Below are 144,179 nucleotides of genomic sequence, written 5' to 3' on the forward strand. Positions count from 1 at the left end.
GACCTGTCTGTTGCTTGTCTTAGGTGATAGTTGCTGAAAGACCTCTTTCTCCTCTATTAATTTAATTCTCACAGTTCTTGGAAGGCCCAGCTCAACTATCCTCCGTTTCTTGGAGTTCGTTCCCAGACAAATTTTCTCTACTTTAATGTCTCCTTTATCTCATTGTCTGTAGCACTCAGCTCTTGTGCATTCAACCATTTAGATCTTCATCACAGATTATAGTGTTGTCGAGTTGTTTCTCGTGTCTAGTGTAAGATGGTAAGCTAGTGAAGGGCATGGTCTGTTTATTTATTGTCCACATCTCCCCAGTACTGGTCACTAGTGTCTCCTATTTGCTCACTGTTACACACAATACGATAAAGTCAAATGTTCATTGCCGACACATGGTCCTGACAGCATAGTTGGTTCCTCTTGGCTCTTTTCCTCCTTGGATAGACCTGGTCCTTCTCCTGGGAAACTGGACGATCTTCGTCTCCAGTTGCTCACCTAGTCCACCTATGAATCTAGGGTACCTTGTCTTCCCGTTCTACATGTAGGAAGTTTGATTTTCATTCAGTAAAGTTTTTCAGTATTGTTCTCCCTTTACTAGGATAGTTGGATTTCTACACTGAGACCAGAATTCTGGCCTTTTGCCTATTTCCCCTGAGGCCAAGGTAAACATTGACTTTGCGGGTGGTGGGTTAAAGGTTAAATGTCCATGGACAGAAGTCACTGAATTTAGAGAACCAGAAAGGGGAGCGCTCACCTCTTTCCCTCCATCTTCTTCCAACCAATAATGGAGTGTACCCCTCTGTCCCTAGGAATCCTGGGGCTCGGGCGATTGGTAGGGCGGAGAGTACTACTGGAGGGGCTCGGAAGGCTACGGCTGTCGCTTGGACTAGGGCTGGGGGCGGCTGCACAGAGGCAGGGGCGGGGCCGGCTTTCCAGCGAGCGACCAATCCCGGCGGGCAGAAGGCTCCGGGGACTCCCAGCTCTCCAGACCTGGACTACAGAGGCTGCCCTAGTGCTGGGGGGTAGGAGGTAGCCCCAGATTCAGCTGGGGTGGGGCGGGAGGGACTCGAGCGGGGTGCAGGGCTCCTCCGGGCCGGGCAGAGTTTGAGTGCACCCCTATTCAGCACCCAACAGGTTTCGGGGCCCTCGATGGGGACACCGTTGGCGTCGGGGAAAGGGCTCTGACCGAGTGCTGGAAAGGAAGGTGAGCCCCGCGCAGGTGTGGAGGGGGAGGAAGAGGAGAGGTGTGGGCAAGCGCAATTTCGTCCCAGGGATGGCGTGCCCTTGACAGCAAGAGCATTTGCGGGTGAGCGTGGACGCTCGGTGGCTGGGGCATGCCTGACTCTGCTTCTGCTGCCTTGGAGGGGGAGGGGACATTTGCAGCTGTGAGCAGATCGAGGGAAATTAATTTGTTCTCTTTTGCAGGCAAGAGACCTGCAAAATCAGGCAAGATTTTCCATCCTTTCTCCTACCCCACACCCTCCACACCCCTCTTCCTCTGGAGGAACCTCATCTGTTCATCTTGGGCCCTTTCTGAGAGCCAACGAGGCTCTTTAGTTGCTGCCTTTTCTCTGTGGGCTGGAGTGCAGATATCCATACATACACGCCCCCTGTTCTCATCCCCTTATCCTGTTGGCTTTAGATGATGTCTGGTAAGTAGGTGTATTTTCTTCCCTTTTCAACCCTGGGGGTGGTAAACATGCCATTTATTTTGAGAATCTTATTCAGCGGTAAATGTGCACTTCCTGTAATTGCTTCTGCTGTGGGTATATATTTCATGTTAACTTTTCCTCCCTGATTGCCCTTGTTGGGAAGCAATGCAAGGAAAACCATTTTCAGTTATTTACTGCAACCAGGATGCTTTGTCATAAATAGCCCAGACACATTAGAAATTCTACCATCTGGCTAGGGGGATAATAGGAATTGGACTTCTCTCCTATCTTTGGGCTTCCTGTAGTAATGAGAATTTATCTCACCATGCTTTGGCTCTTTGTAGTATATTTGTAGATTACCATGAAGCATGGCACAGTGGAAGCATGGTACTTCTGTACCTGGAGCCAGAAGATTTTTTACTCCCCTCCCCCCCCAACTTTATACGTGTGGGTCTCCAGGCAAGCCCTATGATCTTCAGTTTCTTCCTGTGTAATAACTATAAGGATAATGTTGCCTGTTTGCCTAGCGTCCTGCATTGGAAAGATTAAAAGGGTGTGTATATATACATATATGTATACATACATATAACATGTATGTATACCAATATACCCAATCCATATGTTGCATATAACATGTAATAAACACTGTATATACACAAATATATATTTTTACAAACCATAAAGTGATAAACAAGCACCACTTTTTATTCATAGCAATATTCTTAGAATTCATTTTTTGTTTCAGCAAAACCATTTCGAAATTATAACCAGAATCTTTATATCCTTAATGAATATGCATGTACTTCAGAAGTATTTTAAAAGCCATGTAGTTCTTAATCACTGAATGAATAGTGCTCTCACAAAATATATATGTATAGTATATGTGTGCATATGTATATACACATACTATATATGTGTGTATATATCTATATGTGTGGATATAGCTAGATAGACAGATAGTTAATGAGGTTGTCTAAATAAGATTTTCCAAAATTTAGGGACCATTAAGTAGATTTATTCAAACAACTCTCTTTCACTGTAAAAATACCCCTGAATAGTGAGTTTAGACATTTTCTCACTGGTAAATCCAACTTGGGTCAGATCTGATCACCAGAAAGTGAGTTAAGTCATTTCCTCACCTTTAAACATAACAGACATATAAAAATGAAGAGTTGATTTTAGCAACCCAAAATAATGACATTTAGACTCACCATTATGAGAAAAAAGATATCTCATAGCAGTGTGACCATGAGTATAGTGCTTATCCTTGCTTTACCTCAGTTCACTAATCTGTAAGGTAAATAGGTTGAATTGGGTGCTAATGCTTAAACATTTCAGTGGATCCATGATCTCATTGTTGTAGATTCTATGGGTTTAGACTGTCACTGATCAATGTTTTTTCATCCTTAGTGATTCTTGGCCTTGTTCTTCTGCAGAATCTCTACTTAACATGCTAGTGGCTTTCTTGTAGTTCTTTCTACATTTTGTGGATTGCAGTGGATATCCTCATCTGTTATTTTTTGTTCAAACATCATTCCTGGTCTACCTCCTTTCCCCATCAAATGTTTCTTCTGAATTCTCTTAATGGATGTCTATTGATATCATTTTATTATTCCTCTTCTCAATTACAGATTATCATTAGAATTTTGCTTTTGCTAATTTGGGATCATAATATATCCATTGGATCACACGTAACTGACTAAATGATATCCAAATCACTCTTTCTGGGTCCAACTCATGATTTAACAGGATTATCAGTACCAAATGGGGGCCATCTCCAGTTGTTATGATCTAAATGTTGCTACTGGACCCAGGTGACTCTGGAAGAGAAAGTGAGGCTGGTGACTTTGCACAGCCCTCTCTCACTTAAATCCAATTAATTTGAAGTCATGGCATCATTTTCCTGATGTCATGGTCCTTTTTGAGAGTGAAGGACAAACCACAACAACAACAATAGTACCAAATATATCTACTTATGTACTAACTCAATGGTCTTGCCATCCCAACGGTCTTGACAACAGGTTTTTTTCTTATATTTTTTTTTCTTCTGGTATGCATTTTAGATTCATCTCTTTTGAATAATTTTGGATATCATTAAGAATGTGCTGAATATTTTGGTGCTTGAATAAGCATATTATTACCTACAAGAAGTGATGGAATATTGGCGTGAGATATTATATACCCTGACAGATATGTTGAAAGTGTTGGTTTTGCTGAACTGTTTTCCTTTAAAATCTTTATTACAATGAATTGCTAAATGGGGGTGGAGGGACACACGTGGAAAGAAATGTGATGTGAAAACAAAAGGTACCAATAAAAATAAAATATCCTACCTCATATTATCTACAACTAGGAGAATTTTAGAGATTTTGCCACATCTAGGTTAATCCATTTTCACCCAGTGTGAGAAATTATCTATGATAGAAGCAAACATTTTTGGTCAGAATATTTCTCCCTGATTTATTCTTTGCTTGTTTTTAATAATCAGAGGTTCCTTAAAAAGAGTTATCTCTGGGATTTCATTCATCAAAGAGTTCCATATTGATCTTAACATTTGTATGAAAGACTACTTTTTGTAGGAGAGCTGCATTCTGCCTTAAATCAAATACAACATTGTTTTTTTTTTTTCAGACAATAAAGCAATAAACTCTGCATAAGCTTTTTTTTCTTCACCTTTTGGTCATTATATGGTTGTAAAGTTGTGATGTACTACAGAGAATTATTAAGAGAGCTCCCTAATTATATCTCAAAGTTTTGTCCACATTTGATGCAGTACTTTTCAGAGCTTATGCTCCATTGACAGTCTTTGAGAAGCCGGGGTCATCTCCCCAGCACAATGAGGTATCATAATAGAATTTTGTGGAGGAATAACAGTAATTGCTGATGTTTATATGGTGGTTTAAGATTTAAACACCCTTTATATGCATTATCTCTGTGTACATGTAGATTATTCTCATAAATATTTTGTAAAGGTGAGAAAGTAGGCACAGATATTATTTATGTACTCTTTTGTTCTAATTTTTCCATTCTTTTAGTCATCTTCCGAGACATTTTATGAGGTGATCTTGTAGTACTTTCAAGAATATGTCAATTTCGTTGGTGTATACTTTTTCTGGTGCAGGCTCTTTCTCCAATTTCTTCTTTCTAAGTTGATTTCTGCTTATTTTTATTACACATCAAGGAGTAAAGTATCAGTCTCCAGTTGAGGTAGTTGCTCTGTTACTAATGATATAGAATTTTATGGTAGTACTCACACATTAATTCAAAGTTCCATTTATTATTCTCCTGTCAGTTTTATTCATCAATGATCTTAGCACAATGTGACTACTTAGAGTCTCATGCCAAACTTTTATAGAATTGTTTTTGATATGTGTGCATTCAGCTTTAAAAAAGACAATTCTACTTTTAAGGAGTTGTTTTGGAAAAGGTGATACTACTGTCACTTCTATCACATTCTTAATCTTTTGGATCATAGTATTCATTATGTGTGTGTATATATATATATACATAGACATGTGTATATATATATACATATATTATATATGTATATATGTGTGTATGTATGTATGCAGATATAGATAGATAGGTGAGAGTTTCTGTGTAATTGGAAATATCACAGGATTAAGGAATTAAAGACTCTTGAGACTTTCTAAAGGCCATCATAATTACAACATATATCATGTGTACATATATGACTATAGAAAATATGTATGACTATATATGCAAGACCGTGTGTACACTGTATATATATGTACGAATGTATGCATATTACCATCATCCTTTGCATCAGAGTGATTAAATCTCAAAATATATTGACTTGGATTGGAAGAATCTTGTTATTTTCTTGCGAGAATTTCTCTCCCTTTTTGTCCTCTGCAATAGATGCTGGTGCATAAATTGCAGTTATCTTCATTGTAGTCTTTTTTTTCTTATGCTCATCATGAGCACTGCATGACAAGATGGCAGAGTTCCATCAAGTGATGCTTCTTGTTGCCTTTATGCACATGATGAAAGCAATTCCAGTAACTCCTTGCCTCTCTGAGGAAGACCAGTGAGTCATCCTTTCATTTAGCTGCACTTTCCTTTTGTCTTATGATTTTTAATTACATGTATATTGATATCAATATCGTTCTTTTCCATTAATTTAACAATTAGTTGGCCATTGAGCAAAGATCTCATGTTTACAATACACACTTAGTCTGTATAGATTGTCTAAAAACTACTTGATTCTTAGCACACAGTATGCTTCCTTTTCTGCCTTTTCTTCATTGTCTCTTCTGAAGAAAGAGGATCCAGAGGACCGAGGGCCAGTTAATGTTTTTCCTTGTATCGTGAATTGTTGCCAATGCCAAATTTTAATTGTTGCCATAATTCAGCACAGTAGCTAACTTACTGATGCTAGGCCTGTCATTCTTAGCTATGCTGTCCTCAGAAAAGTGGTCCTTGCTTTGTTACTGGGACTCTAAAGACATTTTGATTCAGTACTTTCCAGAGCTTATGCTCCATTGACAGAGTCTTTGAGAACCCAGAGTCACCTCCCCAGCAAGATGAGGTATCATAATAGAATTTTGTGGAGGAATAGTAATAATTGCCGATGTTTAAATGGTGATTTAAGATGTAAACACCCTTTATGTACATTATCTAATTTGATCTTCACAACAACCTTGTGTGGGATGTAGATCTAAGGCAACTTCATACCATCATATTCTATTGTTTCACTTTAAAAATCTACTTCCTTGATATGTCAGTAAAAACGAACATCTGACATCTTCTTGCAATATTATTTTAGTAGGTTGTTTTTAGAAACCAGAAAATTATGACTAATTACCATCCTGTTTATCCTTTCATCCCACCAGTCTAAGAAAGGAGAATGGTCAGCATATTTTCTAGGTTGTAAACAGAATACTGCTTTTAAGAGAGCGTATACCACAGAATTCCCTCCTGTAGAGAAGCAGAAAATGTCTGTGTTGTTTGCTTGTTTGGATTTCTCTAATTTGAAAACCATTTAAAATAACCATTTAAAATTGATTTTAATCTACATTGAAATTCGCAATTCAGACTTTATGTAAGCACCAACCATTTACATACATATCCAAAAAAAAAAACCCAACCAAAAAAAAAAACCAAAACCCCAACAACCCTTCAATGAATAAAAGTAACAGAAGCTCCTTCTCTGGTAGATCTGAATTATTTTTGAAGGATAAGGCAGTTATAGACAGGTACTGTTCTTTCTGACTTACCATTTAACGTTTAATCCTGTACTCGGCCAAATTTAATTGCATGAGAACATGCTTGTTTTTTTAAGACATGCTGTTACCTTGCACAGAACATAGCTTCATTCTCTTCTACTTCTTTACCCTTCTATTTCAACCAACATTATTTTGATCCTCTTGACAAAATCGCCTTTGACCTCAGCACTTTATCCCTTGGAATCTATCTCCTTTACAAAAGGGAAGTGATGAACTTGAGAAATTCAACCTCTAAATGTCATCTTTCATTTGTTGCTAGAGGAAGACTTGGGTCCCAGGAGGCTAGAGTGCAGTGTTTTGAAAAATGTCTTAGGAATGTGATCGTGTAATTAAATTCAACAAACATGTATCACACCCCTGAATGAGGCGCTGTTAGATGCTGGGGATACAGTGATGAAAATACAGGTCCTACCCTCAAAGGACTTATAATATATGATGAGATAGAAACACATATAACCAAGTAGCTATATTATATTAAAACGATTAAGTAGCAAAAAAGGTTAACCAGAGTGGCCTGAAAAATTCAAGGAGCAAGGGGCGGGGGGTGGGGGGGAGGTGTTACTTTGAGCTGGTAAAGGAAGATTTATGGAGGGGGTTGTGTCTAATCTTGAAAAAAGGGAAGGATGTGAATCAGTGACTTGAGAGGCAGTGTGGCGTGATTGAAAGTGCTCACTCGTAGTTAAGAAGAACTGGGTTCAAATTCTGCCTCTGACACAACTGTGGACAGTCACTTAACTTTCTGGGCTTTGGTTTCTTCATCTATAAAATGGGGATAATACTGCTAATAACTACCCTGTAGGGCTGTTTTGAGGATCTAATGATGTATGTATAATGCTTTGCAAATTTTATAGCAGTATAAAAATATAAGTTATTATTAAGTAAATCTTTTGAATGTTTCTTTTTTATCCAATATGGATAGCTCCAATACGCTTTAAAACTGAAGCTCTGTCTACATACTTTACTCTTTAGCAGCAAATTTCAGTATTATTAAATTTCTTTATTAAAATGAAAGGACTATTTTTGAACTTGAACCAGATACACACATATGTACACATATATGTATGTGTGTGTTTCATTTTCTATCATCCATTCTTTTATAAAAGATAACCTTTGGAGATTTGGGGAAAAGACTAATGTTGTTCCAATATCATATATAATTCCAAATATCTGGCAGATGGCCCTAAGTTCAGAAGCAGCAGGGGTTTGAAGGAGAGAAAGGAAAGGAAACACTGAGGGGAATTTAATGTTCTTTCTGTGAATGCATTTAATCTCTAATGTGGCAGTCCAAGCAGTAAAAACATGGATATCTCTAAATCAGGACAACCCAGCTTCATTCCAAAGGGCCAATGATATGAGGAGGCCATCTCCCTCGTGTTCGAAGGAGTTCAGATGTCTAAGTGAATGGAACTGTTATATCTTTTAGTTGTGAAAATTGCATTAAGTTTTCTTAATTTTTCATTTTATAACTTTGGAGTGTCTTATGACATGATCATATCTCCATGAAATCTTCATGAAACTATTGAAACACATAGATAACAACTTTGACTTTTACCAAATCAGTTTATTCTAATTAACCTTATGGTGAATTAACAATAAGACCACCTTTGTACTGAAACTTCTCTCAAGAGGTACTGGTGAATTCCTTATCACCGTGTCCCATAGACTTCTCTCAAACCTGATATTCCTGCAATATTGACCTTTCTTTTGTATTTAATGCTTTTGAACACTCCTTATTTCTTCTTTTCCTTTTACCTGCTTGTTCCTTTTCTATCTTCTGCCCTGCTTTCTCTTTATTAGAGTTAAAAGATCTGTTTTTCAATTCTATCTCCAGTACTTACCAGCTGTGTGACTATAGTTGAGCCTCTTAAACTTTCTGAGTTTTAGCTTCTTCAGCTGTAAAATAGGGATAGCTACATCCTTAGTCCTACTTCATAGAGTTATTATGAGTTTCCTTCAAAGTATGGTTCAAGTGCTATTTTCTACATGATCTCAGTTGCTAGGACTTTTCTTTTTAAAATTATCTTGTATTTATTTGCCTACTCCCTCCTCTTTGTTCTGTTTCTAAGTGTCACCTGTCTAGACTGTTACAATAGATTTTTAATAGACCTTCATACCTTGATTTTCTTCTTTTCCAATCAATCTTACACAAGTGCGTCAATATAGCATTTGAAATAGCCATGGATTCGCAAAAGCTATATTAGCAAATCATAAGTTCAGGTAGGTCTTACTAAATTGTAAGTGTATTAAATGGAAAGAACATTTATTAGGAGATAAGTCAATCAACAAGCGTATTAAGTTCTTGCTGTGTGCCAGGTATTTTGGTAGATATTGGGTATAGAAAAAGAAATGTGAAACATTTTCCTTTCCTTAGGAGCTGGCAAGCTTATTAGTGGAGAGAACATGTACATAAAGAAATTATCTCTTTCTATACACACACATACACACACACATGTATATATAAATATATATGCACACACATATATGTATGTAAACATATATAGATATACACATGTATGCACACATGTATATTTGTGTATACATCTGTGGATATATGCATATGTGTATATACATAGATATATGCATATATGTGCACACACACATACACACACATATATCTGAGTGTGAATTCTGATGCTAACTAGTTTTGTGACCTTTCACAAATTATTTGACTTCTCTAGACCTCAGGTTCCTCGACTAAAAGTGAGGGGACTGGATATGATCATCTTTAAGGTCCCTTCCAGCTTTAAATGTCACTAGGAATCTGTAAGAATGGATCAAACAATGGATTTTATGACTCTTGTCCAGCTTAGTAAGCTAAGTTGGAAGAGGCTCATAATCAGAAGGTTGGCCTTCAGGTAATGAAATTTTTTAGCCATAGCAACTTAACAAAAACATCTTTAAAGACTAAAAGAAGCTACTATTATGTTGATGGAGTATTCACATTGGCAAAAATGAGTGCTTGTTGAACCATTGAAGCCATCATATGCATTTCAGCAAATATTTAAAGCTGGGGTGAATAATACCAAATGAAAGAAAACTTTCAAAGGTGAGGGAAAGGGGAATGTAATTTCCAAACCTTACTTTGTCCTAGGTTTGCTTTCATGTGCTTCACACTCAAACCAAACTGGATTACCTATCACTCAACATAAAGGTCCTTTGCCTATACTACATTGTTGCTTTTGCTTGCACTATTCCTTATGTTCCTTCAGCACTCCACCCCAACTTGTTGAAATCTTATCTATCCTTTGCATTTTTATTCAAATGTATCTTTGTTCATGAAGCCTTCCTTGATTTCCCCTTCATACTTTTCTTCTAATGATAATTATTGTTCTTCTTAACACTTCACTTGATTATATATTTAAGTATCATTAAATAAATAATATTTGATATTATTATCAAAACTTGATTATATGTTTAAGTATTATTTTACGTTATAGTTCATTGTATATGTATCATATCCCCCTTCCAGACTACAGCCAGGTCCCAAATAGTATGAATAATGAGTTTTCTGAAGTGGTTGCATTATTAAAGTTTGTATTGTATATTTCCATTGGACTAGAATTAATGAACATTTTAGACATAATTGTAATTTTTAATAATGTGAATCCAAATCTGTGTAACCAATTTTAGGGATTCATTATTGGCACTAAATGGCACCTACCTATATAAGCTCTGTGAGCTCAGGGACAGTGCCTTTTTTAATCTTTTATTTTCCCTAATGTCTAGCATGGTACTTTGCACAGAGCGAACCCTTAATCAATATTATTTTTTTAGTGAATTGTTGACTAAATGAGTAGCTGAAACACAAAGTCGAATGAGACAAATGTAATAGTAGAAATACGAGCAAAATGCTACAGTTATTCAAAGGAATAAGGAATCCTATCCATTTGGGAAGATGGGGAAAGACTTCATGAATGAGGTTATAGTAGATTTGATGTATAAAGGAAGGAAAGGAATTGGAGATGAGTTTGGGGAGGAGATGGAAGTTTGTCTCGGGCAAAGGAAACAGCATGATCTAAAGCATGGAGGCAGGACAGTTCAAAGTGTCTTGGAGGGAACAATGAATAAAGTAATTTTCCAGGGAAATATATCTCTATAAATATTTAGCCACCTAAATATCTATCCCACACCCCTGGGAAACTGGATAATTCATCAGACTATATATAATATAATATATGTTCATTTATATAGTGTATTTATATATGTAATATATGACTGCATCTATTTGTAAGATACATACATAGATAGGGAGTAATAGAAGCTTAATCTGGCAAGAAACATTAGGGGCATATGTGATGGAGCACCTTGATTTACAGGACTTCAAATTAGACATAAGTTGGCAGGCTTGGGCAAGTCACTGACATTTTTGAACTCCAGAGTGATACTATTTTATGTTTTAGGAAGAATAATTTCACAGTGTAGGAAGGATTGGAATGAAGATTAAAATCAGCCTGATTCACTGATACTCTTCAGTGATGTTCAGTAGTCCTGGAGTCACAGTGGAGTTATGGGATGTTGGGAGTTAGCCAAGGAAAAATACTCACACCCATTCATGATGACCCACAAGTCTGGAATGATGGAAGATCAGATTAACAAGATATTCTAGGTTTACAGCTTCTAAAACTTTAGTTAACCATGAGGTCAAAGCTGAATACAGAAACAGGGGAAGCCAGAGTGGGGGAGATAATTTGAGAGAACAAGAAGGAATCAGGGGTTGAGACGTCATCATAAAAATAAAGAGTAGGTTTATTATATGACAGTATGGGATAGGTGGAACTTTGTTGGAAAGTTGTGGTTGGAGAGTAGAATTCAAAAGTTCTAGATCTTAGAGATGGTGAAATTCTAAGATCTGGTTAATTTCATGGTGTTCTCATGTTGCTATGTAGCTGAGGTGGAGAGAATGTGATTTTGAGGGTGAGTAATCTCAGTGACTCTTGTCATCAGTTTGGTAGAGGGTGTGATCATCACGAATGCTTAAATCTCCTATGATAATGGCAGGAGCTTGGTTGGAGAAGAGTATTAAGAGCTAAGTAATGTGGTCACTGAATAATTGGAAGTGATATAAATATATGATATAAATGAGGATGTAGATAGGGTCATCAGATCTCAGTGTATCTGCTGGCCCTTAGAAGAAGAAAGTTCATGAAGGATGATGGTAGAAGAATGATCTGGAGGTGGCAAGGAGAGAAGGAAGTATGTAAAACTTTTTTCCTGGCCCCATAAAGCAAGGAAATTGGTAGAACTACTCTCCAGTGAAGAGAATTGTATGATTTTCACTTTAGTACTATCTTCTCTGATATCTTATCAATCATGATATTTCCAAATTCTAATTTTCATTTTCTCTTAAAATTAGTAGCTCAAATAATACTATATATTTATTTTTGAAGCTAATGTTGGAGGAAAGATAATTTCTTCTCAAGGACAGGAGGGGTTGGATGGTCTCTTTGTAAGATGAGTGTCCCACACCCTCCAAACTCAGTTTGGTGGTTAACAAGATACTCTATACCTGACACCTTTCTCAGGTGAAAATCATCTTTGAGCTATGGAATGTATCAATCAAAAGCATAAATTCTGTGTGAAGAGGTCTAGGCATCTCTTTTGAACTAATCAATCAGTTTAAAATAGGAGGGAAGTGTTTTTGACTCACTGGAAAAAATTAAATGACACAGGAAATGTATTGGGTTTGCTTGGAACAGCTAGACATATATCCAGGCATATGTATATCAGAGAAAGGCATTCTACTAACTATTCTAGTGACTGCTTTGGCAGTCAAGCTTTGGGAGGGATTTGAGAAGACTTTTCAGTCCCATTCCAGAGAACAGCTGGTAAGAAGGACGTAAGCCAAGATCAAGTGTTACTCTCTTCCTGCTCTGTATCCCACCATTGACCATGTTATTGGAGAGACTTAGTCCATTAAAAAAACAATGTATCTCGCTGGGAGCTTTAAAAAGACAGATGAAGTATACTGGGGAAAGGCATCTTCAGCAAGCGTCAACTCTTTGTATTGGAGAGAAGTTCAGTTATGGAGTCTACAAAGGCACTGGCCTTAGGAGCCAAAGAAAGAGATAAGCCTCTGGCAATTTCATAATGATTCCATGAAGAACAAAAAGACTTCAGTAATCAGTAGCTGTGAATTAACTCCTCGCCATATTTACTTTCTAACCCTGAGCGTACTTTCATCTGTACTCTATATGTATTCATATTATATGTATATATGTATTCCATTTTTATGGTTTTGTACCAACTCTAGTATACTACTTTAGTAAAATACCCCTTTTTAACAACCAAGCAACTCTGGCTGTCTAATTGATTAATCATTGGGAAACATATTAGGTAGGGGCTATAGTATTCATCCATAGTATTAGGAACCTTCCAGAATCTCAAGGCTACTATAAAATCCCAAAGAGAGAAATAGTCAAATGCTTCTTTTGGGACCTGGCCTGCAGTGCAGGTTGGGGTTGGGAAAACATGCCTTAAAGGGTGTTACATATACTTTGGAAATTATATAAAAGAACCCTGTTGATGAAGGAATAAAAATTCAGAATTGCATCCTGCTTCCGCATTTCTATAGCTTTCTGTTTACAATTTCCTTTTTTTCTAATGTACTTAAAGAAAATTCAGACTTATTTAATTTGTATTATGCCATATGCTCCAAGTTTTAAAAATAATATAGCCTTCTAAATAAAAGGTCTGCTGGTAGAGGAAATGTTAAGAAGGCTGCTGGTCCTAACACTTCAGGCATTTAAGGTATAAAACCTATAAATATGTTTCAGATATTTATATCAAGATGCCAAAAAATTTCCACTTATCTGATATTTCCTCCAAAATAACAGAATTCAAGTGAGGAATCTAGACAAATCTTTCAGGAGTCTAGGATGCAGAAATGGCAATTATGATCCGCAGCTTAAAAGCTCTGGAAAATCGACTATCTGGATAATCTGAATTATGTGCTTAAGTGAGTTCTGCCATGGATTTGTTTTGTCACTTACCTATTCTTAGGACCACTTGTAATGGCAAACAAAGTGGGACTTGCTGTTTTTCCTTTTGGAGTACTTCTCAGCGCTAAGGCAATCAAGTACCTTTGATTGAGTGTTGCCCTTCTTTGAATCAAGAGCCTTTGTTTGAATCAAGAGTCTTTGATTGAATCAAGAGTTCATTGGTGGCCTGCTGAAGTCACAAGAAAGCCTAAGTCATGTGAGGTTGAATCACATTGTTGTGATGCCCTCTGTCCTTGAAGAAGTGTATATATACTCTGAGGTTAGCATTTTGCTTGCGGGGGCTCACTCTTTGGAAGAGCATTCCTGTGATTTGGCCAGACAAGAGACTGGGTAGCTGTTAAGGAGCCCCCAGGCTTTGAAAACGCAGATGTTGGTGCTTCTTTCACTAGTAGCTATGAATGTCTTGCTATGGACAGATAGTTAGAAGCTCTGTTTGTTGGTTTTGTTATTTGCTTTCTTAATATGATTTCTGCTTGTAATTTGTTGGTATTTGCTCTGAAGTTCAGGGTGCTGACTTTTTTCCCTGAACTAAGTGAATGATATATGTATGTTTAATTAAAGTGAGATTGTAAACCCCTTTAAGTTGCTTTTCTTAGAAAAGCAGATCAAAGAACCTGTGCTAGCAGCCTGCCTGTGTGCTGGTGTTATTGGTCTTACGCAGCCACAATAGCTGCAAGTAACATGGTTGTTACACCACTTCTGGCCCCAACCACCTTTGACTACTCATTTCTCCTTATGACTTCTGTATAACAGCAACTCGATAAAGAAAGCCATCTTTCCTCATTAGAGGGTGAATAGTGACTTTAAGTCAGTATCCAAAATTTTTGAAACATCAATAGTGAAATTCAGCACATTCAGCCATCCTAGATCTTAATAGACTACACTTCTATCTTGTCCTCAGTTACCTTCCAAAATAGGTTCATGACAGCAATCAATCACTTCAGTACAGAATTCAGATTATAGTGAGGAAAGAGACAGGACTTAGTGTAAAAAGTGAAAACTGGTTTTGAATCAGGCTCAGACACTGCTTAGGCATGTGTCCATGGGCAAATCACTTAAAATCTTGAAAATTCAGTTCTGCCATCTGCAAAATGGGGTTAATAATACTCATATCTTTCTTAAAAGGTTGTTGTGAGGAAAGTACTTTGTAAATCTTAGGCACTAGATAAATGTGAATTTTGCTTTTTTTCACTTAAGAATATCACCCGAAAGTTAACAAATACTTTCCTTGTGACCCACATGTGCAAAAATATTTATAGCAGCTCTTTTTGTGGTGGCAAAGAATTGGAAATTGAGGGCATGCCCATCAATTCGATAATGACTGAACAAGTTGTAGTATATGAATGTAATGGAATACTGTTATTCTATAAGAAATGATGAGCAGGCAGATTTCAGAAAAACCTGGAAAGCCTTACATGAACTGGTGCTGAATGAGGTGAGCAGAACCAGGAGAACATTGTACACAGTAACTGCAAAGCTGTTCTATGACCAATTCTGATAGACTTAGTTCTTGTCAGCAATACGATTATCTAAGACAATTCCAAAAGATGCAAGATTGAATATGCTATCCAAATCCAAAGAAAGAACTATGGAGTCTGAATGCAGACTGAAGTACACTATTTTCTCTCTCTTTTTTCTCATGGTTTTTCCCTTTTGTTCTGATTCTTCTTTCTCAACATGACTAATGTGGAAATATGTTTAATTTGATTGTACATGTATAGCCTATATCAGATTGCATACTGTTTTGGGAAGGGGGAGGAGAGGGAGGGAGAAAAAATTTGGAACTCAAAATCTTATAAAAGTGAATGTTGAAACCTAATAAAAAATTTAAAAACAAACAAATACTTCTCTTGCATTCAGAATCTACCATTACTATGAAAGAATCTGGAATATTTTTTCTTAGCCTAACAATGCTCAGGGTAAGTTGAGGGAGAGTATGGAGAGTATCTAGAGGGGCTCTATTATATAGCTTTTCCCTTCGGAATGTTAATAACAAAGAAACTATTATGTGAAATCGAGCTCTAAGGTTTTCATTTTCCTGATTTAATTTAGTACTTGTATGGTTTTTAGTACTATTGGAGTCTTACAAACCTCAGGAATTACTGTAGTCTGCTTTGTGGGAACCTAAGATACTGTGTGGTCTGGGCACAGGACTTCATGCTAGGAATTCCAATTTCTTAAGACAATGCTGTGGCCTTGGGCAAGGATCAGGATTTCTCAGTGTGTCTCTTTTCCTCATAGAACTATTGTCTTTATCTTGGCAACCCAGCTCTCTGGGGCCTGAGAGACAAACTTGTTTGAAAGTTGCTATAGAAGTGCAAAGTAGTGGTATGTATGTGAACTTCATTGTTGTGCTGTAAACTGGGTCAGATAACAAACTATTTCTTGTATCCCTAGTGAGGAGTTATGGTGAGAGAGAGCCATTCTCTTAATGAAACACTATCACCTCCCTCTCCACCTTCACTCTTACAATTGGAGTTTTCTGTTAATCTGATTTTTGAAGGAGGTAGAGATTTTGATTATGACTTGACTGTGCCTAGACACAGTTATCTTGGCAAGAAATGCACATCCTTCTGCTTAAAAAAGAATCAAAACGTTTACTAGAGTGTATTATACAAAAACATTGCTAGCGATAAAATACATATTACAAATCACTGAAAAAGACGTTTACCATGCATATCCTTTAATAAAACAAACACTTGAAATGATAAAGTCTAGACTACCACATGAGGCTCAATATGAAAATCTTTCCTCTCTCTCTACTAACATTTGTGGTTTCTACCACAACTTGGCGAATCACTTAAACTTAAGGTGTTCACAAAACATGCATAGAGAATGGTCCCTGGCTGTTACATAGGCATAGGCTCTAGACTTATAGTTTCATTGATATAGAATCTCTCCCAGGTGAGAAATCTCCTTCTACCAACACAAGTCAGCTGCTCCTCTGCAACTTAGATTCAGAGAGTTGCTTGGAGCACTGAAAGGTTAGGTGTCTTCCCCAGGGGCATGTAGCTGATGTGTCAGTGATGGGACTTCAGCTCAGGCTTTCCTGTCTTCGTGGTTGACTAGCCACTGAGCCATACAGACTCTTTGGCTATTATATGAAGAGAATAAAGCTAGTTAAAAGTTGTATTGTTAAAATGACCAAGTTAAAAATCATCCTTATTATGAAAATAGTTTTATATGGCAAAGAGGATTTTGATTCTGTGGAGGTCTTTAGGCCTCACATAAATAGCCTGCTTTTGCTTAATATTCCAAAATAATTGCCTTAACTCTCAGTTTTGCCTAGATGTGACCCATCTTTTTTGTGTGTTTTCAACAATCTTATGAAAAAAAAAGAAAAAAGAAAAGAAGGAAAGAAAAAAATCCCAATCTTATGAATAATTAACTAGAAATTACCTCTTAGTTGAAAGAGATACTTTAGGAAATTTTGGAATATTAAATAAAATAAAAATCTTTTCCTTCTAAGTGAACTTCTAAAACTAACACTCGTGTATCCACCATGTGATTGTCCTTGAGGGTCAGCCAGTAAACGCAATTAGCTTAAAGCAGAAGCATTTACTAAGATAACATAGTAAGAGCAGTGACTACAACACATTTCCACCACAGAAAATGAGTAACACTCACCTACAAACATGTAAAGCATCCGTAGGGAGAGTGAGCACAAACTTTGAATATGATACTGAGGTATGCATGCAAGAAACTCCATAGCTAAGAAAAGTCATGCATTGGGCTGTGCGGCCTCAAGGTAGTCCATTATTTCCTGATGTAGTCCTTATGATGATCCACGCTTGGCACAGTGTCTCTACTAGGCCAGTTTCTGAACTGGGTTCTCAGGGTCTATTCCTCTCTAGAACTCCACTCTTGATTGTCAGGGTTAATTCTCAATGGAATCCATAGTCAGCTCTCTTCTCTGCTGCCAGAGGTCACACTTTTTAAAGCTGCCTTTTGCTTCAGGTCACTTCCTCTCTACATCCTTGTCTTTCTGGAAAGTGTATATCTATTCCTGAAACTATGCTTCCAACTCTCTTGACCTGATGAATGTGGTATCTGCTACTGCTAGCAGCTCTGCCTCTAGTCTCTGTGCTTAATGAGAGAGGGGGAAATTTCCTCTCCTTCCACCCTCTGTTATAAGTACAGGTGTCTCTTTCATATAGATGCTCTTGTAATAGACTAGCAGGAGCCAACTCATTTTTGACTTGACTTTTGTAAGTCCTTTCAGAGGTATGGCCAGTTGTTTTCAGACAGTAGCCAATGTTTCTTTTCTGAGTTAAATAGCTTGCTTGTACTTCATAAAGTGAACACCTGGAGTAGCCATGTCTTATAGTTAGTTTAACACCTTGTTAAGATTCAGATCTTTGGGGATTGATCAAAGATGTCCAGGTGCTCATGCAAATTTGCACACATATATCCATCTAGTTGTGTGTGTGTGTGTGTGTGTGTGTGTGTGTGTGTGTGTGTGTGTGTGTGTTTTCGGGGGGAGCAGGAGAAAGGAAAAGGAAGGAAACCAGCAACTCATTAAATGAGCTCTTGAGTTGGAGGATGGGGTAGGAATTGTGGTTTGCATTTGTGTAATGTGGGGACAGAGGGAGGGAGGAAATAATATTTATATAATGCCTACTATGTGCCAGGCACTGTGCTAAATGCCTAAAGTAAATATTATCTCCTTAGGTCCTCACAATAAGTCTTGGAGGTAGGTGCTATTATAATCCCCATTTTAAAGTTGAAGAAACAGACAAACAAAAGTTAAGTGACTTGCCTAGGGTCATATAGCTAGTAAGTATCTGAGGCTAGATTTGAACTCAGGTGATCCTACCTCAAAGCCCTGATCTCTATCCACTGTGACAACTGCTCCTTCATGAATGGATATATACCCACATGCATAATGTCATGCCTTTATGTTATGGTCTATGTGCCAAGCATGAAAGTTTGGGAGAAAGGGTGGTTGCAGTAAGTCTGCCATTCTGCCAGTCAGAAAAGTAAAATGGATTTTCTTCTAAATCTTTAGTTACAGATCAGGCATTTGTGACACTTGCTACCAATGATGTTTACTGCCAGGGAGCTCTTGTTCTTGGACAATCCTTGAAAAATCACAGGATGACAAGAAAACTGGTGATACTAATTACATCTCAAGTCTCCAGTCTATTGAGGTAAGTTGCATAAAAGCCAGGTATATGTGTTTGAGCATTTTTGTTTAATTTAGAACTAATATTCTAATTCCTTCTCATATTATGGACCTAAGCTTATATAAATACTCCTAATTTGCTCACTATCTCTCGACAAATTATCTTTTGGAAAAATGTAAGACATTCATAGAATATGTAGAAAAAAAAGCAGTAGAATTCATATAAATTCACATATTGACAATGGATTATTAGCCATTTGTAACTTATAAATATGTGTGTATATGTACACATATATAAACATATATTTGTACACATATATACACATACATACATATATGTATACATGCACACACACACACACACATATATTATGTATTACCCAGATCTCTGTGTGTATATGTGTGTTACTAGGAGATAGCTAGTCTGGATATGCAATTTAATTATTTAATTAGTTTAAGGAACTCCCAAAGTATAAACTCACTCCATCTATGCAACTTATCTGTAACTTATAATTTTTCAGAGTTGCTTAGGCCTTTGCGAGTTTGTTGTAACTTGACTATGGTCACAGAGTTAGTATGTAGAAGAGGCAGAACTTGAACCCAGGTCTTCCTGACTCTAGGACTATACCTTCATCCACTAGTCAATCCAGTATCTATATCTATTTCTATGTCTATGTCTATATGTGTGCATGTATGTATATCTATGTATGTATACATATATAAACACACGTGTATATATATATGTATATGCACACACACATATATATTCTATACAAATATATGTATGCACATATAATGTATGGTCAGGATCAGTGCTGATATTCATTTCCCCATCCCCTGCTTTCCCTGTTGAATGTAAGCTCCTTGAAGGGATAGACTATTATATGTTGGTCCTTGCACCCCTAGTGCCTAGAAGGTGCCTTGCATTTAATAGATGCTTGATCAATATTTGGTGAGCTGAGTATTTTAGGCTAAGTACAGGGTAAAAGACTGATACATCATTATTTCAGGGGACTTGAACTTATCTGTGCCATATCAAAATATGTATCATGTTGTAAAGTGGTTCTGTTCTGTATGTTTGTCTATGGGCATGTAAATAGATTCTTGGTTTGCATTTTGAATATTTTATGTCCTATGTGTACAGATGTGCCTATTTATAGGTAGATATGTTATGATGTTTCTTTTATTATTTCCTGTTTATTTTTATAAATACAACATTCAAACTACTATTTATTTCTCCTTAGGTGTGACCTGGTAAATAAGCCTTGTAATTTGAATAGTTAGACTTCAGCCATAAGCATGGCATACATACTTAACTGACAGAGGGCTAAGTATGGTTTACCATGCAGTTCTCCTCCAAAAGAAAAGTTTTACTAATGCCTCTTAGTTTTTCATTACAGTGTTTTTGCAATTAGCCACTCTTTCATTAAACTTCCCTTGTAACAAAGAAAAAATAGTTAATTAGTTAATGAATGAAAAAAGGATTTATTAAGTGTTTAATTATTTGCAGAGTACTGTGCTATGCTCTGGGTATTTAAATTAAAAACAAAATAAAACAGCATAGCCCCTGCTGTCAAGGAGCTCACTTTTAGTGGAAGAAGACAGTACACCTAGGAGGTTTCAACTGTAAGTCAGATGGAAAGGACCCGAGCAGATAGTAGTGCCTGTACTTTGCCATCATCTCCATTAATAAAAGCATATATTTCTGATATTGAACCATTTGTTAGTGTCAGGGACTTTGGTGCTGAGAACTGTCTTTTCAGGTTTTTAATAGCTGTGATTGTTTAGGAAGTGGTGGCCTCAGCATCCACATCTCTACAAGCATTGCTCCCCTGGACAATGGCTGCAGGGAGTAGGCTGGAAGCAGGAATTATGGTTGGGAAAGTGCTGCTCTTCATGGGGCTGTTAGACTTATTTCTCCATTGGTAGTTAGTTGGCATTGGTGTTGGCGGTGCATGGATAAAGTGCCCGCAAGTGTTGTTATTCCCTTCAGTGGACCCCCTAAGTGAAATCTATATTTAACCATTCCAAATGGACATAAACTCTCCCCTTCTGTACCACTGATTTGGCATGAATCATCTACTGCCTTGTTATTTATTTAGGAATCTCTTTAGGGTTAGCAATGTGCTTTACATAAATCATCTCATTTGATCCTTATCAACTCTGTGCTGAATGGTTATTTGGGAAGTAAGCTGGCAGGGGTGACCAAGAGGTTAAGTGATTTGCCTAGAGTACAAATAGCTAGTGTATATCACAGAAAGGACTTGAATTCAGGTCTTCTTACCTCTAATGCTGTCTTTCTTTCCACTATGCCATTTTGTTTCTCCATTTCTTTCAGGGAGTAGTGGGAAGTAAGTAGTTGAAGAAACAGATTGGGGCCAGAATATAGAGAGTCTTAAATGTCAAGCTAACATATTTAGTGCTTTTCTGCAACATAGGAGAAATCACTTAGAGTTTATAAACAAGGGGATTAAATGATAGAAGGAATGTTTTAAGAAAGTTAATCTAGTGGAGTAATACATGATAAACTGAAGAGAGTGGTCAAAGGCAGATTTCTGAATAAAGTCATGGCATATAATGAAATGCCATATGAAAATGATATGACTATTAATGAATCACAAGTAATTTGGATCTATATAACATTGGGTAGATTGCTAGGAAGTGTATAGGCTGGGGAGTGGTAGAAGATAGCATGGTATGCATCTATTTTTTAATATCATTGATTGCTTGAGGAACTTTTCTTCAAAATGAATGGAAAGCAAAATGAAATATAGTTTTTAATTTATCTATTTAATGTCACAAGGATAAAAATGTTATGCAATAGATCTATGCCCTTCTTAATGAAAATAAACTATATTCTACTGTATAAATATTTATGTGTGGCACAGAAATCTGATTTTTTTAATGTGAATTTCAATAAATCAGTCTATTCCTATATTTCCAATAAGATGAATATTTCTATCTTTTTAAAGATTTCTCCAGGGAAATAGTACCTGGAAGTTTTGAGAGCAGTCTGTGTTGCAGCACACTATATACCAATATATTTATTTTGTTTGCTATCCTCTGGCTTCTAAACATAAATCTGTTCAGTGATTTAATAGTACAAAAGGCCAGACTCTTAAGGAAGAATGTTGTACTGTATTAAAATGTTCACTCTTGGCTCTGATATTATATACACATATACGTATCTATGTGTATACATACCTGAGTGTATTTGTATACTTGTGTGTGTAGATAGATAGATATCACATAAGACTTAGCAGCTGCAGCTTTAAAGAAGATGAGAACTTGAGGTACAATCTTCAAAAAGGGAAGAGATAAAAGTTGACAACCAAGGATAACTTCCAAATCCAGCAAAAATAAATATAATGTTACAGGAGAAAAATGGACCTTTAAACCATTATAATTTAAAGAACTAAATTATAGATTATAAATTAAAATTATAAATTAGTTAAATTATAATTTAAAGAATTAAAGATTATTTCTAAGCATTCTTGATAGAAATATTGGAATACACACACATATGTTGTTGTTTTTTTTTCCTTTCTTCAGGGATGTTCTCTACAAAGTTTTTGATGAAGTAATTGAAGTGAATTTGGAAGACAGTGCTGACTATATCCACTTGGCTTTGCTGCAGAGACCAGAGCTTGGTGTAACCTTCACTAAACTTCACTGTTGGACTCTTACTCATTATAGCAAATGTGTCTTTATGGATGCTGATACATTGGTGAGTATGACAGGAAATGGTGAAGATCAGTTACTATGTTATAAAACTAAAAAAAAATCTTGTAACAGTTGTAGGGAGATTGTGAAAAGATGATGGCATACTAGGATGTGGAGGATCCCACAGAGCTTAGAGATACATCATCTCTGGTAAGGAAATGAATCACCTTTGGACTCTTTCACTCAAAACAGAAGTCCACAGAAAAACCTCCAGAATCCTGCAGAGAGACTGGGAAAGCCAGGTTAGATCAAGGATGAAATAAAATATTAGCAAAAAGATTGCAGCAATTTATCAAGAGAATAATACAATATGACCAGGTAGGATTTATTCCAGGAATGCAAAGCTGGTTCAACGTTGGGAAAACTATCAGCATAATTGATCGTAGCAACAACAAAACTAGCAGAAACCATATGATTATCTCAATAGATGCATAAAAACGCTTTTGACAAAATACAACATCCATTTCTATTAAAAACACTAGAAAGTATAGGAATAAATGGAGTCTTCTTTAAAATTATAAGTAGATCAAGGATGAGACAGAGTGCAGATAGCACTCCAGTAATCCCTGCCCAGTCCCCAACCCAGCCTGATCCTTTCTGGAACCTGTGGCTACATGAATCCAGCAGGGAAGAGCAAAATCAGGGATGTTCTTGATGGGTCCAATTAGCACATTCCCTACCCAAGCTCAGCCCAAGTTTTTCCCAAAATTTATGATTGTAAAAGTCCAACTGGAAAGTTTCTGGGCATTCTGGGAGGGTTCAATGAGATATTGGTGGCCTGGGAGAATACCACACAAGTGTAACCTCTGAGCTCAGAAGCAGGATGATAGAACTCCAGGCAAAGTCTACAGCAGAGGAAGTTCCCAGAACTCTGTGAAAAGAGGGGTTCCCCAGGGATAGCCTGGCACTAGAGAAATTTCAGAGTCCCTTGTAGGGGCTCCTCTATCTTTCAGACCAGGCAAGGCCTGCCCAAGCCATTCAGTTGTGGAGACTGACTAAAGTTCAGTCTCTCTAACCTAGATCCTGAGGTAGATGAGATGAGCAAATGAAAGAAAACCATGAGAAAATACCATCATTTGAGATATGTAGAGGGCATAGACTCTCAGGAGAATTGTGACCCCACCATAAGTCTAGATAAAGCTTTGGAGAAACAAAATCTCATAATCACAGGGACTGAAGTAGTACCTGGAAGAAAGTACACCTAGGGAGGGAAAAATTGCAGGGAAAATTGACACTTGAGAACTGATGTTGGAAAACCTTCCTCAAGAAATAAAAATTATAATGAGCCAGACAGAAAATGCTATTGGAAAAAAATAACAGAAGAAAATGTAACAAATTTAATATCAAAAACAACTGACCTGGAAAACAAGATGAAAGAAAATCTCAGTATTATCAAAATATCTGAAAATCATGATCAGAAAAAAGTTTGGATATCAAATTTATTAATATCAGAACTTATTAATGAAAACTTCTCAGAACTCTTAGAACCAGACAGTAAAGTGAAATTATAAAGAATCCACTGGTTACCTCCAAAAAAATACCCCAAAATAAAAACTCCCAAATGTCATGGCCAAAATCCCAAGTTTTCAGGTCAAAGAAAAAAATACTGTAAGCACCTTAAATAGTTCATTTACAAAGAAACCACAATAAGCATCATATAAGACTTAACACCTGCAACTTTAAAGAAGATGAGAACTTGAACTTAGGATACAATCTTCAAAAAGGGAAGAGAAAATTTCACATCCAAGGATAACTTGCAAATCCACCAAAAATAAACATAATGCTATGGGGAAAAATGAACCTTTAAACAATTATAATTTAAATAATTTAATTATAGATTATAAATTAAAAATTAAATTGTAATATAAAATTAAATTATAATTTAAAGAATTAAAGATTATTTCCATGCATTCATGATAAAAAGAGTAGAACTAAATAGAAATTTTGAAATGGAAATTCAGATTCCAAGTGAAACATAGAAAGGTACACATTTATTCATTTGAAAGGAAACATATGAGGATGAATTATTTACATGTTAATGGGGGATACAAAACAAATATCTTATCAGAACCTTGCTATCTTTGAGGTCATAGAGAAACTTATAGTGGATTGTTAGGTGCTTTTGTTCTGTTTTAATATTCTTGTACAGAGGACTGTACTGGGCAGGGGGAAAGGAGGAAGAAGGGGAGGAAAATCACTGTTATACATAATAGAGGTACATAAGATGAAGAATATATTGCCATAGAGAAAGAGGTGAGGGGAATAAATATTTTATGAATTGAATTAAATAGAGAAAAACTGGACATAATCTCAAATACATACAGACACAGATTTTGGTGTAGAAATACATTACACTCAAAAGGGAAATAGAAAGGGACAGGGAAAGGGGATAGAGAGGGGTCTAAGAGGGAGGGCAGGATAGGTAAAGCCATAGTCATAAGCAAAAAAAAAAAGACTTGAATATTTGTGGGAAGAATATAAGGTGGTTTAAAAGGAAAGGAAGACAAAGATAAAACCTGGCATTGGGATGGCATAAAGGCAAGATAAAAAATGCATTAGAGAAAAAAAAATGTTTCACTTTTAAGAGCACAGATATTGGGCAAACTTCCTTTCTTTTATTACCTCCATAATTGTAAAGAAAGAAATGGGAGCAAAAAAAGGAAAAAGTACAAGAGGATCAATAAAGTATAAGTATGAGCATGAATGGTATAAACTTACTCATAAAATGGAAGGGGGCAGCAGACTAGAGAAGGAATATTTGTACTGATCTTTTAATACTATATATTCATATAACAAGAAGTTTCTAATTCGTACTGAACTACTATCTCATTTCCTTGAGAATGCAACATTCTTATGCTCACTGTGTAGCATCAGCTATTCAACATACAAGTATTTATTGAGCTTTTGCAACATCCTCAGCTATTGCTCTGCGTGTTATATGAGAAGTATGAAACAGTCCCTTAACTCAAGGAATTTACAATCTAAATATTTAATATATATAACATAAAACAATTAGAACAGTAGTCCTTAACCAATTTGTGTGTCACAGAGCCCTGTGACAGTCCAGCGAAGCCTATGAGTCCCTTCTCAGGACAATGTTTTTTTAATTTTAAAATAACATACATAGGATTACAAAGAAAAGGAATTATATTGAAAAACAGTTATAATTTTTAAAAATTTTATTTAGTGTTTTATTTTTCCCAGTTACCTGAAAAAAATTTTTTTAACGTTTGTTTTTAAAACTTTGAATTCCAAATTTGCTTCCTTCCTTCCTTCCCATCTCCCCATCTCCCCTCATTGAGAAGGCAAGAAATTTGGTACAGGTTATACATGTGTAGTCATGCAAAAAATTTCCATAATAGTCATGTTGTGAGGCAGCTAGGTGGCACAGTGAGTAGAGCACTGGCCCTGGAGTCAGGAGTACCTGAGTTCAAATCCGGCCTCAGACACTTGACTCACTTTCTAGCTGTGTGACCTTGGACAAGTCACTTAACCCAATTGCCCTGCCTTTCCCCCTGCAAAAAGAAAAAAAAAACCATAATAATCATGTTGTGAAAGAAAACATAGGCCAAAAAAACCCCAAGAAAAATAAAATGAAAATGTATGCTTTAAATCTATTCAGACAGCGTCAGTTCTTTCTCTGGAGATGGTTAGTATTTTTCATGATAAGTTCTTCAGAGTTGTCTTGGATCAGTGTATTGCTGAAAATAGCTTTGTCATTCAAAGCTGATCATCTTGCAATATCGCTGTTATATTGTACATAGTACATTTCACTTTGCATCAGCTTACGTAAGTTTTTCCAGGTTTTTCAGAGAGCATCCTGCTCATCATTTCTTTTTTAAAAAATTGTTTTATTATTTAATATTTTTTAGTTTTCAACATTGATTTCTGCAAGATTTTGTTACAAATTTTCTCCCCATTTCTACCCTCCACCCCACCCCAAGATGGCATATATTCTCATTGCCCCTTTCCCCAGTCTGCCCTCCCTTCTGTCAACACTCCCCCACCCCCAATTATCCCCTTTCCCCTTACTTTCTTGTAGGGCAAGATAGATTTCTATATGCCATTGCTTGTATAGCTTATTTCCCAGTTGCATGTAAAAACAACTTTTTCTGAGCATTTGTTTTCAGAGCTTTGAGTTCCAAATTCTCTTCCTTCTTCCCTCCCCACTCCCACCGTCCTGAGAAGGCAAGCAATTCAACATAGGCCACACATGTATCATTATGCAAAACACTTCCATAACAGTCATGTTGCAAAAGATTAAGTATATTCCCCTCCAACCTATACTGTCCCCCTTTATTCAATTTTCTCTCTTGACCCTGTCCCTTTTCAAAAGTATTTGCTTTTGATTACCTCCTGCCCTGATCTACCCTCCCTTCTATCATCCCCCCTCTCTTATCCTCTTCCCTCCTACTTTCCTGTAGGGTAAGATACCCAATTGAGTGTGTATATTATTCCCTCCTTAAGTCAAATCAGATGAGAGCAAGTTTCACTCATTCTCTTTCACCTGCCCCCTCTTCCATTCTGATAGAATTGCTTTTTCTTGCCACTTTTATGCAAGATAATTTACCCCGTTCTATCTTTCCCTTTCTCCTTCTCCCAATATATTCCTCTCTCACCCCTTAATTCCATTTATTCATTTATTTATTTATTCTTAGGCATCCTCCCTTCATAATCAACTCACCCTGTGCTCTTTGGCCCTTTGTGTGTGTGTGTGTGCATGTGTGCGTGTGTGTGTGTGTGTGTGTGTGTACATATATATATATATATATATGTATATACATATATATATATATATATATATATGTATGTATATATGTATGTATGTATATTCCCTTCAACTACCCTAATACTGAGAAAGGTTTCATGAGTTACAAATATCATCTTTCTGTGTAGGAATGTAAACAATACAGTTCAACTTTATTAAGTCCCTTATGATTTCTCTTGATTATCTTTTCATGCTTCTCTTGGTTCTTGTGTTTGAAAGTCAAATTGTCTATTCAGCTCTGGTCTTTTCACTGAGAAAGCTTGAAATTCCTCTATTTTATTGAAAATCCATATTTTGCCTTGGAGCATGATACTCAGTTTTGTTGGGTAGGTGATTCTTGGTCTTGATCCTAGCTCCTTTGACCTCCAGAATATCATATTCCAAGCTCTTTGATCCCTTAATGTGGAAGCTGCTAGATCTTGTATTATCCTGATTGTATTTCTACAGTACTCAAATTGTTTCTTTCTGGCTGCTTGCAGTGTTTTCTCCTTGATCTGGGAGCTCTTAAATTTGGTGACAATATTGCTAGGAGGTTTCTTTTTGGGATCTTTTTCAAGAGGTGGTTGGTAGATTCTTTCCATTTCTATTTTACCTTGTGGTTCTAGAATATCAAGGCAGTTTTCCTTGATAATTTCTTGAAAGGTGAAGTCTAGGCTCTTTTTTTTATCCTGGCTTTCAGGTAGTCCAATAATTTTTAAGTTGTCTCTCCTGCATCTATTCTCCAGGTGAGTGGTTTTTCCAATGAGATATTTCACATTGTCTTCTATTTTTTCTTTCTTTTGGTTCTGTTTTATAATTTCTTGATTTCTCATATTGTCACTAGCTTCCACTTGCTCCATTCTAATTTTTAAGGTAGTATTTTCTTCAGTGGTCTTTTGGACCTCCTTTTCCATTTGGCTAATTCTATATTTTTTTTTTTTTTTGCTTTTTGGCAGGGCATTTGGGGTTAAGTGACTTGCCCAAGGTCACACAGCTAGTACATGTGTCAAGTATCTGAGGCCGGATTTGAACTCAGGTCCTCCTGACTCCAGGGCCAGTGCTCTATTCACTGAGCCACATAGCTGCCCCCGCTAATTCTATATTTTAAGGCATTCTTCTCCTCATTAGCTTTCTGGAGCTCTTTTGCCATTTGAGTTAGTCTATTTTTTTAAGGTGTTATTTTCTTCAGTATTTTTTGGGGTCTTCTTTAGCAAGTTGTTGACTTGTTTTTCCATGATTTTCTTGCATCACTCTCATTTCTTTTCCCAATTTTTGCTCTACTTACTTCCTTTTCCAAATCCTTTTTGAGCTCTTCCATGGCCTGAGACCAATTCGTATTTTTCTTGGAGGCTTTTGATGTGGGCTCTTTGAATTTGTTGGCTTCTTCTGGCTGTATGTTTTGATCTTCTTTGTCACCAAAAAAAATTTCTATGGTCTGAGTCCTTTTTTGATGCTTGCTTGTGTTCCAAGACAACTACTTGACCTTTGAGCTTTTTGTCAGGGTATGAAGCCTTCAGAGTGGAGAGTACTTTGTCCCAAGCTTTAGGGGCCTCATGCTGCTGTTTTTGGAGCTACTTTTACTCCACCTTCACTGCAGGCCCTGCCACATCAGCACTTCTCCTCCCCAAAGAACCACCAACCAGGACCGTGTCACAGATCCAAGCATGGCAAAGCAAGAGCACCTGCTTCTGGGCTAGCAAAGCACTCCCTATACTCCTGCTCTGATCAGCCACTTGATTCCTCCCATGGGGTGGGGGAGTGGGGGGGTGGAGGGGGCGCCTGGGGCTGGAAGCAGCTAAAGCTGGAGCTCAGGAAGTATTCCCAAGAGCTTTGTGCTGCTGCTGCTGCACCAACTCTGCTGCCCCCAGGCTGGGGCCGGACAGTGCACTTCTCTCACCCTGATCCAGCAGTTTTCCCACTGACCTGCTCTGTTGTCTTTGGCCTTTGTAGGCTGAGAAGTTTGGTAACTGCCACAGCTCAGTGATTCAGGGCCCTAAGGCCTGCTCCACCCCACTCCCCGTCTGGTTGGTCCTGGCGCAGCCCATGGTGGGCTGCGTTCCCAGCAACCATCTAGGCAGTCCTGGGCTGGAGACTTGCTTCCCTCTGTTATTTTGTGGGTTCTGTAGCTCTAGAATTTGTTCGGAGCTATTTTTTACAGGTGTTTGGAGGGATCTGGGGCGGGGAGCTTAAGCGAGTCCCTGTTTTCTAGCCATCATCTTGGCTCCACCCCCCCGTTCATCATTTCTTATAGCACAATAGTATTCCATCACAATCAGATACCACAGTTTATTCAGCCATTCCCCAATTGATGGGCATCAACTCAATTTCCAATTCTTTGCCCCCAGAAAAGAACTGCTATAAATATTATAAAAATTTTTAAGAACACATTTCATGGATCCCACATTAAGAACCCTTGGATTACTAGATAGAATAAAACCAAGTGCCAAATTGTATATGCCCAACAACAAGTACAGTAGGAGAAATCTTTACATACACTTTGGAGGGGACTCACATTTGAATCCTAATGTTGACACTTAAAAGTCATGTGGCCATGGATAAGCTACTGAGCATGATGAGACCTGAATTTTCTCTGTAAAACTAGGATAGCATTGCTATTTCCCCCCTCACAGGGTTATTAAGATCAAATAAAATAATATATATAAAGCACCTTTTGAATACTAAAGGCCTACATATAGTTGTGTTATTATTAGATATACAGATAGGGTTGCTATGCGTGACCAGTTATTACCAATCTGATTTTTGGGGCAGCTGGCAACAAACTTGGAAACTTCTGCAATCAAGGAGTTGATTTAAATAGAAACCCCAATCTTCAAGTTCATGATCAAATTTCAACAGAGAGTCTATGTTCTGAGGTGGAATGAGGGCTGGTAGTTTATTTGGTTCTAGTTTATTCTGTAATGTATCTTTGCAAGGTATCTCAATGAAATGGCAAATAAGCAAGGCAGCGGGAACAAAAGGCTATTCAATACTTTTTCTTTCTTTTTCTTTTTTTTTTCAACTAGAAAACCATTTAGAAAGTCACTGAGGAAACTGTCTGCTGCCATCAGACTCTCAGAGGTAGCATATTAAACATGTTCTTTGGTCTTCTCTATGTTCGTATGTTCCCTTTGTTTCACTCATCACTCATGTTAGAGTAGGGCAGGCAAACATTTAAAAATAGTGCCTTAAGAACATCAAGAAAATCACTTGAATTTCAAAGGCAGACTTGCTGGAGCATTTTCTTTTCTTTAGAAATACAGAAAACTTCACTCAGTTCTGACTGAATTTAAAACGACACATTAAGACAAAACAAAAACAAAAAGTGCCTGTCTTTTTTTATCCTTGAGCGTCAGTTTCATTTGTTAGTTGTTTGCCAACCCCCTGAGACAGAATTTTTCAGCTGGCCTCTGTTTCTCTAGGTACTGTGCAATATTGATGAGCTATTTGACCGTGAAGAGCTCTCTGCAGCCCCAGACCCTGGATGGCCAGATTGTTTCAACAGTGGAGTATTTGTTTTCCGACCTTCTCTAGAAACCCACAGCCTCCTGCTGGAGCATGCAGTGAAACATGGAAGTTTTGATGGTAAATCTTGGAGAGGAAACAGTTGCTTGCCGAGAAATTATGCACACTCCTACTTAGATTTTATCTGTTCTTTTTTTTTGCCTTCTATTTTTAATCAACTCAGTAGGCAAGGATAGTTGGGTTAAAAGTATAAAATTGACATAATTACAAAGAGCCAATGAAGTGATATTCAGCTAAGTGGGTCAAATAGAAGATTGAGTTTTGAAAACTAAAACCGATATTTGAGATCATCTAGTCCAATCTATTTCTTTTACAGATGAGGAAATGCAGGCACAGAGAAATTAAATGACTTGTCTAAGGTCACACAGCCTCTCAGTGGCAGATGTAGAACTCTAACCCACTATTCTATTTCTGTGCAGAGTTAAAGAGAGAAAGGAGTTAAAGTGAAGGGAAGGTCTAAAGGTAATCAAGGCAGAACACAGTAATATAGCTGTTTTGAATCCTAATAATAGAGGAAGAATCTGACTAGAAAATAGAAATTACCTTAATATAGAGGTAAGGATATTAGAAACTGCAAGTGACACCACGGGAAGTAAGCTTGGCAAATACCAACTTACTCTCATCAGATGTGCTGATGATAATTTGAGAAAAGAATTAATACACTTAATATTTTAGTTTGAATTAGCAAGACCTCTAGGAAGAGAAATAGAAGTATAAAGGTTTAGCAGACCGTAGTTATATGAATTAATCTTATTATTCTCTTGGGCCATTAGACCCAATTTCTTTTGCTCTAGTATTCTAACGGGTCATGTTGTTCTGGTTTTCTGATTCTGTCTGAAAACTTTTGAGGACGTTATTGCAAATTCTTCAGAGGAAACAGCCTGAAACAATATTATCCAGAAAGCAGAGAAGTCAGTAATTGCTAGTCTCCTTCATCATGAATATTCATTTGTATTTATTTTCTTAATCTCTATGTGTTATGTTTGTGCATTTCTCTTTTATGTTTTTCTTTTTTAATTATTTAGGGGCTGACCAAGGATTATTGAATAGTTTCTTCAGTAACTGGGCAACTTCAGATATTCACAAACATTTGCCGTTTCTCTATAATTTGAGCAGTAGCACCATTTATACATATAGACCTGCTTTCAATAAGTAAGTGTGATTGCTATTGAGTTTTTTTCATTCTTTAATCTAGTAGCTTTCTCTCTCTCCATGGCAGTCAGCCTGATTCTGAAGTATAAATTCAAACAGTATTCATATTAGCTCAAGACTCACAGATTTCAAGTGTCTGATTGCTTTATTCATGGGTCAACATTTCAGACTTACAAGTAATAATCATGGCAGAGCTAGTACTAGCATGGGGGTGATTGGCGCTAGGATGTGGATGCCTACATCTCAGAAGGTATAATCACCCTCCATGGGTGGGGCTTACTTCTGGTTCCCTGGCCAACTACCCTTCCCTCCCAGCACCTAAATGATTTACTTCTTTGAGGGGCCTAGTTTGCCACTCCCTCAGAGTCCCCTTAATGTGCCATACCCTTTTTCTGGGTTGCTTTCCCTCCTAGTCAGGAGGGATTGCACTAATTCTATTCCCATGTGAACTCCCTTGTTTGGGAGCCATGCCATGCTGGATGCCTTGTATCAGTGTGAAATCACTTGGTGCCATAAGTAATGAAGGCTGTTCACACCTAGCTATGCTGGCCATCTTATCACCTTTCCCACCTGTCCTCTTCCATAGTAAACTCAAACATAACCCTTCTGCAGTTACTAGCCTCCACTTTATTGCCTTGTCTTTACACTATACTAGAGGTTCTTAACCTTTTCTCTCTCTTTTTTGAATGGAATCCTTTGGCAGTCTCCTGATGCCTCTGGGCCTCTTCTCAGACTACAATAATTATATTGAACTATAGTTATCCAAATGTATTTTAAAATAAGTTCATGTGACCCAATTTGAGAACTCCCTGCACTACACTGTCCATGTGTTTTACTCTGTTGTGGTACAGTGGAAAGATCCCAAGATTTAGAGTCAGAAAACCTAAGTGTGAATTCTGTGTGATCTTGAGCATGTAATTTCATGTTTGTGAGCAACAGGAAAAACCCAGAGATAGGCCTAAGATGAAGGTCAAGGTCCCTTTCATCCCTAAATCTGTGGTCCTATAGCTGTCCTTTAAGATTACTTTCATATTCTGGTGCTTACTAAAATACAACATCAATTCTGTCTGTCACCAGGGATGACTGCTCCTTTTCTTGCACCCCCTGACATATATGAGTCCAGAAAGTGGAGCTGACATATACTTCTTGTTCCCAATGCTACTGTCATGTCTTCCCCTTTCCACTGTCATTCATCAATACTTTCCCCCTTTCAATTCCAATCCATCTTGTATGGATCTTTGCTGCTCTCATTTGTAGACTTCTGGATCAGTCGGTCAGCTAGATTTATTGAGTGTCTAACTGTATGCTAAGTGCTAGTTCAGATACATAGCTCACAGTCTTCTTCACTTCAACCTGTACCCACTTTGAATACTCTGCTCTACATGTTCCTTAGACTCCGTAATGGGCCTCTTTCTTCAGTGTACTTTAACCTCCCCTTTTCTGCACCCTCTTGACCCCAATCATTCATGCTTCTATCCCACAACCTTAGATTAGTTGAATTTACCCTAAGTGCTGGAATGCCTAGTTACCACTAATATCTATTACTTATTCTTGGTAATAGGTTATAGAGCTGAAAAAGACCTTAGAAATACTCTAGTCCATTGTCTTTATTTTACAAAGGTAGAAACGGAGGCACAGAGAGAAACCATTTTGCTTAAGGTCACAAAGGTAGCAAATTGCAAAGCCAATATTTGAAGTTATGACCCTCTGACTCTAAATCCAGAGTTCTTTCCATTATATTATGCTCCTCATTGTTTGCTCCAGGAACTTGGGGGATAATTATGTGATAAAGACTTAGTATAGTACATGCTTATGTGAGCAGTCTAGGGAATGAAATGTCTCCAGATGAAGTCAAAACAAAACAAAACAAAAACCTTTAGGATTAGTTAATGAAATGGATCAACCTGCTAAGCAAATTGGATTTATTAGCAACTATCAAGGTTTTCCTTTGTGTTCACATCATTTTGCTAAACATATGTACTGGTATAATCAAGGTATAATATTAAGGAATGTTAAAATTTTCAATTTCTGGGAAGGTTATAGCTTCAAATAGTATTTGATAACATGTTGATAGTATATTAATAAATCCTTACATTTACCCATCACTTTACAGTGAAGTTAAATTCTTCAAAACAACCTTCTGAATGATTATTACAAGCATTATCACCCCTATGTGGAGGAATCTGAGGCTCACATCTAGTAGGTGATTGAGCTGACAATTGAATCAGCCAATCAAGAAGCAATCATTAAGTGCCTACTATGTGCCAGACCATGTGCTAGGCCGTGGGGATACAAAGAGCTTGTATCCTATTAGTGTGTTATGATAGTACAAAGATAAGTACAGGATACATACTGGATAAATGCAGAGAAAGTTGGAGGAGGGATCTCTGATCACTGGGGGAATGAGAAAAGGCCCCTTGAAGGAAGTAGTACATACTGAACTGAACCTTAAAAGGAGCATGGGATTCCAAAGTGAAGTGAAGAAGGAGAGAATCCCAGACACTTATGCAGGTACAAAAGGAAGAAATGGGTGTCATTTATCAGGAACAGTAAGTGGGACAATTTTGCTGGAACAAAGAGCTGATAAGGAAAGACAAAAGGTAATTACTTTAGAAAGACAGTCTGCAGCCAGATTGTGAAGGGCTTTAAATGGCAAAACAGAACAGCACTGGAAGTTGTAAAGCAGGGGCATCACATGGGCAGGTCTTCACTTTAGGACATCACTTTGGCAACTGTATGGAGGGTGGTTTGGAGAAGGGGGAAACTGGATACAGGGAACCTAATTAGGAGTCTGTCATCTTAGTCCAGATGAGAAATGATGAAGCCCTGGACTAGAAGGTTGTGATGTGAGTAGAGAGAAAGGGACCAGTGTGAGAGATGTTGAGCGGGTGGAATTGGTAACACTTGGCAAATTGTTTGACATCATAACAGTAAGGGTGGGGTGGGGTGAAGAATTAAGGATGATGCCTTAGTTGTGAAATTAGGTGGTTTAAGGTTGGTGGTGCCTTCAACAAAAGGCAGCTATGTGAGGCTGGACAAGTTGTTTAACTTCTGTCTGACTTCTATAAAATGAGGATAACAGTAGCACCTACTTTCTGTGGTTGTCATAAGGAACAAATGAAGTAACATTTGTAAAGCTCTTGTCTGGCGCATAGTAGGCATTTAATACATTTTTGTTTCTTTCAACATAAATAAGGTAATTAAGAGGAGAGGAAAATTCAAAGGGAAAGAATGAGTTCTAGTTTGGACTTGAAACTAAGTATTGTGTGACTATAACTAATTGGATCATAGACTCAAAGATGTAGGGCTGGAAGGAACCTCAAAGACCTTCTACTCCAACCTGCTCATTTCGCAGGTGAGAATATTTGAAGTCCAGGAAAGTTAAGTGATTTGCTTGAGGTCAAATACATGGTAAGCATCAGAGATAGAATTTGAATGAATTTTAATTTCAAAGCAGCTATACCACATGGGTTCTTAAAAAGGTAGAATCATTATTTTAAATCTAGAAGAGACCTTAAAAATGAAGAAATTGAGGCCTAGAGAAGTTAAGTGACTTGCCCAAGATTTTATAGTTATTTAGTGGTGTGTCTAGGATTAGAACTTAGATCCTTTTACTGATAGCCCAGCAATTTTCTATATAGTCATATAGAAATATGAAACACAACTGTCTTTTTATTTATATGAAAAATATATGCATGCTATTTAAAGCATCAGGCCTGTTTTACTGAAAATAAAAGGGAGTATGACATAGGGGATAGAATGCTGAACTTGGAATTCAGAAGACTTGGAAACAAGTTCAACCTCTGACAGTAAAATATATAAACTACGTCCTTGTGGTCAATTTATTTAACCTTTCTGCTCCTCTGAAAACTTCAAAATCTCTGTGTTTTAAATGGTTTGTGATTTGTCCCGGAGGGAGCTTTTAAGATCTGAAGTTCTCACATAAATGAATCAGAGTTCCTTGACATATTGATAAGAAAAATAGTTTTAATCTAAGTTGGTGAATTGATTTTCAATAAAAGTGAAAGTGATTTTCAATAAAAGAGGCATCGAAAGTATTTCCCAGTTCCCTTTCACTTTTTAAGAACCTTGCAATTGTTGAATAAATTACTTGGATATGTCATCACTCAAGTAAAAAAATAGATTATTGTTGTTTTCCAAGATTTGGCTCGGATGCAAAAGTCGTCCATTTTTTGGGGCCATCAAAGCCTTGGCATTACAAATATAACCGTCAGACTGGCTCAGTGATTTCGGAGAGCTTAACTTCAGAATCTCAGCATCGTGCCTCATTTCTTGATCTCTGGTGGAAAATATACGATGAGAGCATTGTGCCTTTTTTCGATAAAGTCCAGCATGTAGCAGAACTTGAATCTCAAGAACAAACAGTAAGTAAACTGGTGATTCCACCTACCATCAACCTCATGTTTTACAAAAATTAAGTTGTTGATCACATTGAATTTTAATGAATCTGACATTGGTCTAGCACTTTGACATATATAATTTGATTTAATCCTTATAACAGTGCTATAAAATAGCTAGGAAAAAAAGCATCCTTATCCACCTTTTATAGTTGAGGAAATGCAGGATCAGACGCCTTCAGTGACTTGCTGAGGTTCACATCACTGAGATGAAAACTCAAGTCTTCTGACTCTAAGGCCACTCTTCCTTCCATTCTATAGCAATACTTCTCCAGAGGAATGATCACTTGTTGAAAACCAAATTCATTTTCCTGCACTATGCGCTGTGGCATGAAGTCTGGTTTTGAGCAGTAGAATGTTAGTGACACCAATTATTATTATTTTTTTAAATTATTGGTTGCATAGAATTCAGTGACAAGAAAAAGAAGATAATGTTTAAGAGAGTGCGAGATGCTGGAATGATTTCTAATATGGAAGAATAGTTTATTTAAATTAGCAGTTAATATTTTATAATATGGGTCTTCATCACAGAAAGCCATCGATATGTAAGTGCCTAGGATAGATTACCTAATACAATTCTGTTTGAATAGATATTTTTTCCCTCATTTCAAATCAAATTTGAAATAGCAACAGGAAGTGCTTCAGATGGTTCCTTTACTTTTTTGATTGACATGTAGGGGTAGATTTTTTTTTTACATTTCTGTGTAAAGACTAGAATATAAATATATTTCAAAAGAAATAGATTCTAAACCATCTCTTTAGATACGTGTGCCTTGTAGAAGGCAGCATGGAATAATGGAAAGAACACTGGTCTTGGAATCTGGAAGACTTGGGTTCAAATCTCCATATACTACTTGTCTGATGTTGGGGCAAGTCACTTCAACTTCTGTGAGTCTCAGTTTTTATCATATGGGAAATGGGCATAATAATTCTTAGACTACCTACCTTACAGAGTGATCGGGAGGAAAATGCTTTTGTAAACATCAAGATAGTATATAAATATGAGCTGTCATTATTATGAAAAAGAATTATACTTCTAATTTGTTTTTTAATGATTCCTCTCTTATATCTAAGAAAATCCTAGAATCATGCATGTCCAGTCTGTATTCTATTTGCAATGGGGAAATTTGCCTCCCAAAATACTGCATATATGAGGTATATATGTGTACGTTTTACTGCTTAAAGAAATTTCACCAATCTTTTAAGTTCAACAGTGTCATAACATGGTACTATATCAATGAATCAATGGACTATGGCAGTACAGTTATGCAGTATTTTAAAATTTTCTACTACTTTAAGTTGCCTACAACAGTCAGCCAAAAGCTGTAATTGAATTTACCCTTAGTTTCTAAGACTAAGAAGTCAGTGTTTATTTCCATAGCTGACTTAAATCTCTCCTGTGCTCAGACTGGGATCTGATATGGGGTACGTGGGGTTAGGAAAAATGTTAATAAAACAGTTCACAGTTACTGCTTTGAAGGTAGGAAAAATCTTAAGACAACATGAAAATCTATGACTGTGGAAATGCAGAAGTGCTGTACACACATCTGTTTTTATACCACATACAGATGTAGCTAACTCTTAGGTGTTTTGTGCATATAAACTATTATGTACATATATGTAAAGGAATATTTATATACACACATGCAAAGGAAAGGTTTATATGTGTACATACACACATACATATGTATTTGTGTGTGTGTCTGTGTGTCTTGTATGTGTGTATACATATCTTTCCACTTTTCTGGGGACTGGTAGAACTATTAGAATTATAGTATCTTCAATTTAGAGCTAGAAAGAATGGCCACCCCCTCATTTTAGGGTCACATATCTAGTAAATGTTTGAGTCAGGATTCAAACTCAGATTTTTCTATCTTCAGGTCTAGAAATCTATTTATGGCTTAGCAAATAGTCTTAACAGACATTTCAGAAAATTATAAATTGGGATTATTAGTGTTTTGCTTTAATATAAGCAGTCACAAAGGATATCAAACATAGCAATCAGAGTAGGGCAGACTTTTATTTATCCTAGAGAATTTATAGATTCTTCTCAAAAGGGAAAGACTTTTACAGCTGCTTCCTTAGATCTGCTAAAGATGTTATAATAACGTCTTGTATCAGATTCCTCATTTACACAATTGAATAGGACCTATGAATTTGTAAAGAAAACACTAAGCATGTGCTATTACTGTGTAAAGTAATTCTTTTAAATCTTCTGGTCTAGGGCCAAGGGGCAGCTAGATGGAACAGTGGATAGAATTCTGGGACCGAAGTTGAGAAGTGTGTTCTATTGCTTCAGTTGTGTCGGACTCCATGACTCCATTTGAGGTTTTCTTGGCAAGGAGACAGGGGTGGTTTGCCATTTCCTTCCCCAGCTCATTTTACAGATGAAGAACTGAGGCAAAAAGGGCTAAGTGACTTGCCCAGGGTCACACAGCTGGTAAATGTCTGAGGCTAGATTTGAACTTGGAAAGAGGAGTCTTCCTGACTCCAGGCCTGGTGCTTCATTCACTGTGCCACCTAGATGCCCTCTAGTTCAGGAAGATCTGAGTTCAAATGCAGTCCTAAACATTAGCTGTGTGACCTTGGGCAAGTCACTTAATCTGTCTGCCTCAGCTGCCTCAACTACAAAATGAGAATGATAATAACACCACCTACTTCCCAGGGTTGTTGTGAGGATCGAAGAGATGATATTTGTCAGGCCTTTAGCACAGTTCCCAATATATAACAGGTGCTCAATACCTGCTTCTGTCCTTCTCCTAGGGAAAAGGAGAAAAAAGATGATATTTATTAAGTATTTTGTTCAATAAATGCATAGTTGTGGAAATGTAATACAAATTATAAAACTTAGGGGCAGCTAGGTGGTGCAGTGAATGGAGCACTGGCCCTGGAGTCAGGAGGACCTGAGTTCAAATCCGGTCTCAGACACTTGACTCACTTACTAGCTGTGACCTTGGGCAAGTCACTTAACTCTAATTGCCTTGCCTTCCCCCCTCCAAAAGAAAAAAACTAGAGACATAAAAAAAATTTAAAAATTATAAAACTTATTGAATTAGCAAATATAGGTAGGAAGTCATATACAAAATATAATTAAATGATTATGGTGTAAAAGTAAAACAATACATTGTCTAATTTCTCTTGTTTTACTTTATTTTAGAATTCTCTTTATGATGTTGGTGAACCACGGGAAGGTTCAAATTCAAGCCAAGATGACAGCCAGTATTTCCCTGTTCAGGAGTTTCCAGAACAGACAGTGGAAATAACTCATCCTATTCTGACGCCGGAAGAGGTGACCAAGAAAGCTGTAAGTATGTGGTAACAGCTTGGTTTATGTAGTAGCATGGAAGCAGAGCCAACAAAAGCTTCTACCCAGGCATATGTAAGGAATGCCTTGGGAGGAGCTAATATTTGCTGCCCAGAATGCTTTTTCTGACCTGATAACATTGCTGGGTGCACCACTCCTGGAAAGCCTATCTCCTTGCACTGCTTAGACTCAAAAAATGTCAGAGAATCCCTCTTTGTTTTGATTTGGTCCATAGCAACTTTTGGGTGTGCGTGGGTCAGCCACACCTTGGCTTTCTTTGGACTCTTTCCAGTTTGTACTCTGATCCTATTGCCCAGGAGTAGAGACTTCCTTTGATTTGAAGCATTGTCATAGTTCACTATTTCTGCAGCTGTTCTTTTGCGTTTCTGAAAAGCTACAGTAATAAGTTTTTTCAAAAAAAGGTTAATAGCCACTAGGACAAAAAATTAACAGATCTTGACTCCACATACAGCTTTATCTTTCCTCAAAAGCATAGAATCTCTATTTTGCATTGTATACTTGCAGGCTTCTATTCATTCATTGATCTACCTATTCATTCATTCATTTATCTGTTCATTTATCTATTTACCCATTCAGTTGTTATTTATTCATTCATTAATTCATTGATTTATTTTTTATCATTTATTTGTTTATTTTCTCTTTATCCATCCATTCATTTATTTATTATGCTTGCACCTATGAGTTCATCTGAAGTTCCCAATGAGACATTTATCATTTATTTATCTATTTTTCTCTTTATTCACTTATTTATCTGTTCATCTATTTACCCATTCAGTCATTATTTATTCATTCATTGATTTATTTTTTCATCTATTTATTTGTCTGTTTTTCTCTTTATCCATCCATTCATTTATTTGTTATGCTTACACCTATGAGTTCACTTGAAGTTCCCAATGAGACATTCTTCTATCAGTATAGGTCAGCATCTTCTCTGAAATCTATAGTTTTGTAATGTTTCCTGCAGCACTGAGAAGTTAAATGACTTGCTTGAGTCACACCTGCTTGGAGTCAGTATGTGTCAGAGGTGGGACATGAACTCAGATCTTCATGTCTCAAAGACCATCTCTCTATTCATCACATGATGCTACCTCTTTGCCTTTAGTTAGAGGCAGGTAGGTATCACCATAAACAGAACACTGGACCTGGAGTTTGGAAGATTTGAATTCAAATCCAGCCTTAGAAACTTACTAGTTGTATGACCCTAGACAAGTCACTTAACTGCCTCAGTTTCCTCAGTTGTAAAATGGGAATTTAGCATTTATCTCCAGGGTTATAGTGAGGACCAAATGAAACATTATTTCTGTAACTTATTTCTGTGACTCTAAGCACTTAGCATAGTGTCTGACTTGCAATGGGGATAATAGCATCTACCTCCCAAAGGTAATTGTGAGTAAAGAATGAGATATTCGTAAAGTACTTGGTAAACATTAAAGGGTTATTTAAATGCTATTATTATTGTTAGTTAACTTTACACATTCACAAGAGATTTCTAAAGAATACTTTAAATGATTGGTGTAGACTTCTATAGTCATGTGTATCATTGTTGTGCCTAGTGAATTATGTCTGCCAGCAAAAATAAAAATAAGGCATCAGGCTGCTAGGGTAAAATATTTGAAAAAATTTAAAAAATTTTGTTTCGTTCATTCCGTCTCTCCAACTAGAATAGTTTTCTGTGATATTAGAATAGATTTCTGATTTTAAACAACAATGTTCAAAAGAATTGCTCGGCTTCTTATCTTCCTGACAAAGCTTTTAGTTTTATATGTAATAATGAATTTGGATGTGGGAATGCCAAGGTAGTGGTGCTTTCGTTCGTATCTGACATAACTTTTGATATCACTCTGAAGATGTTTGATTTGAGGTTTTAAGTTGATTGCTATTAATATACATTAAAGTATCTAAGTAGCCATATGTAAAACATCACTTATGTCAATATTTCAGTTGCTCCATGGTCTCAATGTAATTACTTGAGAAAATGGTACAAATTGTGCCCTGTTCTATCTATGATTTCTTATAATATGTAGTTCTTTTTTCTTCTTTTTTAATAATTTATTTTTCCCAATTACATGTAAAACAATTTTAACATTCCTTTTTTCCAAATTTTGAGTTCTGAATTCTCTTGCTCTCACCCTTCCCCCTCCATTGAGAAAGCAAGCAGTTTGGCATAGGTTATACGTTATATTATGTAGTTCTTGACCATGTCCATTGTACTCTCATTTTTCTATTATCCTTTGGGTCATCTACAATTTTGAGTCTTCTGAAAACATCACACCTCACAGTGATGTATGAAATAAAGATATTCTTAATTTTATGAATCAGTATTTCTTGAGTTGCTGACCTCCCATCAGCATATGCAAAGTAAAATAAGACTCTCTGTGGATTTGAAGGTCAAGATTGAGGTGTTAACATGAAACGTAGTACTTCCTGACTAACTCCTTTAATCTCAACTGCAGTCAATAGAAAGCTGGCTTTGGAGCTAGAGATAGCTAGATTCAAGCCCCACTCTGACAAAGACTGGTTGTGGGACCCTGAGCTAATCACAGCCTCTCAGTCCTATAGGCAACTGTCTTGACTGTAAATTTCAGAGAAGTTTCAGAACTGTACTGGTAGCTCCTTATACCAATCATATCATGTTGTCCTAGGTCCAGTCCCAGGCCCTATCCCCATGCCTATCATTAGCATGTTCTAAAAGATTAATATTCTGAAACTGGCTAATGGAATATTACTGTTGAGGGCGAGATAAATAGTGTCTGATTTGTTTCAAGTTAGTAGGTAACTCACTTGTCAGTTTGCTGTTGAATTATGTATAAAGCCATACCCCATTCTGCAGATGGAGACTAGACTCATTGATTCTACTTTAAAAAAAATCAATATTCACTGCCAATGTTTAGCACACGTAAATGACTACCTCAAGTGTTTTTCCCCAAACCATTACCATACCAGCAGTTTTAAGCCATACTCTAGCACTTGACCATCCTGGCCATCTATACAATAAAATAAAGTGGATGAAAAATACTTATGGCCAGATTGTTATGTGCATTTGGATGATAAATCTATCATAGTGTCCATCAGTACATTTCCCTTGGACAGACAGTTTGGACAGATAATGAGCCAAGCCCAGAACTGAATAGGAGGACAATGTGCTAGATACCGTTGAGGAAACTGCACAGAACTTTAAATGATCCCATACTACCCATTGCCAAAAAACTCCATGGCTGTAAATGAAGCTTCTCCTGTTAATTCTTTATAGTTGTGAATCACAAACCGCCATGATATCAGAAGAATCACAGTTTCAGTTGACCCAATGATCAAAAGAGAATTGCATGAGTAATATAAGTTAGTAAGCTAGCATATTATTAACAATGATGACTGGTATGTGAGACATAGGGTAAACTGCATCATTAGAGACTAATAAACCCCCAAAAGAAGTGGGCTGGTCATGTATCAAGAGTACCATGTAAGTGATGGCCAGCCTGAATGATTCCCCGGCATCTATCATGTATTAAAAGAATCAGAGGAAGGAGAAGACATGTTTAAGAATTGTACAGGATGAGAAAGTGTGAAGAGATTGTACAGATGGACAAAATACAGATCCAGTAAAATACAGTACTTGATAATCTTTGGATTTTAAGATGTGTTTGATATTTTTCATTCTGTGTGGACGCTCTTTCATTTTTCATGTTGCTTGACTGCCACCTGCTGATCACCTACAGAAGCATAAAATTTCTGAGCTGGAAAAAGACTTCATAGGTCATCTGATTCAGCCCTTTCATTTTACAGATTTGGAATGAAGGCTTAGACACATTTAGTGAGTTAGCCAAGCTCATGTAGTAAAAAGGCCGGAACTAAAACTGACCTTTCTTGATTTTCAATCTCCTGATCTTTTCCATTATTTTTTTTCATAGTTGTATGATATAATAAGTGGATTTTCCTAGATTATTTTCTTTCTAAATTGATTTATAAGCATAAGAATTTCCTTTCTTGCTCAAAGTCCAGTAGTCTGTCTCAGGCAATGGTACAGCGGGACATTTATGGGAAGGCATATTTATCCTCCTATATGCCAGCTTCCAAAAATTAGGGATTGCATCCTGCTTTCTCAAAATAACACATGAATTTGTAATTAATATTTAAAAATAAAATTTTATTGAACCTATTTATTGTCGTATGTCATCTCTTCAGAAGCAGCAAGAGATAATGATAGGGAATTGGCTTTGGAGCCAGGAAGATCTAGATTCAAGTTCTAAATCTTGCATATGCTGGTTTTGTGACCACTGACCATGGGCAACTAGCTTAGCCTCTCAGTGCCCCAGGCAACTCTCTAAGATTGTATGTTACAGAGCAGGTACCATTCTGTATTGCAGAGGGAGTTGCATATACCAGTGATATAACAGGTTTTTTTTTTCAAAAATAAACTTATGTACCATAACTTGGATTGATGAATTTCTTGAGCTTATTATCCACTGTGAAAAGTAGTATTTTAGTGTTACTGGAATAGGTCTTTGATTTCATCACAGTGCTTTATACTTCCAGTGATATGACATAATCTACCCATACCTCATATTTTGGTCTTGTGTAAGCATTTCCAAAAACGTTCAATAGAGTCTTTACTCAATGTACTTGCTGAGGCCTTTAGATCTTTTAGTTGCTGTCCTTTGTGCTCAAAGAGGACCAAAATGACATCACTAAGTTGGCATCAAGGTACAGTGTGACCGACTGTGGTTGATCAGATCAGTATGAGCTCAGATGACTATCACGGATTGGGTACAAGTAGTCCATATGAACATTTGGAGTAGAAATTTCTCTAAATTTGCACATCTTGCATTTCTTTTGAGCTACTGAAATTCTGCTTTGTTCATAGAACACAGAGCCTTCTTTGATGCAGGCATGCCATGTTGGGTGGTCCTATGTCAGTGTCTCCCATGTCGTGCAATCAATTCCAAAGTTCTTCAGAAAGACCTTGAGAGTGTTCTTGTATCTCTTCTGCTGACCTCTGTGTGAGCACTTGCAAAATGTATTTTTAAAAAATTAACAGGTAATTAAAATATGTTAATTTGTTTTTGGTACAAAGGCACAACAACAATAATAGCACATATATACTACTTTATAGCTTACAAAGTACTTTGCAAGTGTTATCTCATTTTATCTTCATAACTACTGTGGGAGGTAAGTGTTATTATTATCCCTGTTTTAAAATGAAGAAACTGAGTCAGACAGAGTTTAAGTGACTTTTTCAAGGTTACACAGCTAGTAAGTGACTAAGGTCAGATTTGAACCCAGCTCTTCTTAACTCTAGGTCCATGACTTTGTCCACTGAGCAACCTAGAAAATTGACCTTGAATGCAAGAAAACCTTGCTTTTATTCCCATCTCTGGCACATAAAAGCTGTGTGATGCTGCTCAAGTCACTTAACCTATTAGGACTTTAGGCAAGACTATAGGTTGCCGATAAAGTGATGACTTACATCAATGGAGAAAGTTCTTCATGGGGATTTCATTATAACAGTGAAATCACAGGTGCAGTCTTTAACCCTAGAGTTACTAAGTGACATGCTGTGTGCATGATAACGGATTCAGATTATTTATAGCATCCCCATCTAGATCATAAAATCTTTGACAGCAAGAATCATATCTTTATAAATTTTATGTTTTCCTTCAGCATATTATGGCAGCTAGGTGGCACCGTGCATTGAATATCAGGCCTGGAGTGAGGAAGATTCATCTTCCTGAGTTCAACTCTGTCCTCAGACACTTACTAGCAGTGTGACCTTGGGCAAGTCATTTAAGTCTGTTTGCCTCAGTTTCCTCATCTGTAAAATGAGCTGGAGAAGGAAATAGTAAACCATCCAGTATCTTTGCCAAGAAAACCCCAGATGGGGTCATAAAGAGTCAGAACTGACTGAAACAGCTGAACAGCCCCAAATATGCATATTATAGGACCTTATGAATACTAGGCGTTCAGTAAACATAAATAATGAATTTTTATTTTAGAGAAGTTTTCTATGTCACACATCTCTATTGTCAACCATAATATAAGACCTTTTGATCTTTTCCAAATAATTATTTCAGATCTCTTAAATGTTCAAAGGCATCTGTCAGAGACCTCAAATTCATTGCTGTTATATGCCAAATTGCTGATCAATATAATTTTCCCCTTGAATGAATAGCAAAAGAATCAGTATTTGGAAGCATTATTCAAAAATACAACCTGTAAGTTTAAGCTTGAGGAGAGAAAAGTGAGAGTAAAGGAGCACAGATTTATGAATACAGTGGGTGATAAATTATTAGCATTTTACCTATGAATGACAATGAAATGGTTGATAAAGCATCTCTTAAGCACTAGGCAGTACCTGGTACTCTGGTAAGTGCTAGTGGAACAAATAATAGGGAGCAAACTAGGCAGTCCCTACCTTCATGTAGTTTACATTTTAATGAGGGAAGACTAAGCATCAAGAGAGCTAGAAAGGAGTAGGTGGAGGAAATGTGTGATGGCATGGCATATCCAATTTTTATAATTTTTCATCTGTAGCTTCTGATTTTTTTACATTGAACTTTTAGTCTTACTGACATATACGAACATTTAATCCACTTCTTAGTATTGTCTTGAGTTTTTGTTCTTATTAAAGACCATCCTGGAAGATATTTTATTCCTGCCATGTTGAAGCAGCTGTTAGATGTGAAATCATTCCATTTATGTAACTGAGCTATTTAAACTATACTAATATCATGCCATGATTAAATCATATAAATATTATCTTGGTATCTGTGTAAATAAGATTAAATATGTACAGAAAAACAAAACAAGGGGAAATATGGATCGAATGTGCAAAACTCCCTATTGCTATGTCTATGAAAATCATAAGCTTTCAAAGATCAAGTGGAAAATGAAGAGGATGAGTTGGGCGGCATTGTCAGGTCTGTATAGGATAAAAGCAAAGTAGAAAGAATTAACATGTTAATGTTCAAGATAATGTGATACAAAGGATAAACAGTCCATATTTGGAGCTTTTCAAACAAGGAATTAATGAAAAACAGAACCTAACATATCCTCCTTAATGAATATGTGTAAGAAAGAGCTATTTGTCTTGGTGGGCAACCACTGTTTCCCAGAATGAGAACAGTCTGTGGCTTTGGGCCAGAAAAATTGGTCAGTAGAGGAAAAAAATACTTCTTAATGGAGTTCTGGCATCAGTGAGAATACACTTAAGAAAAGTTTATGACCTTATGCAAACCAAGATTTTTAGGAAATTATTAATTTTAATAAAACAAAATGACATTTTATACCAAATGTTTTATCTACTATTAATTTCTTTTGAAATAAGTTGGAAAAGTTTGGGAATTTATTTTTAAAACATTTATTTATGGATATGATATGGAAGCAAGCTAGTAATATCATAGGGGGTGATGGAATTTATGGTTAGTACAATTATTTTTTTCTGATATAAATTTTAAAATGTTAAAATATGTGAAAATTATCAGTGTATTTAAAATATTCCATATATTGAAAAGTGTTATGGTTTTTGGCTTAAACTAGTTTCTTGGCCTTATTCAAATTTCAATTCAGTTTGTATGTTTTTTTTTAAAATCTCTCCTTTCTTTCTGTGTTCTCCTCCCCCTTCTTTGCTTCTCCTATACCTCCCTCTCCCAGCCCCCCACTCCCGCCCATCCCAAGAACATTTTTGGAAAATGAAAATAGAAAATGAGAAAATTTCTATTAATGATTAAGTTATATATAGTTTATATGATATAGTTTCTAAAAATTATCGAGTCCATTAAAATGTGATTCAGTTTTCCAAGTTTGTATTGATCCCACTGACACTTACAAATGTTTCTTCTTTCTCCTCTAGTCATTTCCTAAATAGTATGTTTTTTTTTAAATTCAGTTGGATTGGTGAATGCCAACAATATACCAAGTACTGATGTATTTTCCTGATATTGATGGGTCAGTGTTTCTTACTTCTTCCTGAGTACCCCACTGGACAGTTCCTGTGTCACCCTTCACCCTGTGCCCCTTGGTCCCAAAAGAGGAAAAAATGAATAAAATTTCAGTGTTTTTTTTTACAAAGAGGAACTTTTAACAGTCAACAAGCATCTAAGTGCTTGCTATGTGCTAGGTGCTGTTCTAAGTGCTAGGGACACAAAGAAAAGTAAAAAACAGCCCCTGCCTTAAAGGATCTCACATTCAATGGAGAAGTCAACTTGTAAATAATTAGGTACATATAAGATACACATATACACACACGTACATATGTATGTCTATGTCTATTACTATATATAATATGTATATATATGGAGTGAGAGAAAGAAAGAGAGAGAGAGGCGGGGGGAGGGAGAGGGAGAAGGAGAGGGAGAGAGGAGCCTTTAGGAGGGCATTGGCAGCTGGGGGAAATGGAAGAAGGTGGAATTTGAGCTAGTCGTTACCTTTTTGTCTTTAAATGGGAGAAATTATTAAGGACTTCCATAGTATTCTATGGAATTAATAAAAGTTAGTGTACTATCATGGAAAGAAGACTGGATTTGAAGTTAGGAGAGATCTGAGTTTGGATTCTTCCCCTGACACCGGCTGTATGGCCATATGCAAATCATTTACCTCCTTCAGCTTCAGGTCCTTCATTTGTTATATTTTTAGTAGCTAGTAATTATTGGAAGGATAAAATATAAAGTATCCTATAACCCCTAATGCCTATATATTTATTGAATATTATTATTAATGACCATGGTTGTTTGGATGTAGTAGTCAGATCTGGTTTCAGAACCCAAGGCCACAACTTACTAGTTTTTTGACCTTAGGCAAATAACTTGGCCCCTCTGAGCCCCAATTTCCTCACCCATGAAGTGAGGGGTTGGAGTCCCAGGGGTGGGGGACTTGTAGCCTCGAGGTCACATGTGGCCCTCTAGGTCCTCAGGTGTGGTTTGGATCCAGTTAAAGGGCCACATTCGAGGACCTACAGGGCCACATGTGGCCACCCTGGTTGGACTAAATGGTCATTTGGTCTTTTAACGTTGAAGCAGGAGTGAAGCAAGAGTCAAAGGTTAATTGTAGTGGGGTATGTGTGTTTGTAGCTGCTTTTGTTCTCTCTAAAAAGCCTTCTATAACCCATCTCTCTAATACCTTTCTATTTTTCCTAGGCTGTTCATCGTTTTGAGAATCAGGTTTAAACTGAAATCATATAAACTAATCTATCTTTTATAAAGTGTGCTCATAGAATTCCTTCACAAACACCCATACCTATGAAAAACAAAATGAGTAGAAAGGAAGCAAAGTATACTAACTTTTTCTAGACTCTGTGCTTGAGGCTCATCTTAACCATAGCTGGAACCTGTTGATAGTCATGGGCACATTAGGAATCCTCTCTTTTTTGCCGTTTTGTTTATGTGCATTTCATAGAATGTGTATATGTTATTTAAAGAGATGGATTATTTCCTTTTTTGTATTTGGGTCTCCAATGCCATGCATATTTTTGTCTTTCAGTCACTTTTCACTCTTATCTAACCTCTCTATGACCCCATTTGGGGTTTTCCTGGCAATGATACTGGAGTGGTTTGCCAGTTCTTTCTCCAGATCATTTTACAGATGAGGAAGCTGAGGCAAATAGAGTTAAGTAACTTGTCCAGGGTCACATAGCTAGTTAGTGTCTGAGGCCAGATTTAAACTGAGGTCCTCCTGACTCCTGGGTTGCTGCTCTATCCACTGTGCCATCTAGCTGTCCCAGCTTATTGCTTTCTAATGGTAGTATGGAGCTGGATAGAATGCTGGGCCTGGTGTTAGGAAGACCTGAGTTCGAATTTGGCCTCAGACACTTAATCAGCTATGTGACCTTAGGGAAATCACGTGATCTCTACTTCAGTTTCCTTATTGGTAAAATCAACATGACAAATTAAGGCTTATTGACTTGAATTTATTATTTCTTTATTTTCTTGTGCCTTAACTAAAAGCTAGACAAGAAGGAAGCACGGTACAGTGGAAGGAATGCTGGGTTTAAATTTGGAAGAACTGAAAACCCTGTGTCTGCCTCTTAGTACCTTTGTGACCTTGGAGAAGTCACCTGTCCTCTGTGGATTTTAGTTTCTTCATCTGTAAAATAAAAGAGCTTAGCTAGATGACCCTCCCAAGATCCCACTAACTCTTGATCTATGATCAATCTTATGACTGGAAGGAGATCCAACTCTAGGTCTCTCAGTGTTGTCTTATTCACCTTCTGATAATTTTAAAAAATGTTTGGGGATTAGGGAATTAGGTTGAACTTAACTAAGAAAATGAGAGTTTGGTGATGAAGACCTTACTTTTACTTTTGAACCTCATTTATCCATTAGCACAGACTATAAGTAAATTTGCTTTACTAAAAATCCTTGTCTGTGCTAAGAGTTCTATGATAATAAACTGAAAAAAAATGTCTGGTAGAAGCATAGAGACTGGTCCTATTGGCACATTAAATAACCAGATCTTTCAGGATCTAGATCTTTGAACTAAATACTGACATTGTGGAAAATACAAGTAGCATGATAAAGGAGGTTTGTTGTTCTTTTTTGGGGGGGGGAATGTGGTTGGGACAGATTTTTAAATTTTTTTTTTCTGGGACAAAAACCAATTACAACAGACCTCTATCTTGATTCTTATAGGCTGATAAGTTTTTTTTTTTAATTTTATTTTAGACTCAAACACCAGAACACGCGTACAGAATAGAAAAAAGATACAAAAACATATAAACTTAAATATTGGAATTTAAATACAAAGTAAGAAAGGGGGGGGAAAGCATGTGCATAGTAGCATATAAAAGAGGATTCAAAATATGTAACAATAAATTTTCATTTCAAGAAAGCCTGTATAAGTACTACACATTGTGCTGAGAGCTGTCCATCTTTTCTTTGCTTCCTTGTACATTTTCTTTTGTTCTCTGTTGTGCACTTTTTTACTTTGTTCTTTTATTTTACCCTCTCTCTCTCCTCCTAGGAGGCTACAATTAAGTAAAGATATAGTTTTCTATAGCTATATATATATATGTATATATATGCATATGTACATATATATAGAGATATACTTTCCCAAACAAATTCTACTCCTGATCTTTGTGCATATCTCCTGTTTCCTATCCCTTCTGCCTCTTCAACTTTACTTCTACCCTCTACTTTGCCCTCCTATTACTCGCCTACCCTTCTCCAAGGATTCCTCCCCATCCTCCCATTCCCATAAATCTAAACACCTTTCTATAGCCCTATAACGTATTCCCTCATCCTCCCCTCTAGAGATCCCTCTTATATACTCCCATCCCCACTCGTGTAAACACCATTCTATACTGAGCTTTTACCTATTCCCTCACCCTCCCTTCTAAAGATCCCTCCCCTGTCCTCTCCTCCCTCCCTATCCCCTTACCATTTTATTTCTTTTGAATTTAGAAGACTTTTATACTCTTATAAACATATATGTATTGTTCCCTCTTAAACCCATTCCCCATGAAAGTAGATTACCAGATCTACCAGCCCTCCTCCCCCATCTAATTCCTCTGTATCCTTTCTTCCTCTTGCACCTCATTAGTATAATTACTCTTTTGAGCTGTTCCTAAATGGTTTTACTTTTTAAATTAATACCATAGGTTTACCTCAGTCTTTCTTATGAGCTTGTCCATTATTAATAAGAATCTTTGACATATGTTTTGCATTTTACATATATAAAAAGTAAACAGTCTGTCCCTATTGAATCCCTTATAGTCAGTCTTTGCTATGTACCTTATGTTTCTCTCAGCTCTTGTATGTCAAATCTTCTATTAAGTTTAGGTTGTCGTCATTGTTCTTTTAACAAAGTCTTGAAAGTCTGACAGTCGATCAAATGTCCATTTTTTTTTTGTTCAGGATTATATTTAACATTTCTAGGCATGATATTTCTGGCCAGAGCCCTACTTCTTTTGCTCTTCAATATATAGTGTTCCAAGACTTGCAGTCCTCTAATGTCTCTGCTACTAAATCTTGTATGATTCTTAGTGTGGCACCATCATATTTAAATTGTTTTATTCTTGTTGCTGTTAATATTTTATCCTTGAGTTGGGGGTTTTGGAATTTTATTATAATATTCCTATGAGTTTTCCTCATAGGATCTCTTTTAAGTGGTGATAAATGGATTTTTTTTCCTATTTCTACTTTCTCCCTTGTTCTAGTGCTTCAGGACAATTTTCTCTAATTATTTCTTGTATTATTATGTCAAGATTCTTTTTTTATCATAACTTTCAATTAGTCTGATTATTTTTATGTTTTCTTAATCTATTCTCCAGTTCTGTTGTTTTTCTTATAAGATTTTTCACTTTCTCTTCTATTTTTTCATTATTCATATTTTGCTTAATTATTTCTTGATCTCTTATAATTTTGCTGGCTTTGCCTTGCCCAGTTCCAATTTTCAAGATGTTGTTTTCTTCCTTGAGATTCTGGATCTTCAGAAAAAAAGGAAAAAAAATAAATAAAAAAACAAAAACAAAGTAAAAAAAAAGTTTCTGGATCTTCTTTTCTAATTTGCTGACTTTCCTTTCATAATCTTCTTGTTTTTTCTTGGATTATTCTTATTTTTTTTTTAGTTTTTCCTCCATCTCTGTCATTTGATTTTTAAAGTCTTTTTAAAGATCTTCTTTGAATTCTTTTTGGACATATGATCATTTGACATTATTCTTTAGGGGTTTCTTTACTTCAATATCCTGCTCTGAAGATGAACCCAGATGTTCTCTGTTCCCATAATAGCTTTCCATCATTGGATTCTTTCTCCTTTGCCTGCACAATTTTTGTGATAATAACTTAATTTTTGTAATCACCTCTAGCCCTGGAGTATGGGAGATGGTGGCTCTTGCCCCAGATCTTCAGTTCTCCCTCCTAGCCTAGAACCAAAGCCAAACCTCCAACCTCCTGCAAGTGTCCACAACCAGGGGATTTCTGCCCCACTGCTTCTGCAGTGCTGGTTCCTTCTTGCCCCTGCACTCTTCATAGCACAGCTGGGTCTGGCATTCCTGGTCAGCAGAGGTTCCTTTGATCTTTTCTGGCTGAGACACCCAACTCCCTTCACTATGGGGGTGGGAGATGGGGTCCCTGTGGCTGGAGCTGAGGCAGCCTCTGAAACCAACTAATCTCAGGGCTTGCTGCTTGTTGTTTAAGCAGACCCTAACCTGGATGTGTTTACTCTTCGCTGGGACCAAACCTTGGCCTGGGATTTTTCTTCTGATGTTCTTAAAATGTCCCTTGTCATGCCCCTCTTCTTACTGATTTTTACCCACACTGTTCACCCTGAGATGCTATTTTAATTCTTTTGTGAGGGAAATCTTGAGAGCTTGGAATTTTCTAACCTACTCCGCCATCTTCCCAGAATCTTCTCTAGGCTGATAAGTTGTGCAATTTTTGACAATGCCCAGTCTCCCAACAACAAATTGTTTTCTTTTTTAACTTTTTTTCTTTTTGAGGCATTCTGGGGTTAAGTGACTTGCCCAGGGTCACATAGCTTGAGGCTGGGTTGACTCTTGGGCTGGTACACAAATTAACTAATGGAAAAATGGTTATGTCCTTAGTTGCTAGTCTATAAAGAAGAACCCAATACTTCTGAGTGTTTCCTGGAACCAATAATGAACTACCTGTACAGTTTACTGGTGATCCTATTCCTCTACATACTTTGGAAGTTTTACATACAATCTTTATGTCCCCTCTCATTCAGTCCTCTTGATGAACTTGATGAACCAGTTCTACAATGTTATGTTTGTTCAGCTAATTAAAATTAATTTTTAATCTTACCTCACTAAAGCAAAAGTTTGTTAATCTACCTTTTAATAGCAGTTTTGAGGTTTTTTTTTTCAGGTGGGTTAGAGCTGATGAGACTGCCTTATTTTGTCTTTTCCAAGACAAAAATCATAATCAGAACAGATCTCCAACTTGATTTCTGTGGGTCAATGTTTTACAATTTTTGTTAGTGCCTAGTAACCTAAGAGCAAATTATTAACTAATGGAAAAATGGTTATATTCTTAGCAGCCAGTCCATAAAGATGAACACAATTCTCCTGAGCATTTACTGGAACCAAATAATGAACCATTTGTAGAGTTCACCAGTGACCCTGTTCCTCTACACAGTTCAGAGGTGATATTTTCAGCCTTTATGTCCTATCTTGTTTAATATATGTGATGAAGCAGCTCTACATTGTTATGTTTGGTCAACTAATTAACATTATTTTTGAGTCTGACATTATTACAATGAAAGCATGTCAATTTATCTTTTAGTAGTTTTTGGTTTGGGGAGGGTGGGGGAGGAATGAATCTGGTTTGTTTAGTCTTTTCTAGGACAAAATTAAAAATCAGAACAGACCTCCAACTTAATCGTTGAAGGTTGATAAGTTTTTCATAGTGCCGAATCACCCAAGATCAAATTGTTAACTAATGGAAAAATGGTTATATTCTTAGCAGCCAGTCCATAAAGAGGAACCCAATTCTCCTGAGTGTTTCCTGGAGCCAAAAAATGAACCATCTGCACAGTTTACCAGTGACCCTGTTCCTCTACGCAGTTTGGAGGTGATATACGCAACCTTTATGTCCCACCTTGTCTAATGTGCCTGATGAATCAGTTCTACTGATGTTATTTTTTTTTCTTATTATTATCACTAAGATGAGAGCATGCCAGTCTCCCCTTTAATAACAGATTCCCGTCCCCAGTAAAGATTTCCCTTCAGGTAGCTGATTTGTTTATGGCCTAATTGTTGAATATATAAATACTCAGTATGTGATAATTATGTTAACTTTTAAAAATAATATGGTGAAAGTATATTAAATGAAGAAAAGTCAGGGGTCGAGTTTATTGTTATTTGAAGGGGACAGTACTGTATCTTCTAATATGATAAATTTGCAAGTTACTTCATTCTCTAAAAATGAGTATCTGACTGATTATGAATTAACCTAATATTTTTCAGACATGGAAAGATGTAGATTGGCAAAGAGAAAGGAATGCTTCTTTAAGAGTCAAATGAAATGTGTGTTATTTTATATTTTTCTTTCTTAAGGAAGAATTCTTGAGAATTATATTCATACTCTGAGAAGAGGCACCATGTTTTTAGCATGCTTTTTGTGGAGTTCTAATACACTTAGGTTCTTAGTTAAATGATAAAGAACAGAGAAAATAGAGACTGGGAGCTGAACTCATAGTTGAGATTAAAGCAAATTTGGAGTTGAAATTCTTATAAACAATAATCTGGGTCATCTTTTAATAGCGGCTTCTTCTATGAAAGATATTTGCAGTCCAGTACTTCCAAAACTGTATCCCACAGGTCCCAGGGTGTTCTAGATAATTAAACTAAGAACCCATGAGAATATTAATTCTAAAGAGACATTCACTCCCTAAAATATTAAGTATAAAATCATTTAAGTTTCAGAAATAATCCTTAGATGTAGCAATTTTTTGGCAAGGAAGGTCTTAATTTTTTTTTCTTTTTCACCAAAATTCCCTAGGACTCTTGGAATAGAATTTTATGAGTTCCATCAATATATTTCAAACTCTTATATTTATTTTGGGAAATGAGGGATTAGTATTTGTTTTGACAATATATTGAATACCAATTTAATCTCCCTGACCCACTACTGGTGCTTTTGGTTTTCTTCCTCCTTTTGAAACTCACTCTTTCTAACCTGGAGCAAGAACAGCCTTTGGACATATAAGATTTTCATTTAGTTAATGGGAATGCAGTGTGGTAAAGTGAAAATGTTCTAGATTCAAATTCCAAAAGTTCAAATCCTCGTTTTGCCACTGACCACCTTTGTGGTATGAGGCAAAGCACTTAAGCTCCTGGGGCTTCCTCATTTTCCCCATACATTTAGCTTTTCTACATCTGAATCTATGATTCTATGAGTATCAGGGCTATGAAAATAGCTATCAGTAGCCATCACTAGCAGCATAATTTCCATCATTTGATTTAAAGTTATGGACTTGATAACTGAAGGTATTGCTTTTCTCCTCCTAAGTACGTTTGCTACTGACTTGACAAATGATCTTTGTCAGTGTGAGTGTGAGTGTGTATGGTGTGTGTGTATGTGTGTGTGTGTGTGTGTGCGTAGTATTTTGTAGCATAATAATTTAGGTAGATAGAGCATAAGCTCCTTGAGAGCAGAAACCATTTTATTTTTTGTCTTTGCCCTTCCAGTGCCTTTTTGCCCATCTCATAGTAGATATTTAATAAATGCTTATTGATTGAATGAATAATCCTACTTTATTTAATTCAGTCAAATGGCAGTTGTTGTTGGCTTACTCTGTGATTTAGTACGATCAGGTAACATGGAAATAAATCTAAAGTTCACATATACTAATTTTAATGAAGTTGCAGGTGATTCTCATCAGGTAAGACCTTTCACGATCTCCCAGCCAGGAGTTATACTTTGCATTTTCCAACAGTTAACAAGCCATGAAGATACCTGACCTTCAAAACTTGAATACCTCCATTCTAACTAAAGCATTTTCAGTTATAGAGGCAGAGGCATAAATAATAACAAGATTTCTAAACAATCATCAAAGGTATCAAATAGAAAAGAAACTGTATATGTATACAATTTCCAAGGAACTAAGGTTATACTTTATGTATTTATACTCTTAAGTCATTAGATAATAATATTGACAACAGCAAGAACTGTGAAAGACACGTATGTGTTTCTCCTTCCTTTTCTCCTTTTTCCTCCCCTTCATACAAATTGATGAGGAAGTGGCAACATTATTAGAATGAGAGAATCAGTATGATTCAATTTTTCTTATCAAGCAATCTGGGTGTATATATCAGGATTTTATATTATATGCACACATTAAAAAAACTTCTTTTCAGCAAAGTCTGAGGGTATTTCCTATGAGTTTAAAGTTACAATATATGTATATGTATCTCTGTGTCTCTCTGTATATAGTTTTGAGGAATAGTAAGTCAAATGCTATTCTAGAAAAAAAAAATTTATTTGATGTGTAAATCACTGAAATGCTTAAGAGAAGTTGGCAAATGTATAATTTAGTGGTCTTTAAAAAATCCAGTCAATAAATATGATCCCATAAGAAGACGTTCTCCGTAAGCGTGCTTCAAGAATTTAATTCTTTGTTGTGATCAACAGAAGAAAGTGCTGATTTTTGTCATCTTATTTCTTTTAGGTTGATTTGGCCTTTTCTGTAACAGAGCTTTCCATTCAACAGAAAGTCAAGGAACCCAGTGCAGAAGAAGAAAGGAGGAAATGGGAAGAAGGGCGTGTGGACTACATGGGAAAAGATGCTTTTGCACATATTCAGGAAAAATTGGATAGATTTTTACAATAGTCTTGTCACCTATGTCTGTATTCTAGTGGAATGGTTATTGTCATTATGTTTATGCTTCTGTGTAATGACACAAAGTCTCTTCTAGCCCTTAGTAATGGGGAAGGCCTTTTAAATGATGTGCCTCTATTTATTTTCAGCCAACTTGAGTGCCTAAATACAAGTAGTGCAGAAAATTCAAGTCTAGCTTGAAATGCCTAGCTGACCCAAGATAAATAACTTCTAGTTTTCACTGTTAGATCTGTACCTCACTTAATCTTGCCAGCAAAATGATTTAGAATAAACATAGACTTTTTGGTAAAAGTATGTATTATAACAGGAAGGATACCTAAAATATAGACCTATTCAGGGGCAAAAATGTAGATAGTAGTTGAAAATCATGCATCACGCCTTGCTGTTCTTGTTTCTTTAATAATGCTAGGAGATGCAGTTGATGATCTGAGAAAGAGTGATGATAAATAGATCTATTCCTATAAAGTTAAATTAAATTTCAGTAACTCACCTTTTTTTATTTCACTTTCAGTTTTAAGATCTCATGGACTTTTTTGATGTCTCTGCCAGGAACTCAGTTTTTGAACACACCACACAGAGAGATATTCACCTGGCTGATAAAAGAGTCTCTTTAGTGTTATGTAGAGGAATTTGCATACTTTTCCATGGACCAGCTCATTGTGGCAATACCTGAAATATCTTTTGCTTAAAGAAAAGTAAATTTATAGTCTCTGTTAAATTGTCTCTTTTCCCTCCTCCCCTTATCAATATATATCTAAGACTCACTACCTCAGTTTTAACTAACTTATTTAGTCATGGTGCTCTACAAACTCTATCAATAGATTCAAAAAAAAATTCTCAGTTTTATGAGACTGGTTGCTCAATTCCGTGAAAAGCTCTCAAAAGAATCTGTATTTCATGAACCTACAATGGATGTTGTTACATTTCTTATGACCACTGTTACTGAACAGGCACATTCATCATAATAACCAGGGAATTCACCCTTTTGAAAGGAGAGGCAAAATTCATTTTTGAAATTTTTAGTAGCTTATTTATCATAAGCCTACTGAAAAATGAATGACTCATTTGTCATGTATTTTGGAGGGGCTGGGAAGTTCACCTGTACATCCTGTGGTATTTTCATTGAACGAATATATTTGAGGACATTTCAGATCTCTCTGAGGTTGTTTGGTTCTGGGTCAGGGAGACCCAAATGAACTTTGAAATAGCTCTTTTCTGTTAGGGCATCAACTTATCCAGGGAAGTAGGATTTAGAAGCTTCATTTCTGCTCATGACTGAATGACCCAATAGTCCTTACTAGTACTATATGCATATTGATTCGTGAAAGTCTATTTAAAAATAATATTAAAAAAGCATGAGTTGTTGAATATAGAACTGGTGATCTAATATTGAAAGTCTACCAGTACTAATTGTTTGAGAAAGGAATGCAAATATTGTGTGCTATGATACTGAACAGTGGATGATAATAGGTCTAAATCTACCAAATGAAGTGGAAAACATAAAATGTGGAGTTAAGTGAACTAGCTTTGTTCTCAGTTTCTTTTGTCTTTGAGAATGTGTGTCAACAGAGACAGCTAAATTGTCCTCTGGTACAAATTAAACTGTGCAGGTCAATCTTGCTGTGCTCTCTTTTAGCATCAGGATTTTTCATCTCATTTGAACTGTTCCCATTTAAAGGTTGTATAATCTACTAGTTTGTGCTTTGCATGTGTGTCCTGGGAACACAGGATGATGTTTTATGTTCAAAAGGAAGCAGTTTTATTACATATTTCCAAATTATCGAAATAAAAAAAAAGCAAACATATTAAATGGATTTTTCATAACTGCTTCTAGAAACGAAATATTTGAAAGTCCTTATTTTTTTCAAATGACCCCTACCTGAGAAAGCTGATGGCTTTCCAATGATGCTTTTCAAATTTTTATGCTTACACATACTTTTGGATGGCTATATATAGACATAAGGAAGTTCAGAAGGACCCTGATATATTAATTACTCTGGTGTTGGGGACAATATGTATTCCAAAGAATTTCAGTGACATAAGGAGATGTATGTTGTTTCTAAGTTATGCATGTACACAAAAATATGATTTGATAGATAGTGTTACTAAATCCAGGTATTTTAAGATAGGATTTTGCTCTTCTAAAATTAATTAGCCTGCTGCACATATTACCATTTTCCTCCAGAGGAGCAAGATGTTATTCCACCACTGTCTGTGAGACTAACCATCTCTACTATGCCTTTTATTATATTATCCTGACAGTAATCCAGTGTGCTGAATTTGCTTATCTTATCTTATTCCTTATTCTAATCCTTTCCTAGTGGGCTGGGAAAGAGAAGAAGTAGGCGAGGAAGTTTCTGAAAGGAGGCCAGTCATTCTAACTATCCTGGCTCCTCTTTCTTCTCTCATTTCTTTTTACTTCAAGCACTAGTTAACTCTCTAAGCATTTTCTTTTTTAAAAAAATAAATTTATTTATTTTTAGTTTTCAACATTCACTTCCATAAGTTTTAAATTTTCTCTGTCTCCGTCTCCTCCCCCCCCCCCAAGATGACATGCAATTCTATATAGTCTTTACATATACATTCTTTATAACATATTTTCACATTAAGCATTTTCCAATAGCCCAACATAAATTGTTACTTATTCTATGGAAATCTACTCTAATGAGCATTTATTTATTAATTGCCTAGCATATGTCAGGTACTCAGTATTCGAAGATAAATTAAAACAAAATACCTGCCCTTAAGGAATTTACATTCTATTGGGGGCTAAGTTATACACATAATAATTTGAGGGTGGAGTGATAACCAGGTGGAGAGAGTTTTCCTAAGAAAAGTTTATTTCTAAGAATTTCCCATAGCAGGTAAAATATGAGCTGAACCTTCAATGAAGCTAGGCATTATTCTAAGAGGTGGCAGAGGCAAGGAAGCAGTGTATTTCAGACATGGGGGCTTGTGTAGAGAGTCTTAGAGGAAAGAGATGCAAGGCCAAGTTTGTGGAAGAGGTAGTAGCCTGGTTTGGCTGAAACACAGAATGTGCTAAGGGTAATCATGTGAAATGAGTATGGAAAGGTAGGTCAGATTATGAAGGGCTTCAAATACTATCCTGGAGAGTTTGTAATAGAGGCAATAGAGCACTATTGGCATCCTTGTACAGGAAAATGATAAAGCTAACTTTTAAATAGAACTTTTACATTTGTGTATTATCTTGTTTGTTGTTCTCAGACTTGTGCTTTATGGAGATTCTTGTGGCAACTATGTGAAGGATAAATTGGAGAGGGGAAAGACTTAAAGCAAGGAGTCTAAACATGAGGCTATTATATTCTAGATGAGAGGAGACTGAGTACACAAACTAGGGTGATGGTCATGTGAGTGCGATGAAGGGGACAGTTATAAAAGGGGTCATGGAGTTGGAATCAATAAGATTTGGCCGCTGTGTTTGTGTGTGTGTGTATGTGTGTGAGAGAGAGAGAGAGAGAGAGAGAGAGAGAGAGAGAGAGAGAACGAGAATGACAACAGTTAGGGATAATTCTGAAATTGCAGATCTATATGATCATTGGCATCATTGCTGTCAAGAAAAATAGGGAAGTTTGTAGAAGGGAGTAAGGGGAAGATGGTCATATCTTGTTTGACATTCCTACTGGATGTCCAGTCATACACAAGGAGCTAGAACTCTGGAACTCTAGAGTGAGATTAACATTGGGTGTACTTCTGGGTATCATCTGTAGAGAGGCCATAATTGAACCCTTTATTAAAGTATTCTGGCTTATTTCAAAGGAAATGTGTACTTGTCTACCTGAAATCCTAGGTGCTATGAGGGATGTAGGCCTGCACTCAAGTAGCAGACAAGTTGATTGGGAAGGCACATATATACATATGTGTGAATGCATACATATGTAGCCCTGGCCTTATGCAATTGTATGGGTTTGTGAGGTTTGTAGTTTCTGTAACCTTTAAAAAGAAAAAAAAAAACTCAGTGATCCTAGGATCCATGAAGGTCAAAGAGACAGCTCCCCATGAATCTGGTTTGGGGCCACACACCACACACACACACACACACGCACACACACACGCACACACTCACAAAAAATAGGACAGTGTATGATGACTGGTGGTAAATAAATTAAATAGTAAGTTCTATCAAGTTCTGAGGAGATAAAAGAATTAATCTTTACAGAGGTTAAAGACTTCAGCTAAGACCTGAAATATGAGTAACTCCATATAGGTAGAAAATGGATGGCATTTCAGTCAAGGGGAACAACATATACAAAGGTATGGAGATAATATTACAACAGTAATTTGTAATTTTTAAAGCACTAATGAATAGGGAGGCATGATTGAAGCAAGGGATTCATGTAGGGTATTAGAGGGAGGTGGAAAAGGTAGGTTGGAGCCAGATTATAGAGATCCTTGAATTGTAGCCAAAGGAGTTTAGAGATAATGCACAAGGCTAGACAGGACTTTTATCTGTCCAGTTCATTTGCATCCTATTATCATCATTATCCTATTTTGTCTTTATATTTATGTATTTGTATGTGTGTATATACATATATACACACATACATATATGTGTGTGTGTATATGTGTGTGTGTATGTATATGTGTGCATGTAGCCCCAAACCAAATACACGGTGTCTCCTTGTCTACATGGATCTCAGGATCATTCAGCCTTTTGTGTGGGTCATAGATCCCTTTGGTAGATTGGTGAAGCCTTTGGATCCCCTTTCTCTGAGTAACATTTAAATAAACTACATAGGATTATATAGGAAACAAATTATATTGAAATACAGTTACATATTTATATATATATGAGTATATGTATGTACGTGTCTATGTATATATGTGTGTGTATATATGTATATATACACACACACAAATATATATATATAAACAATTTTTTAAACAAATAACTTTATGAACCCCAGGCTCCTTTAAGCACATTCAGACATCACATAAGAAGTATTTTAGGAAGATTAATTGAATGTTAGTATAAAGAATGGACTAGAGTGTGGTGAACCTGAAGACAAGGAAACCAGTTTGGAATGTGGTAAAGGAGTACCTGAACTCAAGTGGTAGCAGTGGAGGGAAGGGATGGATGGATGGATAGATGGATAGGAGGATGCAAGAATGCAAGGAAACTGAAGACAGAATGACCATTCATTGTGATTGTGAGTTCTTCTTCTTGGTTCCCTATATTCAGAGAACAATACATATATTTAAAGAAATATCTAAAGTTAGGGGCCTCTATAATAGGGAGAATCATGACAGCATTGTTAGAATTGGACATCCATTTTGGGGAGATACAGTTTAATTATAAAGATGTTGGATTTGAGGTGATGGCAGGACATTTAAATGTAGGTATTCAGTAAGCAGAGATATAAAATTAGTGTGGCCAGAGTTGGACATACAGGTTTGGGAGTCTAGTGTAGAGGATGAAGAGCCATCCATAGGTTTGGATGGTTCTCTGTGTAAGACCGTAGAGGGTCAGAAGAGACAGATATGAACTGAATTTTTGAAGTACTTTGAAGTGCTCACTTTCAGAGCCTGGAAGATAGAAGAGGAGGCAGCAGAAGTTTTCTTCTTTAACTGTTCACTGCATTCTTGTGTAGCATTCTCTTTAGAGCTATTCCTCTCAGCTTCCATTTGCAATGGCAGGTCAGGTGCCTATAGGGCAATTGCTGCTCATTAGCTTTCACTGGTGTGCTCCCCATTATCAATCAGAAGCAGTTGAATTGCATTAGGTTTTGGAAAATGGATTTACTAAGAAGTATAGCAAGAACAAGTGTTTACAAAACAGTCCCCCCAAACTGCAGGTCCACGCTCCCCTTGCACACAAAAAGTCCGTGGGCATAGTGGGCTCAAAATTGAAGTACAGTGGTGGTGAGGTACATGTGTAGCAAAGGGACAACACTTACCTTCATTACACAGGGTCACAGTCCCTGAAACTGTTGCCATCTAGGGTGGCTTTTTTTTTGTCATTTATATCTGCAGGCATATCCTCTCATCATCTGCTATTGCTCTGCAGGCCACTCTGGCCCTTCCCCCCACCCTCTTTCTGGCCAGGTTCCAGAGAAAGGGTAAATGCCAGTTATTGCTGGATGTGGTTTCTCTCAGGCTAGGCCACTTTGCAATCTCTCTAGACCTTACAATGCCCACAAGACCTATTACTGGGCAGGCCCATCTAAAGGTTGATGCTCCAGTATCTGACTTCTGCTGCTACTGCTCCCGGATCCAGTGGACTCTGCTACCAACTACAGTGGCTAGTGGAATCTCTAATGGTTCCTCCATATCTCCTGAACTCATCAGGCTACCTAGATGCATCCACAGCAAATAAAAAAAATAAATACAAGAAAAATAGAGATGTCATGTGTTCACATACACATGGTAGCGAGGTAAGAGATCAATCCCCTAACTTGGAAGCTCATAACAGTCTTTGCTTTAACCATTGCCAAGAAGGAAAAGAGAGTGAGTGATCAGAAGGTCATCACTTCTGTACATACACTCCATTCTGGTTCAGCACCTCCCTAAGGAAAAGGAAATAAGCATTTATTTTAAGCACCTACAATGTGCCTCTTATTTGATCCAACAACCCTGTGAGGTAAACACTATTATTACCTTCAATTTACGATTGAGGAAACTGAAGCAAATAGAGATGAGTGACTTGCCTAGAGTGACCCAACTAGAAAGTGTCAGAAGTCAGATTTGAACTCAGGCCTTCCTGGTTCAAGATTCAGCACTATGTCAACTCTCTATCTTCTGAAGCCATCTAAAAATTCTCTTTAGCTCTGCAGTCAATTAGAAGACTTTTTTTAAAAATCATTCAATTCTGACTCTTTAGTCACACATGACTGGAAACACATTTCAGAAGTTCTGAATGTTGGATTCAAAATAAGACAGGGAATATGTGAACATGCTCCGCATAACTCATTAGGAAGGGCAAATCCCTGAAAATAGATTCTGCATTGGCCAGTCCTTCTCTGCTTCCTATACCCCTCCACTCCCTGCTACATTTGCATTTCATATTGCATTCTTCTGGGAAATTAGATCTGATCATAACATCAACTGAGGGCTCTAATCTTACTTTTAAACTTATAGCATGAAATTTTTAGATCATATGCCGAAAAAAATCTTAATTTCAAAACACTACTCTCCAGATTGTAATTTAAAATTATCAAACCAATAAATATCAGGAATCCAGGAGAATTCATAATTAAATCATCTTATAACTATATAAAGAATTCATTTTATTACTTGTGCCTACTCCTAACATCAATTGGATGATGATAAAAGATAATTTAAACACTAGATGAAGATCAGTCCACTAAGGTCATAGCATTTTACAATACTGCATGTTTCTAAGGGGTCTTTTAGGTGTTTTCATACGCAGAATCTGAGATGACAAAATTTGGAGAATTTTTGCTCTTTATTATTTCTAAGAATTTAAGAACATTTGTATTTACATGGAATCTTTTAAAATGTTTAGGCATCTCTCACCACTGTGAAAAAAAGTAGGAAAATTCTATATAATGTCAGCAATAGAGCATTTTCTGAGCTCCCCATCTGAGAACTGAAATCTTTATATTTCGATTTTTTTTTTTAAAAAAGCCCAATGTACAAATGAAAGGTAGATTTTTTTTTTTTTTGTAGATCTCACAGCTATTTAGGTTGCTTGTGGAAAATGGAGCAAAGTGTATTATTTCTACAAAATCCACCTATCTCTTCTCAGGTCTGTCTTGAGTTGATTTCCACGGACATGATTCCCATGTCGCCAGGAACATGATGGAGTTTGAATATAAACTCTTCACCCCACTTCCATTCAGCTTCTTTCTAGTTTTGCTAAATGGAGGCTCTGGGGTTATTTAAAGAGCATACAGGTTAGTAACCCAGGAATATGACAGGAGTTAAAAGGATTTTAATCCCATAATTCAAATACAAGTTTAGACTGTGAAGCCACAAAAAGCAGCCAGAAAAAAAAGGTATTCCAAAGACAGACTTAATTTAAATACAAGGGCTTCTGATAGTTCTTGTTGGTTGCCTGGTTTGGTGGATCCTGTAATCTTGCAGTTCTAGCTAAAAGAACTGAACTTCTTTTCTGTAGAGGGGAGGATACATAACTGCTGAAAATAAGCAGCAGTTCCAAAGAAATTGCATCTAGAGACTGAGAGCATCTCAGTGGAAAGTTCTAGTAGAAAGTAGTCTGGCAGAAAGAACAGATTAGTCTAGGACTGAAGGTTAGCAGAAGAAAACACCTCATCTGATGACATCAGCTGGTAAGCAAACAGCACAGGTTTTTCTCCTGAACAAGAGGAAAAAATAAATAAACGAAATGTTGGAAAGTACACCTTCAAAAGTAATACAATAAAATCATTCTTTAATACTTTTCCGGGAACTAAAGGATAAGATAGTAAAGTAACATTACAAAAAAAGGTGAGTGTAAACTGAAGAAAGTAAATTAACTATGGAAGTGCTTCTCTTTCCTTTGTGACAACAATAATGGAACTCTCTAGCCTAGGGCAAATTAATGCAGTGTGGAGGGGGGTGGGGAGAGACTGGCAGGGCAGGAGTGGCATAGAATACTAATATCACAAATGCAGTTATCAAGGGTATCCTATCCCTTGGATGGGTCACCCCATGTCCTGATGGGAGTAGAGGAAAAGTCAGGCCCTAGGAGAGTGCACCGGGGTAATGTAATCCTAGAGGTGGCAGCCTGAGGGTCATTGCTTGAGCAGTCAAAGCGCCCTTGAATCAGTCGTAGTAGTTATCATAGGTAGGAAGGGTGAGAAGCTAACTTCTTAAACACTGGTGCCCTGGGACAAAGCCAAATGCCTGTGATGGTTAGGGCTATGACATATAAATTCAATTCAATGTGCATTATGAGGGACCTATGATGCAAAACCAAGGAACAGTCCCTACCTTCGGATCTTTCAGTCTGCTAGAGGAATGCAATCTTCAGACATCCGAGAAATTAAGATGAGGTGAGGAGGGAAGTGAGTCTTAACAACTAGTGGGTCAAGAAAGGCTTTTGGTAGGATGCAGCACCTGAGCTGAAGCTTGAAGGAAGCTAGAGATTCCAAGAAGAGGAAGGAATATATTTCAAGAAAGGGAAATAGCTTGTGCTAAGGCGTGGAAATAGGAGGTTGAATATGGAATTCAGAGAAGAGCAAATGGACCAGGTTAGATGGAACATAAACTGTAAGAAGAAAAGAAATATGAAATTCATCTGGAAATGAAGGCCAAAAGACTGCGAAGAAGGATTTAAATATTTGCAATGTATCATAGAAGTAATAGGGATCCACTAAAGATTTCTGAGCAAGTAAATGATGTGGTCAGGAAAGGAACTAGTGATGATTAACAAACAGCTTGGTTCTCTGGTGCCAAGATGGCAGAGGGAGGAAAGAACCCCATGAAGCCCTCCCAAATTCCCTTCCAAACAACTAGAAACCTGCTTCATAATTGTTCTAGAAGCAGAAAAGCAGCTTACCGACCTGGCAGAAAAACTCTGTCTCACTGGAGTGGGAGGGGAGTGAGGTCCAAGAGTAGCAGCAGGCAGCCTCATGGCAGGGGGCCTGAGGCAAGACTCCAAACCTGGGGCAATCCACCAGCAAGGCCCTGCCCTCTGGCAAACCAGCAGCCCCCTAGGCAAGTGAGCAGTCTGTATAGCTCATCAAGGCCCCACCCCAGTGACCCCACCCCTAGCACAAGCCACCAGCAAGGCCTTGATCCCATTGCTGACTAGTAGTGAAGCCCCACCTCAGGGCTGGTCAACAGCAAGATCCTGACCCTGGTGTCTACCAGCAGAGATCCTGTTTCCATAGCAACCCAGCACCAGGGCCCACCCCTACCAGACCAGCCACAAGATCCCTCCTCCAGGGCCACTCACCAGAAAGACTATTACCATAGTGATGCAGCAGCAAGATCCCACCCATGGAGCAGGCCAGCAGCTAAACTCCACACCCAGGGAAGGCCAACCAAAAGGCCCCACTCCACAGCACAAGCCAGAAGGGGACCCTATCCTGCAGAGAAAGCAAGCAGCTAAGCCCTGAAGCCAGGTGAAAGTCAGCAGTAAGAACGAGAGTCCCAGCACAAAAAGCCTGAGGCACTGCAAGACCCTCAGAGCCCAACTCTCACATAAAAAAGACATGTCACACACACACACACACACAAAAGGCAGAAAAAATGAGCAAAAAAGGAAAAAGAGCTTGACTATAGAAAGTTGCTATGGTGACAGGGAGGATAAAGGCATAAACTTAGAAGACGACAATAGTGTCAAAATGGCTGCATGTGAAGCCCCCAAAGAAAAATGTAATTTGGTCGTAGGACCGAAAAGAATTCCTGGAAGAGTTTAAAAAGGATTTCAAAAAATGTCCAGATATAGCTCTGTTTCCCAGAGCTAAGGTCCAGTAAGTGGGCTGTGCCCTGAGCTCAGTATAACAACAATCCTTTGGGTTCTGGGTGATCTCACCTTCTGGCAAAGTGTACCAGGTGTTCGCTGATCCCTATTTCTCAGGGATCTGAGAGTCATCCATCACACCTCTTGACATGTTCATAATCCGTTTCTTGTAACAGCTAAGTGAACCAAACCACATACTGCTAACTCTGGTTCTGTACCCTTCTGTGAGACAATCAAGTTGGAGACTGTTCTCACAGGACCCAGGAACACTTGTATTGTCCATGTATGAGCCTGCCATGGGAACAGCTAAGAAAGATTATGTCATGGTCTGGCACACTTGTGGTTTTTTTATGTATATAAAGCACTACCTTGCTGAGGCATGTTAAGCCCTCCTTCTCAGGACAAAGAACTTCCACTTGCAAGCATTTCCCCACTTTGAAATTAAACATGTTTGTGTCCCAACTCTCTTACCTCTGGCCTGCTTTGTGTGGCTCTGGCCACCCGTAGGTTAGAGGCCAGTTCCAGCTTGGTTGACAAAAGCAAATTAGACAAGTAGAAGAAAAATTTGGAAAAGAAATGGGAGTAAAGCAAGAGATTCATGAAAAAAAGAGTCAATAACATGGGGAACGATATACAAAAATTTATTGAGGAAAATAACACCTTAAAAAATAGAATTAGCCAAATGGGAAAGGAAGTATAAAACCTCATTGAAGAAAATAACTTAAAAATTAGAATTCAACTAATGGGTCTATGAGACATCAAGATAAGATAAAACAAAACCAAAAAAGAAAAGAGAAAAGATGAAGAAAATGGGAAATTTCTCGTTGGAAAAAACAAGTGACCTAGAAAATAGATCCAAAGGAGAAAATATAAGAATTATTGGACTACCTGAAAATCATGATAAAAAAAAAGATGACATCTTTCAAGGAGTTATCAAAGAAAACTACCCTGATATATTAGAACCAGAGGGTACAATAGAAATTGAAAGAATCCACCTATCACCACGTAAAAGAGATCCCAAGATGAAAACCAACCAGAAACATAATAGCCGAATTCTAGAGCTCACAGTACAAGAGAAAGTACTGCAAGAAACCAAAAAGAAACAATTCAAATATAGTAGAGCTAAACTTAGATTACACAGGATTTGTCAACTTCCACATGAAAGAACCAAAGAGCTTGGAATATAATAAATAATAATAATAATGTTAATAATAAAATAATACAGAAGTTCCACGCACAGGGAACACAAAAAGATAATTCTATATGAAACTGTTAGTCTCCATTTCGTACCAATTTTTAAAAGTATTTAATAAATTCTATTTTATTTTCAAATCTGTTCTGCTATTCATTTATCATTGCTTCTTTTTGAAATCCCTTCTATTCTCTCAACATTTGAAAAAAGTATGGTTCACAGGCTTTCTCTGCCTTTGTCTCCATCTCTTTCTGGCAACACTATTGCTATCCACCCCTGCCCTCTCCATCTATTAACCAAGGGAAAGAAAGGAAGGGGGAACAAAACTTTATAAGAAATAAGCATAGCCATGTAAAATGAAAATATGGAAGGGCCATTTCCAAAAATGTATGTCTTTATACCTTGTGCCCATCATTTCTTTATCAGGAAGCAGGTTGCATACTTCAAATGTCTTTCGGATACATTGCTTTTTACAATGTTGTTGGTCATTTTTTTAAAAAATAATGTTGTTTTCCTTACTTAAACTGTTCCTGGGTCTTCTCCCTTCACCCTACACCAGTTCACACTACCCAGGATTCTATGAAAATTCCTTCAGATTTTCTTACAGGACAATAATATTTCATTATCTTAATACACCAGAACTCATTCAGCTATTCTTCGGTTGATGAGCTCTTTTTATATTCTAGTTGTTTTCTAACCCCTCCCCCACCCTTAATCTTTTCTTTGGGATCGGGATTTTTGTTTTGCTTGCAATTACCCCCTTCTCAGTATTAACCTCAACTTCCCCACATGCCTTATTTCCTATTAAGTTTAATGTATTTCTACCTTAAACTATGTGTGTGTTTAACCATCCTTTTTCTGGTTTATGTAAGAAGTTCATCCAGTTCCCATTCCTTCTACACTTTCTTCATGTCCTTTCACTCCAATTATGAGAAATATCAAGTCTTACCTTTATATTAGGAAGGCAGAATTTATGATTTCAAAGAGAATCTCATATGTGCCTAAAAGGTCCGGAACCGCAGGATATAAGGAATTCTCTAGGCAGAAGGCAGGAGAACTAAAGCATGTATTTACACTCCACAATAACAAGCCCACAAACCAGAGTCCCCATTTTGATATTTTCATCAAAAGCTTCCAGGCCCAATAAGTCCGCCTTATAAGGGTAACCAGGAGGCCACAGAGAAGCGAGATGGTATAAGGCAAAATCGTATACATGCTTCCCCTCTACGGTAAGAAGATTACCCACTAGCCTCTAGTCAGCTCTGCTACCGGAAGCTCAGCTTCGGCTGTAGGTGTCTCTGGCTCCAACCGGAAAAGGAAAGGAGGATCTTCAAGCTGTCCTCTCCCCTCTTATAGAGTTTTTGACATCATCAAGCGCCGCCTGAACGACCAGGGCCGATTGGTTCTTGACTTGGCCCTTCCCCCTAGCGTAGACCACGTTAACACACTTCCCCTCAGCCAGCCCCACGACTCATCACACAGGAAGCTCTGGTCCTGCCCTGGAAAAGCAAGCCCCAGCGTCCAGGGAAGCTCAACGAGGCAAGCTGAGTCAAAGAAAACAAAGTCCATTCTGGCTACAACCTTCTTCTTATTCCATTCTTCCCTCCTTCTTGCCTTCTTTCTCTTTGTGTATTCCTTTTACTCTTCATTCTTTTTTCCCTCCTTCAATCCTCAAAAAAGAACAAATCTGCCTTCCCATTCTGCCCTACCCTCAGTCTTGTCTTCTAGTATTCTAATTAATGTCCCTCAATACACTTTCAAGACATTAAAGTTCTCAGGGACATTTCTTTCTCCCCTCCCCAACCCCCGCTTAGAATGTTAACCCTCTATCATCATACTTCTCTTCTGATTGATCAAATGCATTTTCCTTGCCTGATTTTTCTTGACTCTCGTTTTTACATTTCAGAGTTCCTACACATCTCCGCTTTTCATCAGAAATGGTTGAAAGTCCTCTACCACATTAAAGATCCTTTCCTTTTCCCTGCCTTGTAGGATTATGCTTAGCTTTGCAGGATAAGTTATTCTTGATTGCAAGCCTACATATGTTGCCTTTTGGAAAACTATATTCCAAGATCTCCTCCCCTTTGTGAGAGAAACTGCTAGATCTTTTGTTATCCTGATTGTGTTTTCTTGGCTCTTTAACTCCTTTATGCATACTCATAGCATTTTTGTTTGATGTGAGGGCTCTGAATTTTGGCAATGACATTCCTGGAACCTTTCTTTCAGGAATTTCTTTCAGGAGTTGATGAGTGAATCCTTATTATCTTCACTTTACCTTCTCATTGTAATAAATCCAGATAATTTTTACTTATGATTTCTTGAAATACTATGTTCATGCTTTTTTTTTTAATGGTGATGTTTAGGGAGCCCAATGACTCTTAAGTGATTTCCCCTTGACCTGTTTTCCTGGTCAATTGTTTTTGCTATCTTCCATGTTATTATTATGTTTAGCCTTTCAGTTTTCTTTCTAATATTTCTCTTCTGTGGATTCATTGATATCTGTTCTATTTTCATTTTCAGAAAGTCCATTACTTATCTTTTTTTTTTCTTTGAAGCTATTTATGTTTCTTTCCTCCAGAACTTTCATTTATCTTCCTTTATTTTCTCTAAGTATTCATGTAGTCCTTGTGGAAATTTGATTGTTTTGTTTGAGTCTCTACTTGTAGTTGTTTCAGAGTTACTTTGTTCTTTTTAGGGATCTCTAGATCTGTATTATTATTATTATTATTTAACTCTGGTTAGATCTACTAATCTCTAGATTTTATTCTTAAAATAGAGCTTTTAGCTAGTCTGTTGTAGGTTATCGACCCCCCTTGTTTCCCTGGACTAGGCTCCCCCTGGTTCTTTAGGATTCATAGTGCTGTTCCATTAGAACCCTTTCTGGGATCTCAGGCCAACGCGTTAGGGACCTTGAAGCATCCTGATGGAGCCTTTGTCTGTCTGAGCAACACCTACACTGGTCAGTGCTTTACTCCTACTATTTTCACTGTTGTCCCATACTACTTCAGTGTTCCAATTATGGATTTACATCTACCTTAGGGCTTTCATGTGGAGTTCTTCACTCATTAATTCTAGCCTATAAAGGCTTGCAGCCTCCATGAATCTCTCATTATGATAGGAGGCTGTGGGCTTGTCTGCTTGCATTGGGCAATTGTTTTTGTGCGGTTTGAGGGTGGAAGAAGCCACTAAAGATAGTGACTAAAGATAGTGACTAAAGATAGTGACTAAAGAAAGAACCCCCTCCCCACACCACCTTCCACATAGTTGTGGGGAAGCTAGGGAACATGTTTTCATTTATTCAGGCAGCTATCTTGACTGTAAGTGTACTGGTTTCCATGCAGTAAACAGGAATGGGGTGCCCCCTCCACAGTCAAGATGTTAGGGAGACTGTGAATGGGGAGAACTGAAAATTGGGAAAAAAAATCTTTATCAAACAGTTATTGATTCAAATTAAAGAAGAATCTTATGGTATGAAGTATACAAAAAACTCCTTGTTGGGCATAGATAATTCTTTTCAGTCAGATACACACAGGTTCAGAAAGATACACATATGAGACAGCCCTGGCATAGTGAATAGATAAATGGCCTCAGAACCAGGACAACCTGGGTTTAAGCTTCCTCTCTGACACGTATTATATGACCCTTTGGCAAATTAGTTAACCTTACTTAATGTTTTAGGCAATTGTCTGAGATTTTGCCTTGTAGATCTTAGTTAATAGAGGGAATTGCCTCATTGGGAGCAACTAGATGGCATGGTCAATAAAATGCTGGGACTTGAGTCAGGAAAACCTGAGCTCAACGTTGTCCTTATTAAATATATGTCTTTATATTTAATGATGATTATTGCTTACATATGTGGGAAAGAGGTGGGGGCAGAGGAGATTAGACCAGACCTGTGATTTCATAAATGTAATTTAAGCATTTATTAAGCACCTTATATGTGCTCAGCACTTATATGTGTGTATGTATGTGGGTGTATATATGTGTGTATGTATACACATATGTGTACACACATATGTGTATATATCTATATGCATACATACACACACTCCTCTGCTCTTGCCCCCTCCCACACATGTAAACAGTAATCACAATTATATCCCCTAACAAAGGATAAGAGTAAAGGCTATCAAAAGCAAACAACCAACACAGGAACTTAAAAACAATTTCACTTAATATCAACGTCTTAATGTAGTTTTAAGTTCCCAAAGCTTAAAGTGCACTCAGGCCTTTGGGAAACCTTGTACATTTAGAAAATATGCATTATGGAATCATCATAAGGCTAGAAAGGACCTTAGAGAGAGATCTTGCAGCTCACCTCTAATTTTACAGGAGAAGAAAACCAAGGCCCAAAAGGTGAAATTCTCTTAAAAGGTCACATAGATTGTTAGTGGGAACATTAGCTTTGGAGCCCCAGGTTTCATGACTGCTCCTCTCACTCTTTCCCCATGGTATATTAATAAACCGTTAGTTATTGGCATGATTAAGCCTCTTCTTCATATGCGATTATCCAATTCCATGAATATTTACTTATGTGTTTATTTTTTCTAAGCTCTCTGTACTGCTTCTTTGATACCTCCTACCTTTCCTAAAAAACATTTGGCACTGCAATCTAAAGTAATTTTCCCCCATTCTTTTATAGTGTGAATGTCAAATTTCTTCTAACTTAGAGTAATCAGACAGGTAGCATGAGGGATGCTTGTAGGTCACAACATTCTTGAGGTTGGCTGAACCAGATTAAAATGTAGTTTCTATTTGATTTGTTAATGTGTGGATGATTTAATTTAAAAAAAAGAGAGGGATATGTAAACATGTGGTTTTCTAAATCAGTATGTTTCCCATGGGGAACCACATGTACGGTTTAGTGTTTTCCATTTCTATTTGAGTTTGATAGCCCTGATCTAGCTCATTTGAAAGCAGACATAAGATTCTCTCTCTGTCTCTGTCTCTTTCTCTATTCTTCTTCTTCTTCTTCTTCTTCTTCTTCTTCTTCTTCTTCTTCTTCTTCTTCTTCTTCTTCTTCTTCTTCTTCTTCTTCTTCTTCATCTAAGGAATATTCTTACTGAGGCCCAAGAACATTGGATGGTTAAGGCATGGCATGGACAGTGAACCTTGTTTTTGTTGGTATTTGATTCTATCTTCTGGAATGCCTGGCAAGTTATCCTAATGAAGATATCTTCTGTACCCTAGCAAACTGACTTTTTATTATGATTTGTGGTATCTACCTCCCTGCAGAGTGACAATAAGTGTGATCTTGAAAATGAACAAGGCTAGGGATGTAATATTTTATGGCTGTACTTGGCTGGTAGTCAGAACATTGTGTCTTTGCCAGCCCTGAAAAGTGAATCAGGCTTGGACTAAGAGACTCTCTGGGATAAACCCATGCTTAATGACAGAGGGAGAGCAAAAGGGGAACTGTTTGATGAATAAAACCAGGTCTGAGGTTTCGTATTTTATATAATGATTGGAAAACATGTATTAGATATGAGAATCAGGGTATAGAACAGAAATAAGCTCATCTTTGGGACTGAATATTGATACAAATTGTTTGTTAGGTGACAATTAAGAAGACTTATACTTCCCAATTGCTTTCAATTAGGGATGTTCTGGCGAATGTTCATCAAATGGCTCTCCAAAGAAAAAATGCATGCTTGATACCATATTATTAACATTTTCTCCCTCACTTTGTTAAGTCTAGACAATCAACAAGATAATAAATCAAGTACTGATTTGTAGCATTTGCCCATTTCTGAGGTGTAAATGTTTACACTGAAAATTTTACAATAGGCTTAATCAGCATGAGCCAGTTTCAACACACCCCGACTTCCATCATACAGCCATGCCTCGTAGCTATTGTATGTTCCATTCCAGACCACTGCAATAAAGCAAACATCAGAATAAAGTGAATTACATAAAGTTTTCAGTTTCCATAAAAGTTCTATTTATACCATATTGTAGTCTATTAAGTGTGTAATAGTATTATGTCTAAAAATGTATATACCTTACTTTAAAAATACCTTACTGTTAAAAAATGCTAACAGTCATCTGTATCTTCAGTGAGTCATAATTTTTTGCTGATGGAGAGTCTTGCTTCTGTATTGACAGCTCCTGACTGCTCAGAGTAGTGGTTGCTCAATGTTAGAGTGACTGTGGCAATTTCTGAAAATTAGACAACAATAAAGTTTGCCACAGCATTTGACTCTTCCTTTCGCTTGAATACTTAGAGGCAATTTTAGGGTTATTAATCAGTCTTATTTCAAAATTGTTGTGTCTCAGGGAAGAGGGAGGCTTGAGGAGAGGGAGAAGATGGGGTCTGCCAGTTGGTGGAGCAGTCAGAACACACACAAACATTTATCAATTAAGGTCACTGTGTTATATAAACATGATTCGTGGCACCCTCAGATTAATTGCATTGCTAACATCAAAGATCACTAATCACAGATCTCCATAACAGATATAATAATAATGAAAAAGTTTGAAAAATTGTGAGAATTACCAAAATGTGACACACAGATATGATGTGAGCACTTTGAAAAATGGCACTAATAGGGTAGCTAGGTGGAGCAGTGAGTAGAGCACCAGCCCTGGAGTCAGGAGGACCTGAGTTCAAATCTGTCCTCAGACATTTGACACACTTATTAGATGTGTGACCTTGGGAAAGTCACTTGACCCCAATTGCCCTGCCTTCCCCCCTCCAAAAAAAAAAAAGAAAAGACAAGAAAAATTACACTAATAGACTTGCTGGATGCAGGGCTCCCACAAACCTTCAATTTGTAAAATAAGTCAATAAAACAGAAAGAAAACCACAATATCTGCTAAGCGCAGTAAAGTGAAGCACAATAAAACAAGGTGTTCCTGACCTAGGAGGCATAAAAATCATGGCCTGAACAACTGAAGCAGTACCTGAGTAACTAAATAGTTATTTGCATTTACTATGATTTGGGAGTACCTATCCATTAGAATAAATTACATTTCAAATGTGAGATAAGATGTAAAACAGCTGAACTTCCACATTTCCTTGTTCATTCATTCTCTAGGCATATTGTGCAAACCATGGATGAGAAACTTTCAGCTGGAATATCACCTTTTTCACATAATATTTTATTTTTCCCCAATTATATGTTAAAACAATTTTTTAAAACATTTCCCTCAGTGCTGAGTTTTAAACTCTAATCTCCCCTCCTTCCTTTCCCCCATGACTGTAAGTGATCCAATATAGTTTGTACATGTACAATCATGTAAAACATTTCCCTATAATCATTTTGTACATGAAGACTCAAACCAAAAAAAGTGAATGAAAAAAAGTGAAAAACAGCATGCTTCAGTTTGTATGCAAATGGTATCAGTTATTTCTCTGGAGGCAGATGGTATGCTTCATCATTAGTCCTTTAGGATTGTCTTGGGTTTAGGATTAATAATTAATAATATTTTAGTAATATTTAGTAATAATTAATAATAATTTAGGATTAATAATTAATAATATCATTAATAATTCTTTATTATACAATATTGCTGTTACCCCCTTTGATTAAGCCAACTGGGCAAACATTTAAGAGGTGATATCCCCACTTATGCCTAAAAGCAGAAAATCAGTTTGACTCTTTAAATTGTCATCTTAATGGCATTATCCTGAAGTCTTTCTCTCAAGATCTTTACATATCCGATTTTATGCATTCTTTCTGTGCCTCTAGGTCCCTCTTGTGCATTATTAAGTATTTTGCTCTACCTTTCTTGGTTTCTCACACCTTTCCCTTCATTTTAAGTGCCCTGTCTTCCTGTGAAATGGCAATTATATAGAAATGAAGAAATATCGATTTTAAAATAGTTACATGTTGTATTTTTAAAAATATATATTAATATATTTTTAGTTTTCAAAATTCATTTCCACAAGTTTTTGAGTTCTAAATTTTCTCCCCATCTCTCCTCCCCACCCCAAGATGGCATGTATTCTGATTACTCCTTTCCTCAGTCTGCCCTCTTTTCTATCACCCCACTCCTCCCCCCATTCCCTTTCCCCTTACTTTCTTGTACGGCAAGATAGATTTCTATACCCCATTGCCTGTGAATCTTATTTCCAAGTTGCATGTAAAAATAGTTTTTAAGATTTAATTTTAGAACTTTGAGTTCCAAATTCTCTCCCTTCTTCCCTCCCCACCCACCCTCCTTGAGAAGGCAAGGAATTCTATATAGGTTATATATGTATCCTTATGCAAAACACTCCCATAATAGTCATGTTGTGTAAGACTATATTTCTTTCCATCCTACCCCATTGCCCATTTATTCAATTTTCTCCTTTGATTCTGTCACTTTTCAAAAGTGTTTGCTTCTATATATCTGTCCCCCAATCTGCCCTCCCTTCTATCACCCCACATCATTCCTTATCCCCTTCCCCCTTACTTTCTTATAGGGCAAGATAGATTTCTATACCCCACTGCCTGTATATCTTATTTCCCAGTTGCATATAAAAACAATTTTTTACATTTGTTTTTAAAACTTTGAGTTCCATGTTCCCTCCCTTCTTCCCTCCCCATCTACCCTTGTTGAGAAGGTAAGCAATTCAATATAGGTTATACATGTGTAGTTATACAAAATGCTTCCATAATAGTCATGTTGTGAATGACTAACAATATTTTCCGCCATCCTGTCCCTCCCCCCATTTATTCTATTTTCTCCTTTGACCCTGTCCCTTTTCAAAAATGTTTGCTTCTGACTACCCCCTCCCACAATCTGCCCTCCCTTCTATTATCCCCCCTTTTATTACCTTCCCCCTTTCTTTCCTGTAGGGTAAGATAGCCTATTGAGTATGTATATTAATCCCTCCTTAAGCCAAATCTGAAGAGAATAAGATTCACTCATTCCCTTTCACTGCCCCCTCCTTTCTCTTCCATTGTAATGGCTTTTTCTTGCCTCTTTTATGTGAGATAGTTTCCCTCTTTCTGTCTCTCTCTTTCTCCTTCTCCCAATAGATTCCTCTCTTACACCTTAATTTTATTTTTTTGGATCTCATCCCTTCATATTCAAGTCACCCAGTGCCCTCTGTGTGTGTATGTATGTACATAGACACACATATACATACACACACATACTCTCTTCATTTCTACCCTCCCCATCACCCCAAGATGGCATATGTTCTGATTGCCCCTTTCCCCAGTCTGCCCTCCCTTCTGTCATGCCTCTCCCCTTTTCCCCTTGCTTTCTTGTAGGGCAAGATAGAATTCTATACCCCATTGCTTGTATATCCTGTTTCCCAGTTGCATGTAAAAACAACCTTTTTTTGACCATTTGTTTTTAGAATTTTGAGTTCCAAATTCTCTCCCTTCTTCCCTCTCCCCTCCCACCCTGAGAAGACAAGCAATTCAACATAGGCCACACATATATCATTATGCAAAACACTTCCATAATAATCATGTTGTGAAAGACTAACTATATTTCCCTCCAACCTATACTGTCCCCCTTTATTCAATTTTCTCCCTTGACCCTGTCCCTTTTCAAAAGCGTTTGCTTTTGACTACCTCCTTTCCCAATCTGCCCTCTCTTCCATCATCCCTCCCTCCTCTTATCCCCTTCCCCCCTACTTTCCTGTGGGGTAAAATGCTCAATTGAGTGTGTATGTTATTCCCTCCTTGAGTCAAATCCAATGAGAGCAATGAGAGCACTTGTTCTCCCTTTCACCTACCCCCTCTTCCCTTCCATTATAACTGCTTTTTCTTGCCATTTTTATGTGAGATAATTTACCCCATTCTATTTCTCCCTTTCTCCTCCTCCCAATATATTCCTCTCTCATCCCTTAATTTTTTTTTAGATATCAACCCTTCATATTCAACTGACTCTGTGCCCTCTGTCTATATATATGTATATTCCCTTAAACTTCCCTAATACTGAAAAAGGTCTTATGAGTTACAAATATAATCTTTCCATGTAGGAATGTAAACAAAATTGTTCAACTTTAGTAAGTCCCTTGTGATTTCACTTTCCTGTTTACCTTTTCATGCTTCTCTTGACTCTGGTATTTGAAAGTCAGATTTTCTATTCAGCTCTGGTCTTTTCATTGAGAATGTTTGTAAGTCCTCTATTTTATTGAAAATCCATATCTTGCCCTGGAGTATTGTACTCAGCTTTACTGGTTAGGTGATTCTTGATTTTAATCCTAGCTCCTTTGACCTCTGAAATATAATTTTTCCAGGCCCTTTAATCCCTTAATGTAGAAGCTGCTAGATCTTGCGTTATCCTGATTATGTTTCCACAATACTCAAATTGTTTCTTTCTAGCTGTTTGCAATATTTTCTCCTTGACCTGGGAATTCTGGAATTTGGTACAATATTCCTAGGAGTTTTCCTTTTGGGATCTTTTTCAAGAGTCTATCGGTGGATTCATTCAATTTCTATTTTACCCTCTGGTTCTAGAATATCAGGGCAGTTCTCCTTGATAATTTCTTGAAAGATGAAGTCTAGGCTCTTTTTTTTGATCCTGGCTTTCGGGTAGTCCAATAATTTTTTAATTCTCTCTCCTGGATCTATTTTCCAGGTCAGTGGTTTTTCCAATGAGATATTTCACATTGTCTTCCGCTTTTTCATTCCTTTGGTTCTGTTTTATAATTTCTTGGTTTCTCATAAAGTCACTAGCTTCCACTTGCTCCATTCTAATTTTTAAGGTGGTATTTTCTTCAGTGGTCTTTTGGATCTCCTTTTCCATTTGGCTGATTCTGCCTTTTAAGCCATCCTTCTCCTCATTGGTTTTTGGAGCTCTTTGCCATTTGGGTTAGTCTATTTTTTAAGGTGTTATTTTCTTCAGTATTTTTTGGGTCTCCTTTAGCAAGTCATTGACTTGTTTTTCATGATTTTCTTGCATCACTCTCATTTCTCTTCCCAATTTTTCCTCTACTTCTCTTACTTGCTTTTCCAAATGCTTTTTGATCTCTTCCATGGCCTGAGACCAATTCATATTTTTCTTGGAGGCATTTGATATAGGATCTTTGACTTTGTTGACTTCTTCTGGCTCTATGTTTTGATCTTCTTTGTCACCAGAACAAGATTCTACAGTTTGATTCCTTTTATGCTGCTTGCTCATTTTCCCAGTTAATTAATTGACTTTTGAGCTTTTCTTCATGGTATGACTACTTTCAGAGTGAAGAGTGCTTTGTCCCAAGCTTCAGGAGTTTTGCACTGCTGTTTTCAGAGCTACTTCTATTCTGAGATGGTATGATGCTCCTCTCCTGGCCTGTGCTCTGTTCAGTGAGTGCAAGCACTCCTTTCTGTCACATAACTGACTGGGAGGACTCCCTCTCCACAGTCACCACAAGCTCTGCCACACCAGTGCTCCTCCTCCCCCAAGAACCGCCAATCAGGATTGCAACCCAGATCCAAGCAGGGCAAAGCAAGTGAACCCTGGTTCTGCACTCCTCCTCTGATCCGCCGCTTGATTCCTCCCATCACATGGTCCAGAGGCTCCAGAAGCAGCTGCCTCCAGAGCTCTGGAAGCAGCTGCCTGAGCTTCCTGCTGCTGTCACCAGCTACCCCCAGGGCTAGGGCTGGACCTCACACTTTTCTCATCCAGATCCAGCAGTTTTCCCATTGACCTGCTCTGTTGTCTTTGGTTTTTGTGGGCTGAGAAGTCTGGTAACTGCCACAGTTCAGTGATTCAGGGCCCTGAAGGTTCCTGCCTGGTCTGTCCTGGCACAGTCCATGTTGGGCTGCACTCTGCTCCTTGCACTGTGTGGTAGACCCTTCCCAGCAACCATCCATGCTGTCTTGGGCTGGAGACTTGTTTTTCTCTGTTATTTTATAGGTTCTGTAGCTCTAGAATTTGTTTAGAGTCATTTTGTACAGGTGTTTGGAGGGTTTTGGGGAAGACCTTAAGTGAGTCCCTGTTTTCAAGCCACCATCTTGGCTCTGCCTCCTTCGGAGATACTTCTAGTCACCTTCTACTTTGTCATTGGCATCCATTGGTTGAGAAGTCTGGAAAGTGCCATAGCTTCCAGTGATTCAGTCCCTTGAAGCCTGTGCCAGCATAGCCCATGCTGGACTGCTCTCTGCTTCCAGACTTGTGCAATAGACCTTTCCTGTTCCCCTTCCATGTTGTCTTGGGCTGGAGATTTGTTTCACGCTGTCTTTTTGTGGATTCTATAGCTTGGAATTTATTTAGAGATTTTTTTTTTTACAAATTTTTGGAGGAATTTGGGGGAGAGCTCAAGTAAGTCCCTGCTTTTACTCTGCCATCTTGGCTCTGCCTCTCCCAATTTGTTGTATTTTCTAAACAGGGTTTGTAGCCCCTGTTCTTACAATAAAAAGGTGCACAAAGGCTACATTTTCTAATTTTCTCTATACAAAATTCAATCCTTTTTTGTTGTTGTTGAGATAGCTAGGAGGTGCAGGAAATACCTGGACGTAATCTGTATAACCTACCAGGAACAGCAAATCCTTGAAAATAGGTCCTGCAATGGGCAGTCCTTCCTTCTTTTCTCCACCTCTCCATTCCCCACTACTTTTGCATTTCACATTGCATTCTTCTGGTAAGTTAGATCTGGTTATAACATTTATTGAGGGTTCCTAACCTTACTTTAAAACTTGTAGCATGAAATTTTAAAATCACATTCTGAAAAAAAATCTGGTACTAATTAAGAAATAGAGTGGTGAATCAGTAGAATAAATTAGGTACACAATACACAGTAGCCAAATACCATAGTAATCTAATGTTTGAAAACTCAAATACCCAAGATTTGGGGGTAGGAACTCACCATTTGACAAAAACTGCGGGGAAGCTGGAAAGCAGTTTAGCAAAAACCAGGTTATATTTTCAAATCTGGCCTCAGACGCATACTAACCATGTGACTCTGGCCAAGTGACTTAACTCTCTTTGCTTCAGTTTCCTCATCTGTAAAATCAGTTGAAGAAAGAAATGACAAACCACTCCAGTATATTTGCCAAGGAAACCCCAAATGGGGTCATAAAGAGTCAAATATAACTGAAGTGACTGAACAACAATAGTAACAACAACAAAATTCTCAAAATAATGTTCTAAACAACATTATTTTTGGATTGTTTTCTAATCCATTCTGTTATTCTCTTCAGTTTTACCAGTGAATTTATTCTGTTCACATTCATAGTTATGATTGCTAACTCATTCCCCTCCATCCTTTGAGATACACACACACACACACACACACACACACACACACACACACACACAGACCTATATATCTATAAATATAAATATAGAATGGATTGGGAGGGGTTGGGGGAGGGTGTATATTTTTTCTTCCTTTCTTGAGCCATTTCAGATGATAGTGATATTCGAACACTGTCCACCCTCCCCTCCATTTGTCGCTCAGTTGTAAAAAAGTCTTCCTTATGGCCCTCTTTTCTATGAGATTATTTTTTCCATTATTCCTCTCCCTTCTCCCTTTTTTTAGTGTTTCCCTCTTTCTCAACCTCCCGTTTTTCTCTTGAAATCATACCAATATAATAAACTTAAATCCATGCCCTCTGTCCAAGTAGACTTCTCCTTCGTACCCTAATGAAAAAATTTTTTTAGGAATTACATGTATCATTTGCCATCTAGGAATGTAAAAAGTTTAAACTTGTTAAATCCCTTATGATTTCATAGTCATGCTTACGTTTTTATACTTCTCTTGAGCCTTTTGATTGAATGTCAGCTTTTCTATTTAGCTTTTATCTTTTCATCAGGAATGCTTAAAATCCTCATTTTCATTAAATATTTCTTCCCCCCTTCCCCCGTGTGATTGTATTCAGTTTTGGAGGGTTGGTTATTTATGTTTGTAATCTACTACTACTACTAACTACTTTGCCTTCCAGAATATCATATTCTAAGCCCTTTGTGCCTTTATTATGAAGGTTCTAAATCTTGTGTGATCCTGACTGGCTTCATAGTATTTGAATTATTTCTTTCTTACTACTTGCAGTATTTTCCCCTTCACACAAGAGCTGTGGATTGTGGCAATAATATTCCTGAAAATCTTCACTTCGAGATTACTATCAGGAGGTGATTAATAGATTCTTTCATTTTCTACTTTGTTTTCTGATCCTAAGATATCTGGGCAGTTTTCCTTTATAATTTCTTGGTTTTTTTAAAAAAAATTTGCTTTAGGTAACATAATAATTCTTAAATTGTGTCTCCTTAATCTATATTCTAGGTAAATTGTTTTTCCTGAGATATTTGACATTTTCTTCTATTTTTTATGACTCTTGGACTGTTTTGTTGTTTCTTAATATTTTAGGGAGTCATTAGTTTCCACTTGACCAGTTTTAGTTTTTGCAGAGTTATTTTCTTCAGTGAAATTTATGCCTTTTTTACTATTTGGCCAATTCAGATTTTTAAGGAATCATTTTCTTCAGTATTTTTAACTTCTTTTAACAAGCTGTTAATGCCTTTTTCATAATTTTTTTTGCATACCTCTCATTTCTTTTCTCATTTTTTCTGCCACTAATTTGATTTTTAAAATATTCCTTGCTTTCCTTTTTATCTCTTTCTTTATCTCTTCTAGGTATTTTTTTTTTTGGTATGTGTCCCATCTGCAATTTTCTATGAGACTTTTCTTGTAGATGCTGTCAAGTCATTGTCTTTTTCTGAGCTTGTGTCTTGAGCTCCCCTGTCACTATAATAACTTTTTATGGTTAAGTTCTTTTGTTTATTTGTTCATTTTTTTCCAGCTTATTTCTTGACTTCAACTTTACATTAGAGTTAGGCTTTGCTTAGTTGTGGTGAGAAGGAATCACTTTCTCACACTTCAGGCTTCTTAACCCTGCTATTTTCACAGCTAGTTCAGGGAGGGCTTCTAAGTTTTCTGTGCTTCCAATGTGGTGTGTTTTCAGGAAAAGTGTGGTCACTGCTCTGCTGATCTGAGCTCTGGTCCTTATATAGGTAGGGCCCCTAGTGACTTCAACACTCCTCTCTCTACCCTGGAATTGTGACCCAGAACTTATGGGCAACAAAGCTGCAAAATGGCACGTGGTCCTGCTTTCGGTAATAGGACAGGGGTCCCCTGCAATCCTGTTCAGATAATGTGTTCAGCCCACCACTGCTGCCACTATCACAATCTACCATCAGTACTGTTTCCATTGTATTGTGCTCCTTGCCAGCCCTTACCCCATTTTCCCCAGACCTCTCTATTTTTCTACATTTTACTGGGCTTGAATAATGGCTCACTATGAAATTTTGTTGGCTTTCATACTTAGATTGATTAGGGTGTGTTGGGAGAGCTTAGAAAATATGTTGGCTTTGCTTCACTGTCTTGATAATTATACTGGAGAAAAACTTAAAATGTCGAGAATGATGGTTAAATGCCTCGTCCTCATGCTTTATTCAAAGCTATGAAATATAGCTGATCATTAGGAGGGGGTTATTTCAGTTCAACTTACATGGATAATAGATTTTCATATCAATATGTTTGATTTGATTTTTTTAGGTTAGGAATCAATAATGAAGCTTAGAATTATGTTTACGTAGGTTTATATAAACGTGTTCTAGTAACTTCTTACTCTGTCAATCAAATTGTAGGAGGCAAAGGCATGGGACGCTGGGAAGGTAGGATTCGTGTCCCAGGAATATTTCGATGGTCTGGGGTTTGCCAGCAGGTCAAGTGATTGATGAGTCTACAAGTCTGATGGATATCTACCCAACTGTAGTTTGTCTAGGAGGTGGTAAAATGCTCCATAACAGGTACAGAAATAAAGCCCTTGGCTTATTTTGGAAGTTTTTTTCTTTTTTTTCCTCTGTATTTAACATGACTTGTGGTCTTTTGCTTTTAAGAATTGTAATGATATTGGAATAATAATAGTCTGTAATCTGTAGCATTAAATTTAATGATACTTGGCAGACCATTTATTTGGGAAGACACTTGTAATGTTTACTTGTCATAACATAGAACCATTGGGAAGGCGGTTATTTATATTCTAAGGTTTCTATATCTTTTAAAATATTTTTGATATAACTATTTCAAATGCAATATTTTGTCATGTCATATTATATCATAAATCATTACAAATATGTTTAAGTTTCCTATTTCTCCACAGTGGCAATCAGCGTTGGACTTTTCTTAACAAAAAGAAATTCACAGATTCAACATTAGATTGGTTAGTGCTTGGAGAACAATGACAATTGTATTTATTTCATCTTTATATAACACCTAAATCAAGCCTTGCATAGAGTAGATTTATAACATGTGTTTGTCAGATTGAAAGACATTATAATAAAAGTTAAAATTTGCAAAAAACTTCACCTTTCCTGCATCCAAGATAATGAAAAAATGTATTTACTAAATGGCAAGCAAGACATACATATCTATATCTATACCTGTGTCTATATATGTGTTTGTGTGCGTGTGTGTGTGTGTGTGTGTGTGTGTGTGTAGATCTTTATTAAGCTACAGTTTGTAAAGAGAACCAAAGCCAATTGAAAAAATATGAAGAAAAACCCTTTGCTTTTTCATTCTGAATAAACCATCTGAATTCAAGTAAGAATCTTTCAAGAATGAAATTTTTGAAAAAAGCACACATACAAGCTTTTTATTAACTTTGCCCCTCCAAGCCTTTTATAGTTGGCAATTCTTCATAGTGAAAAGATGAAAGTGAATACTGGAAACTCAAGAGTTATTTTCAGGGACAATGTCAGCTACAGTGGGATTTTTAAAAATCTGTGTCAAACCGTTGAGGTCAAATTAGACAGTTAGGACTTTTTGAGTTTTGTCCTGAGTTGAGATGGCAGATATTGAAGTAGCACTCCAGAGGAGGTACTGCTTAACTTTCCTACTCTGTATCTAACCAGGGTGATTGATGGCCACAACCTGATACCTTTGTTGCAAGGAGCTGTTAAGCACTCCGAACACCATTTCCTATTTCACTATTGTGGGATACACTTACATGCAGCCCGGTGGCACCAGAAAGACAGTGAGTACCAACCTTTCCTCACAGCAATAAAAACAAATTCATTTCTTTATTATTTCACTTAACATAGAATGGGTTAGACTCTCACTGGTTCATGTGCTTTCACAAGGGGTATAGAAATTTCATCTTTATAGTTTGATAGATAAATGAGTTATATCTTATAAAATATCTATTTCAGTTACATTGAAAATTTTTGATTAAAGAATTTTGAGGTTGGGGAAGATAGGGGAAACTGATTTCATTGACATAATCCAGCAGTTTTCAGTATATGGTCCAGAGACTACTGGAATCCATGGAGGATGTCCACAAAATCAAAATTGTTTTCATAATAATATTAATATATTTAATTTATAATATGTTATGTATATACATACACACATATGTATGTGTGCATATGTACTGCATTAATATGAATTGGTTTGCATTGGTAGAGGGAGTTTACTGTCTGGGAGAAACCCTATCCCAGTAGTTCTCAGACTTTTTGGTTCCAGAATGTCTTTACACTCATAAAAATGATTAAAGACAACAAAAGACTTGTGTGTGTGTTTGTGTGTGTGTGTGTGTGTATTTTGTTGTCAGTCGTTAGAGTAGTGTTTGACCCTTTGTGTTTCCTCGGGTTTTCTTGGCAAAGATACTAGAGTGGTTTGCCATTTCCCTCTCCAACTCATTTTACAGATGAGGAAACTGAGACAAACTAGGTTAAGTGATTTGATCAGGCTCACATAGCTAGTGAGTTTCTGAGGCCAGATTTAAATTCAGGGAGATGATTCCAGGCCTAGCACTCTATCTACCATGCCACCTAGCTGATACATATATGGGGCGGGGTGAGGGAGAATAGAGAGAAAGACAAAGAGAGAGACAGAGAGACAGAGACAGAGAGACAGAGAGAGATATATATGTATAGGTTAGATATGTATGTATGTATAAGTATATGAACACATATAATGTGCATACACATACATACATGTGTATATATATGTGCATACATATATGTGTGTATATATGCACACACGCCTATAATAAATTAAGAATTTTTAATTTCTAATGTGTTAACATATTAGTTCCTGGAACCAATAGGTAGTTAATATAGGTATATTGGTTGATATAACACAGGGAACTACATCTTGAAGGTAAAAACTAATTAGATGTTGAAAGATCATGTAAGTTGATTTTTCAGGCAACTATATTTCCTTATCTTTATCCAGGCTTAGGTTAAATCAATACAATGCTGTTATTAGAGGCTTAATCATTAAAGGATATTATGAGAAGAGGTTAAATGTTCTTTGAGTGGCAGTGTATACAGATGATTATAGCACATTAGAGAATTTCTAATATGTTAGCATATTAGAAATTAAAACATTTCTCTCTCCGTATGTATATACATATATACGTAACCTATATGCATGTGTGTGTGTGTGTGTGTATGTGTGTGTGTGTAACCCAAACAAATAAAAGGTCTTTGCTGTCTTCAACTATTTTTAAATGTGTAAAGGGGTCCTGAAACTAAAATGTTTGAGACTCACTAGTGTAGTGTATCTCCCAGAGAGGAAACTCCCTCTACCAATGCAAACCAACTCATTCTAGGTAGTACTACAACTCATAGTGTTTGGAACACTGACAGGTTAAGTAACTTGCCCAGAGATACACAGTCAATTTGTGTGCCCAGGACTGAAACCCAGGTCTTCTTGACTCTGAGGTCACTTCTCTATATACTACACTAGGCTGCCACTCAAAGAATGGTTAACCTCTCCTCATAATAACCTTTAATGATTAAGCTTCTAATAACAGCATTGTATTCTTTTGGCCTAAGCCAAGATGAAGATAAGAGATTTATAATTTCCTCAAAAGTCAACTTACATGATCTCCCAATACCTAAATAGCTTTTGCTTCCATGAAACAGTTCCCAGAGTTAAGTGACTGATACACATGCATTAAATACCTGCTATGTGCCAGGGCCTATGAAAACCTTTAAGTTCGATGATTAGTACCCAGCCAGCTCTTCCATTTTTTTAAGCTCATGATATGAATTTTCAACCTATCCAGACAGCCGAATAGATAACAAAGAGAACAAGTAACATCTATATCATTTCCTTTCAGTATTGTGCCTACAGAGAGTGTATTACAAATCCTGAAGAGTAAAATTATATATATACATATATATGTATGTATGTATGTATAAAATACAGCATTGGATATAGCTTGACAAGCAACTACATGAACATTGTAAGCACATTATTACTTGAAATAAATGTATTCAATTATAAAACCAATATAAAATAGTTAACTCTAAAAAGATACAGTGCTATAACTTAATCTATTAACAAAATTCAACCCAAAATGTAGTTTATCTCTTTTTTAATTCCACATTCTCTGGATCTTAACTTCATATAATTATCCCTGTTTTTTAAAGAAAGAACAGCCTAGGATGCATTCATTTATTTGGACTGAACACCAGAACAAATTAAAATTCCCTCATATTAATCATTCAATACAATGGTATCTCATTTATTTGCGTTATAATACAGTAACTAATGGATTGAGCACACAGATAAATTTGTGCATGCTATTTCTTTAGCCTTAGATTGAATAGATGGAGGAAAGGCTCATTTGGTAGCTCCTTATATAGATTAGCTTGAATACTGACTATAGTGGTTGAAACCATTTTATATCAGTTTTAAAGCTTTAAATTTTTTCTAAATACATGTCAGTTGGTTTTCTTTTTCTTTTGTTAGAAGGCAAAAAACTTGTATCTTAACAAATGCATATTCTCACTCTGTTGTAACATAGGAGACAAGGAAATCTGATTATTTTGACTGAGAGGCTACAGCAAAGATACCACCACTAATTGTGTTAAAGCTTAATCTACAGGACGTGTCTAGTAAATAACTAGCAGCTTGGAGTACATTACAGTTTGGCATTAAATATCCTTTTTGTGGTAGGGAAAGAACTAAGACGACATTTAGAGTGTGGTTTCATTTCAATGTATGAACAGTTCAGAATATGATGAATCAAAAAACTTTACAAGAAAAGGTAGGAATTATGTTCAAAATGGAATGCTTTGGTCTGTAAAAAACAAGCTCTATCTCATCTGAAATTTTTTTCTTTTCACGCTTTCTCTATATTCTTACTGAGACATGGCTCCTTCTTAGAGACACAGCTTCCCTGGCTAATCTGTCCAATACTGGTAGTATTTTCACACATACCCCACTTAACTCACAGGCCATACTGGGGGAATTAAAAAATTCCTTGCTTTCCATTGCCACTTCCAAGCTTTCCTTCTAGCACCATAACTTAGTAATTTCTCCTCCTTTGTAGTTCATTCAGTCCATATTTCTCACCCAATCAAGATTCTGTCTATTGTCTACCAACCTCCAGGATACTGTATTTCCTTCCTCAGTAGTGCCTGGCTCATAGCTTTTCCCTCCTCTCAAACCCCTGCTTTCATACTATGGAAATGAATTATATATAAAACCAACCACCTCTAATACCCTAACCTCCCAACTCCTCAATTTACTCCTTTTCCATTACCTATTCAAACCCACCACAGCTACACACAGACATGGTCATTTCCCCACAGCCCACAAGTATTCAGTATCCATATTCATGAACTTTGAAATTTCTTTATCCAATCATAATCTGTTGTTATTCTACATCTACCTGTGCCTTCCCCTCTTCTCTACCCTTTACTTTCATCCTCACCACAACCTCCAGTCATTCTAACCCCTTCACTTCTTTCCTAGGCCATAACATCTACAATGGCTACACTCTCTTCCCTTCTCCATTTGGACCTTTTGATGAACCAGTTCCAACTGTCACTTTCTTTAGAGTCCATTGTACCTTAATCCTATTGAAGATCTTGCCCTTCTGGTGCCTACCCTTAGAGTATTCCCATCATCTGCTGCCTTCACTCCTGCTCACATGCTGCTGAAAAAAAGGTAGAGAAAATCACAGTTGATTTCTGATTTGGCAAACTAAAAGTTTATGCTATGTAACCTCAACTTCAGTTGTGTTTGCTTCACTTCAGCAAAGCAACCCTTTTACACCTTTCTAATCAATACACCATCCAACTCATCACAATGGATTTTTGAAACCCTTCTATTCTTCCACAAACTTCCCACAACTCCCCATGCCCCTACTCTTTTACCTGAGAACCCTGCCACATATTTCTATGGAAAAAAATGATGCCATTCCCAGAGAACTTCCTCTTCTTCCTAGTTCCTTACCTCACATCATTCATAGGCTTTCTGCCATTATCTCATCCGCTGTTATTTCACATGAAGAAGTGGCCCCTCTCCTTGCAATGAAAAATCCTTTTACCACCCTCCCCAATTCAATAATCCAATAAATGATCCTGTAATATCCTACCTTCTCCACCAGGTTGCTCCCTCTACTATGCCTACTCTATCTTCAATTCTCTGTCTACTGCTGCTTCTCTATTATCTAAAAATTTACCTATATCATTCTCCTCTGTTCTTAAAAGACTTTCCCTTGTTCCACTCTGTTATCTATAATTCTATATTTTGCCTCCCTTTTATGGCCAAACTCCTTGAGAGGACCATCTACAATACCTGCCACTACTTTCTCTTTACAGTCTGGCTTCCAAACTCATCATTCAACTCAAATTCCTTTCTCCAAAGCTACTAATGATTTCTTAATGGCTAAATCCAATGGCCTTTTCTCAGTCCTCAATCTTCTCAACCTTTCTGCAGCCTTTGATATTGTCACTCACCCTTACCTCTTTGATAGTTTCTACTCTGGGTTTTTGCTTTCTCTTCTCTGACCATTCTTCTGTCACATTGGTTGGATTACCCCTCAAGGTTAATGCATTGTAGGGCTCTATCCTGGGCCATCTTTTCTTCTGTCTCTATGCTATTTACTTGGTGACCTTATCAGCTTCCATGGTTTCAATTACCACCTCTACGCAGATGACTTTCATATTCACTTGTCCAGCCCTAATCTCCCTGCTAATTCCCTATTAGATAAATCAAACTAGATGTCTTGTAGGAAACTGAAACTCAACACGTCCAAAATTGAACTTATAATCTTTCTTCAAAAAATATCCACACTTCCTAACTTCCTCAAAGTAATTAATTCACTCAATTAAAATTGAGTATACTGTCATTCTTCCAGTCACCCAGACTTGCAACCTACTATCATCTTTGACTCTTCACTGTGTCTCATCCTCTATAGCCAATCATTTCCCGAATTCTTTCATTTATACCTTAATAACATCTCTTGTATGTGCCCCCTTGCTTCTCTCATACTTCTATTACTCTGATGCAGGCTCTCATCACCTTATAGCTAGACTAAAACAGTAGCTTATTGGAAGGTCTTTCTGTCTTAAATCTCTCCATTCTACAATCCATCCTCCACTCAGCTTCCAAATTAATCTTCCTAAGGTGAAGGTCTGACCATGTTACACCACCCTCCCCAATTCAATAAACTCAAGGAACTCTCTATTGCCTCCAGCATCAAATATAAAAATGCTCGTCCTCCTCCACTTTGCCTCCTGCCTTCCTTTGCTTCCTCTAGATGTCATCTAAAATCCCACATCTAAAAGAAATTTTTTTTCTAGACCTTCTTAATCTTAATACCTTGTCTCTGAGACTATCTTTAATTTATTCCGTATAGATCCTCTTTGTACATAGTTATTTGGATGTTATTTCTCTGCTGCCCATTATCCTGTTAGTTCCTTAAGACCAAGGACATTTTTTTGCCTTTCTTTGTATATCTGGAGTTTAGTACAGCACCTGGTATATAGTAGGTGCTTAATAAATGCTAGTCGGCTGAATAATCCCTAGCATTGTTGTGAGAATCAAATAAAATAACATATGTAAATTACTCTGCAAACCTTAAAGTACTATCAAAATTGTAACTATTGTAATTATTACTGAAATATATTCTTTCCCCACTGGTTCCTAGGTTTCTTCACGTGAATACATACATACACACATACATACATATATACACATATACATGGTGTTCCAAAAGTCTGGACACATAGGCAAAAATGCATATTTTCAAGAAATGAATGAAATTTTCAACATTTTATTTAATTGGAATATTAACAGATAACATCTTCAATATGATTTGTATCATTTGTGATGCAAAGGTTGATGCGCTTTGCAAGATTCATATAAACTCAATGCAATAACTCCACATAACCATCAATTTTAATACATTCACTCTTTATGCGTTCAATCAAGTGTGTTGCATCTGTGATTTTCATTGAGCATACCTTCTCCCTTAGCATACCCTAGGAAAAAAAAAGTCAAGAAGACTAAGGTCTGGTGAAACAGTTAATGAGGTGTTAATGAGATTTCCTATATGTCTAGACTTTAGGGACACCCTGTGTATGTGTATATATACATATATATGTATGTATGTATGTATATATATATATACATACATATATAAATATATATACATATAATATTTAAAATATAGTACTACCTAACGTTTCCCCTTTTAACTATCCTACTTATTTTGAGTAAGGTTTACCTATGACAAACCATGGCCTAATCATAGGCTTGATCCTGCCCAGCTTAAGTGATACCTAGTAGTTCAAAGTGGCTTCATTGCATATTAGGGTCTTTGGTTCCTCTTTTTTGTTACCTAGATTTGGAGTATTTGTGTATAAATACTTAAAGCTATAGGATTTGGTATTTTTTCTTTCTTAGATTTTGTTTTCGTTCTTTATGATTACCATTTGTGATAGAGCCTTCAAGTTAGATATCACGAACAGTTACCATAAAGAAGGAAGAATAGTAGTTGAGACACCCAGAAGTTCACAAAAGAGAAAACTGAAGTAGTTGTGAAGAAACAAGCATGTGGAAAATATAAGAGATTTTACTAAGGAAAAAACAACCCTGGGAATATATGAAGAAGAAACTAAAGAAAAGATAAAAAATGGAATAGGATAGATATTCTGCAGTTTTACAATATTTAATTACTGTAGTAATAGTAATATAGCCACCACATTTGGGACAACTATCTTTGTCTTTTGTGAATGATGCGACCTTTATCCCAACCATTTCATTTTGAAACCTAAGCATCACCTTGGACTTATTTCACTCTATCTCATAAATTTCCTTCCAGTCAGCCAGCAAGTCTAGTCACATAACTCCATTCATATCCCTGGCATTGATCTCCTCTCAGTTCCTACCACCATCAGTCTAGCTTGGGCCCTCATTAGCTTTGGACTAAATTTCTCCATAACCTTCACAGCCTAGCACAACATCTGCCTGTGTTCTAAAAAAGTTTTTCAAATATGACAATGCAATATTCTGTGTTATATTGGAAAAAGCGATACAGCTGGAGTCAGAAAAGTGTGGCTTATAATTCATAGCTCTTCAAATGAATACCTTTTAAAACTTCATATATTTTTTATCTATAATATACACACATAGTACCTGTGAACAACAAACTGTTGAAGATTATTAATAATGAATAGAAACTCTAATCTATCTCCTTTATTTGCTACTTTGTAGTTCACAAAGTGATAAACCCACTACAAACCTGTTTGGCATAGGAAGAACAAGAGAAGCTCCATTTTATAGATGAGGTGACTGAAAGAGGTAACATGACTTGCCAGTTACACAGCTAGTAAATAGAATTCTAACTGAGGTCTTTTAAAGTCCAGCTCAGTACTCCCTCCCCTGCACCATACTGAGCTAACCTATGAGGAAACAACAAAATATTATAAGAAACTAATTTCATTATTACTTGGTAATATTTGAAAATTAGGAAATTTTGTGTTGAAATCAATAAATAGCAAACAAAATGAAGACAGTTCCAGAGGTCTCAGCTCAACTACAATTTTTTTTTGTTTCCTTTAGAGCATGGACTTTGTGCTTTGGATTGATTTTAAACTATTGCATAATATAATTTAATGGGACCTGTGAAAATTTAAACCTTATCTGATAGAAATACCTCAGAGCACCATTGCCCTTTGGATTTTCAGGTGTTTGAGAGATATTTTCCAAAATTATTTTACATACATTAAGAAAATAGACTAACTAAATGTCAACTAAAATGGTTTTTTCCATATACACAACAGAGCAAAAAGAGAGGATTGTACAAGAAGCTATGCGTCTTTATTATGTAGAACTTGCTTTTCTTTTTAAATGTTAACTAATTCAGTATGTAAAGCAAGATAATATTGTAAAATACTTTGAAAACCTTAAAGTACTATATAAATGTGATGATGAGGAGGAGGAAGAAGAGGATAATGGTGATGATAATGTAACTTTCTAAGCTCCTGCTTATCCATCATTCTTTTAGGCCTTTTTTGTGTCCTATGCGTTTCAAAAACAATGAATTTTCTTTTTCTTTCTTCTTTTTTTGTCCCTTTGGTGATGCTATTCCTAAGTCACCTCTTTACTTCCTCTCCCTCCAAAGTTGAGGAGAAATTTTCTTTAATACATATGCATAATTAAAGAAGAAAGGTTGCAAAAATGAATATCTCATTCTGCAACTCTGTTTCAGAGGTTTTCTTCATCTATCAGCAGTCTTCTGGAATGAGAGTTGTTCAGTGAATTAATTAAGCCTTTTAATTCTTTCAAAGTTATTTGTCTATATAGTTTCCTTAAATGTAAAATAAGGATAATAATAGCACCTACTTCAAAGAATTGTTGTGAGGATCAAAGGAAATAATATTTGTAAAGGGCTCAGCATAGTACCTGGCACATAGTAGGAACTATATAAATGTTTTGATGTCACTCTTAGATCTATGTGTTATACACAGAAGCAATAAGATGGATAAAATGGATTATCTATACTTTCAACTAAGCACAGAAAAGGAGAGTAGTAGACATAGAGAACAATTTGGTCAGGATGTGAGTTGCATAAAACCTCCTTTGGCCCCATCATTCAATGGGAAAGTATCTTTGGTAATGATCCAGATAATCAATAGGATATGCAGTCTTGTGGAAGGCCCACAGTTTTATCCTCTGAGTCCAGGCAGAATAGGTCCACGAGCACTGATGATGAGGTCAACATGACATTCCATGAAGCTTCTGGATGACCTCCTACTCTGACTCTACCCCACCTTCTTCCCAAAGTCTTTGTCTCCCTTTAGCAGCCTGAAGAGGGTCTAGAACTTTGTATCTTCTTTCTGGACATCAGAAGACAAAGATCTCTCTTCTCCCAAACTTTCAGCAACTCCACCCCTCATGATGACATAAAGAATTGAGTAATCGGGGCCAAGCCAAGATGGTGGCTGGAAAGCAGGGACTAGTGTGAGCTCCCCACTGAGTCCCTCCAAAAACCTACAAAAAATGGCTCTGAACCAATTCTAGAACAGCAGAACCCACAAAATAGCAGAGGGAAGCAGGGCTCCAGCCCAGGACAGCCTGGATGGCCTCTGGGTGAGGTCTATCCCGCATGGAGCTGGGAGCTGAGCAGAGCAGAGCCCAGAGTGGGCGGCGCGGACCAACCAGACCAGGAGCTGGGGGGAGCGGGCCCTAGCACCCTGAATCAGTGAGCTTCAGCAGTTACCAGACTTCTCAAACCACAAACGCCAAAGACAGCAGAGAAGGTTAGTGGGAAAAGCTACTGGAGACAGAGTGAAAAAAGGAGTCTGCGTTTTGGCCACCACCCCCGGGGCAGCAGAGGTGGGGCAGCTACAGAACTACAGCTGCATTTGCTTCTGGCTCCAGGCCCACCTGGTGGGAGGAATTAAGTGGCGGATCAGAGCAGGAGTGCAACAGCCTGCTGAAGATTTAAGTCCAGTCCAGGTTGGGGGTTCTTGGGGAAGGAGGAGTGCTGGTATGGCAGAGCTGGTGCATCTCCCCAAGCTTGGAACATAGTTGTCTTAACTTTACAAACAGTCATACCCCACAAGTTAGTTGGCTGGGAATATGGCCAGGCAGCAAAAACGCACACAGATTCAGTCTCAGACTTTGAAATCTTTCTTTGGTGACAAAGAAGACCAAAACATACAGCCAGAAGAAGTCAACAAAGTCAAAGAGCCCACAACAAGAGCCTCCAAGAAAAACATGAACTGGTCTCAGGCCATGGAAGAGCTCAAAAAGGATTTGGAAAAGCAAGTTAGAGAAGTAGAGGAAAAATTGGGAAGAGAAATGAGAAGGATGTGAGAAAACCATAAAAAACAAATCAATGACTTGCTAAAGGAGACCCAAAAAAATACTGAAAAAAATACTGAAGAAAACAACACCTTAAAAAATAGACTAACTCAAATGGCAAAAGAGCTCCAAAAAGCCAATGAGGAGAAGAATGCCTTGAAAGGCAGAATCAGCCAAACGGAAAAGGAGGTCCAAAAGACCACTGAAGAAAATACTGCCTTAAAAATTAGATCAGAGCAAGTGAAAGCTAGTGACATTATGAAAAATCAAGATATTATAAAACATAACCAAAGGAATGAAAAAGTGGAAGGCAATGTGAAATATCTCATTGGAAAAACCACTGACCTGGAAAATAGATCCAGGAGAGAGAATTTAAAAATTATTGGATTACCTGAAAGCCATGATCGAAAAAAGAGCCTAGATATCATCTTTCAAGAAATTATCAAGGAGAACTGCCCTAATATTCTAGAGCCACAGGGCAAAATTGAAATTGAAAGAATCCACCGATCGCCTCCTCAAAAAGATCCCAAAAAGAAATCTCCTAGGAATATTGTTGCCAAATTCCAGAGCTCCCAGATCAAGGGGAAAATAGTGCAAGCAGCCAGAAAGAAACAATTTGAGTATTGTGGAAACACAATCAGAATAACCCAATATCTAGCAGCTTCTACATTAAGAAATCGAAGGGCTTGGAATACGATATTCTGGAGGTCAATGGAGCTAGGATTAAAACCAAGAATCACCTACCCAGCAAAACTGAGTATCATGCTCCAAAGCAAAATATAAACTTTCAATAAAATAGAGGAATTTCAAGGTTTCTCATTGGAAAGACCAGAGCTGAATAGAAAATTTGACTTTCAAACACAAGAATCAAGAGAAGCATGAAAAGGTAAACAAGAAAGAGAAATCATAAGGGGCTTACTAAAGTGGAACTGCTTTGTTTACATTCCTACATGGAAAGATGATGTGTGTAATTCATGAGACCTCAGTATTAGGGTAGCTGAATGGAATATACATATATATGTAGACAGAGGGCATAGGGTGAATTGAATATGAAGGGATGATATCTAAAAAAAATAAAATCAAATGAAGGGATGAGAGAGGAATATATTGAGAGAGGGAGAAAGGGAGAGATAGAATGGGGTAAATTATCTCACATAAAAGTGTAAAGAAAAAGCAGTTCTTTTGGAAGGGAAGAGGGGGCAGATAAGGGGGAAATGGGTGAATCTTGTTCTCGTTGGATTTGACCTGAGGAGGGAATAACATACACACTCAATTGGGTATCTTACCCCACAGGAAAGAAGGAGGAAGGGGATTAAAAGGGGTGATGATAGAAGGGAGGGCAGATAGGGGGAGGAGACATTCAAAAGCAAACACTTTTGAAAAGGGACAGGATCAAGGGAGAAAATTAAATAAAGGGGGATAGGATAGGAAGGAGCAAAACATAGTCTTTCACAACATGAGTATCGTGGAAGGGTTTTACATAATGATACACATGTGGCCTATGTTGAATTGCTTGCCTTCTTAGGGAGGGCGGGTGGGGAGGGAAGAGGGGAGAGAATTTGGAACTCAAAGTTTTAAAAGCATATCTTTGGATATTGGAGGCATCACATCCCATATCTTGGACAAATTTTGGAACCCTTGTATAAAGTTACCAGGAAAAAAATATGAATTTGATTGGGGACTTGAACAGAGTAAAGCTTTTGAAGAAGCTAAAGCTGCTATACAATTGGCTTGGAATTTATGGCCTATGCAAAGTGGACCAGTGGAATTACAAGTGACTGTACAAGATGACTATGTGAATTGGAGTTTTATGGCAGAAACAACAAAGCCAAAATGTACCTTTAGGATTTTGGTCAAGGAAACTACTTTCCTCTGGATTACAATATACACCTTTTGAAAAGCAGTTATTAGCTGCATATTGGGCTTTGGTGGAGACTGATCAACTGACTCTGGGCCATGAAGTGATATTAAGGCCTGGAATTCTGATTATGACTTGGGTGATGAGTACTCCAGCATCTCACAGAATTAGACATGTGCAAGAAGCTAGCATAATTAAATAGAAATGGTATATTCAGAAGAGATCAAAAACAGGCAAAAGTGAAGTTTCTGCTCTACATGAATCTATAGCAGGCATTGACACTGAGGAAAATGACAAAACCCTTGAACCAAGGCAACAGTTTGTACAATCCTTGGTAAAATGGAATGATGGATATGATGGACTGACTGAAGAACAGAAGAAACATGCATGGTTTACTGATGGGACAGCAAAATATTTGGGCCACGAAAGACATTGGAAAGCAGTAGCCTATAACCCATGTACTAAGAGAACTTTGCAAAATACTGGGATGGGGGAAATGGCCAATACACTGAACTTATGGCATTACATCAAGCTATTAAAATAGAGAAAGGAGGACAGTGTCATGTATTCACTGATTCGTGGGCAGTAGCTAATGGGTTAGCTACATGGATGCCAATGTGGAAAAATCAAAATTAGGAAATGCATGGTAAACAAGTTTGGGGCAAAGAACTATGGGAAGATATATGGGACCTGTCTTTGGTTACTAATTTGTCGGTTTTTCATGTAGATGCTCACACGTCCCTCACTACACCAGAACATGAGTACCATACACATGCTGATCAACTTGCAAAGATTTCTACTGGACATATTGGCCTTACTCTGACACCAGCCAATGATCTGGTATGAACAAAATGGGTCCACCAAATGGCCAGACATTTAGGAGTCCAGGCCATACACTGGTGGGTACAAGATTGAGGTATTAGTATCTCTTATTCATTGTTAAAGCAAGTAATAGAGGAATGTCATATATGTCAATTGGAAAAGGAATGAACTGTTCCTCAGGTAGTAACTGGAGAAATAGCAAGGGGAAATGTTCCAGCCCAGATTTGGTGATAGATTATATTGGACCACTACCCCAAGATAAAGGATGCAAATTTATATGTACTTGTGTTGACACCTATTCAGGTGTGCTAGTGGCTTGTCCTTATAAGAATGCAACCCAGAAAAACACCTGTAAAACTCTAGATATCATAAGCCTATATTGTGGAACCTCAAGGCAGATTCAAAGTGAGAATGGGTCACATTTCAAAGGTAATGAGATGAAGAGATACTGTGTATTGAACAACATAGAGTGGATATATCATATTCCATATTATCCACAAGCATCTGTATTGATAGAAAGAATGAATGGATTGTTGAAAGAACACTTGAGAAAGTTAAGTTCAAATAATTTGTATCAACATTGGAAAGATAATTTGTTCAATGCTTTATGTAATTTGAATAATAGACCATTAGGAGGAAGTACACTTCTAATCAGAATGATGTCCCTGAATCTGCAAATTAGAAAACAGCAAACACTTAAGACCCAAAATATCAAGTATTGGACTGTGAGGGAAGATGTCCCACCACTGTATCCAGGAATATCTGGTTTGGCAGGATATGATTTACATTGTTTAGACAACTTTTGGTTGGATAGAAAAGAGATAAGAAGAATCTCTACTGGGATATGTATGAGAATCCCTAAGAATCATTTTGGATGGATATTCCCTAAACCAGGATTAGCAGCTCAAGGGATACATGTATTGGCTGGAGTGATAGATTCTAGTTATCAAAGAAAAATTATTGGGACACTCCAGAATTTGGGTGAAGAACGTATAGAGCTGCATAAAAATGACAGAACAGTTCAATTGATTATTATTCCTTGTGAAACAATACCCCTTCTGAAAATTTACCCTCCTTTCAAAATAACTATCAGAGGAAAGGAAGGATTTGGTTCTACTGATAGAATAAAATTAGGAGCTAAAGTATGGGTAAAATGGAAGCCAGACGATGTTCCAAAGGCTGCAGAAATTATAGCACGTGGTAAAGATAACACTGTAACAGTGGTTTACCCAGGAGAAAATAATTGTGAACTCGTACCCTTGACTCATGTATTCTATCATGAATGAAGCTATGATAGTCTCTTTGTTTCTTTTTGGCTTTTGTCTATGAAATTTGTGAGATCTGTTTCCTGCAGGCTGAGTACCATCCACCTGCAGATGCCTGATCATTTAAGCCAGATGTCACCCTCTGATGTGTTCAAATGTCACTTCTGGACATGCCCATGACTGTTATGTGTCATCCCTGGACCTAGCATCAACTGAGTGCCAGATGCCAGCTTGCTAAAGAACTGACTTCTTGAATAGGACTCTTTATCTTTTGGGGCAGGGACAGCTCTAGGTCCAATTTCAGCAGGAAGAAGCTTTGGAGGATGAGACCTTTCCCCCTTACCCCAAGATTTTGAACCCCATTCGTTTGAGGGGGGATGATGACATTTTTTAATGCTTATTTTCTGTTATCCCTGTTATATCATTGTGTAAAGCTCTGTTGCCACCAGTTATCCCAGAATTCCCATTGCCCTATGTAATGGATAAGAAAGATCTTGGGGCTGAATATAGTAGCAATTAGATTTGAATTTCTTTCCCACCCATTTATAGGCCATGTGACCTGCTTATATCACAGGAAGCCTGGGTCGCATGTGGTGGGAGGAGCTTCCTGACAGGAAAGGAAAGTTATGTCACAGGAAATGCTGAGAGAGTGAGAGAGAGAGAGAGAGAGAGAGAGAGAGGGAGAGAAAGAGAGCAAGAGCAGTTATGGCTGCTAATTGCTGCTAATGGCCACCCTCATGATAGCTAGAATTGAACAGGCTGACTTAGCTGTACTGTGAGTTTGTTTTGGGGAAGATGCCAGCATGGGGTTGGAGAGGTTTTGGGATGGCAAGTCTCCAGATTGTTATATTGTGTATTGAATGTTTTGGGTTCCTTGCTATTATATGAAGTGGGCTTACTGACTGTGGGAGCTGAACATTTGGTTATGGGGTATGGTTTTCTGGTTTCTGAATAAATGTTATACTTCTACCTTCTTTCTGGAGAGTCTCTCATTCTTTGTGATACAGAACTACATAGGCATTTTGACAATTATCATCTACATTGTTATTATTACCTTACTGTTACAAGCACTGGCCCTGGAATCAGGAGGACCTCAGTTCAAATCCAGCCTCAGACATTTGACACACTTATTAGCTGTGTGACCTTGGATAAGTCACTTAACACCAATTGCCCTGCTTCCCCCCCTCCAAAAAAAGATATTCTTCTCCTCATTGACTTCTTGGACCTCTTTTACCATTTGGCCCAATTTGTTTTTTAAGGTGTTATTTTCTTCAGTATTTGTGTGTGTGTGTCTCCTTCACCAAGCTGTTGAATTGTTTTTCATGATTTTCTTTGATCACTCTCATTTCTCTTTCCCATTTTTCCTTTACTTCTCTAACTTGATTTTCAAAAGTTGAGCTCTTCCATGGCCTGAGACCAATTCATATTTTTCTTGGAGGCTTTAGATGTAGGAGCTTTCACTTTGTTGTCTTCTGAATATGTGTTTTGATCTTCCTCGTCACCATAGTAATTTTCTATTGTTTGATCCTTTTCTCAGCCTATCACTTAATTTTAGCTCTTTAAGTATGGCTCTGCTTCCAGGGTGGAGGGCACGCTGTCCCAAGCTTTAAAGATTTTATGCAACTATTTTCAGAGATACTTCTAGACCTGTAAATTTTCAGGTCTTCCAAGGTAATGTTTACTACTCTCCTGGCTTGTGCTGTGGTCTGAATGACCATAAGCACTCTTTTCTGCTCTGGAACTGTGAGGAGTGTCTCCCCTCCACTGCTACTATGAGCTCTGCTATGTTAGTTCTCCTCCTCACCTTGTGACTACTCCTCAGGACTGAGACCCAGATCTGAGTGTGGGCAAAGCAATTGAGTCTTACCTCAGTGCTAGCAAAAAAGATCCCTGCAACCCCCTTCTGACTAATTATTGGACTCTCTTACTGTCTGTGGACTGAGAGCTCCAGAAGCAATCATTGTTGCTGCTTCTGCCCACTACTGACTCAGTCATTCCCAAGGCCTGCTCCTGGTTTTCTGCTTGTGCAGCCTGCATTGGACTGTGCTCCACTGTCACCCAGGTGTGATAGACCCTTCCTGCTGATCTTCCAAGGTGTCTTGGGCTAGAAACTTGTTTCACTCTGTTTTTTGTGGATTCTGCTTCTCTAGAATTTGTTCAGAGTCATTTTTTAAATGTATTTGGAGGAGAGCTCAGGCAAGTCGCTGTCTTTACTCTGCCATCTTGGCTCCTAAATTGTCATTCTAAAGGAGTCAAGCATATGGTAAAGAACAATATAATAGAGTCTGCAAATTCTATCCATGACTAATGACAATTATGGGTTTCAAATACTGTATATTTATACTAAATTCTTGAAGGCATCATTATTTCATCAATATAATTGCTCCCCTTATTAATTCAGTCAACTTTTATATGCCTTAGTAGACCATGTACATGAATTTCTATAACCAAAAAAAAGTTATCTAGTAGTTAATACTCTAGTGATGGACCTCTCTGCCCTTAGCTGACCTGATTCTCAAAAGATTTACTTCACTGTGTCCATACTTAAAGTGTTTCTAGCTTTGTAGGACCTGTCAAATTTGTGTTCCAGTGTCACAAATGATCCACTATTTGTTGTTGTTTAGTCATTTTTCAGTCATGTCCAACTCTTCATGACTTCAATTTTCTTGGCAAAGATATTGGAGTGGTTTGCCATTTCTTTCTCCAGTTCATTTTACAGATGAGAAACTAAGGGAAACAGGTTTAAGTGACTTACCCAGTGTCAGCCAGCTAGTCAGCATCTTAGGACAGCCTTGAACTCAAGAAGATGAGTCTTTCTGACTTCAGGCCTGATACTTTATCCACTGTGCCACCTAGCTACCCAGACCATACACTACAATCTTGGAAATTTCCATTCTATATTTGATAAGCTTCACTTCATTTTAGACATCAGGCTCCTTCCTCCAAGTGACACTGAATTCTTGACTATTCTGTGCAATGCTAGTTTCTCTTTTTTTCATTCTGTTCCTCTCTCTCACATCACACACAAAGACACTGCCCCTGGAAAAGGAATGTGAATTCATGCTTTCTTATTATTATCATCAGCACTTTGCAACCCTTCATCCATTGAGGTTCACTCCATCTAAATATGTCAGGCACTTCATTCTATAACTGGAAATTATCTACCAACCTCCAGGTCATTCTCTCACCTTTGTAATGGCAAGTAAAGTGGGATTGTTGTCTTTTGTTTTGGAGTGTTTCTCAGCACTAAGGCAATCAAATGCCTTTGAGTCTTGCCTTTGTTTGAATTGAGCAAGTAAAGTGGTACTTTTTGTTGCCTTTGTTTCAATCAAGAGTCTTTGATTGAATTGGGAGTCTTTGATGATCTGCTTAAGTCATGGGAAGGCCTAGGTCACATGGGTTTGTGTCACATGGTTGTGAGGCCCTCTGACCCTGAAGAAGTGTGTATATATATTCTGAGGTTAGCATTTTGCTTGGGGCTCACACATTGGAAGGGTGTTGGTGTGGAGATTCTGGGTAGCCATTAAGGAGCCCCCCAGTTTTGAAAAATCCAGATGTTGGTACTTCTCTCTCTGGTAACTATCTATATGTTGCTATAGTCAGAGGGATAGAAGCCTGTCTGTTGATTTGTGTTATTTTGCTCTGTTTATTATTTCTGCTTGTAATTTCTGTTTGTACTTGCTCTGAAGTTCAGGGTGCTGACTTTTTCCTGGGAAGTAAGTGAATCGTATATGTATGTTTGATTAAAGTGAGATTGTAAAGCCCTTTAAGTTGCTTTCCTTAGAAAAACAGATCAAAGAACTTCTGCTAGCAGCCCTCCTGTGTGCTGGTGTTAATGGCCTTACACAGCCACAGTAGCATTGTTGTTAACTTCAAATGCCCCAACCTTCCAATTCTTCTATCTCCTCAACTCATGTTATTTCCATTTAATCTTAATTACACTTAGGCGATGATTTAGCTCTCATCTATAAATGTTACATTTTCATGATTAAAAAAGAAAGTCTGAAATTTCTTTATCAGATATTTTCATATCATTCCATCTTTGCCTATGCCTTAACCCTCTGAAATATACTGTTCATTCTTAGTGTAGCCACCAAACTTCGGAACTCATTGAGGCCATCATCTCTACTCTAAGTTCGCTTTCCTCCTTTCTTCTTTGCCCCCACTTAATAATACATTTTTTTCAATTACATGAAAAGATAGTTTTTAATATTCACTTTTATAAGATTTTAAGTTCCAAATTTTTTCTCCCTCACTGCCTCCACTCTCCTCTCCCCAAGTAATGTGATAGAGGTTATACATGCATGAACATATTAACCATATTTCCACATTAGTCATGCTGTGAAAGAAGGATCAGAACAAAAGGGAAAAACCACAAGAAAGAAAAATCAAACATAAAAACTTGAAAATAGTATGTTTTGATATGCATTCAGACTCCATAGTTCTTTCTCTGGATTTAGATAGCATTTTTCATCATGAGTGGTATGGAATTGTCTTAGATCATTGTATTTCTGAGAAGAGCTAAGTCCATCATATATGATCATTGCACAAAGTTGCTATTACTCTGTACAATGTTACCCTGGTTCTGCTCACTTTACTCAACATCAGTTCAGTAAGGCTTTCCAGGTCTTTCTGAAATCTGCTTGCTCATCATTTCTTATAGCACAATAGTATTCCATTATATTTATATACCACAATTTGTTCAGCCATTCCCCAATTGATGGACACCTTCTCAATTTCCAATTCTTTGCTACCACAAAAAGGGCTACTATAAATATTCTTGTACATGTAGGTGCGTTTTCCTTTTTTTTTTTTTTTGTATCTTTGGGATGCAGACCTGGTAGTGGTATTGCTGGATCAAAAGGTATGTACAATTTTATTGTACTTTGGACATACTTCCAAATTGCTTCCCAGAATGATTGGATTAGTTCACAACTCCACCAATAGTGCATTATTATCCCAGTTTCCCCACATTCCCTCCAACATCCAACATTTTCCTTTTCTGTCATGTTAGCTGATCTGATAGGTGAGAGGTGGTACTTCACTAATCAATACTGATTGTTTAAAATTTATTTTTTATTTTTAGTTTACAATACTCAGTTCCACAAGTTTTTGAGTTCCAAATTTTCTCTACCTCCTTCTTTTCCCCCCTCCCCACCCAAAACAGCATGTAATCTGATATAAGTTCTACATCTACCTTTTTATTAAACTTATTTACACAATAGTCAAGTTGTAAAGAAGAATTATAACCAATGGAATGAAACGTGAGAAAGAAGAAACAAAACCAAAAAAGAAGGAAAATATAAAAGAGAGCGAATAGGTTGCCTCAATCTGTATTCAGACTCCATAATTCTTTCTCTGGAGGTAGATAGGTTTTTCCATTGTGTGTCTTTTGGAGCTGTATTTGACCCTGGTATTGCTGAGAAGAGCCAGGTCTATCAATGTTAGTCATCATAGATACTGTGTATCTACAATCATGTATAATATTCTCCTGGTTCTGCTCCCATCACTCAGCATCAGATCATGTAAGTCTTTCCAGGTTATTATGAAGTCTGTCTGCTCCTAATTTCTCATAGCACAATAGTATTCTATTACATTCATATACCACAACTTGTTTAGCCATTCCCCAGTTGATGGGCATCCCCTTGATTTCTTTGCTACCACAAAAAGAACTACTATAAATATTTTTGTACATATGGGTCCATTTCCCACTTGTATGATCACTTTGGGACACAGCCCTAGAAGTGGTATTGCTGGGTCAAAGGGTATGCACATTTTTATAGCCCTTTGGGCATAGTTCCAAATTGCTCTCCAGAATGGTTGGATCAGTTCACAACTCCACCAACAATGTAACAGTGTTCCTATTTTCCCACATCTTTTCCAGCAATTATGATTTTCCTGTTTTGTCATGTTAGCCAATCAGACGAGAAAGATGTGGTACCTAAGAGTTGTTTTGATTTGCATTTTTTTAGTCAATAACAATTTAGAGGATTTTTTCACATGACTGTAGATATCTTTAGTTTCTTCCTCTGAATACTGCCTGTTCATATGCTTTGACCATTTCTCAACTGGGGAATGACTTGTATTCCTATAAATTTGACTCAGTCATTCTTCCTTTTTATCTCTTCTCTTCATTCTTTATTTCCCAACTGTGGCTCACTGTCTCAACACTGGCTCTCTCAATATCTCCTTTCTTATACTCTGGGGTCTCTTTATATACAGTTCTAGTCAGCATCTGACTGGCTAGAACTCACTACCAGTCTCCGATTGGTTAAAACTCATGCACATCTGGTTGGCTAGAACTCAATGCTCATACAAGTCTCTGACTGGCTAGAATTAAATCCAACAAAAATTCCACTTTGCTTGCAGTTACATATGTTTGCTCCTTTGAACTCTGGCCCAGTCCACAGCCACAACACATACTGTGCTGAGTCACATCTAGATCTTGCACTGAGCCAATTAGGTACTAAGTTACATATGGCTCCTGCATGAACCCATCAGGTGCAGTCACATTCGGCTCTGGCACTGAGCCAATCAGGTGCTGTCATGTATGGCCCTGGCACCAAGCTTTGAAATTGGGTATAATCTGGAAAAACTGATGTTTTCTTCAGGGATTCACTTGAAGGGAGGATGTTTTGCCCACGGCATCCCCAGCTGGGACTCTGGGAGCTGAAATCAAGGGGCCCCCCAGCATGTGAACCCAGATGTTGGTGCTTCTCCAGTTTGGTGATGTATGTAAATATTTCTATTATTCTGTTAAGCTTTATCTTTACATTTCTATATTTCTTTAATAGTGCTTTATATTGTCCTTGTGTGCAGAATAAATATTACGCGGATTCTAATTTGGTGTGGAGTGGTCATTATACTGTTCAATCCCATCTTAAAAATAGTTAAAGTAGCTGTACATATTGCTTTAATGATACATCATTTTATAGAGATTTTGTGAACTTTCAGCATAGCCCTGGGAGTTTTATATTGGCTTAGTAACAAATTCCCATGAGCACCCCACAAAGAGCACAAACTAATTGTTCCAAAGAGGAGAAAACTAAAAAGTTTGAGAGTCAAGAAGAAAAAAAATAATAAAATGCAAAACTCACCTAGATAACCTGAAATGCATAATTCAGGTATGACTTATGGTGTTTACTGTCAATTTTTATATAATTGCAGGCATTGATGGGATTTGGAGGCTGAATTCCCATGTCTCTCCTCCACTGTCATTTGGCCTCTCTCCTTGAAAAACAAACAAACAAACAAAAAAACAAACTTTCCCACTTTCCTCTTACTTTTTGAACTGTTTGATGTGGGGTCTAAAATTGCCCAACCTAGGAGAAAAGAAACTGAGGAACAGCTCTGAGCCAATGGCACTTTATTAAAGGGTCCATGGCCCCCTCTAATGAAGTGGACCTCAGATCTTCTTCACAATCTGAGATGTTCTCTTCCTCCAGGCCCTTAGTTTTATAGTTTGATACCCAGAAATACAGATGGAGCAAACTAAAAATGCAGAATCTCATTGGTGGATAGACCTTGCCCTTGACCCTCTAGGAAGGTCTTCACAAAATACAGAATCCCATTGGTTGACAAAAGAGTAGATGAGCATACCTTGACAGCCCTATCTTAACCTTTCAGGAGGTCCTACTGAGCCAGAGGGCAGACCCATGGGCTGGACTGATAAACAGAGGTCAAAACATCTACTTGGATCGATGGGCTGGTAGACAGCCAGACCACAGGCTGATGAAGAGCGTCACTTATTAGCCAAATGCTGATGGCCATCTCCCCATGTTGGGCAATAGAGGGATGATGAGGGGTAGAGGAGCAACAAAAATAGCTGAGGGACTATCCATGTCATTGAGTCACGTCTGTCACACTGGTCTTGATCACTGTAACCAGGAAAAACAAGGGCAGAGGTCATCTAGTCAGCTTCCTATAATTAACAAGTAAGCTTACAATCCACAGTTCACAGCTCTAAGGCCCAACATAGAGAACTTATAATTACTACTCCAGTAGAATCATATCAAACTGATTAATACTGCTTGGAATAAAATAGGGATCTAATCAATCATTTATCATATTGGTTCCCTTCTTTGTCCACTTCAGTCTGAGCAATGTTGACTACATTGGAGAGGATGACCTTAACTGTCTGGAAACACTCACCTCAAATAACCAGATGTGTTTGGCTACTTAAATCTCAGGTTCTCCATTGGCTCACACTTCAAAAACTATAGTCCACTAAGCCCTACCAATGTACTTAATATTATAGGATATAATTAGCTTGAAACAAAAACATCCGATAAAATGGAATAGTGAGAAAAACCGCAACAAGACATTTTCTCCATCAACCTTGAGCTTGCTCTCTCTCCTTTCTAGAAGTTTGCTGGGGCCTGCCAATTATTAAGTTTTAATGTGAGCATTTACACCTCAAAAATCAGCAAATGCTATAAACCAGAGCTTAATTTATTGTTTATTGATTGTCTAGACTTAAGAAAGTGATGAATAAAATATGAATAATGGAGATCAAATTTAAATGTCTTGCATTTTTTTAAAAGCTAACCGTTAAACATTTACCAACACACTCTTGCATTATCAACAAGAGCAATGAGCACATATGAAGAACACAGGTGGAGAAGCACACATGTAAAAAACATGTATGGTCAAGGCACAAGTATAGAGATGTAGCCTCTGCTTCTGGAGGGAAAACAAAGCTTTGCCCTTTTTCTACAATTATGGTACTTCTCTTGACATAGCTTTCAGCATCTGCTGAACAATGCCAGAAAATATTTCCCTGGATGTGGTTTTATTGTGCTCTTGGCTGCCTTCACCTTCTGGCTCAGTTAAAACTCTTGGTTCTAATGTCTTCTTTAAGCAATCCTGCCCTAGGACCAGCAGAAGGCTTTCATGTTTTGTTTTCTCAGTGTCTGGGCACAGTGATTTCCTCTCTGCCAGAACAGGAGATTCTCAGCTGAAGCCTTTAGAAAGGATGGCAGAGTGACCTCAGGCTAATGCCCTCAGACTTAATCTTTTGTTTCAAGGACTTTTCCAGGGCAGGTATAATCTCCCTTTCCCCTACTTTTGAGTGACTCTTCAAGAAGCTTCATTCATATGCAGAAGTAAAAGAATCAAGTACGAAAAGCCTCACACCCTTATGACCTTTGCTTCCTATGTCTTATGCCTTTGTTCATTTATTAAACAGACTATGGGTCAGATCAGGACATTGTCCACTGTTGCATTTTAATAAGAAAGGAAAGGAAGGGAGAAAACAAGCACTATTTAAAGGAAGGGAATAAGCATTATTAAACACCTAGTATATGCCAGGTACTGTGCTAAGTACTCAAAAGTCCAAGAAACTTAATTTCTAGATAATTAATGATCAATTTATTAATTATGGCTAGCAAATATTTAATAGATTGAGAATCTTGGGGCCAGATGAATGTTTAAATACCTTTGGAGAGTGAGAGTTCTGTAGAGGTAAAAATCAACTCTGATTGGTTAATAATTAATGAGAGAATGAATATTATAACTGGAGATGGGCCAGTTCTTTTTTTTTAAATTTTTTTAATTTATGGAATAAAACAAGAATTTCCATAACATAACACAATAAAAAAGATTGTACATGAAATTGCAAATTTACTATGTACAACTTGCTAATCCTTTCAAATACATAACAAAATCATGTAAATTTCTTTTTTCTTTTTATTTCTTCACCCCCTCCTCCACCCTAGAGATGGCTACCATTAGACACAGATATGTGTGTGTTTGTATGTAAAATTATTCTGTATACTTCTATCTATCAGTTCTTTCTCTGGATGCAGACAGCATCTTTATTCATATGTCCTTTATAGTTAATTTGGGTATTTATGGTAGACAAAATAGCTTATTAATTCAAAGTCATTCTTAAAAGAATATTGCTGTTATTGTATACAATATTCTTTTGGTTCTGCTCATTTCACTCTTCATTAATTCATGCAAGTCTTTTCATGTTTTTCTAAAATCATTGAGCTCATCCTTTCTTTTAGCACAGTAGTATTCCATCACAGTCATATACCACAACTTGTTTAGCCATTCCGCAATTGATGGGCATCTCTGCAATTTCCAGTTCTTGGCCACCGCAGAGAGAATTGCTGTACCTTCTTCTCCTTTTTCCCTAATCTTCTTTGGAAATAGACCAAGAGGTGGGCTTATTCTAATGAGATAGCTCCACAATCAAATCATTCCACCCCCAGCAATCTATACAAAAGGATCTATCCTTCACCAAGACCACTTATGTAGTTGAAAAATGGGTCAGAATTTACCTAGATTAGATTGTCTTTACCCCTTAATCAGAACTAAAGTTTCCCAGTGGGGTGGGGTCCCACCTAAGATTGAAGAGAATGTTAACAGAATTTCATGATCAGCCCTATCCTTCAGAGGCTGCTTGGACCTAGTCTCTAAATGAAGAAATAGAAAGAAAGAAAAAAACCCTAGATCCCCTTCCCCATATAGTAGTAACTGGTTGTTAATTATCCTTTTTCTCATTTACTTAGTATTATGTATGGTATTTGGGGCTTGTAGTCATGAAAATCAGCTTTCAAATCCCACCCCAAATACTAGCAGTAGTAATCACTGCTGAATAATCACCTAACTTTTCTGGGTTTCAGTTTTCTCATTTACAAAATAGGGATTAAAAATAGCACCTACCTCAGAGAATTGTGAAAATCACTTGAGACAATAACTGCATAGTGTTTTGTGAATCTGAAAATGTTATATAAATGTTATTATTATGGCTACTTACTTATAACTCTAGATATTTCTCTGAAATACTTGTACATAAGCAGTCAAATTCCATCCTGTATCAGCTTGCTTTTTCTTACCAACTATCTCACTCTTGCAGTTCACTTATTAGATCACTGTTCTAATATGCCACTATTAGGACTATTCCAATTTTATCTTAAATACTGGATACATCTTCTCTCCTCCACTCCTTCCCTCAATGGGGATAGCAAACAGAAAATATAGAGAAAAGAGAATGAAGGACAATCCCTTGGGGAGCTCTCACATGATGGCTCCAAAAAGATAAGGAGTCATGAAAAGAATGCAGCTAAAGACATAGGAAAACCAGGAGAATGTACTGTGTCTGAAGAGAAGGAAAGACAGAGTATCCAGAGGATGGGAATGGTTAATAGTTGTGAAGGCTTCAGATGAAGGATTCTTAACCTTTTGTGCCTCATGGACCCCCCATGAAAGCCTGGGGTGAGATATTAACTGGGCAAAGTAGAACTTCCCTTAAGGAAAAAAGGAGAGTACTATTTCAACACCATTAGAAAAAGCTGTGGAGGCACTTCAGGAAGAGAAAATATATTACAATGTTCTCTGATTTTTCTGGTTTTGGTTTAAATTGTGACATTTCTACAATGGCCTTTGCTCGTGTGCACTTACTTGCATAGTCATAGGGTGGCCAGTTCTCTTACTCAGTTCTTCATCTCATGGGCTGAAGAATGTGAGACCAAAGAAAACAATAAGAAAACAGACCCGCAATTCCAGGAAGGCTTCAATGCAATGCCATGCCTCTGGACAGCCTGCAACCAGAGCTTCCACAGTTCAAAATTCATGTGTTTTGGAAGATTTCGTTGGCACTTGGAAAAGATGGATAACAGGATGTCTCTCAGGCTTTTGGACTTTGACATTGAAGCATACTTACTGAGCCAACAGATATACCCACATTCTCTATAGGAAAGGATCTATCACATAACCTCAAGCAAAAGCTCACATCCTACAAACTCATCAAATTGATCCAGGAACTCCTCTGGTCAACTTCATTTACATAAACATAAAAAGTCTCTGATGATTGTATTCCATTATTATCTAAAGAGCCTTTAAATACTATGCATTTAGTTCTTGTTACTAATTATCCAGTTTGGGCAAATCAAAGCACTTCTAAAAATTGCTAAGTATATACTCTGAGGTCACCTGTGGACATAGATAGGTAGATAGATAGAAAAACAGATAGATAAGCATATATATAAGAATGTCTATATGTCTATGTACAAACATAGTCATATACATATATTTATATATATCATACATATTTACATATATACTTAAGCTACATGCTCATAAAATCTATATGTCCTTTTATGTATCTATGTATAATTATGCATTTGTATGTCGATATAGACATTTGTATATCTCTATCTCTGTATATTTCTTTGTCCCCAGCTAGTATGGAACTAGTTTCAATCCCCACTTCACTAACAAATAGACTAAGATTAATTCTACTCTTTTAGGAGCCAGAGTCATTGACAAACTAGTCTTACTGCCTTCTTTTTAAATTTTTTTTTTTTGCAGGGGGGAAGGCAGGGCAATTGGGGTTAAGTGACTTGCCCAAGGTCACACAGCCAGTAAAGGTGACAAGTGTCTGAGGCTGGATTTGAACTCAGGTACTCCTGACTTCAGGGCCAGTGCTGTACTCACTGTGCCACCTAGCTGCCCCATTACTGCCTTCTTTAACAGAGTTACTGGACTCTTAGAACATATGTATGTTGTAGACACAGAGTATCTAGATTTCAGAAAGACATTTAACAATGTTTGTCATGATATCCTTCTGAATAAGATGAAGAAATCCAAGGTAGATTATAGTGCAGTTAGAAAGCAAGCATCTTTTGGTCAACAGATGTCAAACTGTAAGGCAGACTCTAGTGGTAGACCACAAAGCTTACTTTGTCTTGGCCACAACTGGTTTGACATCTGTATGAAGATGTGGAATGTATTCTTTTAGGAAAAATTAGTTAAGTATTTCTGAATTATGTGTAAAAAATTTTTTTTTGCTGGGGGAAGGCAGCGCAATTGGGGTTAAGTGACTTGCCCAAGGTCATACAGCTAGTAAATGTGTCAAGTGTCTGAGGCTGGATTTGAACTCAGGTACTTCTGACTCCAGGGCCAGTGCTCTACTCAGTGCACCACCTAGCTGCCCCATGTGTAAAAAATTTTTAACATTCATGTAAAAAAAAGTGAGTTCTAAATTCTCTTTCTCACCCCTTCCCCCTCCTTGAGAAGAAAAGCAATTTGATCATGATTATACATGTGAAGTCACAAAAACCATTTTCATAATAGCTATATAGGAAAAGAAAACACAGACCAAGAAAGAATTAAGAAAAACAAAGAAAGTTAAAAAAGTTTCAATCTGCATTCAGAGTTCATCAGTTCTCTCTCTGGAGGCGGATAGCATTTTTCATCATAGGATCCTTTGGAACTATCTTGATCAGAGTACCTAAGTCTTTCACAATTAACCATCAATATTCCTGTCACTGTGTGTAGTGTTCTCCTGGTTCTGATCACTTCACTTTGTATGAGTTCCTGTATGTCTTCCCAGGTCTTTCTGAAACCATTCTGCTCATAATTTCTTATAAAACAATAATATTCCATCACAAATCATCTACACACCCTGTTCAGCCATTCCCCAATTGATGAGCATCCCCTCAATTTCTAATTCTTTGACACCTTTAAAAAAAGGAGCTGCTATAAAAGTTTTTGAATAAATGGGTCTTTTCCCCCATTTCATTTATCTCTTTGGGATATAGACTTATATTGTGGAGTCAAGGAGTAAGCACAGCTTTACAGCTTTTTGAGCATAGTTCCAAATTTTTCTCTAGAACAGTTGGATTAGTTCTTAACTCCACCAACAATGCATTAGTGTCACATTTTTTCCATATACCCTTTAGCATGTTATTTCTTTTTATGTAATGTTAGCTAATCTGATAAGTGTGAGGTGCTATCAGAGAACTGTTTTAATGTACATTTCTCTAATCAGTACTGATTTAAAACATTCTTATATGACTATTGATAGTTTTGATTTCTTTATCTGAAAACTGTCTATTTCCTTTGGCCATTTATCAATTGGGGAATAGCTCTTATTTTTATAAATTTGACTCAGTTCCCTGTATATTTGAGAAATGAGACCTTTATGAGAGAAACTTGTAGATTTTTCACCCAGTATCCTGCTTTCTTTCTAATCCTGGCTGCATTTGTTTTGTTTTTGTAAAAACTTTTAAATTTCATGTAATCACAATTCTCCATTTCAATTTTTGTGATCCTCTCTATTTTTCATTTAGTCACAAACTTTTCTCATATCCATAAATCTGACAGGTACACTTTTCCATGCTCACTTAACTTACTTATGACATCACCCTTTATGTCTAAATCATTTATCCATTTTGAACTTATCTTGGCATGTAAGATGTTGGTTTATGCCTAGTTTCTGCCAAACTGCTTTCCTATTTTCCAACAATTTTTGTCAAATGGTAAATTCTTACCCTCAAAGCTTGGATCTTTGAATTTTCAAACATTAGATTACTATGGTCTTTCAGTGTTGGGTATTGTGTTGTACCTAATTTATTCCACTGATGCACCACTTTATTTCTTGGTTAGTACAAGAATTTTTTCAGCATGTGATTTTAAAATTTCATACTGCAAGTTTTAAAGTAAGATTAGGAACCCTTAATAGAAATTATAATCAGATCTAACTTCACAGAAGAATGTAATATAAAATGCAAATGCAGTGGGGAATGGAGGGGTGGAGCGAAAAGGGAAATACTGGATACTGAGGGACCTATTTTCAAGAATTTGCCCTTCCTGGTGCGTTATACAGAGCACATACAGATATTTCCTGCGCCACCTAGCTGTCTCAATAACAAAAAAAATCATTGAATTTTGTGTAAATTAGAAAATCTAGCCCTTATGCATTTTTTTATTGTAAGAACAGAGACTACAAACTCTATTTAGAAAATACAACAGATAACTATTTTAAAATCAATATTTACTTCAGTTTCATATAATTGCCATTTTTTAGGAAGAGAGGGGACTTAAAATGCAGGGAAAGGTGTGAGAAACTAAGAAAGATAGAAATACTTAAATATGCACAATAAGAGGGACCTAGAGGCACAGAAAGAGTACATAAAATCAGATATGTACAGATCTTGAGAGAAAGATTTCAGGATAATGCCCTTAAGAGGGCAGTTTAAAAAGTTATACTGATTTCTTTTTTCATTTAGGTACAAATGGGGATATCATCTCTTGGAGGTTTGCTCTGTAGGCTTAATCAAAGGTGGTAACAGCATGTTTCAACAATCTGGCTAGCAGCTGCTGTGGGGGGTGTAAAATCAACAACAACCAGCTCACAGAATGCTGCAAAAGCCCAGGTTCTTTTGATCTGCTTTACTAAAGAAAGCAACGTTGGGGGTTAACAAGCTTACTTTAATTCAGCATACGAATACCATTCATTTGGTTTAGGGGAAAAATCCAGCACCCTGAACTTCAGAGAAAATACAAACAAATTACAAACATTGACAGACAGGCCAAATACAGTTCACAGTTACCAACATCTAAGTTCAGCCCAGGAGCTCATAACAAGGGCTGGCCCAGAGTCACTCGAGCCACCACTGCTTGTGGGTCAGAGCTCTGAAAAAGAGAAAGCTAACCCCTGGTTTTATATCTTTTTCAGGGTCAAGGGTGAGTCACACATTCGACTCACCCATGTGACCTAAAATTGTCACAAAGATTTGACTTAAAGCCATGTGGTCTAAAAGCCTGTAATGTCACAAACATGTCACTCAAACCCATGTAAACTAGGCTTTCCCTTGAGGCAAGGAGGTCATCAAGGACTCCTAATTTAATCAAGGAAATAAAGGCCAAACTCTTCAACGGCACTTGGTTGAACTGAGTGCTAGCAGTCCATTTTGATTGCCAACGCACAGCAATGCTGTACAATGAAGAATTGTGAATGACTTAGCTATTCCCAGCAATGCAATGATTCAAGACAATCCTAAAGGACCGATGATAAAGCTTACTGTCTGCTTCTAGAGAAATGATACTTTCTGAATACAGACTGAAGCATATACTGTTTTTCACTTTTTTTCTTTTTTTTGTTCGAGTTTTCATGTACAAAATGACTAATATGGAAATGCTTTACATGACTGCACATGTATAAACTATATTGGATTGCTTACTATCTCGGGGGTAGGTAGAAGCAAATGAGGGGGAGTAGAGTTTAACACTAAAAATTTTGAGGGAAATGTTTTAAAATTTTGTTTTGACATGTAATTGAGGAAAAATGAAATATTATATAAAAAATGTGGTATTCTAGCTGAAAATTCCTAATCCATCCTTTGCACAATACGTTTGGACAATAGATGAACAAGGAAATATGGCAGGTCAGCTGTTTTGTGCCTTATCTCACATTTCAAATGTAATTTATTCTAATAGATAAGTACATGAGCTCACAAACCATAGTAAATGCACGTAGCTATTTAGTTACTCAGGTAACGCTTCAGTTGTTCAGACCATTTTTTTTACGTCCTAGTTCAGGGATACCTTGTTTTATTGTGCTTCACTTTAGTGCATTTTGTAGAAGTGTTTTTGTTTTTGTTTTATTTATTTATTTAGAAATTGAAGGTTTGTGAGAACCCTTCATCTAGCAAGTCTATTAGTGCCATTTTTCGAACATCAAGTGCTCATATCATATCTCTGTATCACATTTCACTAATTCTCACAATTTTTCAAACTGTTTCATTATTATTATGTCTGTTGTGAAGATCTGTGATCAGTGATCTTTGATGTTAGCAATGTAATTATTTGAGGGTGCCACGAACTGTATATATAACGCAGTGACCTTAATTGATAAATCTTGTGTGTGTTCTGACTGCTCCACCAACTTGCAGACCTCATTTCTCTTCCTCTCCTCAAGCCTCCCTCTTCCCTGAGATACAACAATATTGAAATTAGGCTGATTAATAACGCTGAAATTGCCTCTAAGTGTTCAAGTGAAAGGAAGAGTCAAATGCTGTGGTGAACTTCATTGTTGTCTTATTTGCAGAAATTGTCACAGTCACCCTAACATTGGGTAACAAGTACTCTGATGTCAGCAGCCATCAACACAGACGCAAGACTCTCCACCAGCAAAAAATTATGACTCTCTGAAAATCCAGATGATTGTTAGCATTTTTATCAATAAAGTATTCTTATATTAAGATATATACATTTTTAGACATAATATTTTGCACACTTAACAGATTAGAGTACAGTGTAAATAGAACTTTAATATGTACTGGGAAACCAAAAACTTCATGAGACTCACTTTATTGTGATGCTTGCTTTATCGCAGTGCTCTGAAATGGAATATGCAATAGCTCTGAGGCATGGCTGTATGATGAAAGTGGGGGTATGCTGAAACTGGCTTGCGCTAACTAAGCCTATTGTAAAATTTTCAGTGTAAACATTTGCGCCTCAGAAATTGGCAAATGCTACAAATCAGTACATGATTTATTATCTTGTTGATTGTCTAGACTCACAAAGTGAGGGAGAAAATGTTAACAATATGGTATCAAGAGTGCATTTTTCTTTGGAGAGCCATTTGATAAACATTTACCAGCACATCCCCAATTGAAAGCAATTGGGAAGTATAAGTCTTAATTGTCACCTAATAAACAATTTGTATCAAGATTCAGTCTCAAACATGAGCTTATTTCTGTTCTATACCCTGATTCTCATATCTAATACATGTTTTCCAATCATTATATAAAATATGAAACCTCAGACCTGATTTTATTCATCAAACAGTTCCCCTTTCGCTCTCCCTCTGTCATGAAGCTAGGGCATTAAGCATGGGTTTATCCCAGAGAGTCTCTTAGTCCAAGCCTGATTCACTTCTCAGGGCTGGCAAAGACACAATGTTCTGACTACCAGCCAAGTACAGCCATAAAATATTACATCCCTAGCCTTGTTCATTTTCAAGATCACACTTATTGTCACTCTGCAGGGAGGTAGATACCACAAATCATAATAAAAAGTCAGTTTGCTAGGGTACAGAAGATATCTTCATTAGGATAACTTGCCAGGCATTCCAGAAGATAGAATCAAATACCAACAAAAACAAGGTTCACTGTCCATGCCATGCCTTAACCATCCAATGTTCTTGGGCCACAGTAAGAATATTCCTTGGAAGAGATGAGAGAGAGAGAGAGAAAGAGAGAGAGAGAGAGAGAGAGAGAGAGAGAGCTTATCATATCTTCTTTCAAATGAGCTAGATAGAGGATGTCAAACTCAAATAGAAATGAGAAACACTAAACCATACATATGGGACCCCATGGACTCCATATTGACTTAAAAAACCACATGTTTACAAATCCCTCTTTTTTTAATTAATGCATCTGCACATTAATAAATCAAATAGGAATTACATTTTAATCTGGTTCAGCCAACCTTAAGAATGTTGCAAGATATAAGCATCCCTCAGCTACATGTCTGACTGCTCTAAGAAGAAATTTGACATTCAAACTATAAAAGAATGGGGGAAATTTGCTTCATATTATCATGCTAAATGTTTTTCAGGAAGGGTAGGAGATATCAATGAAACAGTACAGAGAGCTTAGAAAAAAGAAACACATAAGTAAATATTCATGGAATTAGATAATTACATATAGAGAAAAAGAGGCTTAATCATGTCAATAACTAACGGTTTATTAATATACCTTAGGGAAAGAGTCAGAGGAGCCGTCATGAAACCTGGGGCTTCAGAGCTAATGCTCCCACTACTGAACAATGTGACCTTTAAAAAGAATTTCACCTTTTGGGGCCTTAGTCTTCTTCTCCTATAAAATTAGAGGTGAATTGTATAATCTTTCTCTAAGTTCTTCTAGTCTTATGATTATTCCATAATACATATTCTCTAAATGTACAAGGTTTCCAAAAGGTCTTAGTGCAGTTTAAACTTTGGTAACTAAAAACTACACTAAGACTTTGATATAAGAGAAATTGTTTTTAAGTTTCTGTGTTGTTTGTGTGCTTTTGATAGCCTTTACTTTTATCCTTTGTTAGGGGATATAATTGTGATTACTGTTTACATGTGTGGAAGGGGGAAAGGGGCAGAACAGTGTGTATATATATATATATATGCATATTATATATATATATATCTACATATACACATACATACATATCCTCAGTACTAAGAACATAATAGGTGCTTAATAAATGTTCAAAATATGTTGATGAAATCACAGGTCTTGTCTAATCTCCTTTGCCCCCACTCCCTTCTCACATATGTAAGTAACAATCATCATTAAATATTACACATATATTTAATCATGATTATTGTATATATAGCATATATGCAGTATTATATATGTATATATATACATATATGTACTCTGTGTGTGTATGTATTTATATATACGAAATTTGATCCTCACAACAACCCTCTGAGGTTAAGTGCCATTATCACCCCCATTTTACATTTGAGGCAACTGAAGCAGCAGAAATTAAGCATCTTGGCCTGAATAACATAGCTATGAAGTGTCTAACGACAAAGTTAAGCTTAGGTTTTCCTGACTCAAGTCCCAGCATTTTATCCGCTGTGCCTTCTAGTTGCTCCCAATGAGGCAACTCCCTCTATTAACTAAGATCATTAACAAGGTATAATCTCAGACAATTACTTAAGGCATTGAGTAAGGTTAACTGATTTGCCCAAGGGTCATATGATATGTGTCAGAGAGACTTGAACCCAGGGTTTCCTGATTCTGAGGCCATTTATCTATTCACTATGCCAGGGCTATCTCATATATGTATCTGTCTTAACCTTGGTGTATCTGACTGAAAAGAATTATCTATACTGAACAAAGAGTTCTTTCTACACCTCACACCACAAGATTCTTCTTTAATTTGAATCAACAACTGTTTGACAAAGATTTTTTTCTCTATTTTCAATTCTCTCCATTCACAGTCTGCCTCACATCTTGACTGTGGAGGAGGCACCCCATTCTTATTTACTGCATAGAAACTAGAGCTATTGCAAACTTATGGTCAGAATAGCTGCCTAAATAAATGAAAGTATGTTCCCTAGCTCCCCCACAACGATGTGGGAGTTGGTGTGGGGAGAGGGTTCTTTCTTTAGTCACTTTCTTTAGTGACTTCTTCTACCCTCAAACTGCACAAAAAATTAGCCAATACATGCAGACAAGCCCACAGCCTCCTACTGTAATGAGAGATTCATGGAGCCTGCAAGGCTCTGTATCTAGAGTTGATAGGAATGGAGAGCTCCACATGAAAGCCCTAAGGTAGATGTAAGCCATAACAGAGCCTTGGAAAGGCTACAGTGAAAACAGGAGTAAAGCACTGACCAGTGTAAGTATTGCTCCAATAGCCAAAGGCTCCACCAGGATGCTTCAAGGTCCCTAGCACCTTGGCCTGAGATCCCAGAAAGGGCCCTGATGGGATAGCACAGGGGGAGGCTAATCCAAGGAAAGCAAGGAGAGATCAAGAAGGACCAATCGCCAAACCTAAAAGGGGGTGGAACCTGGCCTGACAAAAAGCTTTAATTTAAGAATAAAATCTCTAAAGATAGGTAGACCAGACCAGCATTAAGTAATAGTAATGATTAATAATAATAATAATAATAATAATGCAAGTCTAGAGATTCCTTAAAAGTACAGAGTAACTCTGAAACAACTGCAAGTAGAGACAGAAACAAAAAATAGTAATTTTCCACATGGACTACATAAATATCTAGGGATAATGTAAGGAAGATAAATGAAAGTTCTGGAGGAAAGAATTGAAAGAAACATAAATAGCTTCAAAGAGAAAACATAGGTAATGGACTCCCTGAAAATGAAAATGGAACAGATATCAATGAATCCATAACACAGAAATACTAGAATAAAATTAAAAGACTAAATTAGTAATAACATATAAGATATCAAGAAAAATTGACCAGGAAAACAGGGCAACGGGAGATCATTTAAGAATGATATGACTCTGTAAATACCACAATTTAGAGGAAAAAAAATCTGAACACAATATTTGAAGAAATCATAAGTGAAAATTTATTTATTAGATTTATTAGAATTAGGATTTATTAGAATCAGGGGGTAAAGTGAAGACGGGAAGAAGTCACTCATTAACTCCTGAATGAAACTCCTGAAAGAAAAGTTTCAGGAATGTCTGTCAAAATTCAAAGCCCTTATATCAAACAAAAATGGTGCAAGCATACATAAAGGAGTTAAAGTGCCAAGAAAACACAATCCGGATCACAAAAGACCTAGCAGCTTCTCTTAGAAAGAGGAGGAAATCTTGGAATATAGTTTTCCAAAAGGCAAAATATCAAGAATAACTTATCCTGCAAAGCTAAGTATAATCCTGAAAGTGAAAAAAAAGATGGGATCTTAAATGGGGTAGAGGACTTTCAAGCATTCCTGGTGGAAAGACTGGAGATGTATAGGAACTTTGAAATGCAAAGACAAGAGTTAAGAGAAACTGAGAAAGGAAAATGCATCTGATCAATTGGAAGGGTAGTATGATGATGTAGGGTTAACATTCTAATGGTGGTGGGGCAGGGGAAGAAACAAATGTCCCTGAGAACCTTAATGTCTTGAAAGTGTATTGAGAGACATAAATAACAAAACCAGAGGACAAGACTGGGGGTAGAGCAGAATGGGAAGGTGGATTAGTTTTGTTTTGGGGATTGAAAGAGGGAAAAAGAGAAGGAAGAGTAAAAGGAATGCATAAAGAGAAAAAAGGCAAGAAGGAGGGTAGAATGGAGTAAGAGGAAGGTATGTTCCTTCTTATAATTGGAGGGAAAAATACATGAAGAAAGGGTCAAAGGAATGAGAACTGGCTGAACCAACCTAAACCAGAAAAAGGGTGGTTGAACACACGTAGTCTGAGGTAGAAATACATTAAACTCAATAGAAAATCAAGCAGGCATTTGGGGAGGGTATGGGGAAGTTGAGGTTAACACTGAGGAGGCAATAATTATAAGCAAAACAAAAATCCTGATCCTGAAGAAAAGATTAAGAGGGGGGAGAGGGAAGAAAACAACTAGAATCTAAAAAGAGCCCATCAACTGAGGAATGGCTGAATGAGTTCTGGTATATTAAGATGATGAAATATTATTGTCCTGTAAGAAAATATGAAAGACTTTTCAGAGAATTCTAGGTAGTGTGAAGTAGTGTAGGGTGAAGGGAGAAGACCCAGGAAAACAGTTTAAGCAAGGAAAACAACATTGTAAAAAAAAATTAGATGAAGCATGCTACCTACTTCCTAATGAAGAAATGATGGGCTCAAGGTATAGAGATATACATTTTTGGAAATAGCCCCTGCATATTTTCATTTTGTGTGACTGTGCTTATGTCTCAGAAAGTTTTTTCCCCTTCCTTTCTTTCCCTTGGTTAATAGAGGCTAGGGGTGGATAGCAATAGTGATAGAGAGAGATATTGACAGGGGCAGAGAAAGCCTATTTTCTTTGAATGCAGAAAAGGCATTTCAAAAAGAAGCAATGAGAAGTAGAATAGAAGAACAGATTCGAAAATAAAATAGAATTTATTAAAAACTTTTAAAAATTGGTACGAAATGAACACTAACATGTTACTTCTGTATTACTTTTGTGTTTAAGTTAAGAAGAAAAAAATACCAAAAGCAGCTAGTGGTATTACCTGGCATTTATTCAATTTCTAGTGTTGCTTTAGGGTTAGTTTTAAGTGTCCTTATAAAGTTTCACATTGTCTCATCAAACGATGTTTCTGTTACTGTGTACAATGTACTTCTGGTTCTGTTCACTTCACCAGGTATCAGTTCATGTGAATGCTTCCAGGTTTTTCTAAAATCATCTTACTTATCTTTTCTTATAGCATGATAATATTCCATTACAATCATATACCACAGCTTGTTCAGCCATACCCCAAATGATGAGAATCACTTTGATTTCCAAGTTTTTGCCAAGTAGTTGCTACTTTTAAAACATTGTTGTCAATTGGGGAATAGCTCAACAAATTGTGGTATATGAATGTAATGGAATACTATTGTACTATAAGAAATGATGAGCAAGGTGATTTCAGAAAAACCTGGAAAGACTTACATGAACTGATGCTGAATGAAGTGAGCAAAATGGGGAGAACTTTGCATATCGTAACAGCAACATTGTGTGATGATGCACTTTGATAGACTTAGCTCTTCTCAGCAAAGCAATGATCTAAGATAGTTCCCAAAAGCTCATGTTGGAGAATGCTATCCAAATCCAGGGAAAAAAAACCATGGAGTCTAAATGCAGATCTAAGCATACTATTTTGTCTTTTGTTTTTTCTTTCTCGTGGTTTTACCCTTTTGTTCTGATGACTAATGTGGAAATACGTGTGTAACCTATATCAGATTGCTTGCTGTCTTGGGGAGGGGGGAAGAAAGAGAGGGGCAGAGAAAAAAAAATTGGAACTCAAAATTTTATAGAAGGGTATGTTGAAAACTATCTTTATATATATATTGGAAAAAACAAAATACTATTAAGTGGAAAAAAGTCGTGTTCACATATTTCCTGGGTTTGTCTTGACAGGTAGTCTCCCAAGTATTTTATATTGTTTACAGTTATTTTAAATGGAATTTCTCTTTCTATCTCTTGCTTTTGGACTTCATTGGTAATATATAGAAACGCTGATGATTTATATATATATATATATATATATCTATTTTGTATCCTGCAACTTTGCTAAAGTTGTCAATAATTTCAAGCACTTTTTTAGTTTATTCTCTAGGGTTATCTAAGTATAAAATCATGTGGTCTACAAAGAGTAATAGCTTTGTTTCCTTGTTACCTTTGCTAATTTTAATTTTTTTCTTCTCTTATCACTATAGCTAACATTTCTAGTACAATATTAAATAATAGAGGTGATAATGGGCATCTTGCTTCACCCTTGATTATGTTGGGAAGGGTTCTAATTCATCCTTATTACAGATAATGCTTGCTGATGGTTTAAGATAAATATCATTTATCATTTTGAGGTAAGCTCCATTTATTTCTATGCTCTCTAGTGTTTTTAATAGGAATGGGTGCTGTATTTTGTCAAAAGTTGGACAATTTTGGACACCAAATTAAGAGTGAAGATAAATGTGACCCATAAAAACTACTTGTCTAGTGACTTAGAAAATTTCTTCCACATTTGGAGAATAAAAGAAAGAATTATGTCTGTGACTATTTAAACAAGAGTACTAGACTGATAACCAAAACAAGAAGAATCTGATTTTCGTGCAATCTTGTTTAAATTAATGCAAATGGCTTGGGGATATCTGCCCTTGTTCCCCTCACATTTCACAATGAGAGAACTCTGCCAACATCCACAGGTTTGACATATGTTACAAACCTAATTTTTATGTAAACCCAGGCTTATATCTAAGGCAGTGACATTTTGTATCCTGTTGCATGTGTGGAAGGACATTTGGCCTTGATTGGTTGAGAGAATGTTGAGGAGATGCTATATACATGGCTTAGGGATGAAGTTGGTGCCACAGCTTCTCAGGAAGAGAAACATAAGCTTATATAGCTTCTTGAAGGAGAGAAAGACTTTGGAAGTTGCAGACATGTAAGGAAAGTTGACTTCTCAATATATCTCTGATTTCTAACTTGCATCTCTATAGACTTTGGAGATTTTCCTTTTTGTGGAATCATATCCTTTCTTTTAGTTGAGCTGAGATTTCTTCTTCCTAGTTTAAGAGCTCATTCACTATTATGTATTTGTTGTTATATTCTAACCTGTATTTCAGCTAGTTGGTGCAGTGGATAGAGTGCTGGGCCTAGAGTCAGGAAGATTCGTCTTTCTGAGTTCAAAGCTGGCCTCAGACATTCACTAGATGTGTGACCCTGGGTAAGTCATTTAACCCTGCTTGCCTTATTTCCTGTAAATCTAATCTGTAAAATGAGTTGTAAAAGGAAGGTGTAAACCACTTAGCATCTTTGCCAAGAAAAATTCAAATGGGTTCATGAAGAGAGGAATATGACTGAAAAATGACTTCTCCTATATCTGTTTTCTGTTTGTTTGAATAAATGGGTTTGCTCCCTACTTGTAATTTGTGATTTTCTTTTGTGTAACTAGCATTGGGTGGGAATGGGCTAAATTGGCAAATGAAAGCTAGAGGCTTTCATTCAGGGAAGTGGCCTTTATTTTCAACCTATCATAACCATTTTTTGTTTTTGAGTCATTTCATTCACGTCAGACTCTCTGTGACCTCATTTGGGTTGTTCTTGGCAAAGATATTGGAGTGATTTGTCATTTCCTTCTCTAGCTTATTTTACAGATGAAAAACTTAGGCAAACACAGTTAAGTGACTTGCTCAGGATCATACAGCTAGTGTTTAAAGCTGGATTTGAACTCTGGTCCTCCTGATTTCAGGCCAAACATTCTATCCACTGTGCCACCTAGCTACCCCATCATAATCCTACACTAGCAATATTTGAAAGAGCAGATAGATGTGATTCTAGTCTGATATTACTCTCTTAGGCTAGGAAAAAAGCTCCCTTCCTCAAGGCATTTCTGAGGCCTTCTTTCCCTTCCCTTTACCACCATCTCCCTACCCCACCAGCTGCATGTCGGTATAGGCAAAATCCATGGCTCTCTTCCTTTCTGCAGAGGTGGGTTAGATTCCAGAGATATGTATCAAAGCCATCAATTAGACACAACTATACTTTTAGACAATTCATACGGATACATATATCTTATATGTCCTTCACCTGTCTTAGATATGGAAAGGGAATTAGATTTGCTCTGCTTGGCTCTTGAGGGTAGAACCAGAAAGAAAGGGTGTAAGTTTCAGGACAAAATATACCTAAAGAGGCAGATTTAGGCTTGAAATAAAGACAAACTTCCTACAATTACAGCAGCCCAAAATTAGAATAGAATGGAATGGGATAGAATAGAATAGAATAGAATAGAATAGAATAGAATAGAATAGAATAGAATAGAATAGAATAGAATAGAATAGAATAGAATAGTGGCTTCCTTGTTAGAGGTCTCCAAGGAAAAACTAAATTGATACTTGTAGAATACATTGTAGAGAGGATTCTTTTTTCAGGTATGAGTTCTTTCTAATTCTGAAATTCTGTGGCTGAAGTAAGTCAGTATTATCATATATGTATCTGAAGTATCATAAGAATGTAGCATCTGTAGGTTAAAAGCAGAAAGGACCTTAAAGGTCATTAAGTCATATCCCTTCCTTTCACAAATTAAGAAACTGAGCGGCCAGGTCAGAGCTTATGTGGCACACCTTCGATTAGGAACAATATTATGATTGTGGAACCAGTAAAGTCGACAGAGAAGAAACAAGGAAGAAGAGGAGAATCAAGAGAGAGAACATTCATGAAAACTTGAGGAGAGAATATGCAAGATTGTGGTCAGCACTTCAAATTGCTGCCGAGAGGTTAAGAAGTAAAAGCATTGAAAACCAATAATAAGATTTAATAATTTAGAAATTGTTGGTAATTTTGGAGATAGCCATTACACTTTAATCATGTCAGAAGTCAGACTACAGTGAATTTAGGAGTGCGAGGAGATGAAGCAAAGACAAGAGCTTGACAATTTTTTTTGCTTGAAGTCTGGTTGTGAAAAAGAATTGACATAAAGGATGATTGTTTCGCAGAATGGTAAGGTTCAAATAATTTTTCTTCTTTGTTTAAATTTCTTCTTCTTTCTTTGTTTCTTTTCTTCCTTCCTTCCCTTACTTTTCCTTCTTTCCCTTACTTTTCCTTCCCCCCTCCCTATCTCCCTCCTCCCTTCTTTCCTTCCTCCCTCCCTTCCTTCCTCCCTTCCTTCCTATCTTCCCTTCCTTCCCTCATTCCTTCCTTCCTTCCCTTCTTCCTCCCTTCCTCCCTTCCTTTCTTTGTTCCCTCCTTCCCTCCCTTCCTTCCTTCTTTCCCCCCTTCTTCCCTTCCTCCCTTCCTACTTCCTCCCTCCCTCCCTTCCTTTCCTTCCTTCTTTCCTTCTTTTCTTCCTCCCTCCCTCCCTTCCTTCCTTCCTTTCTTTCTTCCTTCCTTCCTTCCTTCCTTTCTTTCTTTCTTTCTTTCTTTCTTTCTTTCTTTCCTTCTTTCTTTCCTTCCTCCCTTTCTCCTTTCCTCTCTTTCTTTCTTTCTTTCTTTCCAGCACGAATGAAACAGGTAGAATGAAGATAAGAAAGAAGGGGGTTGGTGATAGTGATATTAGGTAAACCACTGGAGAAGATGGAATGCAGGGATAGGATCAAGGATGCATATATAGGCATTGTGTCAGTTGAGTCTTCATCAGAGACTAGAGTAAAGGAATATAGAATGGGAAATGATGTTAAGGGATTTTGTAATGAGAAAGAAAGAAGAGGTAGTTCACAGTAAAGAGTTTAGACTTTCATAGCAAAGTATGAAGCTAGGTATTCTGCTGAAAGGATATTGGTTAAGTGTGGTGTGATTGACTTGAGAAATGTTTTGGACTAAAAAAAAAAGAAATGTTTTGGAACAGGTTCTGTGGGGAGTAGGCTAGAGAATCAATTTGGAAAGTTCAATATAATTTCCTTACTGTGGTAAAGATCTAGCTGAGGTTACATAATATAGATATATTAGATAACATAAACTTGAATAAATTCAGCTTGACTGTGTGATTGCATTCAGTTCCATTGTGTAGCATGTGAGTAGGAAATGAGCAGTAGGATGGTGGAAACAATCCAGGTAGAGGGTTGTTGAGGCATGAGAGCTGATCGGACAAAGATTCAAAGGATTCAAGAATAGAAAAGGCTGTGTAAAGTTTGTTAAACCTGGAAGTTTGGTTGAAGAAGGCAAACAAGCTAGGTGATAGAAAAATCCATGTTGTTTATTATTTTCCCTTAAAGCATAGCTAAGCTAGCTTAGTTGTATGTACAAGGAGTCAGAGCATAAGCTCTGGCTGTCTGAACAAAGAAATGAGAAAACTTATATACATTATTTTTAGCAGACTCAAAAAGCCTGTGTTATCTCACTTTTATGATCCCCATGTATGTTTAACCATGATACAAGAAGAGGATTTTCCTCAATGGAACAGATTTGTAAATACAATAAGATAAGAGTGTTGACAAGGGTCAGTTGAAGTATATACCTGTAGAATATTAATCGAGGTAGTCTCTCAGGATTAGGGTCTCATCGTTTAATGACTAGCAGGGGAAAGAATGTTCTTAGGTCAGCCGGATCTGGCCTTGTTGTCAGAGAAAAGATATTCTCTGAGCAAACTTTAGAGAACAAAGAAGCCCAGGTCCTGGCTCTTCAAGTGGGTCATTAATTCAGGCTCTGGGTCTTATTGAAATTACAAAAATGATATAAAATGGTATAAAATGTTCCACAAGTTGAACTGATTAAGATTTAAAATAGAGGAAAGTGAACTTAGAGTGGAGATGATGGCCTGAATGAGTTCTGAGGGTTGGAAGTCACTGTTGTTGTTTGCCCTTCATTCTTGAAGAGGATCTGCTTCAGCTGCTTTCATGGCCATTGAAAAGAAATTGTTCTCATCTGCCCATTTTTCCAGGGGTAGTCTTTACATGCTCGGGGTAGACATCCCCCCCAACTCACCAACAGGTTTGAGCCTTGTCAGTTACCTCCAACCTGGTTTAGCTTGTCTGTCATGATGGTTTTACTGGGGTGTGGCTATAGTTTCTTGGAGCCAGAGGGGAGAGTTGGCTGAAGGTGAACATCAAAGGCTGATGAGCAGCTCTGAAAAGTGATTTGGCAAGTCCTCACACCAGAGGTGCCATCCACCCTGAGCACCCCGTATACTCCAAGATTTGCACTCTATAGCTCTATAGTATCACTTTAAGTGATGAGCCGGTTTTGTTCATTCCAAACAACAGCCATATGAATGACAAGCCAGAGGACACGTAAAAATAACAACAAAGAGCAATGAACAATAGTTCTCATTATGTACAGATGAAATTATTATTTATTTTCTTTTAAAACATGAGAATATATGGAAAGAAAGGATAATGAATAGAGAGAAGTCAGGAGTATCTGCATCATCCCTTAATTTTCTAATTGCATTCTTGCAATGACAACTATCTCTTCCTTTAAAATAAAATGAAAACCCAATAAGATAATTTGGAACAAAAATACATCCAAAATATGTTTTACATAATATTCAAGGTGTTTCCCATCCCACACATTATAAAAAGTATTGTGATTGAAACCTTCCTGACCAAATGTCTTACTACTCACTCACTCATGTGTATTTAAGCATTACCCCAAAATTTCCTCATTGATAGGAATGGACCTTTCCAAACCTCCATTTCTCCTTCTGCTGCTCATCTTTATTCCTTCTAGCCAGCCACAAGAACCTCCACTTAGATTAGATTAATCTAATTCAAGTAAGTCTAACTAATTAGACTAACTAATTCAAGTTAGATTCAACTTTTCAAAGTTGGTAATTTTTTGACATTTTTTGTCAGTCAGAGGTCACTATAATTAAAGAGGAAAGGAAAGTTCTGCATTGCATATAGAACCTGTGCTATTCTTATGTACCTCAACATAGAAGGCTCTAGACAAAATGCAATTTCAGAATAATGAGTTTAAGGCAAATTAAAAAAATGTGAAATTTTTTGTGATGATTGGCTATCATGGCTTTACTCATAATATATCTGGATATATTTCCTTCCTGATCTCTCAGAGGAAAAGGTATGACAAGTCCTCTATAAGGCTTACCCCCTTCTCTGCTCCTTGTTCATCTCTTCCATCCTCCGATAAGACCTTGCTTTTACCACTTCTCAAAGAATGTTACATGAATGAGATCCCTGAGATCATCTAATTCAACCCATATCCAAATTGGAAACATCCCTTCTACAATATCCTGACAACTTGTTATCTAATCACTTCTCAAATACATCAAATAATAGGAAACGACTTTTTAAAAATATATATTAATTTATTTCTTTTTAGTTTTCAGCATTCACTTCCATAAATTTTAAAGACAGTTTGCAATCTGATATGGGCTCTACACATACATTCCTGGTAAACATATTTTCACATTAGTCATGTTGCATAGAAGAATTATAATGAATGGAAGAAACTATGAGAAAGAAAAACAAACAAAACAAAAATAAAATAGTCTGCTTCACTCTGATTCTGACTCCATAGCTCCTTCTCTGGATGTGGATAACATTTTCTATCATGAGTCCTTTGGAATTGTTTTAGGCCCTTGCATTGCTGAGAAGGGCTAAGTCTATAAAAATCAATTGAGGCATGAGAAAAATCAATCATTGCACAATGTGACTGTTGCTGTGTACAATGTCCTCCTGGTTCTGCTCATTTCACTCAGCATCAGTTCATGTAAGTCTTTCCAGGTTTTTCCAAAGTCTGCCTGTTCATCATTTCTTAGAGCACAATAGTATTCCATATACCACAACTTGTTCAGCCATTCACCAATTGATAGGCATCCCCTCAATTTCCAGTTCTTGCCCACCACAAAAAAGCTGCTATAAATATTTTTGTATGTATGGATCCTTTTCTCTATTTTATGATCTCTTTGGGATACAGCCCTAGAAGCTGTATTGGTGGGCCAAAGGGTATGCACATTTTATAGCCCTTTGAGCATAGTTCCAAATTGCTCTCCAGAATGGTTGGATCAGCTCACAGCTCCACCAACAATGAATTAGTATTCCAGCTTTCCCATATCTTCTCCAATATTTATCATTTTCTTGTTTTTTCATGTTAGCCAATCTGATAGGTGTGATGTGGTGTAACAGCAAGCACCCTGGCACACTCAGGATGGCCTGCTAGCACAAGTTCTTTAATCTGTTTTCTTAAAGGGAAGGCAACTTTAAGGGGGTCAACAAGCTTACTTTAATCAAACATACATAAATCATTCACTTGTTCAGGGAAAAGGTCAACACCCTGATCATGGAGAAAATACAAGCAGAGAAATTAGTACAGAGGTTAAAAAGGCAGGGCTCCAACTGCTGAACAAATACAACCACCTACATATACCACTGGATGGGGTAGCACCAATATCTGAGTAATGGGGGGGGGGTTCTTAACAAATGGCTACTCAGAGTCCCATCCAGGGAATCAAAAGATCCTTCTCATTAACAAACCTCAGAATATATATATAAATATATATATATATATATATATATATATATATATACAGATATATATATATATCTGTATATATATATACACACTTTTGGCTAATAGGCTCAGAGCCAGAAAACATCACAACCCTCATGACTCAGTGCCTAATTAGCTTAGTACCAAAAGATATGAAAGCCTTGCTACAAGCAAGCCTCCCTATAAGTAAACCTCCCCCTAAACAAGCTCCTCCTTAGGCAAGTTCCTCCCCCAATGGGCTCTGTGTGACTAGTATGTATCACAGCTGTGATTGAACACATGTGGTTGCATATTGTCCCTATTAATGGACAGGAAAGATCTCCCTATTCCATTAACATTACATGTGGTACCTCAGAGTTGTTTTATTTTACATTTCTCTAATCAATAGTGATTTAGAGCATTTTTTCATATGACTATAGATAGCTTTAATTTCTTCCTCTGAAAACTGTCTGTTCATATCCTTTGACTATCTATCAAATGGGGAATGACTTGTATTCTTATAAATTTAACTCAGTTCTCTATATGTTTTATAAATGAGGCCTTTATTAGAGAGACTATTTGTAAAAATTCTTTCCCAGTTTTCTGCTTCCCTCCTAAACTTGGTTGTATTGGCCCTTGTCCGTGCAAAAAAACTTTTAAATTTAATGTAATCAAAATTATCCATTTTGGATTTCATAATATTCTCTATCTCTTGTTTAGTCATAAATCCCTCTATTCTCCATAAATCTGACAGATAAACTATTCCTTGCTCCCCTAATTTGTTTATACCTAAATCTTTTACCTATTTGAACTTTATTTTGGTATATGGTGTCAGACTGTCAAACAGTTAGTCCATGCTATTTTCCAGTTTTCCCAGCAGGTGTTGTCAAATAGTGAGTTTTTATCTCAGAAGCTGGGGTCTTTGAGTTTATCAAAGAGTGGATTGTTATCATCATTGACTACTGTGTCTTGTGTGCCTAGCTTATTCCATGGATCTACTCTTCTATTTCTTAGCCAGTGCCAATTAGATTTGATAATTGCTGCTTTGTAATACAATTTGAGATTTGATATGGCTAGGCCACCTTTCCTAGCATTTCTTTTCATTAATTCCCTTGATATTCTGGACCTTTTGTTCTTCCATATGAATTTTAATATTATTTTATCCAGCTCTGTAGAATAATATTTTGAGAGCTTGATTAGTATGGCATTGAATAAGTAAATTAATTTAGGTAGAATTCTCATTTTTATTATATTAGCTCAGCCTACTCATGAGCAAATGATGTTTTTCAAATTGTTTAGATCTGACTTTATTTGTGTGAGAACTGTTTTGTAATTGTGTTCATATAGTTCCTGGGTTTGTCTAGGAAGTTAGACTCCAAAATGTTTTATAATGTTTACAGTAACTTCAAATGAAATTTCTCTTTTTATCTCTTGCTATTGGACTTTGTTAGTAACATATAGGAATGCCAAGGATTTATGTGGGTTTATTTTATAACCTGCAACTTTGCAAAAGTTTTTTATTATTTCAGGTAGTTTTTTATTTGATTCTCTAGGATTCTCTAAGTATATCATCATATCCTCTGCAAAGAGCGATAACTTAGTTTCTTCTTTGCCTATTATAATTTCTTCAATTTCTTTTTCTTCTCTTATTGCTAAAGCTAACATTCCTAGGACCATATTGAATAACAGTGGTGATAATGGACATCCTTGTTTCACCCCTGAACTTATTCTAGCTTATCCACAGTACGTATAATGCTTGCTGAAGGATTTAGGTAGATGCTACTTATCATTTTAAGGAAGAATCCATTTATTCCTATGCTCTCTACCGTTTTTAATAAGAATGGGTGCTGTATTTTGTCAAAAGCTTTTTCTGCATCTATTATGATAATCATATGATTTATTAGTTTTGCTGTTGATATGATCAGTTATTCTGATAGTTTTCCTAATATTGAACCAGCCCTGAATTCCTGGTATAAATCCTACCTGATCAAATTATATTATTCTCATAATAAGTTGCTATAATCTTTTTGCTAATATTTTATTTAAAATTTTCGCATCTACATTCATTAGGGAAATTGGTCTATAATTTTCTTTCTATGTTTTGGCTATTCCTGGTTTAGGTATCAGCACCACATTTGTATCATAAAAAGAATTTAGTAGGACTCTTTCTTCACTAATTTTCCCAAATAATCTGCATAGTATTGGAATTAATTGTTCTTTAAATGTTTGATAAAATTAGCTTGTAGATCTATCTGGCCCTGGAGATTTTTTCCTATGGAATTCATTGATGACCTGTTCAATTTCTTTTTCTGAGATGGGGTTATTTAAGTATTTTACTTCTTCTTCTGTTAACCTGGGCAATTTATATTTTTGTAGATATTCATCCATTTCTCTAAGATTATTAAATTTATGGGCATACAACTGGGCAAAATAATTCCTAATTATTGTTTTAATTTCCTCCTCATTGGAGGTGAATTTGACCTTTTCATTTTTGATACTGGTAATTTGGTTTTCTTTTTTTCAATCAAGTAAACCAAACGTTTATCAATTTTATTATTTTTTTATAAAACCAGCTCTTAGTTTTATTTATTAGTTCAATAATTTTCTTAATTTCATTTTTATTAGTCTCTTCTTTGGTCTGCAGTATTTCTAATTTGGTGTTTAATTGGGGATTTTTAATTTGTTCTTTTTCTAGCTTTTTCAGTTGTATGCCCAATTCATTGATCTCCTCTTTCTCTATTCTATTCACATAAGCATTCAGAGATGTATAACTCCTAAGAACTGCTTTTGCTGCATCCCATAAGTTTTGGTATGTTGTCTCATTATTGTCCTTCTCTTGAATGAAGTTATTGATTGTTTCTATGATTTGTTGTTTGACCTACTCATTCTTTAGGATTAAGTTGTTTAGTTTCCAATTAATTTTTAATCTATCTTTCCATGACCCTTTATTACATATAATTTTTATTGCATTGTGATCTGAAGAGGATTACTATTTCTCCCATTCTGGACTGGATTGTGGGATTTTCATGACCTAGTACATGGTTGATTTTTGTGTATGTGCCATGTACCACTGAGAAAAAGATATATTCCTTTCTATCCCCATTCAATTTTCTCCAGAGGTCTACCATATCTATCTACCTTTTATAAAATTCTATTCACCTCCTTAACTTATTTCTTGTTTATTTTGAGGTTAGATTTATCCAGTTCAGAGAGGGAGAGGTTGAGGTCCCCTACTAGTATAGTTTTGCCATTTCTTCTTGTAACTCCTTTATCTTCTTCTCTAAGAATTTGGATGCTATACCACTTGGCATAGCATATGTTTAGTAATGATATTACTTCATTGTCTATGGTGCCTTTTAGCAAGATATAGTTTTCTTTCTTATCTCTTTTGATTAGATCTATTTTTGCTTTTGCTTTGTCTGAGATTAGGACTGCTATCTCTGCTTTTTTTTTTTTTACTTCAGCTAATGTATAATATATTCTACTCCAGCCATTTACCTTTACCCTGTGTGTGTCCCTTGTTTCAAATGTGTCTCTTTTAAACAACATATTGCACGATTATGATTTTTTAATCCATTCTGCTATCTACTTTTGTTTTATGGGAGAGTTCATCCCATTCACATTCACAGTTATGATTATTATCCATGTCTTTCTCTCCATCCTATCCCCCCTCCCATTTATGCTTTTCTTTCTCTTTTTTCCCTTTCCCTTCTCATTAGAGTTTTGCTTTTGATCACCACCTCCCTCAATCTTCCCTCCCTTCTATCAGCCCCCTCCCTTTTGTTTTCTTTTTGCCTTACTACTTTTCCCCTCATTTCTATGCCTCCTCTCCCTTTTCTTTCCCCTTTCCCCTTCTACTGCCTATAGGGTAAGTTAGATGTCTATACCAAACTGAGCATGCTATTCCCTTCTCGAGTCAAATTCAACGACAGTAAAGTTCAAACAATGGTCATCTTTCTTCCTTCTTTCCCTCTATTATAATATGTCTTTGTGCCTCTTCATGTGATGTAATTTACCCTTTTCTGCCTCTTGTTTTCCTCTTCTCACTTACAATCCCTTTCATGACTTAATTGGATTTTTTTTTATCATCACATCAAAGTCAACTTAAACCCTCTCCATTCGTCTATGTATATCCCTTCTAAATGTTGTAATAAAGATACAGTTCTCAAGAGTTATAAGTATCATCTTCCCATGCAGGGATGTAAACATCTTGCCTTTATTGAATAACATTTTTTTCATCTTTCCTGTTTACCTTTTTATGCCTCTTCTGAGTCTTGTATTTGAAGATCAAATTTTCCATTGAGCTCGGGTCTTTTCATCAGGAAAGTCTGGAAGTCCCTTATTTCATTCAATGTCCATTTCCTCTCCTGAAAGATTATGCTCTGTTTTGTTGGGTAGTTGATCCTTGGTTGTAATCCAAGCTCCTTTACCTTATGGAAAATCATATTCCTAGTCCTCCAATCTTTTAATGCAGAAGCTGCAGGGTCCTGTGTAATCCTATTACATGATATTTGAATTGTTTCTTTCTGGCTGCTTGCAGTATTTTCTCCTTGACCTGATAATTCTGGAATTTGGCTACAATATTCTCTGGGATTTTCAATTTGGGGTCTCTTTCAGAAGGTGATCAGTGGATTCTTTCCATGACTATTTACTCCCTGGTTCTAAGACCTTGGGCAGTTTTCCTTGATGATTGTTTGAAAGATGCTGTCCAGGGTCTTTTTTTGATCATGGCTTTCAGGTATACCAATAATTCCTAAATTATCTCTCCTGGATCTATTTTCCAGGTTAGTTGTTTTTTCTAATACAGCATTTTGTGTTTTCTTCAATTTTTTCATTTTTTTGATTTCTTTGACTGATTCTTGATGTCTCAAAGAGTCATTAGCTTCCACTTACCCAATTCTAATTTTTAATGAATTGTTTTCTACAGTTAGCCTTTATACCTCCTTTTCCATTTGGCCAATTCTACTTTTTAAGGAGTTATTTTCTTCAGTGTACTTTTTTTCCCATTTTGTCAATTGTATTTTTAAAGGAATTGTCCAATTTTTCTTCTACCTCTCTTACTTGACTTTTAAAATCCTTGAGCTCTTACAAAAAAGGCTTTTGGGCTTGAGACCAGTTCATATTCCCCTTTGAGTTTCAGATGTGTGTATATTAACATTGTTGTCCTCTCCTAAATTTGTGTTTTGATCTTCCCTATCACCAAGAAACTTTCTCTATGGGTGTTATTTTTCTTTGTTGCTTTTTGCTTGCATTGTTTGCCTTTTTTCTGGCTTTTAAAGTTGATTTCTGCTTCTGGGGCACAGGGGGCACTGTCTCAGGCTTCTTGTGCAGAGGGGTAGGGGCCTGGTTACTGGTTCTGTGTGCTAGGGCCTCAAGTGCTAGCCACTAGAGGCTGTAGTTGTCTGGTGGTTTACCTGGTATTGAGCTGGAGGTGGTGTGTGCCTGGTGTAGGTACTTGCCTGTTCCTCCACCCTGGCTCTCCTACTGGTTTGCTGAAGTGTGGCTTGCTTACTGTACTGGTCCCCTTCAGCCACAGCTGTTAATCCCCCTCGCCTCCTGAGTTAAAAGACTCCTGTGCCTTGTTTTTCTGTTGGCTTCACTCTTCCAGGATTTTTCCTGGGGAAATATTCTTGTTTTTTTTTTTCAAGGTCAATAAGGGAGGGTGAGAGCTATTTATTGCTTACTCCACTATCTTGGCTCCCAGAAGTCAAAATAGGTGACTTTCAAACGTTAAGTCTCTGGGCTGATAGCTCCAGGAGCTGCCCCTGCCACTGCTACCACTGCTGCCACTGCTGCTGCTGCCAATTCAGTCACTCCTAAAGCCTGCTCCTGGTTTGCTGGGGCTGGGAATATATTGGAAAACTCTGCACTGGACTTGGGCCTTTCTCTCTCTCCCAACTCTGACAGACCTGTCCTGCTAATCTTCTAAGTTGTCTCTGGCTTCTGTGGGCTGAGAAGTCTGGAAACAGCCATTGCTGCCAGTGATTCAGTCCCCCAAGGTCTGCTCTGGCTTTGCTGGGGCCAGGTCTGCATTAACAAGTGTGCTAGACTGTGTTCCTCTCTCAGCTTGGTGCAAAGGTTGTCTTGGGCTGGAGATCTGCCTCAATCTGTCTCTTTGTGGGTTCTGCCACTCTGGAATTTGTTCAGAGTCACTTTCTAGAAGTATTTGAAGGGGTTTGGGGGAGAACTCAGGCAAGTCCCTGCTTTCACTCTGTCATCTTGGCTCCACACCTGGCCCCACAAACTAATGCTTTTCTGTGTGTTACCTTCCCCTATTAAAATGTGAAGTCCTTGTGGGCAAGGACTGTTTTTCTGTTTGTGCTCCCAGTACTTAGCATGCTGCTTGGCACAGTGCCAAGTAAGAATAGTAAGGATACTAAGAACTTAATTAATGATTGTTAATTTGATAACAACAATGAAGAGGTGTATTATTTTGCCAAGGCAGATATCTAAATCATAACAGAGAACCTTCCCAGGCTTGTCAACTGGTGATTCATGAAGGTTTAAAGTGTCTAAAAATTATTGCCAATGGTTCCCAAATCAAGAAATTGAATATTCAGGTATAGAGTATATTTTCTTCACTTCTGTCAATTTAAAACAATGTATGCAGAAGAGAAAATTAATTTGGGAAATGGCTATCTATGTAAGAATGTGATACCTGGGAACAGGATCTGGATTTCTAAACCATGGTTTCCAATACAGGAATGATGGGTTTCTGGCTAATCAATAAATCAACCAGCATTTATTAGATACTTAATGTATGGCCGACTCTGTGCTAAGGAATGAGGATAAAAAGAAAGGCAAAATCAATTTCTTCTCTCTATGAATTGACATTCTAATGAATGTGAGTGAAATAAAATATTAATGAAGCATATAAATTTTCATGCACAAACAAGATTCATTCAGAATAAATTGAAGGTAACCTTCGAGGAAAGGTATTAACTGTAGGAGCGATAAAGAAAAGTTTCTTGAAAAAGGTGAGATTTTAGGTGGGACCTACAAGAAGCCAGGGAAGTCAAAAGATGGATATGAGGAGGAAGAAAACTCTAGGCCAGTGAAAAATATATAGATTTTTCAGGCATAGTGGAATATACCTCTAATTTTGGCTATTTATTCCTTTCTTCAATTTTTCTCTTCTCTGAACTTCTGGGTGTCTCACCTACTTTATGGTAACATTCCTATGGAAGCATTCAGCCCATCTTTCTGGGATCATGTCCTTATCACTAATCAATGTGGCTCCGTCAACACTGAGTAGTTGAGATGCCCCATGCATCTTTGGCCTATAAATAGCATTAAGGGCATCATAAAAGCACTTTGGATTGTTACTATCAGCATAAAACTGAATTTCATTTGTTTTCTTACTGAGTCAAGAATCCTGCATCTCTCTAAACTTGGCTTTTACTTTATTTTTGATGGAATTAAATGCTGCCTTCTTAGAGATGGATAAACTATCCTGCTGGTAAACCCTGTGGAGTTCTCATTTTTCATTTAGCAGTTTCTAAATTTCTCCATCATTTTGATCAAACCAGTCTTGATGTTTGCAAGTGTTCTAACCCAGATGAGCAAATGCAGTGCTATACACCAAATCTCTGAAAGCTGTCCATTCCTTTTCTGCTCCACTGTTACAACTGTGTATTGGCTCAACTTCCCCTCCCAGTTAGCAACAAACTGCTCCCTCTCATAGAAGAGCTCTAATCTGTTGACATTAATTTTTCTGGTGGTCATTTTGCTTTGGGGACACTGCTTTTGTTGAATGCAAATATTTAGTTTGGAGAAGATAAGGCTATGATCAGTCCGGCACTCCGTGCCACATACTGCCTTCATCACTCTTACATCCTGTCTATCTCTTCTCCTTACAATGACATAGTCTGTTAAATGACAATCTTTGCTGCGAGTGTGCATCCATGAAGTTTTATTGTACTTAGGTAAATGGAAAACAGTGTTGGTGATGAGGTCTTGAGATGCACAAGTCTTCAGTAGTGAGTGACCATTGCTGTTGCTATTTGACCTCCATTCTCCCAGGACTCCCTGCCAAGTCTGGTAGTCTGAGCCTACTCTAGCATTAAAGTCACCCAGAATTATAAGCTTGTCCTCTTTTGGCACATTAATGATAAGGGTCACCAGGTTTTCATAAAATTTTTCTTTGATCTCATCAGGGTTCGTCATGGTGGAAGCATAAGCACTAATGATGGTGATGTGACTTTTTCCTGCAAGTGGCAACTGCATTGTCATGAGCCTGTCATCCACTCCTTTTGGCAGGCATACAAGCTTGTTGACTAGATTAGTTTTGATTGCAAAACCTATGCTAGCTTCATGGCGCTCCCCTTCACTGCAGTCACTCCAGAAAAACGTGTATCCAGTTCTGACTTCAGCAAGCTGGCCTTCATTTGCCAGCCTTGTTTCACTCAAAGCTGCCATTTGGATGTGATACCTGCTGAGTTGTCTTGCAACAAGAGCTGTTTAACTTTCAGATCTACTGGATTTTGTGTTGTCTGTAAGTGTACTCACATTTCATGTGCTGATGATGAGTGGAATTGTCTTTGCAGACTTTTTTTTACATTTTTTTGTGAGTTTTGACTCTAGAGTGGGATGTCCACCTTCCAAGGTAATCAGGCCAAAATTGGGTAAGCAGAAAATTTTTAGGGCACTTTTTTAGCCCCTTTCTCATACCAGAAGGTGAGCAATGCGATCCTTAAAAGCCTGCTAAGACACCCTAAGGGCTGCTGAATCCCACTGCTGCTTCCAGTGAGAAGATGACCCTGTGGCCTGGGCTACCTGTGTGCAGGATTGTGACTACAGCTCCCTGTGTATCTGTACCTGCTGCTTTGTCATCCTGTTGCCACAGGATTTTGAGATAGGTAAAATGGTAAAATGGTATGAGTGATGTCTTTTGATTCGTGTGTAAATTGGATTTAAGTGTGGCAGAGTTGCATAAAGTCATCAGCCTCACTCTCCTCCACAGTCCAGTGACAAGATAGAATCAAGACAACTGGTGATGGCTCAAGATGCAGTGGATGACCTTGGTGTCTGATGTCTAACCAAGCTCTAAGAGCTCCATGGTGCTTGCTTCAGCTGCCTTCATGGCCGTTGGAACAAATTGTTTTCATCTTAACATTGCACCAGAGGAAGTCTTCATATGTTTGGGGTAGACACCCCCCTCTCTCACCAATGGATTTGAAATCCCTCAGTTACCCTCAACCTGGTTTAGACCATCTGCCAAAATGGTTTACCAGGGTGTGGCTGCTGCATATGCTACAGCTTCTTGGAGCCACAAGTGAGAGGAAGGCAGAACAGGTGGACACCAAATGTGAAAGCAGCCTGGAAAAGGGCTTAGCATTCTTCACACCAGAGGTACTAGTCTTCCCTGAACACACCTTACACCCCCAGAAGTAAGGTACCAAGATTAAGGAGAACTAGGGAAGGCTTTCATATTTCTTTTGAAATTTTTAATAGTATTTTTTTTCCAATTACATGTAAAGAAAAATTTCAATATTCAATTTTATAAGATTTTGAGTTCCAAAATTCTTACTCCCTCCTCACTCCCCTCCCCATTCCCAAAGATGGCAAACAATCTGAAATAGGTCATACATATTAATGCAATCATATTAAACATAATTCCACATTCATCATATTGTGAAAGAAGACTTGGAATAAAAAGGAAAAAAACATGAGAAAGAAAAAAAAAACAAAAGAAAGATGAAAACAGTATGCTTCAATCTGCTTTCAGACTCCATAGTTCTTTCTCTGCATGTGGATAGTATTTTCATGAGTCTTAGGAAAAGGTTTCTTATTGATGTGGGCTTTCAGATGAGATTTAAAGGAAGCCAAAGAAGGCAGGAGGCAGAGCTGAGGAGGGAGAGCATTTTTATATTTGATGCTGGAGGAATAGGGAGTTCCTTGAGTTTATTGAATTGGGGAGGGTGGTGTAACATGGTCAGTCCTTCACCTTAGGAAGATTAATTTGAAAGCTGAGTGTAGGATGTACTGCAGAATGGAGAGATTTAAGGCAGAAAGACGTAGCAATAGGCTATTTTTCAGTCTAGCTATAATGTGATGAGAGCCTGCATTACGGTAATAGAAGTTTGAGAGAAGCAAGGGGGTATATACAAGAGATGTTATAAAGGTAGAAATGACAGAATTTGGAAAATTATTGGGAATAGAGAATGAGATACAGTGAAGAGTCAAAGATGATATGTAGGTTGCAAGCCTGGGTGACTGGAAGGAATGATAGTATACTCAAATTTAATAGGAAGTATGGAGGTTTTTTGAAGAAAGATTATGAGTTCCATTTTGGACATCTTGAGTTTCAGTTGCCTACAAGACATCAAATTTGAATTAGCAGGGAGATTAGGGCTGGACAAGTAGATCTGAAAGTCATCTGCATAGATATAGTAATTAAAACCATGGGAGCTGATAAGGTCACCAAATAAATAGTAAAGAGGCAGAGGAGAAGATGGCCCAGGATAGAGCCCTACAGTGCATTCATGTTTAGGGGTAAACAACAAAGATGATAGAAGAATGGTCAGAGAAGAGAGAGCAAAAACCCAGAATAGAAACTATCAAGATGAGGGTGAGTGACAATATCAAAGGCTGCAGGGAGGTCAAGAAGGTTGAATATTGAGAAAAGGCCATTAGATTTGGCCATTAAGAAATCATTAGTAGCTTTGAAGAGAGGAATTTCAGTTGAATGATGAGTTTGGAAGCCAGACTGTAAAGAGAAAGAAAGTGGTAGCAGCTATTATAGACGATCCTCTCAAGGAGAATAGAGCAAGGAAAGGTTTTTCAAGAATGGAGAAGAGTGATATAGGTAAGTTTTTAGATGTGAGGAAAGCAGCAGCAGATAGAGAAGATTGAAGATTAGGGATAGAGTAGGTATGTGTAACAGCAAGCACCCTAGCATACCCAGGATAGCTGCTAGCACAGGTTCTTAGATCTGCTTTTCTAGGAAAGACTGCTAGAAAGGGGGTTAACAATCCTACTTTTAATTACACTCACTAGTTCAGGGGAAAAGTCAGCACCCTGAACATCAGAGAAAATACAAGCAGAGAATCAAAGCAATATTGCTGTACATTTTATATACACCACTGGATCAAGAGAGGCTTCACATCTCAGCAGTCAGGAAGCTTTGAGCATATGGTTATTCAGAGTCTCAACCAAGAAATCACAAGATCCTCCTCATAAGGAAGCCCCCAAAGCAAAATACAAACCCAGAGTATACATACACTTCTCACAGCCAGAAGGTATCACAACCCTTGTGACCCGGTGCCTAATTAGAAATTAGCAAAAGGTGTGGAAGCCTTCCTATAAGCAAGCCTCCCCTAAGCAAGCTCCTTCCTCCCTCAATGGGCTCTGTGACTCAGGATATATCACAGCTGTGAGCTGGGCCAGAGCTCATCACATAGGTCCATTAATGGACAGGGAAGATCTTCCTATCCCATTAACATTACAGCACAGTAGAAGAGGCAACCTGCTGGAGAAGATAGGATAGAACAGGATCATTTCTGCATAAAAAAGGATTTTTCATTACAAGGAGAGGGGCCATCTCTCCAGGTTAAACAAGAGTGGATGAGATACTGGTAGAAAGCTTATGAATGATGTGAGCTAAGGAATTAGGCAGAAAGTAGAAGAGGGAGCTCTCTGGGAATGGCATCATTGTTTTCAGAGAAATATGTTGCAAGGTTCTCAGCTGAAAGAGTAGGGAGATGGGGAACTGAAGGAAGTTTGTGGAAGGATAAAAAGGTTTAGAAAAGTTGTTGGGATGAGTAGGATGGTGAATTGATTAGAGAGATGTAAAAGGATTGCCTTACTGAAGTGAGGGTTTAGTTCAGGTTACATAACATAAACTTGTAGTGAACTCAATCAGAAATCAATTGTGATTTTCTCTACCTTTGTTCAGCAGCTTGTGAGCGGGAATGAAGAGTAAATGGTGGGAATAATTTAAGAGTGGGCACTGGAAGGGCAAGATCTTCAAAAGGATTAAGTCACAATGGACTCTTAAAAAAATGGCAGTGTAGAGTGGAACTGGTTCATCAAAGGGTCAAAATGGAAAAGGGAGGAGAGTGTAGCCACTGCAGATGTTATGGCCTAGGAAAGAACTGAGGGGATTGGAATGACTGCAGATTGTGGTGAGGATGAAGTAAAGGGTAGAGAGGTGGGAAGGCACAGGTAGAGTGAGAATGATGACAGATTATGATTAGATAAAGAGATTTCAAATTTCATGAATATGGATGTTGAATACTAGTGGATTATGGAAAAATGACCATGTCTATGTGTAGTTGTGTTGGGTTTGAGTAGGTAATGGAAAAGGAGTAAATTAAGGAGTTGAGAGGGGTCTTTGAGGTGGTTATATATATATATATATATATATATATGTATAATGGATTTCCAAAGTATGAGGGCAGGAGTTTGAGAAGAGGGAAAAGCTGTGAGCCAGGCGTTGAACCCCCTGAGGAAGGAAGCGTAGTAAACTGGAGGTTGGTCAGCAATAGCCACCAGAACCTCGATTGGGTGGGAAATATGGACTGAATTAACCACAAAAAAGGAGAAATTGCTAAGTTATAGAAGGAAAGCCTAGAAGTGGAAATGGGGAGAAAGAAATATTCCAATTCCCCCAGAATGGCCTGTGAGTTAGGTGGGGTATGAGTGAAAATACTACCAGTATTGGAAAGAGTAGCCAGGGAAGTTGTGTCTCCAAGAGGGAGACAGGTCTCAGTAAGTACAAGAATATAGAGGAGGCATGAAAGGAAAAGATTTCAGATGATACAGAGCTTATTCCTTATAGAGCAAGTATTCCAGAGATTACAGTGGAAGGCTTGGTAATTTTTGAGTGGGAGGTTATGGAGGAGGGGAAGAGTTAAAAGGGAATGTAACATGAGAATGGATAGTGGGAGATGGAGACTTAGATCTGAACAATGAAACCAGGGGTTCAGAATCACTGGGATGGGGTAGTTTATTAATATTTGCTGAATAGGTGCTATTATTATGCTTATTTTATGCATGAGGTAACTGAGGCTGAGAGAGGTTAAGTGGTTTGACCAGGGTCCCACAGCAACCTAGTATCTGAGTCAGGATTCAAACGCAGGTTTTCCAGATTTTAAATCAATTATGCTATGCATTGTGCCACCTAGGATTTGATGTAATTTTTCACTGGATATACTACAGGCCACCTGGATTAAAAGAGAAGAATAAGGAGTTTAAGAAATAGGTTACAAGCCTGGCACAGAGGCATAATATAATAGTATATAGGACTTTAATTCTCCAGACATTTGCTGGGGCCCTCTTTCTCCTTCTGTCAAATGCAGAGCAGATCATAAATTCTTGACTTGCCTTTGTGACAATTTCATCCTTCCAAAGGCAAACACACATATGTGAACACACACACACACACACCCCAAAACAAACAAAAAAAGGAGAGATTCTATTCTGGAGCTGATTCTCAGTAATAGGCAAGAATTGGTAACTGGGGTAGAAATGATATGAACAAACTCTGGGGGGAAGTGACCATTTCCTTGTGGTTTGTGACGGAGAAGAGGAAATACAGATATAGTCTGACATTCACTTTGGATCTTGAAGAAGCAGATTTCAAAGCCTTTAGAGGGAAATAGGTATGATCTCAGAGACTAAGATATTTCCAG

General features: G+C 37.2%; 1 protein-coding gene across 7 annotated transcripts; it reads left to right on the forward strand.

The window, feature by feature from the left end:
• Positions 1 to 952: 952 nt before the first annotated feature.
• On the forward strand, positions 953 to 59,028 carry GYG2 (glycogenin 2). 7 transcript variants are annotated; one of them, XM_036745588.1, is made up of 12 exons: positions 1,069 to 1,195; positions 1,417 to 1,643; positions 18,899 to 19,040; positions 22,568 to 22,742; positions 30,905 to 31,067; positions 32,033 to 32,159; positions 36,322 to 36,544; positions 37,340 to 37,465; positions 39,735 to 39,881; positions 53,886 to 53,993; positions 54,314 to 54,421; positions 57,021 to 59,028. In XM_036745588.1, the coding sequence occupies exons 2-12, from the start codon at positions 1,634 to 1,636 to the stop codon at positions 57,180 to 57,182; spliced, it is 1,491 nt and encodes a 496-aa protein (XP_036601483.1). In that variant the 5' UTR covers positions 1,069 to 1,195; positions 1,417 to 1,633; the 3' UTR covers positions 57,183 to 59,028. The 7 variants fall into 7 exon arrangements, with proteins under 7 accessions (XP_036601489.1, XP_036601483.1, XP_036601484.1 ...); XM_036745589.1 differs by having other exon boundaries at positions 54,317 to 54,421; XM_036745590.1 differs by having other exon boundaries at positions 53,889 to 53,993.
• The last annotated feature ends 85,151 nt before the right edge of the window (positions 59,029 to 144,179 follow it).

This window comes from Trichosurus vulpecula, chromosome 2 (assembly GCF_011100635.1).
Source record: "Trichosurus vulpecula isolate mTriVul1 chromosome 2, mTriVul1.pri, whole genome shotgun sequence".
Lineage (NCBI taxonomy): Eukaryota > Metazoa > Chordata > Mammalia > Diprotodontia > Phalangeridae > Trichosurus > Trichosurus vulpecula.

Excerpts from the sequence above, each read along its gene's own strand:
- GYG2 (XM_036745588.1), top strand. Across the intron at positions 22,743-30,904 it reads TTATGGATGCTGATACATTG|GTACTGTGCAATATTGATGA; the intron begins GTGAGTATGACA and ends CTGTTTCTCTAG. Across the intron at positions 53,994-54,313 it reads TTCCTCTACACAGTTCAGAG|CAGCCAGTCCATAAAGAGGA; the intron begins GTGATATTTTCA and ends TTATATTCTTAG.